Source organism: Cervus elaphus, chromosome 2 (assembly GCF_910594005.1).
Source record: "Cervus elaphus chromosome 2, mCerEla1.1, whole genome shotgun sequence".
Taxonomy (NCBI): Eukaryota; Metazoa; Chordata; class Mammalia; order Artiodactyla; family Cervidae; genus Cervus; species Cervus elaphus.
The window spans coordinates 11,171,117-11,297,617 of record NC_057816.1 but is presented as its reverse complement, the minus strand read 5'-3'; the positions used below and the strand labels follow the sequence as shown (position 1 = coordinate 11,297,617).

At 44.0% G+C, this 126,501-nt stretch overlaps 2 protein-coding genes, 1 long non-coding RNA gene and 2 pseudogenes across 3 annotated transcripts; 3 read left to right on the top strand and 2 right to left on the bottom strand.

Annotated features, from left to right (window-relative positions):
- Window positions 1-23,917: 23,917 nt before the first annotated feature.
- Window positions 23,918-31,419, bottom strand: LOC122706152 (pregnancy-associated glycoprotein 2-like). Its single transcript, XM_043921226.1, has 8 exons — window positions 31,279-31,419; window positions 30,378-30,495; window positions 30,160-30,278; window positions 28,790-28,989; window positions 27,821-27,937; window positions 25,801-25,945; window positions 25,615-25,713; window positions 23,918-24,070 (listed from the first exon to the last, which is right to left on the bottom strand). Exons 1-8 carry the CDS (start codon window positions 31,417-31,419, stop codon window positions 23,918-23,920), a joined length of 1,092 nt encoding a protein of 363 aa, XP_043777161.1.
- A 15,955-nt stretch (window positions 31,420-47,374) lies between these two features.
- On the top strand, window positions 47,375-64,443 carry LOC122674308. The gene is made up of 3 exons (XR_006334951.1): window positions 47,375-47,385; window positions 53,706-53,708; window positions 64,035-64,443. It is a non-coding gene; the product is annotated as an uncharacterized LOC122674308 (long non-coding RNA).
- Window positions 64,444-87,261: 22,818 nt separating this feature from the next.
- LOC122674193 (pregnancy-associated glycoprotein 2-like) lies at window positions 87,262-95,977 on the top strand. Its single transcript, XM_043872343.1, has 9 exons — window positions 87,262-87,314; window positions 88,304-88,454; window positions 89,500-89,617; window positions 89,712-89,830; window positions 91,100-91,293; window positions 92,207-92,323; window positions 93,781-93,925; window positions 94,020-94,112; window positions 95,816-95,977. Exons 1-9 carry the CDS (start codon window positions 87,262-87,264, stop codon window positions 95,966-95,968), a joined length of 1,143 nt encoding a protein of 380 aa, XP_043728278.1. The 3' UTR covers window positions 95,969-95,977.
- Window positions 95,978-111,441: 15,464 nt separating this feature from the next.
- LOC122706136 lies at window positions 111,442-120,273 on the top strand (annotated as a pseudogene).
- Window positions 120,274-126,314: 6,041 nt separating this feature from the next.
- Window positions 126,315-126,501, bottom strand: part of LOC122706120 — a 912-nt pseudogene continuing 725 nt past the window's right edge.

The window sequence follows — 126,501 nt, the reverse complement described above, 5'->3', positions numbered from 1 at the left end:
TTTATGAGAGGCGATTCATCAGCCCAATTCGTGTTTCCTCTGAGGAATCTACAACCTTCCCTGTTGGTAACTTCTGTCTTATAACACCTGATCTCATCCCTAAGGACCAAAATGGTGAAAAGTTTCAATGGCCAAGGCTCCTAAGGTCCTCTGTCTCACACAAGCTGAGTGCCAACTGGTCTACCACTCCCTGCTCTGCGTCCATCATCAATGGATGCAGTGTCTTACTCTTTCTTCAGGGAACCCCTGGCTGAGCGAAGTTGGGTGGGCTGAGACTAGTCTGTTTTCAAGGAACTGTTCCCTCTTTGATGCTCAAAAAAGACCTTGGATCTTTTAAGACCTTGGTTGGGTGGGGTGGGGGGGATGCAACCAATCATGTTCTTTGAGGACTTTGTTTAAAGGATCTGGTTACAGAAAAAGTACAGGCTCACAGGGCAAGGCTGGGCATTCCCGGGTCCAGTTGATCATGAGTTGAGTTCCAGTAGACTTAAGGGTCAGGTGCTGATGCTAGCCACAGGCCACCTTTGGAGAAGGAATGGAGGAAAGAGATTTTGCCCAGAGAGCAGTGTGGTCAGGGTCCCCCATGATCACATGGGGAAAATGAGACAAGAGCCTTTACTTGTCTCTTGGCTCTATCAGTTCCCTGAGGGCTTAGGGGAGAGGATAAGAACATGGAGAAGGGAAGAGTCACTCGTGGTGCCCCTGGCACCTGATACCCCTGGTGATAACCGTCTTGTCTACACAGCTCTGGGCTCAGAGATGACGCAGCTCTGTGACAGCCCCAGAGTCTCCCTTCTAGGGAGGACAGAGATGGCCCATTGCTGGTATTTCACAAGTGAAGTATGTGATGAGTTTATGGTGAGTGATCTCTAGCCAGTGTCCAAGTATGGAAGGAAGAATGGAGGTGGAAAGTAGCCATTTATTAAGCTTGATTACCTTGGGGATTTGTAATGGCTATTTCTGGGTCTGGAAAGATCTCCCAGTTCTTTGCATGACTGGCTCCTTCTAAACATTCAGCATCATCTCAAATGTCTCCCCCTCAGGGAGGCCTTTCCTGGCCACTCCAGTCTCCCAGCACAGATTCTGATCCACCGATAAGACCATAGTCACTGAATGCATTTTCCTACATGCTTTTCATGGGCATCTTGAGAGTGTCCCCAACTTACAGATGAGGAAACTGAGGGTTAAGTGTCTCCCTGCAAGCCACAGGGCCTGTGAGTAGCTGAGCCAAGATTTGAATCCAGGTCTGTCTGACTGCTAATTCCAGCTACTCCTTAGTCCTAGGCTTGGGGGACCAGTAAGTGATACAGAGAAGAGGGTGGGGGATGGAGGGAGAAATTGAGAAAGGATCTCATCTATAAGGAAATATTCCTTCGTCTAGTGAATACTTCTTCAAGGTGCTGTAAGCCTAGTGTGGAAAATGCTTGCTGTGTAGACAGAGCCTGGAATAAAGAAACACAGTGGGGATTATGCCGGGGTCACAGATGCTGGGCCCGGGGGAAGGTGGCCCGAAGCCTAATTCATGATCCTTTGCAGGATCCAGACCCCTTGGGAGCTTGTCCACCCAGAAGGCCAGTTTTTTGTTTGTTTGTTTGTTTGTTTGTTTGTTTGCATAGGCTAGTAGGGGCCTTGTAGTCCAGGAATCAAAACATCAGAAAAGAAATGTGACCAGACTGTAAGAGACATGCTCCCGGAGCCCTGGGAAGCTGATGCCTAATGTTGCCTTGGGTAGAAAGTTAGGAAGGCTTCCTGGTGGAGGTGCAACTGAGTTGCATCTCAGTAGATCAAAGGACTTTTCTGTGTGGGTGGTGGGGAAGAGGGAATGCCCATCAAAGAAGGCAGCACTGGTGTGGTACTGGACTCCAGGAATTGTCAGTCACCTGGCAAGCTTAGCCCTAAGGGACATATATCAGTCAGTCTAAGCAGTATGGGCAGTACTAGCAATGCACAATTTACAAATAAGAACCTTGGATTTCTCTGATCCTCCAGTGTTTATGTCTCTGCACTGCCACTGCAATGGATGGGGCTGTGATCCCTGGTCAGGGACCTGGGATTCTGTGTGCTTCATGCTGGGGACAAAGAAGGAAATCTCTCTGTCCATCACAAGTTGTTGAGGGCTCTAATTGGAGATTTCTTCTCCTAGAGATGTAGAATAATAGAGGCTTCACCATCAGCAGTGTCACACTGGTTGCTGAGGCATGGGGCAGGGCACATGCTAATTCATACAGTGACTATTGTAAATGAAGTGTTGTCTGCCATATCAGCAAACAAAGGATTGTACAGTTATCCATCTGTTACATTAGAGCCACTCCCAATGGTCATTCCAGAGGCATTCAGGATGGCGAAAGGATGCCCTCCATCAAGTCCTCAACTACTGAAACCACTCCACTTCCCCACCAACTGTGTATCTAGAGGGGACTCAGGATGAGAAGAAAGTGGATACTTGTCCTAGATAGCTAAATGAATTGAAGTGAAAGTCGCTCAGTTGTGTCCAACTCTTTGTGACCCCATGGACTATAAAGTTCATGGAATTCTCCAGGCCAGAATACTGGAGTGGGTAGCCTTTCCCTTCTCCAGGAGATCTTCCCAACCCAGGAATCAAACCAAGGTCTCCTGCAGGCAGATTCTTTACCAACTGAGCTATGAGGGAAGCCCTAAGGTACATATCAAAGAAATGATTTCAATGAGGCCAGGCTCTTGCATCTTCCCATACATTGAAATGCTCTCAAATTCCTTAACTTGAGATATTTGGCCTCCTTTAATTAAAAGTAATCTTTTGATGTTCCAACTGTCTGGTTTTTATTGGAAAACTCCTGTATATCCTGGCTCCTCATTTATGTCTTCAGAGAAATCCCTTAGAGCTATCTGAGAGGCTGCTTCTGGGCTTGAAGTCCTCAGAAATTTTGTAGAATAAAACAGGATTCTCAACTTTTTTGTTGTGCTTTTTTTTTTCAGTCAATATTATCAAAGCATTTTCCAGCAGTGAGATATGTCACTGCTACCTGCATTATGCTGATGTAAACAAGCGCAGGGCCACAGTGAATTCTGAGGGAGTATGGAAGTGTAAGCCAGCATAAGTTCAGGACAAAGACTTGATAATCTGGACAAGAGCACAAGTGATACACAGGACAGTGTAGAAGAGGGGAACCAAGACCAGGCCCCAGGGTGGATTAGGGTGGGTTGAAGTTCAAACCCACATTCAAGAGTATGGGTTTTATCCTCCGGGTGATGGGGATCTTTGAGTGGGTGAGTGAGATGTTAGACTGTGAGAATGAAGGAGAACAAAGGAAACTGAGGCTAAAGCATAAGAAAGATACAACAGATTAAAGATGTAAAGGGGAAGGAAGTACATTTAAAGAACCCAGAAGCTGTAGAAAGAGGCTAGCGAAGATCCTCTGGACACTGAGTGAAGGTCCTGACCCCTAGCTTCCAATCCTTCCTCTAGAAGGGAAGTGGGGGTGTGGACTAGTGCGGCTGAACTGACCTAACTGAACGGGGAGTGTGGACAGATATGTTGGAGGGTTTTTTACACCGGAAAATCAAGATTTTGGTGTGGCATGAGAACCATCCTTTCGTTGTTGTTATCATTTTTCAGTTGCTCGGTCAGGTCCGACTCTGCGACTCCATGGACTACAACATGCCAGGCTTTCCTGTCCTTCACCATCTTCTGGACCTTGCTCAAACTCATGTCCACTGAGTCAGTAATGCCATCCAGCCATCTCATCCTCTGTCATCCCTTTCTCCTCCTGCCTTCGATCTTTCCCAACATCAGGGTTTTCTAATGAATCGGTTCTTTGCATCAAAAGTTTTTCATGATTTAAAAAAAAGCACCCTATGGCAAATTTTCAGAGTAGAACAAGGAAAAGGTTAAATGGGATATAGGGAGATTTCACTCCAATTTGATAACAACTTCTGTCATTAACTACAATTGTTATTAAAATTGTTGCCAACGCCTTGCACAGACTTGGCTTTGTGTGTGATTTTCAAAAATGTTCATTTCCTTCCTGTTCTCAGAACCAAGGGAAGAAGGAATAAAAAGGTAATACTGCAGGCTAGGACAGAGTGGTAGTCTAAAGCTGTGTGGCTTTCTCAAACAACCTTGAAGAAAGCGCCCATTCCTTCTGGTGTTTCAAATTCAGTTCAGTCGCTCAGTCGTGTCTGACTCTTTGTGACCCCAGCATGCCAGGACTGCAGCACGCCAGGCTTCCCTGTCCATCACCAACTCCCAGAGCTCACTCAAATTCATGTCCATTGAGTTGGTGATGCTATCCAACCATTTCATCCTTCTCCTCCTGCCTTCTGTCTTTCTCAAATCATGGTCTTTTCCAATGAGTTGGTTCTTCGCATCAGGTGGCCAAAGTATTGGAGCTCCAGATTCAGCATCAGTCCCTCTAATGAATATTCAGGACTGATTTCCCTTAGGATTGACTGGTTTTATCTCCTTTCAGTCCAAGGGACTCTCAAGAGTCTTCTCCAACTACACAGTTCGAAAGCATCAATTCTTTGGTGCGCAGCCTTCTTTATGGTCCAACTCTCACATCTATACATGACTACTGGAAAAACCATAGATTTGACAAGATGGACTTTTGTCTGTAAAACAATGTCTCTGCTTTTTAATATGCTGTCTAGGTTGGTCATAGCTTTTCTTCCAAGGAGCAAGCATCTTTTAATTTCAAGGCTATGGTCACCATCTGCAGTGATTTAGGAGCCCAAGAAAAGAAAGTCTGTCACTGTTTCCATTGTTTCCCCACCTATTTGTCATGCAGTGATGGGACTGGATGCCATGATCTTAGTTGTTCGAATGTTGAGTTTTAAGCCAGCTTTTACACTATCCTCTTTCACTTTCATCAAGAGGCTCTTCAATTCCTCTTTGCTTTCTGCCATAGGGTGGTGTCATCTACATATGTGAGGTTATTGATATTCTCCCGACATTCCTGATCTCAACTTGTTCTTTATCCAGCCTGGCATTTCACATGATGTACTCTGCATATAAGTTAAATAAGCAGGGTGACAATACACAGCCTTGATGTACTCCTTTCCCAATTTGGAACCAGTTCCATGTCTGGTTCTAACTGTTGCTTCTTGACCTGCATACAGATTTCTCAGGAGGCTGGTAAAGTGGTCTGGTATCCCCATCTGTGTTTCCAAGGCAAAGTTAAATGAAGTTAAAAGGGGAGATGGGCAAAGGAGTAAGTGCCTGGGTGGGAAGGAGGAGGAACCTCTCTCTGGGAAAAGAGGGGTGGTCCAGGCTGAGGCTGGTTCTCCTTTTATCACATCTGCAGGAAGGAGCAGAATTTCTGACTGCGGGTCAGTTGTACTGTAATGTGATCATTGAGCATGTGGCCTTCAGAGGATCTAGGGTGGTTCCCTAGGATTGATCTTACTCCACTTGGGTCTTGGGAGGGGAACCTCCCAAGAGGGCACTGGCATGTCACCAGTGGGCAGGGGAAGCTAGGATATGAGGGTGACTCCCCAGTGTCTGCACAAGCAACACCCCCTTTCATTTTCCTTTTGACACCACAATAGTCAAAATCTCAAAGGATACTATCGAGGAGGAAAAAGAGTGGGATGTAAGGTTTTCCTGGCTTCAAAGGGAGACAATATTGAAATTAAAGACAAAGGTAGATGATACTGATAGAAGAGATGGATGACCTCCAGGTTAGACATTTACAATCAGCCTCCTGTTTGCCCTCTGAAATGGGAGTAATAACAGAAACTGGGTAAAGAGCCAGTGTTTGTCTCTTGTAAACATTGTAAGATAATAGTGATGGCAAAGGCAAAAAGGGGCAAAACCCTGTTTGAGTAAAGGATTATGGGATCTCCCTCCCCACTCTTTTGGGACAAGGGAGACACTACACATGGGCATAAAATATCCTTGTGGGTCAAAAGTCAAGGGATAATGCTGTTACTGAGTCCAAGCTTGCTCTGCTCACCATACATCAGGTCAATGAATCCAAAAGACAAGGTGTTGAGACAAGGAAAGCGACTTTATTCAGAAAGCCAGCTGACCAAGAAGATGACAGACTAGCCTCTTAAAATAACCATGGTATCGGGGTGTGGATGCCAGGTTCTTTTATAGATCAGAGAGAAAGAAGCAATGGGGAACTAAAGTCAAAAGGCAGAATAGAGAAGGAGAGGCAGTGGGGAAGTAAAGTGAAAGGGTCTTCAATCTTGCAAAGCATCTCCAAGGGAATGGCCAGCATTTGGAAGACCCCTTACAAAGGAGTCTTAACCTTAATCTTAATCCAAAGGGGTGTGTTAATCTTTTCTATTCATAGATATGCATGTGTGCATGCTAAGTCACTTCAGTCGTGTCCAACTCTATGGACTGTAGCCTGCCAGGCTCCTCTGTCCATGGGGATTCTCCACGCAAGAATACTGGAGTGGGTTGCCATTTCCTTCTCCAGGGCATCTTCCCAACCCAGGTATCAAACCTGCATCTCTTATATCTCCTGAATTGGTAGGCAGGTTCTTTACCACTAGCGCCACCTGGGAAGTCATTCACAGGTGGGTAGGAAAAAAGTATCTCTCTATGAGCTGAACAAAGGCACTTTAGTTTACAGTCAAGCAGAGGGGCGGGGTGCTCTGGCTCAAGCTATTAAGTATTATTATAATAACAAAAGCAACGAAAAGCAAGTCAAAGAAACAGTTTCCAACATGGAGTCAGAATTGGCTTCCTTCCTGCAATAATGCCTCACATGCTAGCAAAGTAAAGCTCAAAATTCTCCAAGCCAGGCTTCAACAGTATGTGAACCAAGAACTTGCAGATGTTCAAGCTGGATTTAGAAAAGGCAGAGGAACCAGAGATCAAACTGCCAACATCTGTTGGATCATAAAAAAAAGCAAGAGAGTTCCAGAAAAACATCTACTTCTGCTTTATTGACTACGCCAAAGCCTTTGACTGTGTGTACTAAAACAATCTGTGGAAAATTCTTCAAGAGATGGGAATACCAGACCACCTTACCTGCCTCCTGAGAAGTCTGTATGCAGGTCAAGAAGCAACAGTTAGAACTGGACATGGAAAAACGGACTGGGTCCAAATTGGGAAAGGAGTACATAAAGGCTGTGTATTGTCACCCTGCTTATTTAACTTATATGCAGAGTACATCATGTGAAATGCCAGGCTGGATGAAGCACAAACTGGAATCAAGATTGCCAGAAGAATATCAATAACCTCAGATATGCAGATGACACTCCCCTTACGGCAGAAAGTGAAGAGGAACTGAAGAGCCTCTTGATGAAAGGAAAGTGAAAAATCTTGATGAGAGGAGAGTGAAAAAACTGGCTTAAAGCTCAACATTCAGAAAACTAAGATCACGGCATCTGGTCCCATCACTTCATGGCAAATAAATGGTGAAATAATGGACTTATTGGGGGAGTGTGTGATTTCCTTGGTTCTGTCTTGCCACAGCAAAGATTTGAAATGGCAAAACGGTGTTATAGCTCAGTTACAGTAGAGTTTTATTTGGCAAATTAAGGACAGTACACCCTTAAGCTGTGAGGGCAGGCTAACCCCAAAAAGAGGCCTCAATCCGTCTTGGCTTTCTCCTTTTATACATTTGTCTCCTCCCAACCTCGAGCCTGCCCAATGCAAATTGGGCTAGCCAAGAAGGGGGAATATTTGTTTCACCTGAAATTCTCACTCCAGTCCACAGATTTTCTTTTGTTCCATTTTTGTGGGCTTTTCCTTTTATTTGTCTTTTAGCCATCATTATTTTGGACTCCTTTTTCCTATTCTAACTACCTAACACTCCCCCCTCAAGAGATGGGAGGCCCAATTCTTTGGGAAAAGGAGCATCGAGGTCTCTCTAGCTACTTCCTGCTGAGCTGGGATGGTGAGGGGCGTTGGTCCTCCCCCTCTTGCTAGCCTCAAGCCTCAGAGTCCTTATAGTGGTGTCCATCTAAGGGTGAGTGATATTTTCCAAGATTAAATGTAGTTTTATATATCCTTGTTGAACTGGCACTGCGTGTTGTAGCTTGTTGACCTGGGCAGAGACAAAATGGATTAGACAATCAATAATACATGGAACAATCATAAGCAGCATCAATATGGTAATAACAGGGGTTAGTAGGGGCAACAAACAACTCCAAATCCCCCCTTGCCAGGAGAAGGATTGCAGCCACCCCAAGAACTCTCCAGCTCATTTTCTGAGATCCTGTAGGATATGAAAGTTTCCTTGAGGACTGTGAGACTTTCTTTAACTTGACTGTAGGTATTTACCCAGAAACAACACATCTCATTCAAGAGGAGGGGCTCAAGTCCCTGTTTTTTCAAGGATCAGGAAATCTATATCCTGTCTATTTTGGAGTACAATGCCTGCCAAGCTGTGTTGACTCTTTAGAGCTATCCTGAGAAATCTTATCCCTGGAAACTCAATTTGGGGAGTGTTCATTAAAATGGCACTCATTTGTAGTCCTGAATAGGTATCTGAAGTCTCCCAGGGCTCACAAGTGTATTGAGTGTACTCTTCTGTGTTCTTCCACGCTTGACGCATGAGTAGTGAATCCAGGAGTCATGCCCTTGTATCTTGACTGCTGTGGGGGTAGAAAGTATTACAGGCTCTTCCCTGTGGGCTGGACTTGAGCCTATGGGGACCCATATTTCCAGACTTTAGGTAGGACTTGAGTCCCTGGAGCATACAGTGGTGGCTCTTTAGAATCTTTTGGGTCCTTATACCCTGCAAGCATATATCTTGTTGGAATTGCCCAATGGCCATGGTACAAGATTAGAGATGCTGAGGGGCGGTCCTAAGATGGCAGAGGAATAGGATGGGGAGACCATTACAAATGCTTCAAAAGAACATTTGAACGCTGGGCAAACTCCACAAACAACTTCTGAATGCTGGCAGAGAACATCAGGCACCCAGAAAGGCAGCCTATTGTCTTCAAAAGGAGGTAGGACAAAATATAAAAGGAGAGACAAAAGAGGTAGGGATGGAGATCCATCCAGGGAAGGGAGTCTTAAAAAAGAGAGAAGTTTCCAAACACCAGGAAACACTCTCACTGGTGGGTCTGTGGCAAGCCTTGGAGCCTCAGAGGGTAACATAACCGGGAGGAAAAATAAGTAAATGAATAAATAATTGAAAATAATAGATTATGTGCCTAACAGCAACTCCCAGTGGAGAAGCAGCTCAGACGCTCGCATCTGCCACTAGCAAGCGGGGACTGGACAGGGAGGCGCCAGCTGCATTGCTTAGGGTAAGGATCGGGCCTGAATGCCCCACGGGCAATCTGGGGGAACTAACTTGAGATAGCAATCAGACTGTGGGATAGCTATCCTGTGAAAAGCCCTAACCTAAGACACTGCCAGGCCCACTTACAGAACAAAGGACTGAGCAGAGCTAGCTGGCTGCAGACCGGCCCATCCCCCACCAAAGACCGGCAGGCGAGGGCAGCCAGAGCCGGAAGGGGGCAATCGTAGCCCCAGAGAGGCATCCTGTACCAAACTGCAAGCAGGCTTCGTTGCTCACCAAGACTTCTTGGGATTCTGGATGGTCAACATCCGCCGGGAGGGTCACAGCCAGAGATCAGCTCCCCAGAAGAGACACAGGGCACACCTGAGAAGGTGCGCCCATCGTACACCCAGAAAACCGAGCAGCTGGGAAGGGGGAGGTGATAAGACGCAGCCTCCAACCAGGGGCTACTGCACTCCCAAAGCACCTGGTCACCTGAGCTCCCTGGACCTGGGACGGGCACAAAATGCAGGCCCAACCAAGTCTGCGCCTTTGTGCAGTACCCGAGAACCTGAAGCTGAACGGCTTAGACCTGGGAAGTGCATGCAACCCAGTGCCCACCTCAGATAGTCCCCGGCAGAGCAACCTGGAGCCTGAGCAGTGTAGACTGGGAAAGCACACACGCTGTGAGCAGGGGCAAACCCAGTGTGGCTGAATCACTGGGAGCACACACCAGTAATATTTGTTCGCAGTGTTCTTCCCTCCCCAAAGCACGACTGAACAAGTAAACCTAAAAAAGTGACCACCACTGCCCCCTTGTGTCAGGGAAAAATTAGACACTGAAGAGACCAGCAAACAGAAGCTAAAATAAACAGAGGGAGCCGCTTTGGAAGTGACAGGTGCGATAGATTAAAACCCTGTAGTTAGCACCAACCATATAGGAAGGTACCTATAGACCTTGAGAAGTACAAGCCGGACCAAGGAACTATCTGAAAATGAACTGACCCCACACTGTCTTCAACAGCTCCAGAGAAAATCCTAGATATATTTTTACTATTATCATTCTTTAAATTAAAAAAAAACTTTTTTTATTTTTAAGTCCTCTATTACTCCTTTAATTTTCATTTTTATAACCTACTATTACCTTGAAAAAAAAAGATGCTATTTTTAAAACAAATTTCATATATATATATATCTTTTATAATTTTTGTGACTTTGTTTTTTTAATACTGTATTTTTGAGAATCTAATCTCTACACTAGATTTTTAATCTTTGCTTTTTGGTATTTGTTATCAATTTTGTACCTTTAAGAACCCAATCTTCAGTACCCATTTTTACTTGGGAGTGTGATTACTGGTTTGATTGCTCTCTCCCCTTTTTGATTCTCCTTTTTCTCCACCAGGGCACCTCTGTCTCCTCCCTCCCCCTTCTCTTCTCTACCCAACTCTGTGAATCTCTTTGTGTGTTCTGGGCTGTGGAGAACACTTAGGGAGCTGATTACTGGCTGAAACTGTCTCTCTCCTTTTGATTCCCCCTTTAATCCTCCTGGCCACCTCTGTCTCCCTCCTCCCTCTTCTCTTCTCTGTGTAACTCCGTGAACATCTCTGAGGCACCCAGACTGTGGAGAGAACATAAGGAAGTGATTACTGGCTAGCTTGCTCTCACCTCTTTTGATTCCCCCTCTTCTCCTGGCAGAAAGTGAAGAGGAACTAAAAAGCCTCTTGATGAAAGTGAAGGAGGACAGTGAAAAACTTGGCTTAAAGCTCAACATTCAGAAAATTAACATCATGGTATCTGGTCCCATCACTTCATGGGAAAAAGATGGGGAAACAGTGGAAGCAGTGTCAGACTTCAATTTTTTGGGCTCCAAAATCACTGCAGATGGTGATTACAGACATGAAATTAAAAGACACTTATTCCTTGGAAGGAAAGTTATGACCAACCTAGATGGCATATTAAAAAGCAGAGACATTACTTTGCCAACAAAGGTCCATCTAGTCAAGCCTATGGTTTTTCCAGGGTCATGTATAGATGTGAGAGTTGGACTGTGAAGAAAGCTGAGCACCAAAAAATCAATGCTTTTGCACTGTGGTTTGGAGAAGACTCTTGAAAGTCCCTTGGACTGCAAGGAAATCCAACCAGTCCATCCTAAAGGAGATCAGTCCTGGGTGTTCACTGGAAGGGCTGATGCTGAAGCTGAAACTCCAATACTTTGGCCACCTCATGCGAAGAGTTGACTCATTGGAAAAGACCCTGATGCTGGGAGAAATTGGAGGCAGGAGGAGAAGGGGACAACAGAGGATGAGATGGCTGGATGGCATCACCGACTCGATGGGCATGAGTTTGAGTAAGCTCTGGGAGTTTGTGATGGACAGGAAGGCCTAGCGTGCTGTGATTCATGGGGTCACAAAGAGTCAGACACGACTGAACGACTGAACTGAACTGAACTGAACTGAACTTCTCCTCCTGGTCACCTCTATCTCCCTCTTCCCTCTTCTCTTCTCCATGTAACTCTGTGTACCTCTCCGGGTATCCATCACTGTGGGGAAACTTTTCATCATTCACCTAGATGTTTTATCATCAGTGCTGTATAGATGGAGAAGTCTTGAGGCTACTGTAAGAATAAGACTTAAAACCAGAGGCAGGAGGCTTAAGTCCAAATCCTGAGAACACCAGAGAACTCCTGACTCCAGAGAACATTAATCGATAGGAGCTCACCAAACGCCTGCATACCTACACTGAAACCAAGCACCACCCAAGGGCCAACAAGCTCCAGAGCAAGACATACCACGCAAATTCTCCAGCAACACAGGAACATAACCCTGAGCCGCAATATACAGGCTGCCCAAAGTCACACCAAACCCAATGACATCTCAAAACTCACTACTGGACACTTCATTGCACTCCAGAGAGAAGAAATCCAGCTCCACCAACCAGAACACCAACAAAAGCTTCCCTAACCAGGAAACCTTGATAAGCCACCCATCCAACCCCACCCACAGTGAGGAACCTCCACAATAAAGAGGAACCACCAACTGCCAGAATACAGAAAGGCCACCCCAAACACAGCAATATAAACAAGATGAAAAGGCAGAGAAATACCCAGCAGGTAAAAGAACAGGATAAAGCCCACCAAACCAAACAAAAGAGGAAGAGACAGGGAATCAACCTGATAAAGAATTCCAGATAATGATACTGAAAATGATCCAAAATCTTGAAAACAAAATGGAGTTACAGATAAATAGCCTGGAGACAAGGAATGAGAAGATGTAAGAAATGTTTAACAAGGACCTAGAAGAAATAAAAAAGAGTCAATATATAATGAATAATGCAACAAATGAGATCAAAAACACTCTGGAGGGAACCAACAGTAGAATAACTGAGGCAGAAGATAGGATAAGTGAGGTAGAAGATAGAATGGTAGAAATAAATGAAGCAGAGAGGAAAAAAGAATTTAAAAAAATGAGAACAACCTCAGAGACGCCTGGGACAATGTTAAACGCCCCAACACTTCAATCATAGGAGTTCCAGAAGAAGAAGACAAAAAGAAAGGCCATGAGAAAATACTTGAGGAGATAATAGTTGAAAACTTTCCTAAAATGGAGAAGGAAATAGATACACAAGTCCAAGAAACCCAGAGAGTCCTCAACAGGATAAACCCCAAAACACATATTAATCAAATTAACAAAGATCAAACACAAAGAACAAATATTAAAAGCAGCAAGGGGAAAACAACAAATAACACACAAGGGGATTCCCATAAGGATAACAGTTGATCTTTCAACAGAAACTCTTCAGGCCAGAAAGGAATGGCTGCTGCTGTTGCTAAGTCGCTTCAGTCGTGTCTGACTCTGTGAGACCCCACAGACGTCAGCCCACCAGGCTCCCGCATCCCTGGGATTCTCCAGGCAAGAACACTGGAGTGGGTTGCCATTTCCTCCTCCAGTACATGAAAGTGAAAAGTGAAAGTGAAGTCGTTCAGCCATGTCCGACTCTTAGTGACCCCATGGACTGCAGCCTACCAGGCTCCTCCATCCATGGGATTTTTCCAGGCAAGAGTACTGGAGTGGGGTGCCATTGCCTTCTCTGGAAGGGAATAGCAGGACATACTTAAAGTGATGAAAGAAAAAAAACCTACAGCCCAGATTACTGTACCCAGCATGGATCTCACTCAAATATGGAGGAGAAATCAAAAGCTTTACAGACAAGCAAAAGCTGAGAGAATTCAGCACCACCAAATCAGCTCTCCAACAAATGCTAGGGGATCTTCTCTAGACAAGAAACACAGAAAGGGTGTATAAACACAAACCCAAAACAACAAAGTAAATGGCAATGCAATCATACTTATCAATAATTACCTTAAATGTAAATGGGTTGAATGCCCCCAACCAAAATACAAAGACTGCCTGAATGGATATGAAAACAATACCCCTATATATGTTGTCTACAAGAGACCCACCTCAAAACAAGAGACACATACAGACTGAAAGTGAAGGGCTGGAAAAAGATATTCCATGCAAATAGAGACCAAAAGAAAGCAGGAGTAGCAATACTCATATCAGATAAAATAGACTTTAAAATAAAGGCTGTGAAAAGAGACAAAGAAGGGCACTACATAATGATCAAAGTATCAATCCAAGAAGAAGATATAACAATCATAAATATATATGCACCCAACATAGGAGCACCGCAGTATGTAAGACAAATGGTAACAAGTATGAAAGGGGAAATTACAATAACACAATAACAGTAGGAGACTTCAATGCCCCACTCACACCTATGGATAGATCAACTAAACAGAAAATTAACAAGGAAACACAAAGTTTAAATGATACAATAGACCAGTTAGACCTAATTGATATCTATAGCACATTTCACCCCAAAATAATGAATTTCACCTCTTCTTCAAGTGCACACGGAACCTTCCCCAGGATAGATCACATCCTGGGCCATAAATCTAGCCTTGGTAAATTCAAAAATATTGAAATCATTCTGAACATCTTTTCTGATTTTGTCAATTACAGGAGAAAAACTATTTAAAATTCCAACATATGGAAGCTTGAACAACACGCTGCTGAATAACCAACAAATCACAGAGGAAATCAAAAAAGAAATCAAAATATGCATATAAATGAAGGAAAATGAAAACACAACAACCCCAAACCTATGGGACACTGTAAAAGCAGTGCTAAGGGGAAGGTTCATAGCAATACAGGCTTAACTCAAGAAACAAGAAAAAAGTCAAATAAATAACCTAACTCTACACCTAAAGCAACTTGAAAAGGAAAAAATAAAGAACTCCAAGGTTAGTAGAAGTAAAGAAATCTTAAAAATTTGGGCATAAATACATAAGCAGATGAATGGATAAGAAAGCTGTGGTACATATACACAATGGAATATTACTCAGCCATTAAAAAGAATTCATTTGAATCAGTTCTAATGAGGTGGATGAAACTGGAGCCCATTATACAGAGTGAAGTAAGCCAGAAAGATAAACACCAATACAGTATACTAACGCATATATATGGAATTTAGAAAGATGGTAACAATAACCCTATATGCAAGACAGAAAAAGAGACACAGATGTATAGAACAGACTTTTGGATTCTATGGGAGAAGGCGAGGGTGGGATGATCTGAGAGAACAGCATCAAAACATGTATATTATCAAGTGTAAAACAGATCACCAGTCCAGGCTGGATGCATGAAACAAGTGCTCGGGGCTGGTGCACTGGGATGACCCAGAGGGCTGGGATGGGGAGGGAGGTGGGAGGGGGGTTCAGGATGGGGAACACATGTGAATCCATGGCTGATTCATGTCAATGTATGGCAAAAACCACTACAATATTGTAAAGTAATTAGCCTCCAACTAATAAAAATAATTGGGGAAAAAATTGGGACATGAATAAATGCAAAAGAAACAAAGGAGACCATAGCAAAAATCAACAAAGCCAAAAGCTGGTTCTTTGGGAAGATAAATAAAATTGACAAACCATTAGCCAGACTCATCAAGAAACAAAGGGAGAAGAATCAAATCAACAAAGTTAGAAATGAAAATGGAGAGATCACAACAGACAACACAGAAATACAAAAGATCATAAGAGACTACTATCAGCAAATATATGCCAATGAAATGGACAACTTGGAAGAAATGGACAACTTGGAAGAAACGGACAAATTCTTAGAAAAATAAACTTTCCAAAACTGAACCAGGAAGAAATAGAAAATCTTAACAGACCCATCACAAACACGGAAATTGAAACTGTAATCAGAAATCTCCCAACAAACAAAAGCCCAGGAACAGATGGCTTCAGAGCTGAATTCTAACAAAAATGTAGAAAAGAGCTAACACCTATCCTCCTCAAACTCTTCCAGAAAATCGCAGAGGAAGGCAAACTGCCAAACTCATTCTATGAGGCCACCATAACCCCAATATCAAAACCAGACAAAGATGCCACAAAAAAAAAGAAAACTACAGGCCAATATCACTGATGAACACAGATGCAAAAATCCTTAACAAAATTCTAGCAAACAAGATCCAAAAACATATTTAAAAGATCATACATCATGACCAAGTGGACTTTATCCCAGGGATGCAAGGATTCTTTAATATCCACAAATCAATCAATGTAATATACCACATTAACAAATTGAAAGATAAAAACCATATGATTATCTCAATAGATGCAGAAAAAGCCTTTGACAAAATTCAACAACCATTTATGATAAAAACTCTCCAGAAAAAAAAACCGTCCAGAAAGCAGGAATAGAAGGAACATACCTCAACATAATAAAAGCTACATATGACAAACCCACATCAATGGTGAAAAATTGAAAGCATTTCCCCTAAAGTCAGGAACAAGACAAGGGTGCCCACTCTCACCACTACTATTCAACATAGTTTGGGAAGTTTTGGTCATGGCAATCAGAGTAGAAAAAGGAATAAAAGGAATCCAGATTAGAAAAGAAGAAGTAAAACTCTCACTGTTTGCAGATAACATGATCCTCTACGTAGAAAACCCTAAAGATTCCACCAGAAAATTACTAGGGCTAATCAATGAATACAGTAAAGCTGTAGGATATAAAACTAACACAGAGAAATCCCTTGCATTCCTATATACTAACAATGAGAAAACAGAAAGAAAAATTAAGGAAGCAATTCCATTCACCATTGCAATGAAAAGATACAAAAGACTTATATATAGAAAACTATAAAACACTGATGAAACAAATCAAAGATGACACAAATAGATGGAGAAATACACCATGTTCATTGATCAGAAGAATCAATATAGTGAAAATGAGTATACTACCCAAAGCAATCTATAGACTCAATGTAATCCCTATCACGCTACCAACAGTATTTTTCACAGAACTAGAACAAATAATTTCACAATTTGTATGGAAATACAAAAAACCTCGAAGAGCCAAAGTAATCTTGAGAAAGAAGAATGGAACTGGAGGAATCAACCTGCCTGACTTCAGACTATACTACAAAGCTACAGTCATCAAGACAGTATGGTACTGGCACAAAGACAGAAATATAGATCAATGGAACAAAATAGAAAGCCCAGAGATAAATCTATGCACCTATGGACACCTTATCAATGATGAAGGAGGCAAGAATATACAATGGAGAAAAGACAATCTCTTTAACAAGTGGTGCTGGGAAAACTGGTCAACCACTTGTAAAAGAATGAAACTAGAACACTTTCTAACACCATACACAAAAGTAAACTCAAAATGGATTAAAGCTCTAAATGTAAGGCCAGAAACTATAAAACTCCTAGAGGAGAACATAGGCAAAACACTCTCCGACATAAATCACAGCAGGATCCTCTATGACCCACCTCTCAGAGTCATGGAAATAAAAGCAAAAATAAACAAATGGGACCTAATTAAAAGCTTTTGCACAACGAAGGAAACTATTAGCAAAGTGAAAAGATAGCCTTAAGAATGGGAGAAAATAATATCAAACGAAGCTACTGACAAAAAATTAATCTCAAAAATATACAAGCCGCTCCTTCAGCTCAATTCCAGAAAAATAAATGACCCAATCAAAAAAGGGGCCAAAGAACTAAACAGACATTTCTCCAAAGAAGACATACAGATGGCTAACAAACACATGGAAAGATGCTCAACATCACTCATCATCAGAGAAATGCAAATCAAAACCACAATGAGGTACTATCTCACACCAGTCAGAATGGAGGCTATCAAAAAGTACAAACAATAAATGCTGGAGAGGGTGTGGGGAAAAGGGAACCCTCTTACACTGTTAGTGGGAATGCAAACTAGTACAGCTGCTATGGAGAACAGTGTGGAGATTTCTTTAAAAACTAGAATTAGAACTGCCATATGACCCAGCAGTCCCACTTCTGGGCATACACACCAAGGAAACCAAAATTGAAAGAGACACATGTACCCCAATGTTCATCGCAGCACTGTTTATAATAGCCAGGACATGGAAGCAACCTAGATGCCCATCAGCAGATGAATGGATAAGAAAGCTGTGGTTCATATACACAATGGAATATTACTCAGCTATTAAAAAGAATGCACTTGAATCCGTTCTAATGCGGTGGATGAAACTGGAGCCTATTATACAGAGTGGAGTAAGTCCGAAAGCAAAACACCAATATAGTATATTAACTCATATATATATCGAATTTAGAAAGATGGCAACAATGACCCTATATTTGAGACAGCAAAAGAGACACAGATGTAAAGAACAGACTTTTGGACTCTGTGGGAGAAGGCGAGTGTGGGATGATTTGACAGAATAACACTGAAACATATATATTACCATATGTGGAACAGATCGCCAGTCCAGATTTGGTGCATGAGACAGGGTGCTCAGGGCTGGTGCACTGGGATGACCCTGAGGGATGGTGTGGGAAGGGAAGTGAGAGGGGTTTTCAGGAAGGGGAACATATATGCATCCATGGCTGATTCATGTCAATGTATGGCAAAAACCCCTACAATATTATAAACTAATTAGCCTCCAATTAAAATAAATAAATTTAAATTTTTTTAAATCTGCTGTTGTTCTTATTTTAGTTCTTCTGTTCTTGTCTTTCTTCCCCCTTCTCACTACATTTCTTTTATTATTTGTTTCAAATGACTGAATTATGATGTGTCCTGGTGTAGTTTTCATATTTCTTGTGCTTTAGTTAGTTGAGTTTTTCTATATGTGGGTTTAAAGCTTTCATCAAATTTGGAAACTTTTCAGCCACTAGTTCTTCAGCTATTTCTCTGTTCTCTTGTCTCTCACTTCCTTGGGGACTCCAGTTACATACATTTTAGTATTCTTAAAGTTGCTTCAAAACTCTCTGATGCTCAGTTTATTTTTTTCCCACAGTTTATTTTCTTTTTTTTAAATATATTGATATTTTGCATCGTTTCAGTTACTATTTCTTCAAGTTCACTGATTTTTTTCCTTTTGTTGTATCTAATTTGCTATTACTTCCATCCAGTATACCTTTTATCCATTTCTAGGAGACTGATGCGAATCCTTTTATATTTTCCATGACTTTACTTAACATGCTCAATATTCTTTAGCTTCTTGAGTATATCAGCCATGGTTGTAGTAACCATTTCAATGTCTTTGACTGCTAATTCTGTTATCTGTATTTTTATGTGTGTTTCTACTGATTGATTTCCGCCCCCCCCCACTATGGAACATATTTTCCTGCTTCTGTGTACATCTGGAAATTTTTAATCAAATGTATATTCTTACCTGTTTGAGTCACCAGGGAAGCCAAATTGGATGTCTGATGTTGTAAATTTAACCCTGTTGAGTGCTGAATATTTTCATATTTTTATAAATATTCTTGCATTGTTTTGGGACATTGTTAAGTTACTTGAAAACAGATTGATCCTTTGAAGGCTTGCTGTTCAGCTTTGTTAGCTGATATCATACCAGCCTTTAAGCCATAGTTAATTTTCCCCACTACCACAGCAATACCCTCTTCAATGCCATATTCATGTCATCTGCATTAGGAGGTAACTCTGCTCTGGTGGGTGAGGACACAAATTAGTCTTGGCTCAGTTTGAGGGTCAAGGATTGTTCTCTCTAAACCTTATCAGTATTGTCAACACTCAGCAGAAACTTGGAGGGGGATGTCATGAAGATTTCCGAACCGCCCAAGCTATACCCACCTCTCCCAGTGAGTACTGACAGGAAGGGGAGGGAGCTGCTGGAATTAAGCAGAGACTGTGCTCTGCCAGCGACCCGGACTGAACGAAAGAGAACAGACAAGAGACTTGCAGTGCAAGCTGCTGCTCTGGGAAAGTCTATCTCGGGCTCTCCGGAAAATCTCCTCTGCCCCAGAGACAGGACAGTCCTTCAACCGGTCACAACGGAGACCCCGGGCCCCGTTACAGCCAAACCAGTGTGCCCAATCCCGAGGTTTTGGCCACTGGAAGAATGAATGCCCTAAGGCAAGGAGGGAAGAGGAAGCTCCTGCAGTTGTGGGGCTTGCTGACTTGGAAATTAAATAGGGCTGCCAGGGCTCAGAGATACCAGGTCCCCAAGAGCCCATGGTAACCTTAAAAGTGGGGGACCAAAACATTGACTTCATGGCAGATACAGGAGCAGAACTGTCGGTAGTAACAAAACCTGTGGCCACACTGTCCAAAAAGACTACCACTGTAACTGGGGTATTGGGAGAAGAGATGATTAAATCATTTTGCCAGCCAAGAAAATGTCAGATAGGGGGGCACCAAGTGATTCATGAATTCTTGTACATTCCTGAGTGCCCAGTACCCCTGTTGGGAAGACACTTGTTCTCCAAACTAAGAGCACAAGTGACTTTCTCCCCTGAGGAGAGACCCACCTTCTGGATGGGCACTATGACTTATTTGCTCTCTCTCAATACCGCCCCCCCTCAAGATGAATGGAGGTTGCATGAGCCTCTGAAGGAAGAACCGGGTGGGCCAGAAGAGCATGAGAGAGAGCTAACTCAATTATTCCCTGAGGTCTGGGCGGAAGACACCCCCCCCCTTCCCCCCAGGCTGGCTGAACATCAAGCCCCAGTGATAATAGAACTCAAACCAGGCACCATCCCAGTTAGAAAGCACCAGTACCCACTACCGATAGAGGCCTGGGCCAGCATACTGCCCCACATCAATAGATTGAAACAAGTGGGCATTCTAGTAGAGTGCCAGTAGCCTTGGAATACACTGATCCTGCCAGTCAAAAAGGAAGGAGGACAGGACTATAGGCCTGTACAAGATCTCAGGCTAGTCAACCAGGCTACTGTGACTTTACACCCCACTGTTCCAAACCGCTATACCTTATTTAGCCTCCTCCCGCCGAGGACTAAAGTTTATACTCACCTAGATCTCAAGCATACCTTCTTCTGCGTATGCCTCCCCCCAGCGTCATAGCCCATCTTTGCCTTTGAAAGGAAGTTCCAGTCGGGGACTCCGAACAGCAGCTCATCTGAACTACCCCACAAGGGTTTAAGAATTCCCCAGCCATCTTTGGGGAAGCCTTGGCTTCCGACCTGGACTCACTCCATCCGGAAGAGTATGGATGTCAGCTCCTACAGTACGGGGATGACCTGCTGCTGGCTGCCGAGACCAAGGAAAAATGTTGGGAAGGGACAAAAGCACTGCTCCAGCTGTTGATGGAAGCAGGTTACCGGGTGTCAAAGAAGGCACAGATCTGCAAGGAGGTGGTAAGGTAACTGGGGTTTGTTTTAAAGAAGGGCACAAGGTTCCAGACCCTAATTGAGTCCTATATACTGATGGTACTAGCCTGATAAAACAAGGACAATGGCTGTCAGGTTAGCCAAAATGGAAGGGGCCATCAAGACTGAAAGAGATGGTGGGAATTGCCAAGTGGCAAGTTATTGGTACTGGAGGAGCTGGCACACACTCTGGTAAGCCAGACACACTAAGCGACCCACCTAGGCCATGCTGCCTGCTCACAGGTTAATGCTGCCTCTTGGGGATTCAGACAAAAACCTCCAGGTATTCAGCTGAAAGGCACACTGCCCCTTGAACACCTAGGAGTGGACTTCACTTAAATGAAACCTCACCGACACTACTGTTACCTGCTGATCATGGTATGTACATTCTTGGGATGGGTAGAAGCTTTTCTTACCTGGACTGAAAGAGCATCAGAAGTAGCCCAGGGCCTGCTTAGGGAAATAGCTCCCAGATTTGGATTTCCTACCAGCATTGGATCAGAAAATGGCCCAGCTTTTGTAGCTGATTTAGTACAATAAGTAAGCAAAACTTTAAACATCAAATGGAAACTGCACACTGCACATAGGCCCAGAGTTCTGAGATGGTGGAATGAACCAACCGGACACTTAAAGAGACTCTCCAAGTGGATCATAGAGACTGACTGCTCCTGGGTGGGCTTGCTTCCGATGGCTCTGCTCAGACTCAGGATGACCCCACAGTTCCAAGGCTATTCTCCATATGAAATTGTGTATGGGAGGCCCCCTCCCATAATAAAACAGGTGTCAACAAATTTGCCTCAGGTAAGGGGGGATAGGATTTTGCAGCAGATGGAACTGGGTAAGGTAATAAATCAGGTAACTAAGTTTGTACAAGAAAGGGTGCTGTTCCCCCTTGGGGAACAGATTCATGAGTTTACACTTGGTGACCAAGTATGGGTCAAAGATTGGAATCTTGATTTACTAGCCCCTTGGTGGAAGGGCCATTATACTGTTATTCTAACTACCCCTACTGCAGTTAAAGTTGCAGGTCCCCTTGGATCCCCTTGGATCCATCATACAAGGGTGAAGAGAGCATACCATGCAGACCCAGAAAATGCTGAGTGGCCTGCACAGAGGGACCCTGCTGACCCTCGAGAGACTAAGACCATCCTTAAGAAGAAGGAAAAGAAGATCCCAGACGAGCCCCTTGAGGATGAAGCTGCATAATCAACTCCTGTTGCTTGGTCTCATCAATGGGCACATTCCTACACCAACTTCCACAATACCTCCTACTCTTGGCTATATGGGGCTATGCCTCTGTCTGTGATGGATGGACTTCCCTGTCACCACTCTGCCAAGGAGATTTTAAACCACTCTGCTCTTTTCTGGGACACAATCATAATCTCTCCCTGCTCCCTGGGTGTAAGCCAGACCTACAGTCAATAGACTCAGGTCATAGAGTTACATTTGGTACAAATGCCAGTGTAACAAAAGCCTAACCTACAACAAGCTCTGGTAAATCTACCTTATTTACATGCTAGGTGGACAAGATCTGTGTTTCAATGGTATGAGTATATTGTTGCCTTATTCGTACCCTCTATAGGGACAACAGATATTACGATTAAAGTAGAGGCCTCAACTAATTTCACAAAACAGGCCCTCCTAGATAGAACAAAAGCCATCCAAGCCTTAAATGAATCCATGGCTGATTCACGTCAATGTATGGCAAAAACCACTACAATGTTGCAAAGTAATTAGCCTCCAACTAATAAAAATAAATGGGGGAAAAAATAAAAATGAAGAGCAAATCCAAAATAGAATGGCTTTGGACATACTCAGCTGCTCAAGGAGGGACCTGTGCTATAATTAAGGTTGAATGTTGTGTATGCGTTCCTGACTTATCTGGCAATGTATCAACTGCTTTAGATGACATGAAAAACCAGGTAAAAGCAATGTCAAATAAAAACATTCCTTTCTGGACTTCGGTCCTATCTTGGGTGAAGGGCGATTGGTGGAAAACTATATTTACCATTGTTACAGTTGCCTTGATAGTTCTGCTTTGTGGACCCTGAATTTTACAATGTGTTATGGACTTTGTAACCCGAAGGTTGATGGCATTCTCCCAAATTGGCAGTCGGAAAGCCAGGGTGCAATATATCCCCATGAGTGATGCTCATAATATGCGCTAAGAGCAACAAGAGGGGGCAGTGAAGGAGGAAACAGACAGAGCTGGACGCCATCTTAGGCCAGGCTGCAAACATTAGGCTGCATGCGTGGTCACCCTCCCAATGGACTCTGAACTTTGTGCCCGGTGTCTATAGAAATGGCAGACCAATAGAAAACCAGACCCCCCAGATAAAAGAGCCCCAGGACTTATACTTGAACTCTCCGTTGCCTAAAAGAATATGCTAATTATCTCTGCAACAGAACAAAGTGGTAACTTCCATTATGTTTATCAGGATATGAACACAGGCCTATTGATAAATATCCACTGTTTATCTAGTCTTGTGACACATGAATCATGGGTTACCTTTGATCGTATCTCTCTTTTACCTTGTCCAGACTAGTTTCAAGGAATTAGGGGAGATGGGTTTGAGCAAGTACACTTAGGGTATATAAGGTTTTCACAAAAACTGGTCAGGGTCCTTGGCTAAGAGAAGGTTCTGCCTTGGGCCCTCCAGTATAATAAACTGCACTCCGCTATCTGCATTGTCCTTCTGAGTGAGTTTGTTTCCCAGAACGCGTGGCTACAAGAGTTCCTGCTTTCCCAGATCCCCAAAGTCCATCCAGCAAGTCTCCCCTTTCCTTGAAGCCAGTTAGAGTTGGGCTCCTCTCATTTATGGTTCAGACTTGATTCTAGATCCTACCTGGTTATGATGCACCTCCCTGACCCCAAAGAGAGGCACCCATTCATATTTGCACCACTGAGATAAAATCCTTTATTCTTTACTGAGAATAGGGTTTTACAGAGCAACAAACACAGTTCCTCAGCATTCCTGGGAGGGAGTGCCCTATGTGTGAGTGAGTGTGTTTGGAGTGGGCCTGATTGATTTCTGTAGCAGCCCAGAATTTACACTGCAGGAGCCAGGCCAATTCTGCGGTTTCCTCGATCAAAAACTGAGACATACAGCCTCAGGAAGACGTCACCCAGTATCCAGGTCTCTGATTTGGTCATTTTCTCTGTGCCTCCTACAAAAGTGCTGACGCAGAGGCCGCAAGAAGCCTGGGGGAGACAGAAATGCACACCAGTCAGCTTGAGCCCTTACCTGCTGCCCCCCTCAATATGCAGAGCTGGTAGGTTCTCCGTTTTATTTCCCTCCTTTGTTAAGAATCAAGTGGCTCTCCCCACAACTGCAGAAGAGGGCATACATCCAAGGCTAAGAAGGGTCAATACCTGTGATTTTCCTGAGGGAAGGGAGTGGAAGAGGGGAGGATTGGGAGTTTGGGATTATCAGATGCAAACTGATAAAGTGAGGATGGATAAACAATAAAGTCCTACTGTATAGCATAGGGAACTGTATTCAGTATCTCATAATAAACTGTCATGAGAAAGAATAGGAAAAGTATATATGTACATACACACACACACACGTGTGTGTGTGTGTGTGTGTGTGTGTGTGTAACTGAGTCATTTTTCTGTATAGTAAAAACTAACATATCTTTGTAAATCAACTATACTTCATTAAATTTTTTTTAAAAAGAACAAGAATGGTCTGTAGTTCCCCTTTCACTGCTGTTTTCCTTCTGTCTTCTTTCCTTCTGACACCGGCTAGATGTTTTCTCTACACAGAATGTCTTTTCTTCTCCTGCTTCCTCACAACCCTCTTCTTCCAAGACTGTGCTCAGGCCCTCTTGGAAGCCTTCCCGAGCTCACAACCACTATCCTTGGCCACTCCAAGCTGGGTTGGGTGACTTATCCTGGTGCTCCCCTAGTCTGTAGGCTTCATCACCCCTAATCTGTCCCAGTCCCTCCTCTGCACAGCCCCCTGGGGTGCCATGTGCATGGAATCCAGTATAGAGTTGTCTCAACACAAGCAGGCTTCCTCATTCCTCCCTGAGGCTGATGGTTTAGAATTACTGCAATTCCCTCTCTTCCTCAAAGCCTTCCTTGAGCCCATCAGCCTGCTCTGAACTCCCGCAGGGAGCCGATAGGAAGCCTCCACCCTGTGCCGGGACTGAGCAGTCACTGTGCGCCCTTCATTCACCTTAGCATCCATCCTCCCCACAGAGGGGTCAGTACCCCAACTCACAGAGGAGGCCCTGGGGCTTAGCAAGGGGAAGTTGCAGCCAAGGATTAAGGCAATCATGTAATTTATCATCCCAATCTGGACACTTTCGAGATAGGAAGGGAGACTGCTAAACACTATGGTGGGACAGCACCCTGGGACTGTCCTCAGCCAATCCCCCTTGTCACACCGTCTATTTCAGGGATTGCTTAGAGCTGACTTTCCATGTTTCTGCATCTGAGGTCTCTGGTTGAACTGAAGGTCTGTGAGGGCAGAGACCCTTAATGTTCTCCTTTTCTTTAACTCCCACCGTGCCAGCACGGGTGGTGTCTCTACACTTATTTCAGAAGGAGGGATGTCCCAGACTCCCTTTTACTCTCACATGGTTGGTTTTGCCGGAGGCACTGGCCCAACCACAAGGGCTCAGCAGCATCTGTAATGGTGCAACTGGGCCTGCAGAGGGCGCTGTCCTCTCGGCAGCAGCCCAAGGGTTCCTGCAAGTCCCAGATTTCAGAACCGGCCCCCAGGGCTGGCCCCTCACCCTCAACATGTAGTTTTCAGGGCGCATTGGGTAGTCAACGCCATTGATGGTGAAGACGACAGGAGGGATTGTAGTATTGATGCGATTTGAAATCAAGTTCTGTGAAAGAAAAAGGGAGAGAGGTCAGCCCAGCAAATCCCTGTTGTGTGGGCAGCCCTGGAGTGAACCTGTAACAAGATCCTTCACCCGGCAACCTTTGAAAGGCCTGGCGCCGATGAGTCTCTGAATCTTGGTGATCAGTCTTGTCGGGCCACACACGGATGGGTTCCCAGTGTCCAGAATGGCCTGACATCTATTGGAACAACCGATCACTTTCCCATTCATGGAGATCCTGGGAGACAGTGAGACAAAGCAGGCGCCAGGGTCACTCTGAGGTCTCCCCCAGGAATACCCCTTCTTTGACTATCTCCAGAACAGTCCTTCAGCTCTTGCCCTGACTCTGTTTCCCTTTGCTCTGCGCACATCACCTTCTTTGACTTCCTTTCAGTTCCTGCATGCACCAGGCTCTTCCTACCTCAGGTCGTGGACTTGTGCTGGTGCCCTTCCTAGAAGACCCCCATCACCTTTGTATAGGTCATATGTCCTCATGTTCCAGGTTCCAGCTTAACTATCCCATTCTCAAGGAAGTCTTCGCTCTGAACTAGATCAGGCTCCGGTCTTGCTCAGTCTCTGTAGACTCTTCCTCATGTCTAGCATGTACCAAAGTGGTAAATCACTATGTATGTGAGTCATTCCATGTATGTTTGCCTTACTAGATGTACGGCAAGTTGTATCCTCAGTGCCTTCCTTGAGAACCTGGCACTTGTGGAACAAATGAATGAAAAAATGCAACTGGATGCAGACACCTGTATCTGGCCAATAATGGGTCAACTCACACATTGAAGATGGAGGTTCCCCCGGGTAGCAGATGCTCAGACTGGTGGTGGGGGAGACCAGACTGCCCTGGGAGTGGGTGTCTCCCAGCACCACCCCTTTACAGTGACACTGAGGCCCCTGCCAGGCAATGCCTGAGTTAGCTCAGGGGACCTCCAAAGGGTACCTAAGCTTTTTTTCTGAGGATATCACCCAGAGTCCCATCATTATTGCCACTTGTTCTCATGCCACTCCTGGACCCCAGCTTTCTGATTCTCTCAGTCACAGCCCCTGCCCCATTGTGTGCCCAGGGTTGGGAGTGGGTGACTATGGCTAGGTGGTTTGTTTCTTTCTGTGAGTTGCTTTTAGGTCTCAAGAATGCAGACAGGGACTTCCCTAACCACTAGTTCTAGTGGTTAGGAATTGCCCTTCCAATGCAGGGGACACGGGTTGTTGGGGAACTAAGATCTCACATACCACCAGGCAACTAAGCTCAAATAGCTCAAAGAGAGCCTGCATGCTGCAACTGATGAGCCCAAGGCCTGCAAACAGGGAGCTCAGGCATTCTAGAGCTAACGGTCCACAACAGTTGAAGCCATCACACTGCAACTAGGGAAGCCTCCATGCGCCACAACTAGAGAAAGCCTGTGCTCTGGAAAATGCAGTCAAAATAAAAGACACGAAGGCAGCCAACCTCTCTCCACTGCTAGGTAGCTTCTCCCTAAAGAGACTAGTTTTCCTGGGTTTGTCCAGGACTTTGTTTATGAAAGTGAAAGTCACTCTGTCGTGTCCAACTCTTTGCGACCCTATGGACTTTATAGTCCATGGCTAAACTGGCAATTTTGTGTACTGAGAACCCCTTCAGTCTCAGATAGCTACAGGTGTCTTATCACAACCCTGTTCAGGCTGGTGAAATTCTCCTTAATCTTCTATTCACTGCATATTAGGGTCCTCAAACCATGCTCCCCACCTCACAGCGTGGTAGATACACCCCTTCCAGAGCTACACATATCGACTTGGACCCTAGTCAGGACCCTGGTCAGAGCCCTGATCAGGAGTCCTGGGGCAATTATGGGTGGTGTGTGTATCTCTGTATTTCTGTGTCTGTTCATGTGCAAGTCTGAGTGTGTCTGTGTGTTTCTGTGTGTGGATCCATGTGCCTGTGCATATTTATATGTGTGCCTATGTGTGTGTTTCTGTGTGTGTCATTGTGGGTCTATATGTGTGTCTCTATGGGTGGAGAATATAACTGTGTGTGACTGTGTGTCTGTGCATGCATCTGTGTGTGTCTGCCTGTGTCTGTGTACACATATGGTAACATCACTTGGGGTGGCCCTTAGAGGAAGAGGCTTACCGATCCATAGTTATCTGCCAGTAACGAGATTCAGACACTGGTATCCAGTTGAGTTTTCCCTTGTGATAGGAATGGTCCACCCCACCAAGCATCAACACACTGTCATTCTTCTTCTTGCTGGAGAAGGAAGAGGGAGTGTCATTGGAGGAAAGTAATGCCAGGCAATGACTGAGGGCTGTGCTTATTCACACATCAGAGGTGCTACTACTGTCCCCATTTTACAGATGCAAAAATTGAGGCATGTAGGGACTGAGAACCTGACCAAGGTTGGTCACTGGCTAATCAGAGGCACAGAAGTGGTTAGAAGCTGGGCAGTCTGGCCGGGCTTTGACCACCCTGCCTTCTGAAGAGAGCCTGGTCCCCTCTAGTGCCATGAGTGCTCAAAGATAACATCGGAGGGCTCCCTGTGGGAGGGCTCTAGCTTCCCCTTGTCTAAACTATCATTCTTCAAAAGAGCTCAGGCCAGGGGGTGCTAAAGGCATGGGTTCAGGCTCACCCAGGGTTGGATTCACTGGCCTGTGACCTGTGCCGTCCATGGGGCTCATGCTCACAGATCCCACATTTTCATTTTTCACTGGTTCCTGCAAATTGTAGCTAGTCCTGGGCTCCCGGTGAAATGCTGAGTGAGGAAACATTCCTGCCATCCCTCTCCTTTTTCCATATCAAATCTATCAGCAAATCCTGTTGCCTTTTTCTCCAACCCATTTCCTGTCACCTTCCATTGCTCTCCCTCTTCCCTCCATCTGCCTGGACCAAGCTGCTGCCCTTGAGCCAATGAGCACAGCTCTGTTCCAATACAACGTTATTTACAAAAAAAACCAGTGGTGGGGATAGGTGGGGCCCTACGGCCATAGTTCTCCTGGGCCAGACTATCAGGAAACCTCTGGATCAGGTGGTCTATAATGTTTTATGCAAGTGCAAGCATCTTAAAACTAATCTGAAGAGAGGGCTTGTCCAACTAAGACTTACGTGTTCAAATAGAAGGCAAACACAGGCTCAGAAATTATTCCTTGTTGCATCAGGTTGTCAAAGAAAGGGGTGATCCCGACGGTGGCAAGAGTGGGATAGCCCAAACCCAGGATTCCCTCAAAAGGTACACACGGCAGGATCTTGCTCGTCTGCCTCTGGCTCATGGCAAAAGTCTGGTTCTTGACGACAACATTCCCAATCTGTGGGAAAGGAGAGTGTTCCCACATAAAGGACTGGGAAGTGGGGTTGGGGAGGAGATGCCATTAGCACTGCAGAGAAGAACTGAGGCCTGGCTGTGTCTTGGGTTGATCTCAGATGGTTAGATCAAGCTGGGACAGGAACTCGGTTTCCATTGGTGTGGGGATGTGGATTTTAACAACACGTGCTTGTCCTGCAAACACCATCTGAGTGAGTCAAATTGGCCTCAGGCTCAGGACAGGACCAAATGGTTCCCACCTGAGGACAAAGTGGGTAGAGAGCAGGGTAGTCTTCTCTTTGGCATCACTGTGATCTCATAACAGAAATGGACTGAATTCATTGCAATGCATCATGGATTCTACATCTGCCCAGGAAGATGTAAGCCTGTTATACAAGGTCGCTGGCTAGGTTCTTATGAAAACTCTGCTTGGAAAACAGGCTTTTGGGGATGTGGGTGTATGTGTATGTGTGTGTGTGAGAGAGAGCAAGATAGAGAGGGAAAATACTCAGGCACTTTGATGGAAGCGGGCCATAGTTTTTATTTGACTCTCAAGGGCACCCTAGAGTGAGAACCCGAACAGGCTCCTCCAATGTGTGTGCCCACCTGCCTTCTCTGCCTGGATACCTGAAGCCCTTGGCTGCCCCCTAGGGGCTCCAGATCAGTTTTATCCTCTCCCCAAATATCCGACACATGCCTGAGTCCTGACTGGTCAGCCCAACTCCACCACCTACCACATGTGTGAACTTTGCAAGGCCCTTGCTTTCTGCACCTCAGTTCCCCTACTTGTATCATGAAGAGAATCAAAGTACCTGCTGCATGGGGTTGTTGCAGGGTTAAATAATGATTACCATGAAAGTGCCCGGCACATTCTGAGAAGATAAAAGGGGGTGATTTTCCCCCATCTCTCCCTGCTACCAGCAAAATGAACCTTGAGCTGCTCAAGGGCAAAGGTGCTGCAAGTCCAGAGCCCAAGCCCCTCTCTGGGTTGGCCACTCCAGGAGGTGCTGTTAGCAAGGGTGCTGTCTCCCTAGGGACAGGGCCATTTAGGATGGGCCTCAAATATCTAAGGGACTTTGGGGAGGACGGGCCCTGTCATCTGGTCCTGCATCTGTTTTATTAGCAGTGGTTGCTCCCAGGGCCAGTCCTGACTCTGCTTCTGTTTCCAGTTTACCCGAACAATGTCACGGCCAAAAAACCCCATGATCCTCCCAAACTTATTGAGATGGTTCATGTGACGGTCTGTGATCTCAAAGGTGGTAGACTCACGAGGGTCGAAGTGTTTGTGTTTACCTGCAGACACAAAAAATGAGGGTATGTCATGTGCCAAGAACCAAGAAGGAAGTGAAAGGGGGAGGACAAGATGGGCAAGGGGAGGGCAATGGTACTCACTACAGCCTGGGTCATGGCAGTAGACAGAGGTCACCCAGAGGTCAGCAAAGCTGGTGTCCAAGAGGACCCTGAACTGTTGAGGGGGTCTTCCAATGCGTATCTTTCCAGTGTAGAATATCTATAGGGACCAGAGAGGGGAGGTTAGGGCAGGCCTGGCTGCAGTGTCCACCCCCAATTCTCAGACACTCTAACCCTCTGGGTGCTCCTTGTCTCCTGACATCATGTTATCATGTTCCAAACACCCCACATCACAGCCTCTGCTCAGACCTTCACTTGAGAAGCTCTCCAGTATCCTCTTTGTATCTAGCATGAGCACTTCCTTCTCCAGGGGACCCTCCTAAGTCACCCCAGACCACCCACTCTAATCTCAGACCATGTCCGATCAACAGCATGCAGGTGACCCTTTCATTTGATATGTGTGCCTCTCTTGTGCATTCTTGAAGAAGAGTTGACACCTCTTTTTCAAATCAGTAACAGTAACTATAGTGTTAGATTTTTATGGCATCACATGCCATGGGGGCTCAGTAACTTTTTACCACTGTCCTTCTTGGATCTACGGAAGCTGAACATGCTCTGCCTAGGGTTTCACACTTGAATGATCTTTTGATCAGCCATGATTGAGCCTTCATCTGTAACTCAATGACTCACTTAAACTAATATCTTTAACACAGATCTGGGGGTTTAACGGTCACCTGGTCATTGCTGGGCCCGGTCACCACAGAGCAAGAGTTGAGGATGAGAATGCCTTCTCCTCTGGGAATGGGGTCCCTGTTCCCACAGTGTTTCTGCCTCCTGCAGGAACCCCAACCCCAACATCCTACGTGGTACCTCCAGATGAGCCCCAGTGCTAGGCCAGAGAACCAGGGGGCACTGGGGAGCACCATCCTCCCAATACACTCACATCCTTAAAGTTTCTCAGGGGAAGTGTAGAGAATTTCTTGTCTTTAGCAGAATTCTGGAACAGGCTGTAAGCGTGTTCTTCCAGGAAACTGTTCATCAAGTTTTTTCTCTTGAGAGTGTCTTGCATGGTGCTCATCTCCATTAGCGGGATTCTTTCACAGAGCAATGAGGAAGAGAAAACAAAGAGGAGGCAGCAGTCAGAAGTCCATGTTATAGTATGACTGTCATATCTGGCATTGTAATGACACTGTGTATTTTCCAAGCATTTTTGTGAGTGTCATGTTATTATCAAGATGCCATGGAAAGACCATGGCAAAAACCTAGGTCTGAATACAGGTTCTGTCGTGTAATCTTGGGTAAGGCATATGACCATTAGGAGTCTCGGTTTCCTCACTGGTAAAAAGGTAGAATGTAATAATCCCCACTCCCCATATAGAATGTTTTCTGTATTAATTGAAATTATATGATGGATATATCCATTATATAGATGGATATAATGTACTTGATATATAGGATGTCTCAACAGTGATGGTCATTAGCATTGTTGTGGCCATTCCAGTGTATCTTTCTCATAAAAGCTCTTGAGAGGGAGGCAGAGGAGGGATCATTATACTCTTTTTACAGGCTAGAAATCTAAAATGCAGGCAGTTTGTAACTTGGCTGTGATCACACTGCTTTTTGGAAGTAAAACAGCTTAGGAATAATCTTGCTGATCTTCCTTCCTCCAGAGTTCAAGCAGATGAGTAGGTTGAGAGAAGATGCCAACAGATGGAGAACAAATTAAGGAAGTTAAGAGGCTAGAGAAGGAAGGAAGAATCAAAATCGAAAAGAATAAAAGAAAAGAAAAAAATGCAGAGTTCTGCATGCACAGAGACATTCAGAGATGGAGAGATAAAAGAGAGAGATACAGAGATGAAGAAACAGATGCATATATGCACAAGTAGAGAGAAGGCAGAGAGAAGACCAAGAAGCAAAGGCAGGAGAAATGCTATTACACAGGACCACACCTACAGTTGCACAGGTTGTCCACTGAACAATTCCAAGGAGTGCCATTTTCATCTAGGTCATGATGTGACTGAATCCCCCTAGTTGTGAAACCCTGCAGGCTTACCCCAAAACCCTTGGGCCCCATGGTGCCCATGGCAAGGTACTCATCAATAAGTGAGAATTGAACTTTAAGATTGCCATGAAAAAAAACAGAAAAGAAACAAAAATGACTGTCAGGGATTGATTTCATTCCCTTCTAATCCTGATGAGTGGAAGAGGAAGACAAGAAAAAGCCAAGAAAGAGAGATGATGCCACGTACAATCCCTGTATGCCGGGAGCCAACACACGAGACCCTACCCACGACAAGGTCATGAGGGAGAAAACCTGACAGGCAAGGCGGATCAGGTTTTCAGATCTTCATACCAGGGGGCACTGGGGAGCACCATCCTCCCAATACACTCACATCCTTAAAGCTGCCCCCGGCGCTCACCTTAAAAATAATATCTGTCTTTCTGATGCCTGCCTCAATAGACTACTCCCTAATTTCTGTGACACAGGCAGAAGGCCTTCCCCGATCTCTTCCCAAATAAGAATCAATTTAGAACTTTAATCAATAAGTTTCCCAGGTGGTGGTATTTTATGAGATTATCCAGGGTGAAAGGAGTGTTTTAATTTAAATTCCTTTGCTGGTATTTTAGTTTGTTTGGCAAATGCGTTTATGCCCTTGGTACTAATATGCATGATTGCTTATAATACCCTAATCATAAAATAACATAAAGAACCTGATCATATAAAGGCCCTAACAGACATAGAGCCCTTTGGGGGGTGAGGAAGCCCTATTAGAAAACACAAAAAAAATTATTCTAAAAGTAGCTATTGGGTTAACAGTTGCTTGCTGTGTTTTGCTTGCTGTGTTTTTGCTTTTAATGTGCTAAGGTTGTGTTATAGAAACCATTGTTAATATAGTTGAAGATCTAGAGAAATAAGAGCTTAGCCCTAGTGTGGTAACAATGAGATGGTTGTTAATTGTCAGCCAGGAGTGCTAGGCAGAGGTTGCCTCACCAAAGTCGCAGAGTCAGTCTGGGGTAAACTTCTTAGATAAACTCAACTGACAACTTCTGCAGAAGGATTAATTTTTATGTTAACAAGGTTATACTTCTACTCTGTACTGTTGCCCTATGAGACTGCTACCTTTCAGTTAAAGTCACCATAGAAACAGAAAATAGGTTTACATTCACCTGACTTGCATAAAATGTTAATAGGCCCCAAGGCTAGAAGATAATGTACAAGACCCTCATAAACAAAGAAGTATGCAGAAAGCACCCTGGTTTCTTGAAGAACAAGCTGATGTAATGTTAAACTATCTTCCCCTTAGAAATGTACTAATTTAGGGTATAAAAGCCACGGTAAAAAATAAAGCATTGCCAGACTCTGCCAGACTCTCTGCACCCCCGTCTGGTCATTCTTTCCCTCCCTCTCTCCCTCCCTCTCTCCCTCCCCCTCTCTCCCTCCCCCTCTCTCCCTCCCTCTCTCCCTCCCTCCCTCCCTCCCTCTCCCTCCCTCCCTCCCTCCCTCCCTCCCTCCCTCTCCCTCTCCCTCTCCCTCTCTCTCCCTCCCTCTCCCTCTCTCTCTCCCTCCCTCTCTCTCCCTCTCTCTCTCTCTCTCTCTCTCTCTCTCTCCATCTCTCCCCTTCGCAGACTTGGCCCTATCAAGGCTGGTCTCACGTGTCTTCTCTCTCTCTCGCCGACGCCGTTCATCCTGAGGGTGCCCCCTGGATCCTGCTGGGGCTGGACCCCGGCACCTGTACTTACATGACTATGCACTCTGAGAGGGCCACCAGCCCAAGGATCCCAAGCCACTTCATGCTTCCTTCTTGGGTCCAAGAGCTCAGAAAAGGGCAGGTTCTAAACAGGGAGTGGTGGTGATGATCACCTAGTTTTATGCACTCTAATCTGTTGGAAGAATCTCTATATGATAAGAAAACAAAACCCTTGATAAAATCTTTACCTCCCTCAGTGCCTGTTAATTATGGACTTGGAACACTCTCAGAATACAAGGTTTTCCACTGTAATCTCTTCCTACATGCTGGAATGAAAAACCAAATTGAGCTGCATAGACTAACTAGGAATGTGGAGACCCTTGCCACCTGGAGACAAAAAAAAATGCTAAGAACTTGATAAAAATTAATTCTAGGGGCTGTGCTAGACATTTGTGACGTCATGTGGTCTTCCTAGCAACTTCATGAGATGAGATGTGCATTACTGTCCTTATTCGGAGAGGAGATTGCAAGAGGGAAAGAGGTGTTATGGCAAAGTGAAGACTTTTGGTGCAGTGCAATGACTTACAAGTGGCTTTAGGTAGTGGGGCACTGGCACAGATCAGGGGCACCTTTCATGTCAGTCTGTATCAAAGTTCTAGCCTGAAGCAGTAGTATTACAATTGCACGATCTCAGTATTGGAAATAATGTGATGTTGACATTCACAAATACTTTACATCATCCAAAAAACATATACGAAGGCTGGGGCCTAGGTTAAGTTCAGTCAGTTCAGTCACTCAGCCACGTCCGACTCTTTGCGATCCCATAGACTGCAGCACCCCAGGCTTCCCTGTCCATCACCAACCCCTGGAGCTTGCTCAAACTCAGGTCCATCAAGTTGGTGATGTCATCCAGCCATCTTATCCTCTGTCATCCCCTTTGCCTCCTGCCTTCAATCTCCCAGCATTGGGGTCTTTTCCAATGAGTCAGTTCTTTGCATCAGGCGGTCAAAGTATTAGAGTTTCAACTTCAGCTCCTGTCCTTCGAATGAATAGTCAGGACTGATTTCCTTTAGGATGGACTGGTTGGATCTCCTTGCAGTCCAAGGGACTCTCAAGAGTCTTCTCCAACACCAGAGTTCAATAGCATCAATTCTTCGGTGCTCAGCTTTATGGTCCAACTCTCACATCCATAAATGACTACTGGAAAAACCATAGCTTTGAATAGATGGACCTTTGTCAGCAAAGCAATGTCTTTGCTTTTTAATATGCTGTCTAGGTTGGTCATAGCTTTTCTTCCAAGGAGCAAGCATCTTTTAATTTCATGGCTGCAGTCACCATCTGCAGTGATTTTGGAACCCCCCAAATTGTCTGCCACTGTTTCCATTGTTTCCCCATCTATTGGCCATGAAATGGTGGACCTAGATGCCATGATCTTAGTTTTTTGAATGTTGAGTTTTAAGCCAGCTTTTTCACTCTCCTCTTTTATTTTCATCAAGAGGCTCTTTAGTTCTTCTCACTTTCTTCCTTAAGGGTGGCATCATCTGCATATCTGAGGTTATTGATATATCTCCCGGCAATCTTGATTTCAGTTTGTGCTTCATCCGGTCCAGCATTTTGCATGATGTACTCTGCATATAAGTTTAAAAAAGCAAGGTGACAATATGTATCCTTGACGTACTCCTTTCCCAATTTCGAACCAGTCTGTTGTTCCATGTCCGGTTCTAACTCTTAGAACTGGGGTCTAGGTTAGATGCTTGGAAGTCAAAGTCCAGTAAGACACAGTTGGCCCTTATCTAAAGGGAGTTAGCAGTCCAGAGGAGTTCTCAAAAACTTATGACCCAGGAGGCAAGAGAAATGATGGAAGGGCTGGGCAGGCGTCCTGCACACAAGGCTGCACAGACCCTACCACTTAGGGCAGCCTCTCCTCAGCTCCAACCAGAGGCTGCCATGCTGGAAAGCAGGCTAGTTGGCCAAGTTTCCAAAAGAAGTCAGAAGTCTGGATATTTACATAAAATCCCCTGATCTTACATTTTAGTAAGGATCACTACATTGGTTTTTTGTTTGTGTGTGTTTTTCAAAAACCATAGTGTGAGTCAAACTATTGGCGCCAAACTCCAACACCTGTGTGATGGATTCATTCACCCTGCAGGCTGTGCAGGTTTTTATTTCTGGCTTAGAAGTAAGAATAGAGAGCAGACAGAGAGGGGATTCAATTCATGTGAGCTGACTGAAAAAGAGACTGAATGCACCTTAACTATGTTATTTTTCCATCCATTTGTGAAGAAAGATCACCAGGGCCACAGAAACCAACAAATTTATTGATGTTCATTGGCTGAGCATCTGATATAATTCCCCAATAGGATCAATGCCTTGAAACATCTTGGCTGCCAAACCAAACCTGCAAAGAAGTCATTTTGAAGTGTCTTATCTATCAAAGAAGACAATGAAGACTTTTAGAGCTTCTTCTCAGCCTGAGATGAACAGGGCTACCTATTAAACTGTTATTCCAGCCAAAGTAAATAAAGTGGAGTTTCAAGGCTTCTTCCAGGAATCCCAGGTAACCTGTTTAGATTTTAAAAAGAAGGACCAGAAGCCTACCTATAGATGTTACTCTTACACACACATGTATATTGTCTTTTTTTTTATTATTTGTTTATTTATTTATATGACTCCCTCTGGTCTGAGGTGCGGCACATAGAAACTTCCCCGGGGAGGAGCCAAGGTGGCAGAGGACTAGGACGGCGAGACCACCTTCTCCCCTACAAATTCATCAAAAGAACAATTCAACACAGAGCAAACTTCACAAAACAACTTCTCATCACTAGCTGAGGACATCAGGCACCCAGAAAAGCAGCCCATTGTCTTCGAAAGGAGGTAGGACAAAATATAAAAGATAAGAAGAGAGACAAAAGAGCTACGGATGGAGACCCATCCCGGGAAGGGAGTCTTAATAGAGGAAGTCTCCAAACACCAGGAAACCCTCGCACTGGCGGGTCTGGGGGAAGTTTTCCAATCTCGGAGGGCAACCTAACTGGGAGGAAAATAAATAAATAAATAAATAAACCCCACAGATTACATGCCTAAAAGCAACTCCCAGCAGAAAAGTACCCCAGGCGCCCGCATCCGCCACCAGCAAGTGGGGGCGGAACGGAGTGGAGCCGGCGGCATTGTTTAGGGTAAGGACCGGGCCTGAGTGCCCTGAGGACAATTGGAGGAAGCTTTTGTGAGATACCAACTTAAACTGTGGGACAGCAAAAGAGAGAGAGAAAATTAACTGGCCGGAACACACTGCCGGCCGTTCGCAAAACAAAGGGTCTGAGCAAGTACAGTGGAGCTAGCCGGCTGCGGACCAGCCCAGCCCTGCCGGAGGCAGGAGGCAGGCGGGAGGGGAAAGGGGCAAACTCGGCCCCAGAGACGGCATCCCCTACCACACTGCAAACAGGCCTCCAGTTTCTAACCAAAGACTTCCTGAGATTCTGGATGGTCGACATCCGCTGGGAGGGTCTCAGCTAAACACAGGGTGCACGCACCCAACCTGCGCGGGCGGAAACTGAGGCTGGGGCCGCGGAGGGGAGAAGGCGCACCACACCCAAGGAGAGGGGGCCCGTCAAGCTCCTGTCTGCCTGAGCTGCTCGGGCCGGGGAAGGCACAAAACGCAGGCGCAACTGATCCGCGCTTTTGTGGAACACCCAAAAACTGGAACCGCACACAACGCAGGGCACACTCCATATAGAGCAACAGGGAGCCTGAGCAGTGTAGACGGGGAAAACAGCCCCCCCCACCCCGCAGCGCGACGGAACTAGCAAACCTGAACAAGAGACCACCTCCGCCCGCCTGTGTCAGGGCGGAAATTAGGCACTGAAGAGACCGGCAAACAGAAGCCAAATAAACAAAGGGAACCGCTTCAGAAGGGACCGGTGCAACAGATTAAGATCCCTGTAGATAACACCGACTACACCGGAAGGGACCTATAGATATGGAGAAGTGTAAGCCGGAACGAGGAGCTATCTGAAACTGAACTGAACCCACACTGACCACAACAGCTCCAGAGAAATTCCTAGATATATTTTTACATTTTATTTTTAATTAAAAAATTTTTTTCTTTTCTTTTCTTTTTTATTTTTTCTTTTATTTTCTTTTAAAATTCCCTAGTACTCCCCCATTACTCCTTAGCTTTCATTTTCATATATTTTTACAATTTTTTTAATTAGGAAAAAAATTTTTTTTCTTTTTTTCTTTTTTTTCTTTTTCTCTTATTTTCTTTTAAAGTCCTCTATTACTCCTCTACTACTCCTTAAGTTTCATTTTCATTTCACTATAACCTTGCAAAAAAAAAGAGAGAGAGAAATCCTATTTTTAAACCAAACTTCATATATATTTCTAAAATTTTTTCTCTTTTTGTTTTTGTTTTTAACATTGTATTTTTAAGAGTCGAACCTCTACTCTAGATTTTTAATCTTGGTTTTTCAGTATGTGATATAAATTTTGGACATTTAAGAAGCCAATATTCAGTTCCCATTTTTACTCAGGAGGGTATTGATTACTCTCTCCCACTTTTGACTCTCCGTTTTCTACCTCAGAACACCTCTGTTTCCTCCTTTCTCCTTCTCTTCCCAATCCAGTTCTGTGAATCTTTGTGGGTGTCTGGGCTATGGAGAACACTTTGGGAACAGACAACTGCGTAGATCTGTCTCTCTCCTCTTGAGTCCCCCTTTTTCTCCTACTGCTCATCTCTATCTCCCTCCTCCCTCTCCTCTTTTTCATGTAACTCTGTGAACCTGTCTGGGTGTCCCTCACGGTGGAGAATCTTTTCACCATTAACCTAGAAGTTTTATTATCAATGCTGTATAGTTGGAGAAGTCTTGAGACTACTGGAAGAATAAAACTGAAATCCAGAGGCAGGAGACTTAAGCCCCAAACCTGAGAACACCAGAAAACTCCTGACTACATGGAACATTAAGTAATAAGAGATCATCCAAAAGCCTCCATGCCTACACTGAAACCAACCACCATCCAAGAGCCAGTAAGTTTCAGAGCAAGACATACCACGCAAATTCTCCAGCAACACAGGAATATAGCCCTGAATGTCAACATACAGGCTGCCGGAGTCACACCTAACACATAGACCCATCTCAAAACTCATTACTGGGCACTCCATTGCTCTCCAGAGAGAAGAAATCCAGTTCCATGCACCAGAACACCGATGCAAGCTTCCCTAACCAGGAAACCTTGACAAGCCAATCGTCCAACCCCACCCACTGGGTGAAACCTCCAAAATAAAAAGGAACCACAGGCCTCCAGAATACAGAAAGCCCACTCCAGACACAGCAATCTAAACAAGATGAAAAGGCAGAGAAATACCCAACAGGTAAAGGAACATGAAAAATGCCCACCAAGTCAAACAAAAGAGGAGGAGATAGGGAATCTACCTGAAAAAGAACTTAGAATAATGATAATAAAAATGATCCAAAATCTTGAAAACAAAACGGAGTTACAGCTAAATAGCCTGGAGACAAAGATTGAGAAGATGCAAGAAATGTTTAATAAAGACCTAGAAGAAATAAAAAAAAAAAGAGTCAATTAAAAATGAATAATGCAATAAATGAGGTCAAAAACACTCTGGAGGGAACCAAGAGTAGAATAACAGAGACAGAAGATAGGATAAGTGAGGTAGAAGATAAAATGATGGAAATAAATGAAGCAGAGAAGAAAAAAGAAAAAAGAATCAAAAGAAATGAGGACAACATCAGGGACCTCTGGGACAATGTGAAATACCCCAACATCGAATCATAGGAGTCCCAGAAGAAGAAGACAAAAAGAGAGGCCATGAGAAAATACTCGAGGAGATAATAGCTGAAAACTTCCCTAAAATGGGGAAGGAAATAGCCACCCAAGTCCAAGAAGCCCAGAGAGTCCCAAACAGGATAAACCCAAGGCGAAACACCCCAAGACACATATTAATCAAATTAACAAAGATCAAACACAAAGAACAAATATTAAAAGCAGCAAGGGAGAAACAACAAATAACACACAAAGGGATTCCCATAAGGATAACAGCTGATCTATCAGTAGAAACCCTCCAGGCCAGAAGGGAATGGCAGGACATACTTAAAGTAATGAAAGAGAATAACCTACAACCTTGATTACTGTACCCAGCAAGGATCTCATTCAGATATGAAGGACAATTCAAAAGCTTTACAGACAAGCAAAAGCTGAGAGAATTCAGCACCACCAAACCAGCTCTTCAACAAATGCTAAAGGATCTTCTCTAGACAGGAAACACAGAAAGGTTGTATAAACGTGAACCCAAAAGAACAAAGTAAATGACAACGGGACCATACCTATCAATAATTACCTTAAATGTAAATGGGTTGAATGCCCCAACCAAAAGACAAAGATTGGCTGAATGGATACAAAAACAAGACCCCTATATACGCTGTCTACAAGAGACCCAGCTCAAAACAAGAGACACATACAGACTAAAAGTGAAGGGCTGAAAAAAAATATTTCACGCAAACAGAGACTGAAAGAAAGCAGGAGTTGCAATACTCATATCAGATAAAATAGACTTTCAAATAAAGGCTGTGAAAAGAGACAAAGAAGGACACTACATAATGATCAAAGGATTAACCCAAGAAGAAGATATAACAATTACAAATATATATGCACCCAACATAGGAGCACCACAATATGTAAGGCAAAGGCTAACAAGTATGAAAGAGGAAATTAATAGCAACACAATAACAGTGGGAGACTTTAATACCCCACTCACAACTATGGATACATCACCTAAACAGAAAATTAACAAGGAAACACAAACTTTAAATGACACAATGGACCAGCTAGACCTAATTGATATCTATAGGACATTTCACCCCAAAACAATCAACTTCACCTTTTTCTCAAGTGCACACAGAACCTTCTCCAGAATAGATCACATCCTGGGCCATAAATCTCGTCTTGGTAAATTTAAAAAAAATTGAAATCATTCCAGTCACCTTCTCTGACCACAGTGCAGTAAGATTAGATCTCAATTACAGGAAAAAAAATTATTAAAAATTCAAACATATGGAGGCTAAATAACATGCTTCTGAATAACCAACAAATCATAGAAGAAATCAAAACAGAAATCAAAATATGCATAGAAATAAATGAAAATGAAAACACAACAACCCAAAACCTATGGGACACTGTAAAAGCAGTGCTAAGGGGAAGGTTCATAGCATGACAGGCTTACCTCAAGAAACAAGAAAAAAGTCAAATAAATAACCTAACTCTACACCTAAAGCAAGTAGAGAAGGAAGAAATGAAGAACCCCAGGGTTAGTAGAAGGAAAGAAATCTTAAAAATTAGGGCAGAAATAAATGCAAAAGAAACTAAAGAGACCATAGCAAAAATCAACAAAGCTAAAAGCTGGTTTTTTGAAAAGATAAACAAAATTGACAAACCATTAGCAAGACTCATTAAGAAATAAAGGGAGAAGAGCCAAATTAACAAAATTAGAAATGAAAATGGAGAGATCACAAAAGACAACACTGAAATACAAAGGATCATAAGAGACTACTACCAGCAGCTCTATGCCAATAAAATGGACAACTTGGAAGAAATCGACAAATTCTTAGAAAAGTATAACTTTCCGAAACTGAACCAGGAAGAAATAGAAGATCTTAACAGACCCATCACAAGCAAGGAAATCGAAACTGTAATCAAAAATCTTCCAGCAAACAAAAGCCCAGAACCAGATGGCTTCACAGCTGAATTCTACCAAAAATTTAGAGAAGAGCTAACACCTATCTTACTCAAACTCTTCCAGAAAATTGCAGATGAAGGTAAGCTTCCAAACTCATTCTATGAGGCCACCATCACCCTAATTCCAAAACCAGACAAAGATGCCACAAAAAAAGAAAACTACAGGCCAATATCACTGATGAACACAGATGCAAAGATCCTTAACAAAATTCTAGCAAACATAACCCAACAACATATTAAAAAAATCATATACCATGACCGAGTGGGCTTTACCCCAGGAATGCAAGGATTCTTTAATATCCACAAATCAATCAATGTAATACACCACATTAACACATTGAAAGATAAAAACCATATGATTATCTCAATAGATGCAGAGAAAGCCTTTGACAAAATTCAACAATCATTTATGATTAAAATTCTCCAGAAAGCAGGAATAGAAGGAGCATACCTCAACATAATAAAAGCTATATATGACAAACCACAGCAAGCATTACCCTCAATGGTGAAAAATTGAAAGCATTTCCCCTAAAATCAGGAACAAGACAAGGGTGCCCACTCTCACCACTACTATTCAACATAGTTTTGGAAGTTTTGGCCACAGCAATCAGAGCAGAAAAAGAAGTAAAAGGAATCCAGATAGGAAAAGAAGTGAAACTCTCGCTGTTTGCAGATGACATGATCCTCTACATAGAAAACCCTAAAGACTCTACCAGAAAATTACTAGAGCTAATCAATGAATATAGTAAAGTTGCAGGATATAAAATTAACACACAGAAATCCCTTGCATTCCTATACACTAACAATGAGAAAACAGAAAGAGAAATTAAGGAAACAATACCATTCACCATTGCAACAAAAGGTATAAAATACTTAGGAGTATATCTACCTAAAGAAACAAAAGACCTATAGATAGAAAACTATAAAACATTGATGAAAGAAATCAAAGAGGACACAAATAGATGGAGAAACATACTGTGTTCATAGATTGCAAGAATCAATATTGTCAAAATGGCTATTCTACCCAAAGCAATCTATAGATTCAATGCAATCCCTTTCAAGCTACCAACGGTATTTTTCACAGAACTAAAACAAATAACTTCCCAATTTGTATGGAAATACAAAAACCTCAAATAGCCAAAGTAATCTTGAGAAAGAAGAATGGAACTGGAGGAATCAACCTGCCTGACTTCAGACTATACTACAAAGCTACAGTCATCAAGACAGTATGGTACTGGCACAAAGACAGAAATATAGATCAATGGAACAGAATAGAAAGCCCAGAGATAAATCCACGAACCTATGGACACCTTATCTTTGACAAAGGAGGCAAGGATATACAATGGAAAAAAGACAACCTCTTTAACAACTGGTGCTGGGAAAACTGGTCAACCACTTGTAAAAGAATGAAACTAGAACACTTTCTAACACCATACACAAAAATAAACTCAAAATGGATTAAAGCTCTAAATGTAAGGCCAGAAACTATAAAACTCCTAGAGGAGAACATAGGCAAAACACTCTCCAACATAAACCACAGCAGGATCCTCTATGATCCACCTCCCAGAATATTGGAAATGAAAGCAAAAATAAACAAATGGGACCTAATGAAACTTAAAAGCTTTTGCACAACAAAGGAAACTATAAGCAAGGTGAAAAGACAACCCTCAGATTGGGAGAAAATAATAGCAAACGAAGAACAGACAAAAGACTAATCTCAAAAATATACAAGCAACTCCTGCAGCTCAATTCCAGAAAAATAAATGACCCAATCAAAAAATGGGCCAAAGAGCTAAACAGACATTTCTCCAAAGAAGACATACAGATGGCTAACAAACACATGAAAAGATGCTCAACATCACTCATTATCAGAGAAATGCAAATCAAAACCACAATGAGGTACCATTACACACCAGTCAGGATGGCTGCTATCCAGATGTCTACAAACAATAAATGCTGGAGAGGGTGTAGAGAAAAGGGAACCCTCTTACACTGTTGGTGGGAATGCAAACTAGTACAGCCACTATGGAGAACAGTGTGGAGATTTCTTAAAAAACTGGAAATAGAACTGCCATATGACCCAGCAATCCCACTTCTGGGCATAGACACCGAGGAAACCAGATCTGAAAGAGACATGTACACCCCAATGTTCATCGCAGCACTGTTTATAATAGCCAGGACATGGAAGCAACCTAGATGCCCACGAATGCAACCTAGATGCAGACGAATGGATAAGGAAGCTGTGGTACATATACACCATGGAATATTACTCAGCCATTAAAAGGAATTCATTTGAATCAGTTCTAATGAGATGGATGAAACTAGAGCCCATTATACAGAGTGAAGTAAGCCAGAAAGATAAAGAACATTACAGCATACTAACACATATATATGGAATTTAGAAAGGTGGTAATGATAACCCTATATGCAAAACAGAGAAAGAGACACAGATGTATAGAACAGACTTTTGGACTCTGTGGGAGAAGGTGAGGGTGGGATGTTTCGAGAGAACAGCATCGAAACATGTATATTATCTATAGTGAAACAGATCACCAGCCCAGGTGGGATGCATGAGACAAGTGCTCGGGCCTGGTGCACTGGGAAGACACAGAGGGATTGGGTAGAGAGGGAGGGGGGAGGGGGGATCGGGATGGGAAATACATGTAAATCCATGGCTGATTCATGTCAATGTATCACAGGAACCACTACAATATTGAAAGAAATTAGCCTCCAACTAATAAAAATAAATGAAAAAAAAAAAAAGAAACTTCCTTGGGTCATGCAGCATCTACTGTTGTGATCCACAGACTCTCTAGCTGTAGTGGACAGACTCAGTCGTTGCTCAGTGGCATGTGGAAACTTAATTCCCCAACTGGAGATCGAACCTGAATTCTTTGCCTTACAAGGTTGATTCTTAACCAGTGTACCACCAGGGAAGTCCCAATATATGTCTAGGGCACCAACTCACCATTCTGGGCACTGAGAAAGAGAAATAATCATCAATATTTATGCTCTTTTGTTTGCATGAGGCATATTTTGCATAACTATGAGTATTTGATGAAAGTATAGTCTTTTAATTGAAGAATTACAGGAATTAAATTCAGAAGGATTCTGAATTTAGGAATTCAGGAAAGCACTGTTTTGCAACAACATCATGGAACAATGGATCTAGGCAAAAATCATCACTGGATGATAACACCATAAGATGAAAAGTCAAAGGGGAAGTTTATAATGGAACTATGCTTGGCCACATCAGCACCTGCAGATCAGGCTCTATCAAACAACAGCAGCTATCAAAGCAGGACAGCTAGACATCATGAGTGTCTTGAAGCGGTGTCATCAGAAATCCATGAAACCACATGTGAAATATTCCAATAATAAATTTGGGACTCATATCTAGATCTAACTAATTTTCAGGAAAGAACCAGTTTCCAGGAAATATATAAAGGAACAGAGAAGCCATAATCTCAACCGAATATTTGGGACAATCTTTAAGACAAATGATCCCGAAGATCTTTATTTTTTTTTCTTTTTTTTTATTAGTTGGAGGCTAATTACTTCACAACATTTCAGTGGGTTTTGTCATACATTGATATGAATCAGCCATAGAGTTACACGTATTCCCCATCCTGATCCCCCCTCCCACCTCCCTCTCTAACGGGGGAGAATCTTTTCGTCCTCTGACTTTTTAAACAAATACATGTGACAAGAAAGGTGGGTGAGACTTATTTCTTTAAAATCTTAATAAACAGCATACAACATATATATACATGCTCTAGAGCCTGATTTGAATAAGTAAACTGTTAAAAATACATGCTTTAGAGCATCAGGTAAATTTTAACTTTAGATACTAGATGCTAATTTTATTTGGAACAAAATAGGATTGTGGTTATATATGCATGTATGTATTGTGACCTGGTAGTCTCTCCCATAAAATACTCCAGCAAAAATGAATAAACAGGCAAAAAAACTTTAAATGAGGGTCTAGATTTTTCTTAAAAAGCAGATTTGTATAGTTGTTATGATTTGAATTGTATCCATCCTCAAATTTAGGTGTAGAATCCCTAACTCCTAATATGATGGTATTGGCAGTTATTGCCTTTGGGAGGTAATTTGCCGAGATGAGGTTTTGAGGGTGGGGTTTTACCTCTTCAGAGCAGCCCCTTGGAAGTATCTGAGAGAGTGTCCCCCTGGCTTAAAGTCCTCAGAAAATCTGCTGAATACAACACAGTTCTCAACTTACAGGCTGTGCATTTTTTTTTCAGTCATTATCAAAGCATTTGCCTGGAGTAAACTGTGCCACTGATAATCCACATTATGTGGTTATAAACAAACCACAGGGCAACAGTGAAATTTGAGGAAGTGTGGATGCACAATCCAGGGTGACTTTAGGACAAAGTCTTCTATAGTGGACAACAACACTATAGAACCACAGGGCAATGTAGAAAACGGAGAACCAAGACCAAGTCTAAGGGGAGGTGGGGGAGGCTCAAGTATCGTATTCAAAAGCTTGGGATTTATTCTGTGTGTGATGGGGGTCTCTGAGTAGGCAAGTGAGCTGTTAGTCTGTGGTGTATGGAAGAGAAAAAAAGAAAGTAAGGCTAAAACATCACATGGGTACAAGAGATGAAAGATATTAAGAGGAGGGATGTACATTTAAAAAAAAAAACCCGTAACTGTAGAAACCAGGCCAAGGGAGCCTTGGACACAGAGTAAAGGTCAGGGCCACTAGGTCTCAACTCTCCATTTCGTTGGAAAGCAGGATCATGGACACACAGATATTTTGGAGGGTTTTTTACACTGGAGAATTAAGACTTCTGTGGGAGCATAAGAAACTACCTCACAGTCTCTTAAAGTTTTTCATGAAAATGAATGCCTAGACTTATTCTATGGGAAATTATCAGAGCATAACAAGGACAAAGTTTAAATGGGAGGATGGCAAATTTCACTTTAAACTGATAGTAGCTACTGTCATTAACATCAGTTCGGTTCAGTTCAGTCGCTCAGTCGTGTCCGACTCTGCGATCTCATGGCCAGCAGCACACCAGGCCTCCCTGTCCGTCGCCAACTCCCAGAGTTTACTCAAACTCATGTCCCTTGAGTCAGCGATGCCATCCAACCATCTCATCCTCTGTCATCCCCTTCTCCTCCTGCCTTCAATCTTTCCCAGCATCAGGGTCTTTTCCAATGAGTCAGTTCTTCGCATTAGGTGGCCAAAGTATTGGAGTTTCAGCTTCAGCTTCTGTCCTTCCAATGAATAGTCAGGACTGATTTCCTTTAGGATGGACTGGTTGGATCTCCTTGCAGTCCAAGAGACTCTCAAGAGTCTTCTCCAGTGCCACAGTTCAAAAGCATCATCATTGTCACTGACGTCATTGTTACTCAAACTGCAGGCAGGGATATGTGTGATATTTGGAAATTTTAATTTACTAGCTATGTGTCCTTGGGCAAGTTACTTACCCTATCTGCTCCTCATGTTGCCCATTTTTAAACAGGGGATAATAACCCAAGTACACCATAAGTTAATATGTGTTCACGGTATTGTATTCATGGTAAATGCTGTATCCATTTTATATGAAGTTGTCAAGTGAAAAAAAACAAGCAAACAATATGTGAGTTGTGGGTTAAGTTTTATTTGGGACAAACAAAGACTATAGCCTGCGAGACAACCTCTCATGTAGCTCTGAGGGACTTTGCTGAGGAGGTGCATGTGTGGGGGAGGTCAGCGGCTATGTGATCTGTTGAATTGGGTACGTGCAGTCAAGCACACATTTTGGCAGAGGTTTGATGTTTGTTATGAAGAATAGATGTCTAGATTAATGATTTTAGTGCTTTTCTAGATATGAGAAGAAGCAAGAAACAGGGTTCATAAAACCTCTTGAAAACATGTCCTTGAAGGCTTGTTCTGTCAGTTTCCCCAGAGCACAGAGTGCAGCACTCCTGACTTCCACCCTGAATTCTTTGCAGGATGTGTTGGAAGTCTGTGACATCAGTGTCCAGTGACTCCATCCTGGTAGTGTCAGATGGCGAGGAATAATGTGTCATTGGCAAAGCTAATCAGGTGTTTTGGACTCCAATTCATGCCTGTTAAACCTGCTGTATGTGAGGAGCTTGTCTGGGCCTTGGGAGCTGCCTTGGGATCATGCCATGATGTGAGGGACCATCTGGTTCCATCTCTTGTTTTCAGATGAAGAATCAAGACCAAGAGAGCAGAAGGGACTTGGCCAAGGTTGCTGTAGAACAAGGGAATTTAGTGACAAGCCGGGGCCTGAAACTCAGGCAAGTTGGAGTTGGGGTGTCAGTCCCTCGGGAGTTGTGTGATCACTGTGTGAGGCAGTCCAGCTGTGGAATGAATCCTCGTGGGCCTCCAAGCCTGAGCTGGGTGAGCGGCGGCTTTCCAACCTCCAGCTTCTCTGGGGGCTGCCTTGGCACTGCTGCCTGGAGGAGAGGCAGTTTGTTTCATCTGACATCTAGCTGGCCTGAGGGCTTGGGGAGCTTCATTTGACCTCCTGGAGTCTTATTACAGCTGATGCCAAGGTCAACGGGGATGAAAGTGTGAGGGGCTGCAGTGTGACACCAAAGGGGACCCAAACTTGAGTTGGAGTGTGGCCTGGGAAGTTTAGAAACAATCACACCAGTCCTTGCATCTTCCTGATAACAATGTGTCTGTGTGTGTGTGTCTTTGGTGGGGCGGAGCGGAGGGGGGAATTAAATGTTATGGTGAAATGCTCTCCGTTGGGCTGAAATGCATCCCACTCCAGGGAGTGGCCTATCCAGGTTCATCAGAAATGCTTTCCTCAAAAGAAAAACAGATTCACAGACTTCAAAAACAAATTTATGGTTTTTAAAGGGGAAAAGTAGAGATCAGTTGAGAGTTTGGGATTAACCTCAATTGCCATTTCCTTCTCCAGCAGATCTTCCCAACCCAGGAATTGAACCAGTGTCTCTTAGTTCTCCTGCAATGCAGGTGGGTTCTTTACCACTAGCGCCACCTGGGAAGCCCCAACTTTTACACACTACTAAACATAAAATGGGGCTTCCCCTGTGGCTAACACAGTACAGAATTTGCCTGCAATGCAGGAGACCCAGGTTCAATCCCTGGGTCGGGAAGATCCCCTGGAGAAGGAAATGGCAACCCACTCCAGTATTCTTGCCTGGGAAATCCCATGGACAGAGGAGCCTGACAGGCTGCCATGGACAGCCATGAAGAGGACCCTGACAGTCCACGGGGTCTCAAATAGTTGGACACAACTGAGCAAATAACACACACACACACACACACACACACACACACACACACACAATCATATATAATAAGTAATCAACAAAGACCTACTGCATAGCACAAGGAACTAAGCTCAATTTTCTGTAGTAACCTATAAAGGAAAAGTATCTTTATGGATACAAGTAAATGTACAACTGAATCACTTTACTGTATACTGAAACTGAAGAAATGATCGTAACTCAACTATACTCCAATATAAAATTTTGAAAAGAGTCCTATAGAAACCAGAAGGAGCTCTTTTTTTGTGTGGGGTTCTGATATGATGCTGGAGAAGGCAGAGGGGGTGTAGAGCACCTTGATATTATCTGAGGTTGCATTTTCCAATGCTTTGGTGTGCTTAGGCTTCTAGTATCACTTTTGATTTGTCTTTTGAGGATCTAACACAAGGGCCCATAGATACCAGGTGGCCATTAGTTGAAGGCTGAGAGGTAGGTGCTGATGGGAATGTAGAAGCTCAGCTCCCCCACCTTGGGTTGGGGCACTTCTGAAGCACAACGTATGTTCCAGAGTTGCCTGCGGGAACAGGCTGCATCTTCCCTCTCCAAGACTTGCATGAAATCATACCCAGGGTTGTGTTAAAATGACCAACTATCCAGGGCTATCCAGGGTCGAGGGTGTTCTCAGTACCCAGAACAGCCAGTTTAAAAACAAGAATAAATTCCAAAACAAACTGGGAAAACTGGTCTCTTTAGGGAGAAGCTACCCAGCAGTGGAGACAGGTTGATTGCAGTCTTGAGAACTGAAAGCAACTCCTAAGAAGAAACATTCCCCTAACCATCGTTACCCACGCCCCATCCTGGACACACAGTGGGACAGGGAATGTGACTTGAGAGAATCAGGAAGCTGGGATCCAGGAGTGGCCTGAGAATAAGGAACAATAGTTGAAGGGATTCTGTGTGATACCCTCAGAAAAAAGCTTACCTGTCCTTTAGAGTCCCGTGAACTAGCTCATGCTCCCCTGACTAGGGCCTCAGTGTCTGAGCCAGGAGAGGCAACGATGCTGGGAGACACCCTCTCCCAGGGCAGCCTGTGTCTTCCCCACCACTATTCTGAGCATCTGCTGCCCCAGGGAACCTCCCTCCTCACTGTGTGAGTTGACCTATTATTGATCACATGACAGATACAGGTCTCTGAGTGTTTCTTATTCATTCATTCAACAAACATACACTTGCGTCTCCTCTGTGCTGGGCACTAGAGGGAGGCACTGAGGATACAGCCTACCCTCACATGTAGTAAGGCAGATGTACATGAAACGACTCACACACATAGTGAAATACCACTTTGGTACATGCTAGACATGAGGAAGTACCTACAGAGAGTGAGCAAGACAGAGCCTGAGCTAGTCTGGGGTGAAGACTTCCCTGACAAAGTGACAGTTAAGCTGGAACCTTGAAGAAGACAAAGTAACTAGACAAAAGGTGGGGTCTTTTAGGAAGGACAACTATCACGTATCAAGGCCCTGAGGCACAAATAAGCCTTGTGCATTCAAGAACTGCAAGGAAGGAAGGAGATGTAACTGCTGCTGCTACTGCTAAGTCGCTTCAGTCGTGTCCGACTCTGTGTGACCCCATAGACGGCAGCCCACCAGGCTCCCCCGTCCCTGGGATTCTCCAGGCAAGAACACTGGCGTGGGTTGCCATTTCCTTCTCCAATGCATGAAAGTGAAAGTGAAGTTGCTCAGTCGTGTCCGACTCTTAGCAACCCCATGGACTGCAGCCTACCAGGCTCTTCCGTCCATGGGATTTTCCAGGCAAGAGTACTGGAGTGGGATGCCATTGCCTTCTCCGAGATGTAACTGGAGCAAAGGAAAACAGAGTCAGAGCAAGAGCTGAAGGGCTGTTCTGGAGATAGTCAGGGAGGGGGCCGTCATGGGGGAGACTTCAGGGTGACCCTGGTACCTGTTTTGTTCACTGTCTCTCAGCATCTCCGTGAATGGGATGGTTATTGTTTGTTTCAGTGGACGTCAGGCCATTGTGAATATTGGGACCTTGTTGCTGCCTGGCCCAAGTAACTTGGTCACCAACATCCTGCAGAGATTCATTAATGCCTGATCCTCCCAGGCTGTCAAGGTGAAAGGTCATGCCACAGGGTCACTCTGGGGCTCTCCACACACCAAGAATCAGCTGGGCCAACCTCTCGCCCTGTTTCTCCAACAGTTCTCAGTTTCATGTACCACCACCAGGACCCTGCCTCCTGTCATCTTTAACATCCATGGCATTGACTACCCTGTACCCACTCAAGCCTGTTTCCAGGAGGTGAGAGGCCAACTCTGGTGTGTGTGTGTGTGTGTGTGTGTGTTTGCTCAGTCATGTCTGACTCTTTGTGACCCCATGGCCGTTAGCTCGTCAGACTCCCCTGTCCATGGGATCTTCCAGGCAAGAATACTGGAGTAAATGGCCATTTCCTCCTCCAGGGAATCTTCCCAACCCAGAGATCAAACCTACGTCTCCTGGGTTTCCCGCGTTAGCAGGTGGATTCTTTACCAATGCGCCACCTACCTGGTTCTCAGATCTGGGACCTGCAGGAACCCTTGGTCTGCTGCTGGGAGGAGGGCGCCCTCTGCAGGCCAACACACACCATTGCAGATGCTGCTGAGCCCCTGTGGCTGGGCCGCTGCCTCCCACAAAACCAGCCACTTGAGAGTAATGGGCAGTCTGGGACATCCATCCTACTGCAATAAATGTGGAAACGCCACCCCGTGCTGGCGTGGTGGGAGTGACAGGAGAGGGGAACACTAAGGGCCTCAGCCCTCACAGAGCTTCAGTTCAACCAGAACCCTCAGATGGATGAAAATGAAAAGCCATTTCTAGCAGTCCCTGAAAAAGGCCAAGTGGCAAGGGGTGTGGCTGGTGAGAGTCCCAGTGTGCTGTCGCACCCTGGAGATAGCAGTCTCCCTCCCCATCTCAAAAGTGTCCAGGTTCGAACCATGAATTACATTGTTACCATAGGCCTTGGCTGCCACTTCCCCTTGCTAAGCCCCAGTGCCCCCTCTGTGATTTGGGGTACCCGACCCCTCTGTGGGGAGGTTGGATGCTAAGGTGAATAAAGGGTGCACAGTGACTGCACAGCCCCAGCTCAGGGTGGAGGCTTCGTGTCAGCTCCCTGCGGGAGTTCAGAGCAGGCTGATGGGCTCAAAGAAGGCTTTGAGGAAAAGAGAAAACTTCAGTAATTCTAAAACCCCAGACTCACGGAGGCCTGCTTGGGTCATGGCAAATCTATACTGGATTTCATGTGAACGGCACCCCTGGGAGCTGTGCAAAGGGGTTCTGGGGTCAGATTAGGGGTGATGAGGGCTACATACCAGAGGAGAACCAGGGCAAATTGCCGAACCCAGCCAGGAGTGGCCAGGGAGGGTTATTGAGGGTTCAGGAAGCTTTCCTTGAGGACTTGAGCGTGGTAGAAAGAATGGGTTGTGGGCACTGCTATTTAAAATGAGTAATAAAAATAAATAAATAAATAAAATAAAATGAGTAGTAAACAACGACCTGCTGTGTAGCACTGGACACTCTGTTCAATATTATGTGGCATCCTGGATGGGAGGGGGACTTTGGGAGAGAATGGATACATGTGTATGTATGGCTGAGTCCCTTTGCTGTCCACCTGAAATTATCACAATATTGTTAATCAGTTATACTCCAATAAAAAATTAAATTTACAAAAAGAGCAGGTTGTGGGGAAGGGGGAGAACAGGCCTTCTCTGCAGAGAAAACAGAAAGCAGGCATCAGAAGGAGAGAAACAGCAGAGTGTGAGGGGAAATACCAACCATTCTTGCTCTTCTTAAAAAAATTTTAGGTGGAGGCTACTGTGTGTAAGCAATGGGGCCAGCTGGTGGCTGTGGTGTCTAGCTACTTTGAAAGATAAGCCACTGGTCAGCGAATGTTCCCACTGGTTGTTTGAGTACCCCAGGGCCAGTCCCTGCCTCTCATGAACACAAAGTTTGAATTCTTTCTGAAGGTCAGGCAGACCCAGAGCTGGTGTAGTTGTGAGCTTAAGTTTTAAAGTCTCGTTTCCTGCCCAAATCAAATGTTCAGAATCTGCACCTTTCAAAGCATGGTATAATGGCTTTGCAATTCGCCTGAAGTTTGGTATCCATAGCAACAAATCCAGGCTTCCGGAGGAAACTTCAGAGTTGTCAGAGGCTTTTTGGAATGTCCAAGTTACAGATAGTCTGCTTTCGGTTGGCTGAAAAGCTCTGGATCTCTTTTTGTAACTGGAATCCTAAGTAAGTCACTTGTTGTTGGCAGATTTAAGCTTTTTTTACAAGAAAGACTTCGTAGCTGCACCAGGCCAGGTGATCTAACACTGTGGTAGTGTTAGACAAGCAGTGCTCTAAATCTGAGTTTACTATTAATAAATCGTCCACATAAGGAGGCTGTGGTACATATACACCATGGAATATTACTCAGCTATTAAAAAGAATTCATTTGAATCAGTTCTAATGAGATGGATGAAACTGGAGCCTATTATACAGAGTGAAGTAAGCCAGAAAGATAAAGAACATTACAGCATACTAACACATATATATGAAATTTAGAAAGATGGTAATGATAACCCTATATGCAAAACAGAAAAAGAGACACAGAAATACAGAACAGACTTTTGGACTCTGTGGGAGAAGGCGAGGGTGGGATGTTTCAAGAGAACAGCATGTATATTATCTATAGTGAAACAGATCACCAGCCCAGGTGGGATGCATGAGACAAGTTCTTGGGCCTGATGCACTGGGAAGACCCAGAGGAATCGGGTGGAGAGGGAGGTGGGAGGGGGGATCAGGACGGGGAATACATGTAACTCCATGGCTGATTCTTGTCAATGTATGACAAAACCCACTGCAATGTTGTGAAGTAATTAGCCTCCAACTAATAAAAATAAATGAAAAATAAATAAATAAATAAATCATCCACATATAGAAGGAAGACTCCTTGGTTTAAATGCAGTCCCTGTAAGTCTTTGGCTAGAATTTCATTGAAAATAGTTTGTTGTTGTTGTTCAATTGCTCAGTCATGTCTGATGTTATGCTAATATTCAAGGTAAATATAAGCAGTCTAAACATCACAATTAAAAGGCAGAAATTGTAAAACTGGATTTTACAAAATGCAAAACTCATCTCCATGCTGCCTACAAGAAATGCACTTTAAATACACAGATACAAATATTTTAGAAGTAAAAGTATGTAAGAGATACACCATACTATTCTTTTAATCCCTATCCATTTTCTGATTATGGCAAAACATACATAACATAAAATTTACCATTTCATGTGTACAATTCTGTGCAATTAAATGCATTCCCACTACTGTAAAACCATCACAGCCATCTACCCCCTGAACTCTTTCATTGTCCCAGACTGAAATTTTGTACTCATCAAGCATTAACTCCAGTTCCTCCCTTCCCCCAGCCCTTGACAGTCATCATTCTTCTTTCTGTCTCCATGAATTTAACTACTCCAAGAATCTTACATAATAAGAAGACTCTTGTGATGGAGTTGTTTCACTTAGCATTATTCCTTCAGATTTCATCCATGTTGTCAAAATTTTCCGTTCTTTGTAAAGCTGAATAATATTCTACAGTGTGCATGTATCATATTTAGTTTACAGATTCATCTATTGGTGGACACTTGGGTTGTTTCTGCCTTCTGGTTTTTGTAAAGAATGCTGCCAATAACATTGGAGTACAGATATCTGTTTGAGTCTCTGCTTATACTTCTTTAGGATTATACCCAAAATTGGGATTCCTAGATCATATGATAATTCTATATTTAATTTTTTGAGGAATTGCCATACTGTTTTCTGCAGCAGCTACATACTTTAAATTCCCACCAGCAATATAAAGAGGGGTTCCAATTTCTCCACATCTTTGTCAATATGTCAGGTGTCTTTTAACAATAGTCATTCTGATGAGTATGAAGTGCTATCTTATTGTCATTTTGATTCACATTTCCCTAATGTCAAGTGATGTTGAGTATCTTCATGTGCCTATTGGCCATTACAGAAGTAAGGAAGGTAAGAAAGTTGGGTCGAAATGTAAGGGAACAAAGACAAGATATTTAAGAGGCTAGGAAATGAGAAAGATTTGAAAAAGCAGTTTTCACAACAAGCTGGGCCATGTGGTATGTATCATCTCCAGTTCAGTCCTCAAAGCTCCAGTGAAGACTTCATTTTTTTGTTTTGTGGTTTTCTTTTGGTTTTTTTGTTTTGTTTTGTTTTTTTCAGAACACAAGTGAGAGAGTCAATTCCTAGGCAGGTAGACAAGAAGTCTAGGGGTCCCCAAGGAGAGAGGGGTCTGGAATTCTCAAGGAGGAAGAAAAGACAAAATTTTTTCCCTCTACATTCCTAGGATTATATAACAATAATGTATCCTGCTTGACGACAGCCTCTAGAAAAAAACCTTCTGGCTAATCCTGTTATCTTAAAATGTAAATTATGGGAGTAGGTCTAGTGAGGTCTTTACAACCTCCAGACATTCTTTTGATTCACTGTAATAACTAATTAGCGAGTATGTAACTCCATGGCTAACACTAGCAAGGGGGTACTCTTTCTGACCCCTTTTGATGCTTATATCAGAAGCTTTCTCTATCTCCTTTATACTTTAATAAAACTTTATTACACAAAAGCTCTGAGTGATCAAGCCTTGTCTCTCGCCCCGGATTGAAATTTTCTCCTCCAGAGGCCAAGAATCCCGGCATCTTTGCATGGTTCAGCAACAACCTTTCATCTTGGGGGCTCATCCGGAATTCTTTAGGACAAGGTAAGGATGCTTGGATCTCTAGTTCTTTGTTCTCCTAGCGAACACATTTTCTGCTATACTTTACTAACTCTACAGTGTGCTTGTGTAAATGAATGAAATGCCCTGCGCGAAGCAGGTGAGGAGCCCTGCTTGGGTTCTGCGACGACCTCATATGACTTATGGCAGAAACCTACCGGGGGTTTATACCGACCTGCCAATGCCAAGAGGCACCCAGGGTCTCCTTCAGGGACTGACCAGAAGTGGAAAAAGTATGTGGACCGAACTCTCCTTTCTCGGTCAAACTTTTCGGTCTCTTTGACCATTTCATAACTCCTTCGAATTAGAAGTACTAACCTAATCTGTCAGACTGTCAAGGGACTTGTGATCTATGCCGTTACTGTATACTGTTACTTAGATCCCAAACTTGGATTGGTAGTCAGGAAGCATCTAGCCTCACTAGGCATGGAAAGTTAGGAAGCTAGATGGAGCTCTAGCTTCAAGAGCATCGCTGAGGTTAAAGGTTACTCAGATAGGAACTACAGGGGATTTTCCCCCCTTTTGGTAATGCTGGCTCTTAGTGGACCAGAAAAGACTCTTATACTGGTGTGGTGACACTTAGGAGGTTCTTATACTGGTGTGGTGAGGCTTTGAAGGAACATCTCAGTTTTATGTTTGTATCGGTTGTATTGTGGTCAGGAATATACTCAGGGTCTTGCACAGGCACTCAGGTGATGAGAATGTTTCCCCCAGCAGTTAAGCCTGGGAGGCATTCTGGAAGGTTACTCTGATTGCACTCTGGGTGGCATCAGAGGCAAGCAAGGTTTTAATGGTGAGGAGCTGGATGTCAGTCAGGGATACCATCAGGTCTACCCCTGGTGCATCTCCACCCTATCTCAGTGGTAGAACCGGGAGGGATGAGTAGGTTGCCTGCGTCAGTAAGGGACCAACTAAGTCCGACCAGGAAAGAAAAGCTTTGGGGTAAAGTCTGTCTATACCCCCATCTAGAGCAGGCAGGGATGCCTCTGGTAGAAAGAGGGAGCTGGTCCCTTTTTTTTTCTCTCTTACAGAGGGGAGCTAAGAATTCCAGCCTCACTACTTTGAACTGTATCCTGAAAAACTGGAATAGATTTGATCCCCAGGGCTTAAAGAAGACACACCTGGTCTTCCTATGTGATACTGCATGGCCACAGTATCTATTGGAGGACGGTGAACAGTGGCCGGTTGAGGGTCTCTTAAGTATAATACTGTTTTACAATTAGACCAGTTCTGTAGAAAAAAGGGGGAATGGGTAGAAGTAGCATATGTGTTGCCCTTTTTCTCTCTGTGAAATATGCCAGACCTAGGTCCTAAGGGTATAGATTTGGGTGTGAAACCTTCAGCTCCCTCTTGTCCTCCTGCTTAGCTAGATGAGATGGAGGACAGGAGACAAAGAGACAAAGAAAAGCAGGTTTCTCCAATCTATCCCTGGGATCATATGCACAGAGCAGCCAGAGAGACTGAGGAACAGCCACACAAGCTGTTGCCTCTTCATGAAGCACCCACCAGGAGAAATAATCAGTCTATGAGAGTTAATAAGCCTTTTTCTTATCAAGAAACACAAAAAATCAAGGAGGATCTGGGAGACTATTTAGAGGACCCAGAAAAATATATTAGAGCTTTTAAAGGTGTTACTCTGTTTTATGACCTTACTTGGAAGGATGTGATGTATGTCTTGGGGCAAACGCTGACTCCCGACTAAAAACTCGAGTTTTGGGGAAAGCGGTTGCTTATGGAGATGAATGGTTTGGTAATGAATCAGTAGGGAAGAGGGAGGACGAGATAACCACCCTCCCCACTGGAAAACAGGCGGTCCCAACTACAGAACCAGACTGGGGCTACAAGACAGCAAAAGGAAGATGGGATCAGAGTCATTTTGTCAGATGTGTTCTTAAAGGACTCAGGTAGGCATGTGCTAAGGCTTTAAACTATGGCAAATTGGCAGACATAGAACAGGAGGAGAAGGAAACTCCTGGTAAATTCCTATAAGATTATCCAGGATGAAAGGAGTGTTTCAATTTAGACCCCTTTGCTGGCATTCTAGCCTGCTTGGCAAATGCATACTAATGCACATGACTGCTCACAACACCTTAATCATAAACAGCATTAAAAACCTGATCACACGAAAGGCCCTAATAGGCACAGAGCCCTTAGGGGGTAAGGAAGCCCTGTTAGAGAACATAAAAATATTATTCTAAAAGTGGTTATAGTTAAAGATTTAGAAAAATAAGAGTTTAGAATTGTTAATTTTAACCAGGAATGCTAAACAGGGGCTGCCTCACCAGAGCTGCAGAGTCTTTGTGTGGTAAACCTTTTAGATAAATTTAACTGATAACTTCTGCAAAAAGACTGACCTTTGTGTTCATTAAAGAATAGATTACGGAAAACAGCTTTGCATTCACCTAAGTCATAAAATGTCAATAGGCCCCAAGGCCAGAAGATAATGTACAAGACTCTCACAAAGAAGTATGCAGAAAACACCCTGGTTTCGTGAAGGATAAGCCAATGTAATATTAAACTATCTTCCCCTTAAAAATGTACTAACTTAGAATATAAAAGCTACGGTAAAAAATAAAGATTTGCCAGACTCTGCTGCACACCCCCAGTCTGGTCTCTCTCTCTCTCTCTCTCTCCATATATATATATATATATGTATATATACATATACATATATATATATAACCCCCTTCTAGGGGGTTAAGTGGATGAATGCCTGTTGGGGGTCAGCACCCGCCTAATTCGGGTGTTGGGGCAAGGCTTGAATGGTAAAATGCTCAGAAAAATCCGGTGAAAAATAAGACTTTGGAGATAATGAAAAGGATTATTCCGTAGCGGAGGCCTTTTTGGACAGCTGGAGTATGGTGTCCTTGGAAAGTACTTTCTCGAATAATATCTCGTCATCATTGATATATTGTAAGTATATTTGTTGTTAGGCCAAGCGTTAATAGGATTATTGAGTTGAAATGAAATCATATAATTAAGCCAGAGGTTATTAATAGGGCTGATAGAGCTCCTGTTAGAGGTCAGGGACTTGGGTTAACTATGTGATAAGCATGGGTTTGGTGTGTCATTATGTGTTGTCATGCAAGTAAAGGCTAACTAGAAGGGTAAATACGTAGGCTTGAATTATGGCTACTGCAAACTCAAGGATTGTGAGTAGTACTAGAATAATGAATGTGATAAGGGCTATTGTAGTACTGATACTTATTAGTGCAAGTGTAGCTCCTCCAATTAGGTGAATTAACAGGTGTCCTGCAGTAATATTGGCTGTTAATCGTACAGCTAAGGCGATTGGTTGAATAAAAAGGCTAATAGTTTCGATGATAACTAGTATGGGAATTAATGGGGTTGGAGTTCCTTGTGGGAGAAAATGAGCAAGTGATGCTTTAGTTTTATTGCGGAAGCCTGTAACCACAGCTCCTGCTCACAGGGGAATGGCTATGCCTAGATTTATTGATAGTTGTGTGGTTGGTGTAAATGAGTGGGGTAATAGGCCCAAGAGATTTGTGGATCCAATAAATAAAATTAAAGACATGAGTATTAATGTTCATGTTTGCCCTTTGGCATTGTGAATTCCTATTATTTGTTTTGATACAAGTTGAAGTATCCATTGTTGGAGGGAAATAAGACGATTATTTACTAGACGGTTTGATGTTGGAAATAATAGGCTAGGGAACATAACGATGAGGGTAGCGAGCGGAAGGCCTAGGATTATTGGGGTAATAAAAGAGGCAAATAAATTTTCGTTCATTTTGTTTCTCAAGGGGTATTTTGTTTTTGTGTTTTGGTTAATGTTAGTTCTGGATTAAAATGGAAATTGTGTTTTGAAATTTTTAATTGAAAAATAATGAAGAGAGCTAGGAATATTGATATAATTATTATAAGTCATGTGGATGTGTCTAGTTGTGGCATTTCATTAAGGAGAGTATTGTGCTCTCAATCTCTAGCTTAAAAGGCTAGTGCTATTTTAGCTTCTTAATGATTTTATAGTATTGATGCAGATCATTTTTCGAAATAATTTAGTGGAACTAGTTCAAGAACAATGGGTATGAAGCTGTGATTTGATCCGCAAATTTCAGAGCATTGTCCGTAATATAGACCTGGTCGAGTCGATATAAGAGTTGTTTGGTTCAGGCGGCCTGGGAATTGCATCCGTTTTTAGTCCTAGAGAGGGTACGGCTCAAGAGTGCAGTACGTCTTCAGAGGAGACTAATATTCGGATTGTTATTTCTATTGGTAGAACAACTCGGTTATCTACCTCTAGTAGTCGCAGTTCTCCTGGTTTTAATTCTGATGTTGGAATTATATAGGAGTCAAAGCTTAGGTCTTCATAATCTGTATATTCATAGCTTCAATATCATTGATGTCCTATAGTTTTTACTGTGAGAGATGGGTTGTTAATTTCGTCTATCATATATAAGATTCGCAAAGATGGAAGAGCAATTAAAATTAGGATAATAGCTGGTAGGATTGTTCAGATTGTCTCTACCTCTTGGGCGTCTATTGTGCTAGTGTGTGTTAATTTTGTCGTTAGCATTAATGAGATGTTGTAGAGTACTAGCGAGCTGATTAGAAAAACAATTATTAATGTATGATCATGAAAATGTAGTAATTCTTCTATGATAGGTGATGTTGCATCTTGGAAACCTAGCTGTATGGGGTAAGCCATATGAGGTGTACGGGGTTTTCACCTGTAACTTAACCCTGACAAAGTTATATAATATTTTACTAACACCTCATTAATTGAGAAAGACATAGTGGTTATGATGTTGGCTTGAAACCAGCTATGGGGGGTTCGATTCCTTCCTTTCTTATTTTAAGTTAACGTATGTAGGTTCTTCAAATGTATGATATGGCGGAGGGCATCCATTTAATCACTCTAAGTTTGTTGTTGTTAGTTCTACGGTTGAGACTTCTCGTTTGGATGCAAACGCTTCTCAGATAATAAAGATTATTAATATAACTGCTGTTAAAGAAATAAATGAGCCTATGGATGAGATGGTGTTTCATATTGTGTATGCATCTGGGTAATCAGAATAGCGTCGTGGCATGCCAGATAATCCTAGGAAGTGTTGTGGAAAGAAAGTTATATTTACACCTACAAATATAATTACAAAGTGGATTTTGGCTCATGTGTCATTGAGAGTATATCCTGAGAATAATAGGAATCAGTGAACAAACCCCCCCATAATAGCAAATACAGCTCCTATTGACAGTACATAGTGGAAATGTGCAACTACATAGTATGTGTCATGAAGGACAATGTCGAGAGAAGAGTTGGCAAGAACAATCCCGGTTAAGCCTCCAACTGTAAAAAGGAAAATAAAGCCTAAAGCTCATATTATAGCATTTAATATTACCTCCGTGAAGTGTTGCTAATCAACTAAAGACTTTTACTCCAGTTGGGATGGCAATAATTATGGTAGCTGATGTGAAATAGGCTCGTGTGTCAACATCTATTCCAACTGTAAATATGTGGTGGGCTCATACGATAAACCCTAAAAATCCAATTGATATTATAGCCCAGACCATTCCTATGTACCCGAATGGTTCTTTTTTTCCTGAGTAGTATGTTACGATATGGGAGATTATACCAAAGCCGGGTAGAATAAGGATATATACTTCAGGGTGGCCAAAGAATCAGAATAAGTGTTGGTATAGAATAGGATCTCCGCCTCCTGCTGGGTCAAAGAAGGTTGTATTTAAATTTCGGTCTGTTAATAATATTGTAATTCCGGCTGCTAGTACAGGGAGTGAGAGAAGTAGTAATACAGCAGTAATTAGTACGGATCACACAAATAGAGGGAGTTTGATATTGTGATATGGCAGGGGGTTTTATATTGATAATTGTTGTAATAAAGTTAATGGCCCCTAGAATTGAAGAGACACCTGCCAGGTGTAAAGAAAAAATAGTCAGGTCTACTGAAGCCCCTGCGTGAGCTAGATTACCAGCTAGAGGGGGGTATACAGTTCAGCCTGTTCCTGCGCCAGCTTCAACTATAGATGATGCTAAAAGTAGTAAGAAAGAGGGAGGGAGGAGTCAAAAGCTTATATTGTTTATTCGAGGGAATGCTATGTCTGGGGCACCAATTATTAAGGGAACTAGTCAACTGCCAAATCCTCCAATTATAATTGGCATAACTATAAAGAAAATTATTACGAATGCATGTGCGGTTACGATAACATTATAAATTTGGTCATCTCCAAGCAGGGTACCAGGTTGGCCCAGTTCAGCACGAATCAATAGGCTTAAGGCTGTTCCTACTATGCCTGCTCAGGCACCAAATAGTAAACACAGGGTACCGATATCTTTATGGTTAGTTGAAAACAATCAGCGGTTAATGAACATAGGTAGAATGGCTGAGTGAAGCATTAGACTGTAAATCTAAAGACAGAGGTTTATACTCCTCTTTTTACCAAGTCCTGTGGTGAAATTTCATGTTGAATTGCAAATTCAAAGAAGCAGCTTCAAATTCTGCCGGGGCTTCTCCCGCCTTTTTTTCTTCGCGGCGGGAGAAGTAGATTGAAGCCAGTTGATTAGGGTGTTTAGCTGTTAACTAAAGTTTCGTGGGGGTGGAACCCACCAATCTAGTGAGGATTTAGCTTAATTAAAGTGGTTGATTTGCATTCAATTGATGTAAGATGTGGTCTTGCAATCCTTATCAGGAGTTAAGTATATTGTACTTGCTTAGGGCTTTGAAGGCTCTTGGTCTAGGTTAACCTAAACTCCTATTCTACAATTGACAGGATCGGTGTAAGTGGTAATAGTATAGTAGATAGAACAACTATTGTAGGTAAGAGGGTTATTTGTTTTGTAGTAGAAAATTGCCATTTTATTTTTATATTATTTGTAGAGGGGAATATTGTTAGTGCGGTGGAGTATGTGAGTCGTATGTAAAAATATAAGTTTAGTAGTGCTGTAATTGCTATGAGGGTGGGTAGGATGAGGCTATCATTTTTTGTCATTTCTTGAATAATTATTCATTTTGGTATAAATCCTGATAGTGGGGGAAGTCCTCCTATTGACAGGAGGGTAATAAGGATTAGGACGGTCATTACAGGTATTTTATTTCAGGTATGTGATAATGATAGCGTGGTAGTAGTTGAATTGGCTATAAATAGTGTGAACATGGTAGAAGTTATGATAATATAAATGATTAGGTTTAGTAATGTTATTGTGGGATTATATGGTAGGACCGCTGTTATTCAGCCTATGTGGGCAATTGATGAATATGCCATAATTTTTCGTAGTTGGGTTTGGTTTAGTCCTCCCCAGCCTCCAATTATGATTGATAGAATGGAAATGGTTAAGATTATATTTAGATTAATAGATGGGAAGATTTGGTAGAGAACGGATATGGGTGCTAATTTTTGTCATGTAAGTAGAATTAGGCCTGATGATAGGGGGATGCCTTGTGTTACTTCTGGGACTCAGAAATGGAATGGGGCTATTCCTAGTTTTATGGTGAGAGCCATTGTTATGAGTATAGATGCCACTGGGTTAAATAGTTTTATTACAGTTCATTGGCCAGAAAATATTAAGTTAATAATAACGGCTATTATTAGTAGTATTGAGGCTGTTGATTGGGTTAAAAAATATTTGGTTGATGCCTCTGTGGCTCGTGGATTATGCTTTTTTATTATGATGGGAATGATGGCGAGCATGTTTATTTCAAATCCGATTCAGACAAGTAGTCAATGGGAGCTGATTATAACAATGATAGTGCCTAATATTATTGTTGATAGAATAAGAATGAAGATGATTGGGTTTATTAGTATGGGAAGGGTATGAACCAACATTTTCAGGGTATGGGCCCGATAGCTTAATTAGCTGACCTTACTATTAGAATTTGGTGTATTTGGGAGCACAAAGAGTTTTGGATTCTTGGGAGTAGGTTCAATTCCTATAGTTCTAGAAATAAGAGGGCTTAAACTTCTATTATTTACTCTATCAAAGTAACTCTTTTGTCAGACATATTTCTTATGTTTGTGGGGGGATGCTTGCTATAAAAATGGGTAGTGATACATGTCATATGCATAGGGCTAATGTTAAGAGTAAAAAATTTTTTCATAGCAGGTGTATTAGTTGGTCGTAGCAACATCAAGGATAAGATGCTCGGATTCATAAGAAGGAGATTGTTAGTAGTAGGGATTTGATGGTGAAATTGATTGTGTAAAGTTCTGGTAAGATTGGGTTGTGGAATGCTTCTAAGAATAAAATTGTTGTGAAAATATTTATCATGATAATATTTGCATATTCTGCTATGAAAAATAGGGCAAATGGTCCTGCTGCATATTCTACGTTAAAGCCGGAAACTAGTTCTGATTCACCTTCGGTGAGATCAAATGGGGCTCGGTTTGTTTCTGCTAGTGTTGAGATAAATCATATTATTGCTAAGGGTCATGCTGGAAAAATAAGTCATACTTGTTCTTGTGTAATGATTAAAGTGGAGAGTGTGAATGACCTGTTTATTAGGAGAACGGATAGTAGGATAATTGCTAGTGTTACTTCATATGAAATTGTTTGTGCTACTGCCCGTAGGGCCCCGATTAGTGCATATTTAGAATTAGAGGCTCAGCCCGATCAGAGAATAGAATATACGGCTAGGCTTGATATTGCTAATATAAATAGGACCCCTAGGTTTATGTTAATGAGAGGATATGGCATGGGTAGGGGGATTCATATGGTTAGGGCTAGACTTAAGGCTAGAATAGGGGCTAAAATAAATATTGAGATTGAAGATGTGGCGGGTCGTAGTGGTTCTTTAATAAAAAGTTTGATGGCATCTGCAATAGGTTGGAGTAGGCCGTAGGGACCTACAACGTTCAGACCTTTTCGAAATTGTATATATCCTAGGACTTTCCGTTCTACTAGTGTGAGGAATGCCACGGCTAAGAGAATGGGAACAATTAGTATTAAAATATTAATTATAAACATTTTGTTAAGGAGAGGATTTGAATCTCTGATTATAAAGTTTTAAGTTTTACGCAATTACCGGGCTCTGCCACCTTAACAAAACCCTTTTCTAGGGCAAAGTTTGTTTGTGAAGTTAATTAAGATGATATCATTAACTAATTTAAGGCACTTATTTGAAGTTGGCCTTATTTCTCTGGTCCTTTCGTACTGGGAGAAATACATAACAGATAGAAACCGACCTGGATTACTCCGGTCTGAACTCAGATCACGTAGGACTTTAATCGTTGAACAAACGAACCTTTGATAGCTGTTGCACCATCGGGATGTCCTGATCCAACATCGAGGTCGTAAACCCTATTGTCGATATGAACTCTTGAATAGGATTGCGCTGTTATCCCTAGGGTAACTTGTTCCGTTGATCAATTTTTTTGGATCAATAAACGATTGTGTGATTCGACTTGTAGGTCTAGTCTTTAAAATCGCTCGGAGGATTTCTTGTTCTCCGAGGTCACCCCAACCAAAGCTGTTAGCCCATAAAGAGTGTTGTTGTTTCCTTAGTAATAAAATTTATTTCTTTGGGCTAAGTAGTTAAAGCTCCATAGGGTCTTTCTCGTCTTATTAATATATTCCCGCCTCTTCACGGGAAGGTCAATTTCACTGATTGGAAGTAAGAGACAGTAAAACCCTTGTGTGGCCATTCATACAAGTCCCTATTTAGAGAACAAGTGATTATGCTACCTTTGCACGGTCAGGATACCGCGGCTGTTTAACGGTCGTCACTGGGCAGGCAGTGCCTCCAATACTAGTTATGCTGGAGGTGATGTTTTTGGTAAACAGGCGGGTTTAGTGTTTGCCGAGTTCCTTTTACTTCTTTTAATCTTTCCTTAAGTGCACTCCTGTGTCAGATTAACAGTATAGTTAATAAGTTATTTATAGTTAGGTTACTCTTATTTTGCTGTTAATAGTCAGAATATTATCAGGTACTGACTTAAACTTATGTGGGGAGAAGTTACTTCTTGTTACTCATATTAACATTATTGCTTCTATTCTTAATAGATTAGTCCAGTATTAGATTAGGAGTTGACTGTCTACTATTGAAATTAATGTTGTTTTATTGTTGAGCTTTAACGCTTTCTTAATTGGTGGCTGCTTTTAGGCCTACTATGGTTTATGTTAAGTTTTACTCTCTAGTTAAGGTTGTATCCATTTCTAAAAGGCTGTACCTTTTTAGACTAACTTTTAAAAATACATTATAATTTGTTCATATTTTTGATATTTTTAAAGCTGAACTAATTATCATTTTCTGGACAACCAGCTATCACCAGGCTCGTTGGGCGTTTCACCTCTACTTACAAATCTTCTCACTATTTTGCTACATAGCTGAGTTGGTTCTCGATAAATTGTTCATAAGTAGCTCATCTGGTTTCGGGGTACTTAGCTGAAATTCATTTTGTTAAGTTTTTACTAGTTAACTCATTATGCAAAAGGTACAAGGGGTAATCTTTGCTTTTTTGTACTTTAATTTTTTTCTTTCATCATTCCCTTACGGTACTTTCTCTATGGCGCCGTATTAAAATTTCTATCTCCTATACTTTTTATTGTTGAATAAATGTTTTATTTTACAGTGTATTGATAATTTAGTGTAAATGGGCTTGCGGGCTAGAATTGGTTCAAGATATTCGTGATATGTGAAATCTTCTAGGTGTAAACTAGGTGCTTTGTTTAAGCTATATCTTGATTTATCCAAGCACACTTTCCAGTATGCTTACCTTGTTACGACTTGTCTCCTCTCATATGATTAATACGTGTAAATAAATTTGAGTGTATTGTGCCTACTTGAGGACGGTGACGGACGGTGTGTGCGTGCTTCATGGCCTAATTCAACTAAGCACTCTATTCTTAGTTTACTGCTAAATCCTCCTTTGGTTATTAGTTTCATAATAACTTTCGTGTTGGATTTTCTTAGATTAGAAAATGTAGCCCATTTCTTCCCACTCCATAGGTTACACCTTGACCTAACGTTTTTATGTACTATGATTGTGCTTACTTCTGTACCTTTTTAGGGTTTGCTGAAGATGGCAGTATATAGACTGTATTAGCAAGGAATGGTGAGGTTTATCGGGGTTTATCAATTATAGAACAGGCTCCTCTAGAAGGGTATAAAGCACCGCCAAGTCCTTTGAGTTTTAAGCTATTGCCGGTAGTACTCTGGCGAATAGTTTTGTTTACACAACTATTTGTGTTTAAGGCTAGGCATAGTGGGGTATCTAATCCCAGTTTGGGTCCTAGCTATCGTGTTTCAGCGGCTGTAAAGTTACTTTCGTTGTTTATTTTTGTTGCAATTATGGTTTTTTACAGCTTAATTGGAATTTAACTTTATTTAGTATAGTGCTTTAACCCGCTTTATGCCGTGTGCCTATTAACTTGGGTTAATCGTATGACCGCGGTGGCTGGCACGAAATTTACCAACCCTGATTAATATGGCTTAGTCAAACTTTCGTTTATGGCTTAATTTTATCACTGCTGTCTCCCGTGGGGGTGTGGCTGTGCAAGGTGTCGTGAGCTACGGGTGTGTGCTTGATACCAGCTCCTCTTAGTATTCTTAACTTGGAGGGCATTTTCACTGGGGTGTGGATGCTTGCATGTGTAAATCTATTAAGGGTTAATAGGAAGGCTGGGACCAAACCTGTGTGTTTATGGAGTTAATACACTCATCTAGGCATTTTCAGTGCCTTGCTTTATTGTTTAAGCTACATTAACTGTGCATAATTAGGGAAAAATTGGCGCTTATATACTTACCTCCTTCTGGAGTGCTATTTGAGTATTGGAAATGTGATAAATTTAAAATAATATCTAGGGGGAAGTGTGTTAAAAATGGTGATAACTATATAAGGGGGAAAATAACGGAGGGGGGGGGAATAAAGGTTGTAGGGTTGACTCATGAAATAATGATTATGTCCTGTGACCATTGACTGCAATGCCCATGCCTACCATTATGGGGATGCTCAAGATGCAGTTAAGTCCAGCTACAATTCATGCTCCGGGTCGGGGCCTCAGACGGCCATTGCTGAGTCCAAGCATCCCCCCAAAAATTAAAAATACCAAATGTATGACACCACAGTTATGTGTGAGCATGGGCTGATTAGTCATTAGTCCATCGAGATGTCTTATTTAAGAGGAAAGAGTGGGCGATTTTAGGTGAGATGGCCCTGAAGAAAGAACCAGATGTCTGATAAAATTCATTAAATAGCTACCCCCACGGTTCATGGGCCCGGAGCGAGAAGAGGGATCCTTGCCTAGCGGGTTGTTGGTTTCATGCGGCATGGTAATTAAGCTCGTGATCTAAGGGATGGGATATGCATGTTGACAAGGGTTGATTTGACTTAATGTGCTATGTACAGTAAATAATGACATGTACTATGTACTATAAGCAGTCAAAAGTACATGCTTATAAGCATGGGGTATGTAATGTAATGTACTATTATACATAGTATGTCCTAATACATTAATTTTATGTACTATAAGCGCATAAGGTTATATCACATGTCTTGTTGTGTAGTTAGTGGGATATAAAATGTAAATTGGATGTTGAGTGAAAAAGCTGTATTAAATTATTAAATTTTTTGGAAATTTAATACTGATAAAGTTCTTGATTTTTATGGAGCTATATTAATATGCATCAGGGAATAGTTTAAATAGAACTTCAGCTTTGGGTGTTGATAGTGGGGCTATGGCTTCTTCCTTGAGTCTTAGGGAGGTTGGTTGCTCTCCTTTTCTGGTTTACAAGACCAGTGTATTGAGTATACTACAAAGACTTATCTTCATTTTAGAAGGTTGTTTTCGATTGTGCTGGTAACTGGTATAAGGACTAGGATAATGAAAAAGTATAAGACAGATGCTAGTTGTCCAATGATGATAAAGGGGTATTCAACTGGTTGTCCTCCGATTCATGTCAGTGTTAGTAGGTCTGCTACTAAGATTCAGAATAAGCATTGGCTAAATGGTCGGAATATCATGCTGTGTTGTTTGGATGTGTGGAGGAGAGGTATAAGAATTAAGATGAGGATGGATGAGACTAGGGCTAAGACTCCTCCTAGCTTATTGGGAATTGATCGTAAGATTGCGTATGCAAATAGGAAATATCACTCAGGCTTAATATGAGGGGGTGTGTTGAGTGGATTTGCTGGGGTGTAGTTGTCTGGGTCTCCAAGCAAGTCTGGTGCAAATAATACTAGTAATATTAAGAAGAGAACTAGAAGTAGGATGCCTAAAATATCTTTAATGGTGTAGTAGGGATGGAAGGGGATTTTATCTGCATCTGATGGGATTCCTGTTGGGTTATTGGATCCTGTCTCGTGAAGGAAGAGTAAGTGTACTATAGCAAGTGCTGTGATGATAAATGGGAGGATAAAGTGGAAAGCGAAGAATTGGGTTAAGGTTGCTTTATCCACTGAAAAGCCTCCTCAAATTCATTTGACTAGATTTGTACCAATGTATGGAATTGCTGAGAGGAGGTTGGTAATGACTGTTGCTCCTCAGAATGACATTTGTCCTCATGGTAGGACGTATCCTACGAATGCTGTGGCTATAACTGTAAACAGGAGGATTACTCCAATGTTTCATGTCTCTAGAAAAGTGTATGATCCGTAGTACAGGCCTCGTCCTACATGCATGAATAGGCAAATGAAAAATATTGATGCTCCGTTTGTGTGCATATATCGAATAATTCAGCCGTAATTGACGTCTCGACAGATATGGGTGACAGAGGAGAATGCTGTTATTGTATCAGATGTATAGTGTATTGCTAGGAATAAGCCTGTGAGAATTTGTAGAATTAAGCAAATTCCTAGCAAGGAGCCGAAATTCCATCAGGATGAAATATTTGATGGGGCTGGGAGGTCAATGAATGCGTTGTTTACAATTTTTATTAATGGGTGGGTTTTTCGGATATTGGTCATTAGTGTTCTTGTAGTTGAATGACAACGATGGTTTTTCATATCATTAGTCATGGTTAGATTCCATGCGAGAATAATGATAACATACATTGTATTTATCTCAAGTATTATTTTCGTGCTTGGTTTTGTAGGATTTTCTTCGAAACCTTCGCCTATTTATGGGGGGTTGGGTTTAATTGTGAGTGGTGGGGTTGGTTGTGGTATTGTATTAAATTTTGGTGGATCCTTTCTGGGTTTAATGGTATTTTTAATTTATTTAGGAGGGATGATAGTGGTTTTTGGTTATACAACGGCAATAGCTAAGGAGCAATATCCTGAGATTTGGGTATCTAATAAGACTGTATTAGGGGCATTTGTTACTGGTCTGTTAATGGAAATTATGATGGTTTATTATGTATTAAAAGATGAGGAAGTGGAGATTGTGTTTCAATTTAATGGGTTAGGGGATTGAGTTATTTATGATACGGGAGATTCTGGATTTTTTAGTGAGGAGGTTATAGGAATTGCGGCTCTCTACAGTTATGGTACTTGATTAGTTATTGTGACTGGGTGGTCTTTGTTAATTGGTGTAGTGGTTATTATGGAGATTACTCATGGAAATTAAATAGAACTATACTAACAATAATTGTAACTAGGAAAGAGAGGAAATACAGTTTGATTAAGCCTTTTTGGTTTGTAACCATGATTGATATTTTTGTTTGGATAAGTGAAGTTGTTTTAGGTAAGATATTTTCGAGTCACGTTAAGTCTAGGAGAGAGGATGCTGATTTTTGACTTATTGTTAGGTTTATGTAAGGAGCCAGGCAGTGTATAATTGTAGGGAAATATCCTAGTATATTAGAGAATTTGAAAATATTTGTTGAGTAATTGAATTTTAGGTTTTGGGTTATGTTACTGATTTCTAGTGCTAAAATAAAACCTAGAATTGTTACTGTCAGGGCTATTATTTTTAAATGATGAGGTATTGTTAATTGAGGAATTGTTGTTGGAGGAATGTTGTTGGAAATAATAAATCCTGTGAAAAGGCTTCCAATTATTAGGCGTTTAATGGAATTTATCAGAAAAGGGTTATTTTCATTAATGGTAATTAAGGTTGGGAATCGAGGTTGCCCTAAGAGTGCAAAGAAAATAATGCGGGTGCTGTAAATGGCTGTGAAGGAGGTGGCGATTAGTGTTATTAAAAGGGCTCAGGCGTTGGTGTACGACGTGTTAGCGGCTTCAATAATTAGGTCTTTGGAATAGAATCCAGTGAGGAAAGGTATTCCTGTTAGTGCGAGGCTGCCAATAATATATATATATATCTTGCCGACGCCGTTCACCCTGAGGGTACCCCTGGCACCTGCCGAGGCTGGACTCCGGCACCATTAGACAATCCTGACATGGAAATATTTATTGATGGCAGTTCTTTTGTTTGGGATGGACAGCGTAAAGCATGTTATGCCGTGGTGACTGCTGAACAGGTTTTAGAAGCAGAATCTCTTCCCCGGGGAACCAGTGCCCAGTTAGCAGAGCTTGTGGCTCTGACCTGAGCTCTAGAATTAAGCAAAGGGCAGCAAATAAATATCTACACTGATTCTAAGTATGCTTATTTAATTTTGCATGCTCATGCTGCAATATGGAAAGAAAGACAGTTTAAAACAGCAACAGGGGGAAAAAAACAGCAACAGGAAAACCTATTAAACATTTCAGAGAGATCGAGAGACTTTTAACTGCTATATATTGTCCTAAAGAAGTAGCTGTTATGCATTGCAAAGGACACAACAGGGATGGGAGTAAAGTAGGTGAAGGTAATCAGCTGGCTGACTGTCAAGCCAGAAAAGTGGCACTTTACGAAGCCCCCTCACTACAGACACCTTTGATCTGGATAGGCCCTGTGGAACAGGGAAAACCACAATATACTGAGGAAGAATTAGAAAGATATGAGAAAAGAGGAGCAAAGATTACTGATAACGGATGGTTACTGTCTGAGGATGGACGATTAATAACTCCTGAAGGTGCTCAATGGAATATTCTTAAGGGTTTACACCAGAGTTTTCATTTGGGTGCAGAGAGTACTTACCAGATGGTTTCTCATTTGTTTGAAGGTAAAAATGTAATGAAAACTTTAAAGAACATTATCAAAAGGTGTGAGGTTTGTTAGAAAAATAACCTGAAGACTGAAAAGCCAGCAAAATCTGGATTACAATGAAGTGGAAAGTATCCTGGAGAGGACTGAGAGAGTGATGTTACTCATATGCCAAAAGCTCACGGACATTCTTGCTTATAAGTTTGGGTTGATACTTTTACTGGATGGATTGCAGCTTTTCCATGTCATAGTGAACAAGCTAAGGAGGTTATAAAGATTTTAATCCATGAAATTATCCCCAGGTTTGGACTGCCATGGAGCCTTCAGAGTGACAACGGCTCCGTCTTTAAAGCTGCTGTAACTCAGGGGGTGTCTAAAGCTCTGGGAATAGAATATCACTTACAGTGTTCCTGGAGACCCCAATCCTCAGGAATGGTTGAAAAAGCTAATGACATTATCAAAAGACATCTGCACAAATTAACTCAAGAGACGCAGGACAACTGGATTAAAGTCCTACCCATGGCTTTAATGAATGCTCAAACTGCCCCCAAAAAAGGAGGGACTGTCCCCCTTTGACTGTATTTATGGAAGGCCTTTCTTATGTACGGATATTGTTATAGACCCTGAAGCCTTGGAATTAACTAATTATGTAACTCAGCTCTCAGCTTTTCAACAGGCATTAACAGAACTCCTGCAGACGATTCCTGACTCAGCCTCTGAGTCAAGCAAGCCTCTATTTGAGCCAGGAACTGAGGTCCTCATAAAAACACTGGGGTCTGGGGGCCCATACCTGGAGCCCCTCTGGGAAGGCCCTTGCCAGGTTATTCTTTCTTCTCCCACAGCTGTCAAAGTGCCAGGGACTGATTCATGGGTATATCACACTCGAGTTAAGAGGTGGCACCCTGACCAGAACTAAGTGACTTCATTTTATGTCTTTACTTTCTATGCTCTGACTTTGTACTTTTCAGATGGGCCTGATAATCTATGTGAGCCTAATTATGCTGACTCCAAAAATCCTGAGTCTGCCATTTGATCCTCAAGACAATGCCTTCCTGTGCTGGGCTCACTCCTACGCAGCATTTCACAATCAGTCTAACTGCTGGGTCTGTGGAGCACTCCCCTCTTCATCAGTGGAAGGCTTCCCATGGTGGACATCTCCACTTCAAGGAAAAGACTTTCTCCAAGTCTGCAAATACCTTCAACAACAATCGCATGTGATGCCTCTTCTTAAACTTATGACATCTAACAACCTTAAGATGGATGGATGTAACTATGGGCATGATCTGACTTTTCATTTTGATTTTAACTTGGTTTAATGACTATTTTGCCTTACATATGTAACTGTATAATGGGGTTTTCTAACCGTCTAAAAGCTTTTAATTTACAAATGGTTGTCTAAGCTTCTAGGAGTGCCACAGCCTCCTCCAACTATTGCTTGGGGCCCCTGTATCAGAAACCCTCAATATGAGGGTTAGGAGAATATGTTGCCTCAACAATTTAGGGACCAAGCCCCTAAACAGCAGGAAGTAGTTATAGAATGAAAATAACACCCCTTTCCCTTGGCAACATAATTCTCCTAAAAGAAAAGTGGGGGATGAGAGAATCAATTCCTAGGCAGGTTGATAAGAAGTCTAGGGGTCCCCAAGGAGAGAGGAATCTGGAATTCTCAAGGAGGAAGAAAGGACAAACTTTTTTCCCTCTACATTCCTTAGGATTATATAACAATAATGTATCCTGCTTGAGGAGAGTCTCTAGAAAAAAACCTTCTGGCTAATCCTGTTATCTTAAAATGTAAATTATGGGAGTAGGTCTAGTGAGGTCTTTACAACCTCCAGACATTCTTTTGATTCACTGTAATAACTAATTAGCGAGTATATAACTCCATGGCTAACACTAGCAAGGGGGTACTCTTTCTGCCCCCTTCTGATGCCTATGTCAGAAGCTTTCTCTATCGCCTTTATACTTTAATAAAACTTTATTACACAAAAGCTCTGAGTGATCAAGCCTCGTCTCTGGCACCGGATTGAATCCTTCTCTTCAGGAGGCCAAGAATCCCGGCATCTTTGCGTGGTTCAGCAACAACGTTTCACAAGTCAGTTCCATCTAGCTGTTTCTCAGTCCTGGTCCATCCTCCTGGCTCCCACACAATGCCCAGCAGTTCGGTCTGATCAATTGAGAAAGTTTTGTTCTCTGAGCCTTCAACTAATCCGGTGTCTATGGGCCCTTTTATTAGAATCCTCCAAAGTTGAGACAAAGCACCCCAAAGCCAGGAAAACACAACCTCAGATAATGTCGATTTCTGCACCCTCTCTGCCCTCTCCAGCATCATATCCGGAATCCTGCAAGTCTAAAGAGCCATATGGGTCTCTAGAGGTAAGCTTTCCTTTTTATTTAATTTTTATTTTGTATTGGAGTATAATTGATTTACAATACTATATTAGTTTTAGCTGTATGGAAAAGTGATTCCCTTGTACAATTCATGTATCCATTCTTTTACAGATTCTTTCCCCATACAGGCTACTACAGAATATTGAGTAGAGTTCACTGTGCTATACAGTAGTTCCTTGTATAGTCGCATGTATATGTTAATCCCAAACTCTCAATTTATCTCCCTCCCACTTTTCTGCATTGGTAACTATAAGATTGTTTGGAGACTTTGAATCTGTTTCTGTTTTTAGGAAACCATTTCTGATGAACTGGGATGAGCCACCAGCTGGAGGCAGGAGTACACTTCACCCCAATGGAGACCATTTCACCCTAGCATTTAATCCCCCTTACATGCACACACACACACACACACACACACACACACACACACACACACACATGTAAACCGTGCTTTTAAGAGCAAGATGCAGAGACTGGTGGGATTGTTGATAAACTGCTCAGCCAAGACAGGCCAGGTTCAGTCTTTAGTTGGGTCCCTTTGGTGTCACACCACAGCCCCTCACACTTTCATCCCTACTGACCATGACATCAGCTGTCATAAGGCTCCAGGAAGTCAATAAAACTCTACAACCTTCAGGCCAACTAGATGTCAGAAGGGGAAAAACAGGCTTGACTCCAAGCAGCAGTCCTGAGACAGCCCCCAGAGCAGCTGGAGGTCAGATCTCCTCCACTCGCCCTGCTCAGGCCTGGAGGCCCACAAAGCTGCACCTTTATCCACAGCGGGATGGCCCTGCACAGCCATCACACGGCTGGCAAGAAGCTGACGCTCCACTCCAGTGTGCCTCACTTCCAGTCCCTGAAATGTCACTAAGGGCTTCCCAGGTGGTGCCAGTTGTTAAGAACTCGCCTGCCAAGACAAGAGACATAAAAGAGATGGATTTGATCCCTGGGTCAGGAAGATCCTCTGGGGGAGAAAATTGCAACCAACTCCAGTATTCTTGCTTGGGAAATCCCATGGAAAGAGGAGCCTGGAGGGCTACAGTCCATGGGGTCACAAAGAGTCCGACTCTACTGGAGTGACTTAGCACAAGCATGAGCATAAAGGCTGACGACCTCACACCCTGGGGCCACTCTCCCCTTCTGAGATGGCCCTCACTCGGTCTGGAGTGTGTTTCTCACTCTCCTTTGATCTACAGAGACTTTGGTCATGTCCCTTAGAATCTCCTGGTCTTGATTTCTCATCTACAAAGCCAGAGATGGACTGATTGTCTTTCAAACCAAGACATGACCTTGAGGCAGCCCCCAAGGCCCAGACAAGCTGCTCACATCCAGCAGGTGGAACAGATAAGAATTTGCCCCTCACCATCGGGCACAGTAAAGATGGAGTCACCAGTCACTGGCATCAGTGATTTTCAACACAACCTGCAAGGCATTCAGGGCAGAGATCTGGAATGAGGCTCTTAGTGCTCTGGGAAAACTGGAAGAAACACTCTCAAAAAAAGATTTTATGAGCCTGATATCTTGTACCTTCTCATATCTACAAAATGGAGACATCTGTTCCTCACGACTAGCAGCAAGCCTCTGCCATGGGAGTAGGTCTAGTGAGGTCTTTACAACCTCCAGACATTCTTTTCATGACTGCATGTACCCCCCTTCACCAAGAAAAGATATGCACTGGGCTCACACACACACACACACACACACACACACACACACACATTTCTTTGGCAAAGTTCCTCAGACCTATATGAGAGGCTGTCTCCAAGGCTATAGTCCTCATTTTGCCCCAAATACAACTTCACTCACAGCTCTCACATTGTGTTTTTTATTAATAATCGACAACTTTAAAAAAAACTGATATAGCGCTTACCATGAATAGACACACCCTACACACGTTAACTCATTTGGTTCTGTTATTATCCCCTATTAAAACATGGGGAACATGAGGCATCAACAGAGTAAATAACTTATCCAAGAATCACACAGCTAGTAGATGGCCAAACTGTGATTTGAACCCAAGTCATCTGGCTCCAGCACTGAGTTCTTAAGTGCTATACTCTGCTCACTCTCATTTTATAACTCATATCATATACCTTCATATTTAGCTCAAGTTCAATATTCTCCCCCCTCCAGACCAGAGAGAACTTATATCCCCCTCTTTTCCCTCCTCCACAGACTCCTTTGATATTTCCAGACTATGTGGTGTCAAAAGGGAAATGAAGTGCGGGGGTGTTTGTGCAGACACCATGGTGTCCCCATCATATACCAGTTCCCTCAGCTGCATGGGGACAGGCCAGTGCTCTCTGTGTCTGGTCAGGTCACGGAGGGGCCCCTCCCAAGGCCCAGGAGGAGCAAGGGCCAGACCTAGTGGATCACACCATTTCCTATGAAGGCCACATGCTCAGCCATCAGGTTATGGTACCCACCAATGTCCAGTCAGAAATTCTGCCCCTTCCCACAGACCTCACAGGAGGGGAACCAGCCTCAGTGTGGACCACCCATCTTTCCCCAGAGAGAGCTTCTGCCTCCTTTCCAACCAGGCACTTACTCCTTTGCTTACTTATTCTTTTAACTTCATTTAACTGCCTATAAAACACAAGGAACAGTGGGAGCTTGGAGCTTTCTTCAATGTAGTTGTAGAATACCACAAACCTTTGGTTTACCACCCCCTCCTAGCCAAGAGTATTACTTTTTCATTCCTTCTTCCCTAGGAACTGAGAACAAGAAGTAAATCACCATTTTCAAATATCACCCATACCTCAGTCAGGCAAGGTGCTTGGCATACAGTTTGAATAACAAGGTAAGTTAACAACAGAAGTTGTTATCAAGTTAAAGTTAAATCTGACTTCCCCCCACTTAACCTCATGATGAAGGTGAAAGAGGACAGTGAAAAAGCTGGCTTAAAACTCAACATTCACCCAGAGGGATCGGGTAGAGAGAGAGGTGGGATGGGGGATTGGGATGGGGAATACATGTAAATCCATGGCTGATTCATGTCAATGTATGACAAAAACCACTACAATATTGTAAAGTAATTAGCCTCTAACTAATAAAAATAAATGAAAAAAAAAAAAAACTCAGCATTCAAAAAACTAAGATCATGGCCTCTGGTCCCATCACTTCATGGCAAATAGATGGGGGAAAAAATGGAAATGGTGGCATATTTTATTTTCATGGGCCCCAAAATCACTGGATGGTGATTGCAGCCACAAAATTAAAAAGCACCTGCTCTTTGGAAGGAAAACTATGACAAACTTAGGCAGCATATTAAAAAGCAGAGATTGCTCTCTCAACAAGGATCTGTATAGTCAAAGCTGTGGTTTTTCCAGTAGTCATGTACGGATATGAGAATTGAACTTTAAAGAAGGCTGAGCATGAAAGAATTGATGGTTTCAAACTGTGGTGCTGGAGAAGACTCTTGAGAGTCACTTAGACTGCAAGGAGATCAAACCAGTCAATCCTGAAGGAAATCAGTCCTGAATATTTATTGGAAGGACTGATGATGAAGCTAAAGCTCCAATATTCTGGCCACCTAATGTGAAGAACTGACTGATTGGAAAAGACACTGATGCTGGGAAAGATTGAAAGCAGGAGGAGAAGGATGACAGAGGATGAGATGGTTGGATGGCCTCATCAACACAACAGACACAGTTTGAGCAGATGCTGAGAGATAGTGAAGGACAGGGAAGTCTCACACGCTACAGCCCATTGGGTCACAAAGAGTCCAACATGACTTAGTGACTGAACAAAAAGTTGTCATTCTACTCTGAAAATTCACCATAAAGTAAATGTAGTCCATTTTCTGTGAAATACTTTAAGAGGTTTGAAGGTTGGTCCTTATGCCCCCACCAAAGTCTTGATTCTCCAGTGTAAAGTGAAAGTCGCTCAGTTGTGTCTGACTCTTTGCAACCCCATGGACTATACAGTCCATGAAATTCTCCAGACCAGAATACTGGAATGGGTAGCCTTTCCTTTCTTGAGGGGATCTTCCCAACCCAGGGATTGAACCCAGGACTCCCACACTGCAGGCAGATTCTTTACCAGCTGAGCCACAAGAAAAGCCCAAGAATATTGGAGACGGTAGCCTATCCCTTCTCCAGTGGATCTTCCCCACCCAGGAATCGAACCAGGGTCTCCTGCATTGCAGGTGGATTCTTTATCAACTGAGCTATCAGGGAAGTTGTTCTCCAGTGTAAACAACCCTCCAAAATATCTGTCAACCTTCCATTTCCCAACCAAATGGAGGATTGGAAGTTTGTGGCCATGACCTTCACTAAGTGTCCAATGGCTTCCCCACCCTGATTCTACAGCTTATCTTAATGTTCTTAACATCTTTCATTTCTTCTATTCACTACTGTTGCACCTTCACCTTTCATTCTTCTTCTCCATTCTCTAACAACTCACTAACCTACTCAAAGTTCCCCACTGCAAACAACATAAATCCCACACTCTTGAAATTAGGCTTGACCACCCAGCCTTCCGCACACCACCCCGGGAGGTGGTTTTGGTGACCCTCTTTTGCACTGTCCTGTGTATCATTGGTGCTGTTGTCCAAATTATCAAGTCTTTGTCCTGTGCTGGCTTACACTTTCATATTCCCTCAAAATTCACTGTGGCCCTGTGGCTTGTTTATACCAACATAAACCAGGTAGCAGTGACACAGGTCACTTCTGGCAAATGATTTGATAGTGTCCACTGGAAAGCAAAAAAAGCACAAACTAACAGTTGACAATTCTGTTTTATTTGGCAAACTTTCTGAGAACATTAAGACTGGGGGCAGCCTTTCAGATAGCTCTAAGGGATTTATCTGAAGAGGTAAAGAAGGAGGCAGGATATATAGGAGTTTTTGCAACAAAAAAAGACATCAGAACACCAACAGGTTACCATTCATTAAAGGAAGTCAGATTTGCAAGTTAAGGAATTTAAGCATTTTTTGATATATGGGAAGATGAATGAGCCAGGTCTACTGAAATCATTCCTTTCGTATGCAGCTTAGCTATCTAGGGAAGTATCCACTTTCTTCTCATCCTGAGTCCCCTCTACATACACAACTGATGGTTGGGGGATTGGCTTCAGTAGCTGAGGGCTTGATGGAGGGCATCTTTTGCCCCCTTGAATTTCTTCTGGGCTGACCATTGAGAAGCAGCTATAATGTGATGCCTGGATGGCTGTTAATCCTTTGTTTAATGATATGGCAGGCCACAGTTTTCATTTGCAATAGTCAGTATATGAATTAGCACATGCCGTTTCCCCAGCCACAGCAACTAGTGACACTGCAGATGATGAAACCTCCACCAGTCTGCATCCCCAGGAGAAGTCTCCAATCAGAGTCCCAGACAACTAATGATGGACAGAGGGATTTCTCTTTGGGGGCCCACAACGTGGCATGAAGAATCTTGGCTCCCAAACCAGAACTGAACCTATTCTCCTGCTGTGAAAGTGCAGAGTCTTAATCACTGGACGGTCAGAAGAGCCCCAGATTCTTATTTTTAAATTGTACATTGCTCATACTGCCCACACTGCCCACACTGACTGATTTAATTTATCCCTTAGGGTTAAGTTTCCTAGGTGACTGACGATCCCTTGAGTTTAGTACAATGTCAGTGCTGCTGTTTTTGATAGGCATTCCCTCCTCCCCACACTCACTCAGCAATGTCCTTTATCCATGGAGCCGTGGAGACACAGCTCAGTTCCCACCTTCACCACGAAGCCTTCTTAAAGTTCCACCCAAGGCAACATTAAGCACCAGCTTCCCAGGACACTGGGAGGAGGTCTCCATTACAGGCTGCTCATATTTCTTTCTGACATTTGGATTATGGACTGTCATAAGTCCTAAGTGTTAATCACTCAGTCATGCCCAACTCTTTGTGACCCCATGGACTGTAACCCAACAGTCTGCTCTGTCCATGGGATTCTCCAGGCAAGAATTCTGGAGTGGGTAGCCACTCCCTTCTCCAGGGGATCTTCCCAACCCAGGGATCAAACCCAAGTCTCCTGCATTGCAGACAGACTCTTTATGGTCTGAGCCCCCAGGGGAGCCCAAGACCCCCACTAGCCCAAGCAGAAAAAGCCTGCACTCCAAGTATACCATCCTGGAGGGGACAGGATCTTAGAAAAACATTATGAACTAGGTTTCAGGCCATCTTCCCCTGGGCCCATTGTCTGTATTCTGGGCATAGTCTGCATGGTGTTCCTGCACGCAGGCTCCATCTATGCAGGGAGCATTTCACATGCTAGGCTTAGAGCACTTTGGAGAAATATTCATGGAAAGAGTGAATATTTCCTAATAGATGAGATCCTTTCTCAGTTTCACCCTCCATCCCCAACTCTCTTGTCTTCTCTGCATCACTGGCTGGTCACTCAAGGAGCAGTTGGAATTAGCAGCTGAACAGACTTAGATTCAAATCTTGGTTCTACCACTCACAGGGAGATGAACCTCTCTCAACTCAGTTTCCTCATATGTAAATTGGGGGCAATCTCAAACTCTCAAGGTGCCCGTGAAAAGTACATAGGGAAATGCATTCAGTGTCTATGGTCTCCTCAAATGGATCAGGCTCTGGGCTTGGGACACTGGAGTGGCTAAGGAAGACCTCCCTCAGGTGGAGACATCTGAGATGATGCTGAATTTTGAGAAGGAGCCAGTCATGCAAAGAGCTGGCAGAAGGACATTCCAGATGGGGAAACATCCATTGCACATGTCCAAGGTGACCAAACTTAACAATTGGCTACTTTTCCACCTCCAATCTTCCTTCCACACTCTTCCACAAGTCACTCACCATGACCTCATCACATTCTTAACTTGTGAGATACCAGCAACAAGCCATCCCATTCTCCCCAGAAGGGGAGACAGCAGGGGCTGTCACAGGGCTGAGTCAGCTCTGGGCCCAGGGCCATGTAGATAAGCTGGTTTATCATCAGAGGCATCAGGTGCCAGGGATACCACCAGTGAGTCTTATGCTATTCATGTCCTTTTCCTCAGGGGTGGAACCCCAGGGCCCTGATAGAGCCAAGAGACAAGTAAAGGCTCTTGTCTCATCTTCCCTTGTATAGTCACAGTGACCCCTGAAGACGCTGCTAGCTGGGAAAAATCTCTTTCCTTCATTCCTTCTCGAAAGGTGACCTGAGGCCAGAATCAGCACCTGACCCTGAAGCCTGGTGGCTGGAACTCAACTCACAATCAGCTGGAACCCTGGGATGCCTAGCCTTGACCAGTGTGTCTGTCCTTTGTCTCCAAGCAGATCCATAAAACAAAGTCCCCAAAGAACATGACTGGTTGCATCCTCCCTCAAGACCTTCAAAGTTCTAAGGTCTTTTTTGAGCACCAAAGAGGGAACACATCCCTTGATCCAGGCTTGTCTGAGTATCACCATTCTTGCTCAGCCCAGGGTTCCTGAGGAAACAGTAAGACACTGCATCAAAGTTCTCAGAGAGCTAAGCAGATAAAGCTCCTCACTGTGAAAGAAGGTCCATGTTACCCAGTCTCCAAAGGGTCTGTATTGTATGAACTAGGAGCGGGAGCACTGGAGCTAATGAACTGGCAGTGAGTCTTGCAACACTTGCACAACTGCCTCGAGAGGCCATTCCAGCTGGGGCTGCCCCCACTGTGCCTGGAACCCAGCAGACCCAGATCCCAATATTGTTTTTCTGCTGCTACAAGATGGTAAGCCTGCTGATGAAAGCTGAACCGAACTTGAGAGGCAAGAGGAAAGAACTTCCGCTCTGCCTCATGCAGACCTCTGAGAGCTGTCCAGCAGTGGATACAATTGAGCTTTCTCTGATCTTTCCCTTCTCAGAGCTCTCCCACTCTGAGAACCAGAGGCCCTGGATCCCTGTGCTTCACTAACATACCTGCAGCCTTAAGCTGAGTCATACATGCCAGGGTTCTGTTTCCCATCTCTTGGATGAGGGAGACTGGACTTGCTCCAGAACACTTGTTCCAGGCTAAAGCTCAGTGCCAATCTGTGGACAAGTGGCTCAGATGTGTATGTTGCTGAGGACACAGAGGCCACATCTATTCATCATGATGCCATGACCCCCTGGCAGTGTCTGGTGATGAGCTCAGAACAGGGAGTGATAGACCAGTTGGAACACAGCTGCTGTGAGACAGAGGACCTTGGATCTTTCCACCACCCGGGTTCTGTGGGATGAGATCAGATAGTTATAAGACAGAAGTTACCAACTGGGAAGGTTGTAGATCCCTCAGCAGAAACCCACATTGGGCTGATGAATCACCTCCTAAAAAGGAACTCTGGGTGCAATTATATGCCAGGACGCTTGGATAAATAGGAAGTATTTTAAATGTTTAGGATGACCTGCCATGGTACTGCCCAGCCTGGGATGATGCCCATAGTCAGAGTGGAATCAAAGGACCCATGGGGGAAGCTGTCCCTCTCCCTGTGATTCATCAGCAGTGAGGTCAGTTCTATCCCCTCCATGTCCAGAGCAGGAATTCCAGCAGGAAGGATATGACCTCCAGCATGGTTATCTGGAAGACCTAGGTAGGTCTGGTCCTCTGGTAGGCACCATTCTTTTCCCAGTGCTTCTTCCTTCCCTCCTGGGTCCTGAGCAAGATGCCCACCTCTTGGTTACTGGGTTATGAATTCCTCCTACATTCCCTTCCAAATATCCCTGCAATCCCACTTGTGGCTCCCTCCCTACCCAGGCCCTACCCCTCACTTGCAGATGGCACTCAAGAAGGGAAAACCAAGGAGGAGGATGCCCAGTTCATTCTTCCTAATAATGTCCACATTCCTTCTACCTCCAGGCCCTGACCTGACTCATCAGAATCTCCAGTTGGATGACATCCACCTTAGCTGGGGGAGGGCAGGGGTGGGGTGGGAGTGAGTGGGGAAACAGTGATCATATGACGGGAGAACAGCTGGCCTAATGAGCTCTATGTCTCTAACCACTCAGCCAGTGGTGGCCTTCCCAAGTCTGCTTTTCTTGTACTATTCAAGGTATTCCTAAAGGCATAAACTTCAACACGGACAATTTGTAAACTTCTCATTACAAAAAGACTTCAAACATTGCAAAAATAAAAAAGAATAGCAGCATGAACCCTGTTATTTCATCACTAAGCGTCAAGAACTATAACACTACTCTGCTAGTCTGTCATAGGCTGGAGGCTACACGTCCAAGGTCAAGGTGCTGGCCAATTAGGTTCCTAGTGGGGACGTTCTCCTTGGCCTGCAGACAGTTCTCATCTTGCTGTGTCCTCACACTTGGTGGCAGAGGGGTCGGAGGCAAGAAGGGGGGCAGAGAGAGGGAGAATAAAAGAGGGAGAGAGAGGAAGAGACTAAGGAATCTCTCGGGTGACTCTGCTTCTAAAGACACTAATGAAATCATGAGGGCCCCACCATCAGGAAAATTGTTGAGCAATCCTCTAAGCCAGCAGTCTCCAACACTTTTGGCACCAGGGACTGGTTTCCTGGAAGACAATTTTTCCAAAAACCAGGGTGGGGGGGATGGTTTCAGGATGATTAAAGGGTCTTACCTCTATTGTGGATTTCATGTCTATTATTATACCACTGTGATATATGATGAAATAACTATACAAGTCACTGTAATGCAAAAACAGTGGGACCCCTGAGCTTATTTTCCTGGAATGAGACTGTCCCATCTCTGGGTGATGGGAGAGTGATGGGGAGCAGCTGTAAATACATATGAAGCCTCACTCACTGGCCTGCTGTGAGTGAGGCTTTTCAACAAAATTATCTGCCAAAGGCCCTGCCTCTTAATACCGTCACATTGTGAGGTAGGGATTCAACAACTGACTCTGAGGGTATAAACTATTCAATCCATAGCAACTACACAGATCTGTTTCTTAAATTAAGACAGATCCTCATTTATAATTATTCTTTGCTTGAATGAATAAACACTCATTTTATTTTAAATATTTTAAGGAAGAGATTGCAATTTAACAATATATATATAGCCACAGTGCTCTTTTGTTCCAAACAAAATTAACATCTAATATCCAGTCTATGTTCAAATTTCCCTAATCCTCTAGAAACAAATGTATTTTAACAGTTTACTGATTCAAATCATGGACTAGACAATGCAAACATATGTTGCATTTGGTTGTTCTCAGACTTTAACTAGATATCAGTCTCCCACTCCCCAGCTTTTTGTGGCATTTATTTAAAAAGTGGGAGGAGGCGGGAAGAAATCAAGGAATCTCTTAGGTGACTCTGCTTCTAAAGACACTAATGAAATCATGAGGGCCCCATCATGATTTGTTTGTCTTATATAATGGTTTGTCTTATATAATGTCCCAAGTATTAGATTTAGAGCAGGGCTCCACAACACTGGTACCAAGACCAGTACCAGTCCTTGGTCTGTTAGGAACCAGGCCACACATCAGGAGGTGAGCAGCCAGCCAGTGAGTGAGGCTTCATATGTATTTACAGCTGCTCCCCATCGCTCTCCCATCACCCAGAGATGGGACAGTCTCATTCCAGGAAAATAAGCTCAGGGCTCCCACTGTTTTTGCATTACAGTGACTTGTATAATTATTTCATTGTATATCACAATGCAATAATAATAGACAAAATCCACAATCGATGCACTACCCTGAATCATCCTGAAACCATCCCCCCCACCCTGGTTTTGGGAAAAAATGTCTTCCAGGAAACCAGTCCTTGGTGCCAAAAATGTTGAGCCTACAGGTTTAGAGGATTGCTTCTCTATCTCTTTATCTGTGTATTTCCCTGAAAACTGGAAGTTAGATCTAGAATTGAGTTCAACAGTTTTTATTGGCATATTTCAAATGCACTTCTATATATTTCTCATGGCACCACTTCAAGAGACTCATAATTTCTACTTGCCCCACTTTGACACATGCTGAGCTACAGTGGATCCCGATGTTGATCACCTCATGCAGCCATTATAAACTTCCTCTTCGACTTTTCATCTTATGGTTTTAGCATCCAATGATGATCTTGGCCTAGATCCATTCTTTCATGAGGATATTGCAAAACAGTGGTCTCCTGTTTCTACCACTCCTTCTGAATGTAATACACTGTGTTCTTCAATTAAAAAGAACATTCCTTCAACTCTTTGTAGTTACGTGAAATATGCTACATACAAACAAAAATAGCATAAATATTAATGAAAATTATTTCCGTTTCTCAGTGCTTAGAATGGTGAGTTGGTGAATCTCTCACAGTTACAAGTTAGATGCTCTCCCTTAGCATTTGGAACTTCTGGCTTTTTAAATATTTGATTCATTTCAATCAATTTGATGTGACGCTAAAATTGTCCCAGCTTTGATCTCTTCATGTGAATTCCTAAAATTTTTGTCCAGCTCTTACAGGTCTTTCAGGGCCCTCAACTGTCTTGTCCTTCAAGATTCCCAGGCTGACACTATGCATTGCTTTCCCAGCGCGGAAATCACATCTCTACAGGAATCTCCAGATTTGCTGGTGGGAAGTGGTATTTAAAGGTATTTAAAGCGGTATTTAAAGGAAGTGGTATTTAAAAGCTAGACATCAGGATAGTCACTGTTACCAAGTTGCTACCTCTGGGGCTTTTCAGTGATCAGAGCCATGAAGTAAAGATTTTCTGCTAAAAAAAAATCAACATTAAAAAAAATAAAGGAAAATAATTAGTTGGTACAAACTTGTGCTTTCAATTCAAGTTTTAAGACTGCAGGGCTTTGTTCCGAGCAGCTTGTCACCAACTTGATACAATAAGGCTCATCCATTTTAGTTTGTTCTCAGTTTCCACACATGTTTTTACCGATCTGTTTTTTGATTCTGTAATATGTCTTCATGGTTGCAAAGTCAAATTATAAAACAAGGAAACTCTTGCTTATGTCCCTGCCCCTCATCCATAAATTACCTCCTCTAGTAGTTTTTGGCTTTTTATTCAACTCTTTCTTATTGAAAATAGACACACACGTGTTGTGAAAAGGACAAACTTAACCCCTTCTCTGGTTCCTCTTTTTAAAAAAAACTAACCAGTGCACTCTGAACATCTCATCCATTTCACTCTTCCCTCCATCCACCTATACCCAGTTATTGGGATGCTCTGTGCCTTATTCCACACACCCGTGTAGATGGTCATTTCTGATAACTTTCGAATCTTTTGCTTTGAAAAACAAAGTTGCAGTGAAAAGCTTGGGCATATGGTTTATTTGGTCTTCCTTGGTGTCTCAGCCATTAAGATTTCACCCACCAATGCCCGAAACTCAGGTTTGATCCCTGGGTCAGGAAGATTCCTAGAGGAGGGCATGGCAACCCACTCCAGCATTCTTGCCTTGAGAATCCCATGGACAGAGGAACCTGGTAGGCTTCAATCGATAAGGTCACAAAGGGTCGGACACAACTGAAGTGACTGAGCATGCACGCAGGAGTGTTATTCGACTCTGAATTCCTAGCATTATCCCAGACCCCAGCACACAGGATTCTCCTTATATGTTTGTTGGATGACATAAAGTATCTTGTGGGTGCATGTATCACATTTTTTTCCAGTATGAAACCATGCAATTGTAACACTGCTCTAGTCTAGCTCTTTGATACAGATTGGCATCAAAGGTGCCTCTGACCTGTGCTATCTGTCCCACTAACTGAAGTCACTCATATGTTGCTGGCCTGCCCCTGAAGTCTTCATTTTGTCATTTGACCTCTTATCATCCTAGCAAACTCCTCTCCAACTGAAGACTGCAATGCACATCTCATGACATGTCTAGGAAGACCACATGAGCTCAGGAGTCTCTAGCATGGCCCCTGGCATTTATTTTTATCACCTTATTAGCATCGGGTCACAAAGAGTCAGACTTGACTGAAGCGACTTAGCACAGCACTCAGCAATAGTGTTTTGTCTCCAAATCGGCAAAAGTCTCCCCACTCTTAGTTCAGTTTGGTTTTTCAGCCAAGCCACAGGAAGAGATTACAGTAGAAACTCTGTATTCTGAGAATTTTCCAAATCAACTCCCCTTGGACACTGATGGAGGTAAAGATTTTATGGAGCAACTGGTATTTCTTATCAGACCCATTAGTGGCCTAGAGGGAACAATTCGAGCAGGTCAGAGCATATATAGCTAGGAGCTCCTGGCAATCTCTGCATGCTAAGGACTCAATTGTTCCTGAGCACTTTGGACCCTTGAAAGAACCATGAAGTGGCTTGGGCTCCTTGGGCTGGTGGCCTTCTCAGAGTGCATAGTCATGTAAGTACGGGGACTATAAGTGGCATCATCTCTTTCTCTGGGATTTTTTCCTCGTTCACTTATTCTTTTACCCATCAGGGTTTGAAGAGAATGTAATCATTCCCTGACAGTCTTACAGTTCAAATTTCACTTATTGATAAGAACCTTGCCATTGGCAGCCGGGGTCCAAGGTTCTTGGGGTAGGCTTGCAGAACTGCACAACTCTGGGGGTACAGTCACAGCATGACACATGTGGAAATGGCACTCCTTGGAATTGCTCAGTGCACAACCTGTGCAACTGTAGGTGTGGTCCTGTGGAATAGCATTTCTCTTGCATTTGTTTCTAGGTCTTCTCTCTGCTCTCTCTCCATTTCTGGGTATACATGTCTGTGTCATCATCTCTGTGTCTATCTCTCTATCTCTCCATCTCTCTGGATGTCTCTGTGCATGGAGAATGCTCTGATTTCTTTTTTCTATTCTGATTCTTCCTTACTTCTCTAGCTTCTTAATTTTCCTAATTTATTTCCCATCTCCTGGCTTCCTCTCTTACTCCTCTCTTCTGCTTGAGCCCCCAGAGAAAGATCAGAAGTACTACTTCTAGGCTGTTATACCTCTAAATAGCAGTGTGAGCACAGCCAAGTCACAAACTCCCTGCATTTCAAATTCCTCCCTTGTGAAAAAGAGGATGAGAAACCCACTTCTACCTTATTCCCTGTGTTTCTTTGAGAAAGATACAGTAGGATAGCCACAGCTATGGTAAGTCACTGTTGAGACTTCATATATATCAAGTGTATTACATCCCTCATTTCACTTAATATCCAAACATTCTATATAGGTGGGGTAGAGATTATTACATTCTACCTTTTACCACTGAGGAAACTGAAGCTTCAATTGTTCATAAAAATGGAAAATACACTGCCATTACAACGCCATGTATGACAGTCATAGTTTCACACAGACCGCTGACTGCTGCCCCTTCTCGGTTTCCTTATCCCCATGCTTGGTGAAAGAATCCCGCTGACAAAGATGAAGACCATGCAAGACACTCTCCCAGAAAAAAACGTGTTGAAAAATTTCCTGGAGAAACACGCTTACAGACTGTCCCAGAATTCCGCCAATGACCCAAAATTCACTTCTCACCCCTTGAAAAACATGCAGGATGTGAGTATTTGGGGAGGATGGTGCTCCACAGCGCCCCCTGGTGCTCTGGCCTAGCACTGAGGTTCATCAGGTGGGATGTTGGGGCTGGGGCTCCTGCAGGAGGCAGAGACAGTGCGGAACATGGACCCCATTCCCAGAGGAGAAGACACTCTCATCCTCAAATCTTGGTCTGTGTTTACTGGGTCAAACAATGACCAGGTGGAGGTAAACATCCATTTCTGTGTCAAAGTTGTGGCATTAGTTTCAAGGAGACTGCTATTTCTGAACCAAGTGATCCATTGAGTTACAAATGAAGGGTGAGCCATGTCTGATCAAAAGCAAATCTAACTGCAAATCAACTATGAAACCCCAGACAGAGGAAGTTCAGCCTTTGCAGATCCAAGAATGATACCAGTAAAAAAAAAAAAAACATACTGAACCATGGTGCTAGTGGAGACATAAGAGATGCAGGTTTGATCCCTGGGTTGGGAAGATCCCTTGGGTCTTGGGCATGGCAACCCACTCCAGTATTCTTTTCTTAAGAATTTCATGGACAGAGAATCCTGACAGGCTATGGTCCATAGGGCTGCAAGGAGTCAGACCTGACTGAAGCACCTTAGCACGCACATATCATGTGTCATATAAAAGTCTAATGCTATAGCTATTGATTTGAAAAATGTCTCCTGTCTTCTTCCAGAATATGCAGGCCAAAGGCCACCCTGAGACACAGGCAAAGAGTGAATAGATGTCAAATGAAAGGGCCACCTGCACGGTATTGACAGGACATGGTCTCAATTTAGAGAAAGTGGCCCAGGGTGACCTCCAGGAGGGCCAGCTGGACAAGGCTGTGTTCACGCTGGACATGAAGAGGAGACTGGAGTGTTTCTCAAATGAATGCACCAGTCTGAGCAGAGGCTGTGAGATAGGGGACAGGTGGGGGGTGGGGGTGGAGGGTTGGAAAGTGATTTTAAGAGACATGGAAAACCCAGCAGGAGGCAGTACTCCAGGAATCAGAGGTGGCCAGGCAATCAGGTCTGCCCTAACCACCAACCTCCGGCCCCTATAGTTCTTCTACACTGGAAACATCACCATTGGAACACCTCCTCAAGAGTTCCGGGTCATCTTTGACACCGGCTCATCTGTCACATGGGTTGCCTCAGTCTACTGTCACAGTCCAAGCTGCTGTAAGTACCACCCCAGCCCCGACCATCCCGGACTCCCCATCCCACCTCTTTCTCCATCCTTGGCATGTGACACGCTCATCTCTTTTGTCTCCAGCTGCAATGATTCGCTTCAACCCTGAGGCATCCAGTACCTTCTACCCCTCGAACCAGTCTATCAACCTCCCCTACGGCCTTGCATGGATGAAGGGAGTTCTTGGCTATGATACCGTTCGGGTAAGTTGGAAACAAGGAGCTGAGTCAGGGCAGGCTTTGAGAGTGACTACTGCTCACAAAACAGACACAGGACCAGATGGCAAAGCCCTTCCTCCTGAAAGTCCCTAAGTGACTGGCTGTCTGCCCCTCAGACCTGTCCCTGGAGAAATAGCGCCTCTGCTGACACATAGCCTCCCAGAAAGGCCAACCCAGAGAGGGGCTTAGGCTGTGGACCTGCAGCTCCTTTGCCCATGAGCAGCTCAAGGTTCATTTTGCTGGAAGCAGGGAGAGAAGGGGAGAAGCACCCACATTTATTCTCAGACTATGCCAGGCATATTCATGGTAATAACTTGTTTAATCCTACAACAATCCCACATAGCAGATACTGTGATTAGCTCCATCATACAGGCAGGTAAGAGAACTGAAGTGCAGAGAGCAAGGATCTTGCCAAAGTCACACATCTGGTAAGCAATGGAGCTGGGCTAGCCAGACAGGCCAGTCAAGCAGGTGTGGAGTGTTTCAGGAGAGGATAAAACTGATCTGGGGCCACTGGGGGCAGTTCAGGGCTTTAGTTATCCACCCAGGGAAATAGGGAGCCACATATGTGGGTGGGGCCTGATAAACGGGTTCTCAGTCTGGGAGACCATTGAGAGTCTAGTAAAAACTATGGCCTGTCTCTCCCAAAGTACCTGACTATTTTCCCTATCTCTCCCTCATTCACTCTTTATCTCTCTCCCTCACACACACACATTCACACATACACACACACACACACACACACACACACACACACAGGCCCAAACCTCTCCAAAAGCATGTTTCCCAGGCAGAGTTTTCATAAGAACGATGCCTGTATACAAGAACATTGTATAATGGGCTTCTGTCTTCCTGGGCAGATGTAGAACCCTCAATACATTACAGTGAAAGAATTAGGTCCATTTCTGTCATCAGATCATAGTGATGCCAAAGAGAAGGCTACCCTTGTCTCTATACATTTTGTCCTCAGGTGGGAACCATTGGGTCCTGTCCTGAGTCTTTGGTTGCCCCATCTGTACAGAAGGCATGAGGCCAATTTGACTCACGCAGATGGTGTTTGCAGGAGTAGTTAGTGTTGGTTAAAATCCACATCCCCACACCAGTGGAACCCAAATTCCTGTCCCAGCTTAGTCTAACAGTCTGAAGTCAATGCAGGACATAGTCAGGTCTCAGTTCTTCTCTGCAGTGCTAATGGCATCTCCTCCCAGTCCCACTTTCCAAGCCTTTACATAAGAACACTCTCTTCTCCCACAGATTGGGAACCTTGTCATCATGAACCAGACATTTGGCCTGGCCAAGGAGTACGAAAGACTCATGGTATCCAAACCTGTTGATGGCATCCTGGGCTTGGGCTTCCCTAAGTTAGCTAAAGGAACCATCCCCATCTTAGACAACCTGAAGAAACAAGGAGTCACTTCTGAGCCTGTCTTTGCCTTCTACTTGACCACGTAAGTCTGAGCTGGACAAGCTGTGTCTCCAACTGTCAGATTCTTTCAGTTGCATGAAAAGTTATAGACAACCTGATCCAGAATATTCCTAAGAGATAGTCTATCCGAGGAGAAATGCTGCCCCAGGGACCCGCCTGGCCCCATCACTTGTTTTTGTCAATAAAAGTTTTTTGGAACACAGCTATACTCACAGTGGGCTCAAGGGGAGCAATTTGGTCCAGAAAGGCTCAGGGAAGAAGAAGAGCAATAGACGGTGTCAGGAAACGGGTTAGAGAAACAGGTAACTCGGTTTGCTGGTGGATTTGATATGGAAGATAAGTGAAGGATGGCGAGAATGTTTCCTTCCTCACTAACAGTTCACCAGGAGCCCAGGACCAGTGACAGAATTTGCATGGAGTCAGTGCAAAATAAACATGTGAGACCCCTTGTTCAAAACATACTAGGAATTTCAAGGCCGGGAGAGCAGAGGTGGGGCCCTGCTGAGTGGAGGGCTTCATGGACTGCATAGGTCATAGGCAGGTGAAGCCAAACCTGGTTGACCCTGAACCCGAGTCCTGACCTCCCTGGGGCCTTGGTTTTTCTGAAAAAATGACAGGCAAAACAAGGAGGGCTGCCAGACCCCTCTAGCATGGTTCCTCTGAATGTGTCTGTAAGAACTCAGGTCACTGGAGGGGACTGGGCCCTCCTCAGAAGGCCGGTGGTCAAAGCCAAGTTGCTCAGATTCCAGCCTCTTCAGTGTCACTCATTAGACGGTGACAGGCCTGAGTCAGGTACTCAATCCCTCTGAGCCTCAATTTCTGCATCTATAAATGGGGACCAGAGTAGTGCCTCTGATGGGTGGGTAAGCACAGCCCTCAAATAGTTCCTGGTGTTACTGGCCTCATGGTGCTCCCCTCTTTCCTTCTCTCGACAGCCAGAAAGAGAGCGGCAGCGTGGTGATGTTTGGTGGGGTGGACCACTCCTACCACAAGGGAGAGCTCAACTGGGTACCAGTGTCAAAACCCGGCTTCTGGCAGATCGCCATGGACCGGTAAGCCTCTCCCTCTGAGGACCACCCCACGTGGTGCTTCTGCGTTTGCACACGGACACAGGCAGACACACAGAAGTACACGCACAGGCACATAGTCACACACAGACATACGATCCACCCAAAAAGACACACATTAAAAACACATATGGAAACACATATAAACACACAGAGGCCCACAGATACACACAAGCAGACACACACACAGACAGAGGGAGACATATAGACACACCCACAAACAAGCAAACACAGATACAGAGACCATCCATGGGTTTAAAATCACCCCAGGCCTCCTGACCAGGTCTCTGACCGGGGTCCTGAAAGGGTCCAGACAGGCCTGTGCAGCTGGGGGGCGGAGGGAGGGGAGCACCTGCTGCGCTGTGAGGTGGGGAGCATGCTTTAGGACCCTATACTGTGATAAAAAGTTGATCAGGGAGAATCTCACCACTCTGAACAGGGTTGTGTTAAGATGTCCAAATGACCAGGGCTACCCGGGCAGGCGGGACTTCTTAGCACACAGAACTGCCACTTGAAAAACACGGCAAGTCCTAGACAAACTCAGAAACCTGGCCTCCTCAGAAAGAAGCTACACAGCAGCGGAGACAGGTTGGTTTCAATGGGGAGAGGTTGTGACAGAGAGAATCAGGAAGCTGGGATTCAGGTGTGGCCTGAAAACAATGGGCAATAATCAATGGCATTCTGTGTTATACCCTCAGACAAAGCTGATGTGCCCTTTTGCATCCCATGAGTTAGCTTGGGCATCCTCTAGCCACAGCCTCAGTCTGAGCCAGGTGAGGTGTTGCTAGGAGACAACATCTCCCGGGGAGCCTGTATCTCCCCCACTCCCTCTCTGAACATCTGCTTCTCCAGAGAACCTCCATCTTCTCTGTGTGGGTTGAACTATTAATGGTCAACACCAGACACAGATTTCTGACTGTTCCTCATTCATTTCTTAATTCATTAATTAAAAAAAAAAATACATTGGGCATCTGCTGTGTGCTGAGAGGCACTGGGGTCAAACTTTCCCTCTCGTCTAGTAAAGCAGTCATACATGAAACAAGTCACATACATAGTGAATTACCACTTTGGTACTTGCTAGACACAAGGAAGAGTCTACAGAGAGTGAGCAAGACAGGAACCTGATCTAGTCTGGTGGGAAGATTCCCTGACAAAGTGACAGTTAAGCCTAAACCTGGAAGATGAGGACAAATTAACACAACAGAGGGTATGGTGGTTGTGTGGGAAGGGCAATGGTACATGCCCAGGCCCTGAGGCATGAAAGACCTTGGTGCATCAAGAAGTGCAAGGAAGTCAGAGAAGGTGACATGACCAGAGCAAAGGAAATCAGAATCAGGGCAAGAGCTGAAGCTCTGACTGTTTAGGAGACTTTCAGGGAGGCAGCAGTTGTAGGGGAGGCTACATAGTGACCCTGGTGACCGCTTTGTCCCACTGTCTCCCAGCATCTCCATTAATGGGACAGTGGTTGCTTGTTCCTGTGGATGTCAGGCCCTTGTGGACACCGGGACGACGATGCTGATGGGCCCAAGTGATGCAGTCACCAAAATCGACAGGTTCCTTCAGCCCAAGCCCAGTGAGGATAGCAAGGTGAGGGGTCAGGCCACAGGGTCCCTCTCTGGCTCTCCACACCCCAAGGATCAGCTGAAGTCAACCTCTCTCCCTATTCCTCTAATGTATTCAGATTCCATGTAATCTCACCAGTACGTTGCCTCCTATCATCTTCACCATCAATGGAATTGACTACCCTGTGCCTGCTCAAGCTTACATGGAGAAGGTGAGGGGCCAATCCTGGGGGCTGGGTCTCAGATGTGGAATTTGCAGGAACCCTTGGGCTGCTGCCGGGAGGAGGGAACCCTCTGCAGGATAAGCCACACCATTGCAGATGCTGCTGAGCCCCTGTGGTTGGGCCACTGCCTCCCACAAAATCATCCACTTGAGCATAATGGACAGTCTGGGACATCCATCCTCCTGATAAAAATGTGGAGACACCATGGCATCCCAGCCTGGTGAGGGGCACAAGGAGAGGGGAACACTAAGGGCCTCTGCCCTCAGAGACCTTCAGTGCAACCAGAACCCTGAGATGCATGAACAAGGAAAGCCAGCTCTAGCAATCCCTGAAATAGGACATGTGACAAAGGCAGGGAGTGACTGGGGACAGTCCCAGTGTGCTGTCCCACCCTAGTCTCCCTTTCCTTCTCAAAAGTGTCCTGGTTTAGATGACAAATTATAACACTACCCCGTCCTTGCTACAACTTCCCCTTGCTAAGCCCCAGTGCCCCCTCTGTGAGTTGGGGTACCAACCCTTCTGCGGGGAGGTTGGATGCTAAGGTGAATAAAGGAGCACAGTGGCTGCAAATCCCCAGCACACGGTGGAGGCTTCATGTCAGCTCCCCTATGGGAGCTCAAAGCAGGCTGATGGGCCAAAGAAGGCTTTGAGGAAGAGAGGGAATTTCAGGAATTCTAAAGCCCAGTGTCATGGAGGCATGAGGAGGCCCGCTTGGGTACAGGCAAATCTACACTGATTCCAAGTAAATGCACCCTCCCCTTGTGGGATCTGCAAAGGAGTGCTGGGTCAGATTAGTGGGCGAGGGCTACACCAGGAGAGCACCATAGTAAGTCATCCAACGCAGCCTGGAGTGGCCTGGGAGTCTTCCTAGAGGGCCTGGGCATGGTATAAAGAACCAGTTGTGGGCTCTGCTATTTAAAATCGGTAACCAACAATGACTTGCTGTGTAGCACCTATGCAGCTCTGCCCAGTGTGATGTGGCAGCCTGGATGGGAGGGGATTTTGGAGGAGAATGGACATCTGTATGTGTGTGGCTGAGTCCCTTTGCTGTCCATCTGAAACTATCACAGTATTGTTAATCGACTCTACTCCCATACAAAATAAAAATTTTAAAAAGAAAAGAACAGGTTGTGGGGAAGGGGGAGAAGATCAGGCATTCTCTCCAGAGAAGACAAAGAGCAGGGGTGGGAATGAATGAAGCCGCAGAGAATGAGGGGAATTACCAGCCATTTTTGTTCTTTTTTTTTTCTCACAAATTTTATTGAAATATAGTTGATTTACAATGTTGTGTTGGTTTTTGCTATGCAGCAAATTCACTCAGTTACATGAATATATTTACATTTTTTCATATTCTTATCCACTGCAGTTTATCATAGGATACTGAATATAGCTCCTTGTACTATACAGTAATACTTTGTTGTTTATCCACCCTCTGTATATTAGTTTGCATTTGTTGAGCCAAAGCCCCAATTCTCCCCTCCTTCTGCCCCTTTCTTTAAGAAAACCACTCTACCTGAGCCCTCTTGTTCTGGGATGGGCCCCCATTTCTGCACCTGCAGAGAGCTGTGGAGAGACCCACTTGATTCTAAACAAAGGAGGGAAACAAAAGCAAGAAACTGCCAGCTCTGGATGTCGAGGGCAGTGACAGGTAAGGGCGCAGGCTGACTGGTGTGTATTTTTGTCTCCCCCAGGCTTCTGAGCACGTCTGCTTTACCCACATTCTAGGAAACCCAGAAGGCATTAAAGGGTCAGAGACCTGGGTCCTGGGTGATATCTTCCTGAGGTTGTATTTCTCTGTTTTCGATTGGAAAAACAACAGGATTGGCCTGGCTCCTGCAGTGTAAATGCTGGGCTTCAGGAATCAATCAGGCCACTCCAAACACACACTCACTCACACCAAGGGCACTCCGGCCCAAGGGTGCTGATGAAACTGTGTTTGCTGCTCTGCAAAGTCCTATTCTCAGTAAAGAATAAAGCATTTCATCTCAATGGTGCTGATATGAATGGGTGCCTCTCTCTGGGGTCGGGGAGGTGCATCATAACCAGGCAGGATCTAGAATCAAGTCTGAATCACAAGTGAGAGGAGCCCAATTCCAACTGGCTTCAAGGAAAGAGGAGACAAATTGGAAGGACCCTGGGGCCCTGGGACGCAGGAATCAGAGTAAATCCAAAGATCGGTGATTGGATCCAAGAAATCAGAAGCCATCAAGCTCACTCTTTCTCTCCCTTGTTCTTTCCATTCTTTCATTTTTGATCATCTAAGCCTGAAAACTTTTTTCCCTCAGGCTACTACACCTAGTGAGGGAGTCTGACGGTGCCTGCCGCAGGGTTCTGTATCCATAAAGTATCTAACCCAGAAGGAAAGAAGTTCTGAAAAATCTAGTTATCACAGAGGGCTCTGATTGGTCCACCTTAGGTCGTATATCCAGGCTGAACCAACCAACCTGGGAGGGCAAGCGGTACTGCGGCTTTACTTGATCACGTGGCCCTGTCCCGCCCCCATTGCCCCACCCCCTCACCCCACATCAGGTACCGAGGAGAAAGACATTATTTGGGGACTTGTGCCTTGGGTTTGCACTTTGCCTCCTCAACTCTTTGCCTGTGTGACCTTGATCAAGTCCCATAACCTCAGTTTCTCATCCAGAAAATGGGTATCATGATGATAATCCCACCTGGGGATTGCATGTGTGCGTGGGATCGGCAAGTGGCCTGGCTGAGCAGCGAACAAATATTAATTATTCTGCCTCCTGGGGGACAATCTGATGATTTCAGGGGACTCCTGACACCCACGGGGCTTAGTACTGAGTCAAGCAAATAACTGCTACTTCTGAAATACTTCTGAAATACTTCTGAAATACAGGGAATTCTGACTGAACCGGGGCTTCTGTTTTCCCGGCTCCACAAGGAGCTAAAGCACTGGCTCTGATTACTCCCCTCCTCACCCTTACCAGCCAACCTGTCCTTACCAACTACTTCAAGCCTGAAATCACACTGCAAAGAGAGTTAAAGGCTTTTGGCTTCTCAGTTTCCCACATCTCCTAGGGTAGCACAAGAATCTGTTACCATTGTTATAGCCACGCTCTCCAGAAAACAAACTCACTCAGAGGGACAATGCAGATAGTGGAGTGCAGTTTATTACACCGGCAGGCCCAAGGTAGAGTCTCCTCTTAGCCAAGGACCCCGACCAGCATTTGTGAAAATCTTTTATACCCCGTGTGTACGTGTCTAAACCCACCACCCCAATTTCCTTGAGATTTACATAAACAAAGGAAGGGTAAATACAACTACAATAACCCCATCATTCACATGTTATGTCTTCAAACAGTCAATAATCAATAAGCCCATAGTTACATTCCAAATAGTTAATAATCAATAAGCTTGTGGTCATGTTCCAACCAGTTAATAATCGATAAGCCTGTGATTACATCCCAATAGATACGGAAAAAAATTTGTGACCTATCCAGAGACAGGGATGATTACAGTATGTTTCCTCTTAGACAATGAGTAACCTGAAGGTGATCTTCAAGATTCCCCTGTCTGGAGGCGGTCTTATCTTTCCATTGTCATTCCCACAGGCACTAAGCAGAGAGTTCAGAGTCCACTGGAAAGGCAGCCAAGCATGATCTGCACAGATAGGCCTGAGATGGAGTCCTGGCCCTATAAATTCCTTCTTCTCCATGGCAGCCTGCACAGTTCAAACTCTGAGGGTTATATGGAACTGGACCCATTTTTCCCCTTGTGACAAAAACATCTGTGGTTGTCTTAGAAACCTCTCTAAGCTTGCTGCTTAATGAGGAAATATATGTTGACCTGATCAAGTTTCTTTTCCCAGGATGATTCCAGCCACACAGTCAAGTAACCAGACATTCAGTCACCTAACCCCTTACAACATATGCCAAAAGCAAACCACCCATCACGCACGTCTCACTTGGCCCAAAGCACTATCGAATGGACCTGCCTCAACAATCCAAAAAGTTGGCTTGTATGCTCCAGAAGAGAGACTTTCTTAGGTTTCTTTCTATGGATATTCTGGAGTTGGGATTAGAGTTGAAGATGCCTTTGAAAGGTTGTTGCTGAACGATAGACGCCAGGATTCTTGGCCTCCGGAGGAGACAAATTCAATCTGGGGCCAGAGACGAGGCTGGATCGCTCAGAGCTTTTGTGTAATAAAGTTTTATTAAAGTATAAAGGAGATAGAGAAAGCTTCTGACATAGGTATCAGAAGGGGGCAGAAAGAGTGCCCCCGCTGCTAGTCTTCAGCTGGATGTTATATAGTCACTAGCAGTCTGTTAATGAAAAGAAAGGAATGTCTTAAAGCTCAGAATGGCACCAGGCCCCCCACCCATAAGATGCATTTTTGGATAATCTTGGCACCAGATAATTTATCCCAGGCCATAAAAAGATTGACTTGAATCTTGTAGAAGGGCAGAGTACCACACAAATAGTTTCATTTACATAGATTAGGGGAACAATATCTGAGTATAACATACTGGTTTGTCAAGTAGTTTGAGCCATTTGGCGGAACCAACTTGAAGACAGAGTCTGGGGTACATTAACATAGCTTAAGACAAACATTTTCATAAGAAAAACTGTATTGGTTAACTCAAGCTTTTGAGATAGTTAGCTTCAGGTGAAACCAGGTGTCATGGCAACACAGCATTTGAAGAGAAACCTCCTTTTAAATTTGTATAGAGAAGGAAAAAAAATATCTCTAGTTTGTTTCTTCCTGCCTTTTAAGAAAGATAAAAATGTCTGGCACTTGAAGCCTATTTCTTCTGTTTGGAGACCCCTGGCCTTCCTGCCTGTTACCCTCTCACCTTCATGGCCCCCGGTGCTAAATAGTTAAAACAGTGTCAAAGGCAGTGGAAACAGTTCAGGGCTTGAGAGTCCAATATTCTTCATTTAAATCCCAGCCTGACTTTTACTAGCTATGTGACCTTGGACAAATTAGTCAGCCTTTTAATTCTTTTCTTCTTGGTAACAAGGGACTAACTCTACCAACCTCATGGGGTGGTTGTAATAGTTTAACAAGAAGCAAACACAAAAGTTTCTGGAGGTGCTAGAAAAACCACCAGACCAGCCATAGGTAGCACCAGCTCATGCACTCTCACACCTTTGGAAAATCTATTACTGTAAAGTGCTGCCTGACAACCCTGACAGGCTCTCAGTTAGGCACATATGGGAGAACTCTGAAAGAACAGGTCCTAGAAGACAGCAAAGGATGTGGCTTTCTGAAACAGGCTCCAGACAATCTGAACAAAGGTCCACAAACATAAGGGGGACCAAGGTGCTTGGTACAGTTCAAATAATAATGGTTAACAACAGAAGTTGTTACCAAGTTAAAGTTAAATCTGACTTCCCTCCATTTACTTTTGTCCACATTCTACTCTGAAAATTCACCAGAGAGTGAGTCCAGTTTTTGTGAAAAACTTTTAGAGACTTGAAGGTTGGTCCTTATGCCCCCACCAAAATCTTGATTCTCCAGTGTAAACAAGCCTCCAAAATATCTGCCCACATTCCCACTTCCCAGCCAGATGGAGGGTTGGAAGCTAGTGGTCATGACCTTCACTCAGTGTCCAAAGTCTTCCCTACCCGGTTTCTAGAGCTCCCGGGTTCTCTTAATGTACTTCCTTCTTCTTAACATTTTTCATCTCTTCTGTTCGTTGCTATCTAGTCTTCACTTTTCATTCCTTTCCTCCATTTGCACAGTCTAAAATCTCTGAGATCACCATCACACACAGCGCAAATCCCACACTCTTGAAATTAGGCTTGACTGCCAAGCCTGGGAGGTGGTCTTCTACATGGGCCTGTGTATCATTAGTGCTGTTGTCCAGATTTTCAAGTCTTTGTCCTAAATTCAGGCTGTATTACACATCCATACTCCCTCATTATTCACTGTAGCCCTGCGGCTTGTTATATAAAGCAGGTAGCAGTGACACAGCTCACTCCTGGCAAATGCTTTGATAGTGTTCACGAGCAGGAAAAAAAAGGCACAACCTAAAAGTTGACAATTCTGTTTTATTTGGCAAACTTTCTGAGGACTTCAAGCTTGGGGGCATCCTCTCAGATAGCTCTAAGGGATTTATCTGAAGAGGTAAAGGAGGAGGCAGGATATAGAGGAGTTTTTGCAACAAAAACCAGAGAGTTAGAGCATTAAAAGATTGCTGTTCATTAGAGAAGGTCAAATATCTCAGCTTAGGGAATTGAAGCATTTTTCAATATATGGGAAGATGCAAGAGCCTGGGTTCATTGAAATCATTTCTTTGATATGCACCTTAGCTGTCCAGGGAGTGTATTCACTTTCTTCTCATCCTGAGGCCCCTCTAGATACACAGCTGGTGGGGAGGCAGGTGGCTTCAGTAGCTGAGGGCTTGATGGAGGGCATCCTTTGCCATCCTGAATTCCTTCTGGGCTGACCTTTATAGGCAGCTATGTGATAGCTGGATGGCTGTAACATCCTTGGTTTACTGATATGGCAGGCCACACTTTTCATTCACAATAGTCAGTACACACATTGGCACATGCCCTTCTCCCTGCCACAGCAACCAGGGACACTGCAGATGGTGAAGCCTCCAACAGTCTGCATCCCCAGGAGAAGTCTCCAGTCAGAGCCCCAGGCAACTTGTGATGACAGAAAGATTTCACTCTGGGGACCCACCACTTGGCATGCAGAATCTTAGTCTGTGACCAGGATCGAACCTATTTCTCCAGCTGTCAAAGTTCAGAGTCTTAACTACTGGATGACCAGAGAAGTCCCAAGTTCCTATTTTTAAACTGTGCATTCTTTGTACCACCCATACTTGCCCAGACTGATTGATATAATGTATCCCTTAGGGCTAAGCTTCCAAAGTGACTGACAATCCCAGGAGTTCAGTAGGATGCCAGTGCTGCCCTCTTTGATAGTCATTCCCTCTGCCCACACTCACTCAGCAATGTCTTTTATCCATGGAGACACAGCTCAGTAGCCACCTCCACCAGGAAGCCTTCCAAACGTTTCACCCAAGGTGAGAGAGTTAAAGCTTAGGGCCCTTTAAGAAGGAGGTGAACATTCACGCCCATGCTTTCCTTAAAGATACATTGTGTAACAATGTATCTTGCCTGAGAAATGATCTTACTTTAGGTCTGGAACTAATGATCACAGAGCACAAAGTCTTACTCATGGAAATGCTTTCCTTAGGCTCTGTGATAATGATCATATTTGTAACATATCTTGCCTGGAAACCAATTTCTCAAGACTTGTCCCCCTGATTACACAGCCAACAGTATATCTCTCCCAGAGACCAGGCCCAGAAGCCTGTCTCCCTGGTTAATCTTGTGCCAAAGTTATCTCAAGATGTATGCCTTGGGAAAGGGTCTGGTGGAACTCTTACAACCTTGAGGTATTTTTTTATCTATTCTCAGTAACCAGTTGAGACGTATACAGTGAGTTGGACTGTAGCCTGCCAGGCTCCTCCATCCATGGGATTTTCCAGGCAAGAATACTGGAGTGGGTTGCCATTTCCTTCTCCAGGGGATCTTCCCGACCCAGGGATCAAACCCAGGTCTCCTGCATTGCAGGTGGATTCTTTACCATCTGAGCCACCAGGAGAAGTATATATGGCCCCGCTTAATAAACTAGTGAGGCGGTACTCTCCTGCCCCCTTTTGATGTTGTCTGTCAGAATCTTTTCCTGTCACTTCCACTTTTAATAAAAATGTACACAAAGCTCTGAGTGACTGAGACTGTCTTTGGTCCTGGAGTTAAATCTTCTCCTTCGGAGACCATGAATCTGGTGGCACCGTTCACCGCAAGCTATCAAAGTCAACATTAGGCTTCAGCTTCCCAGGACTCCGGGAGCATGTCTCCATTACAGGCTGCTCACATTTCTTTTCTGACATTTGGATTCCTGGACTACAAGCCCCTTGCTAGTCTACATAGGAAAAGCTGGCACTCCAAGCATACAAGCTCTGGAGGAAACAGGTTCATGGGAAAAGATTATGAACTGGGCTTCAGGCCATCTTCTCCCTGGGCACAGTGTCTGAATTGTGGGCACAGTCTGAATGGTGTTCCTGCACTCCAGGCTCCGTCTATGCAGGGAGCATTTTCATGTTAGGCTTTGAACGCTTTGAAGAAGTGTTCACTGAAAGAATGAATATCCTAACAAATGAGATCCTTCCTCAGTTTCCCCCTCTCTCCCCTACCCTCTTGTCTTCTCTGCATCACTGGCTGGTCCCCCAAGCCCAGGACTAGGAACAGCTGGAATTAGCAGTCAGACAAACCTGGATTCAAATCTTGGATCTATGACTCACAGGCCCTATGGCCTCCAGGGAGATGCTTAACCACTCTCATATCAGTTTCCTCATCTGTAAATTGGGGACAATCTCAGGCTCTCAAGGTGCTCATGAAAAGCATGTAGGGAGATACAATCAGTGTCTGAGGTCTCCTTGAATGAATCAGGCCCTGTGTTTGGGACAGTGGAGTGGCAAGGAAAGGCTTCCCTGAGGGGGAAGACATTGGAGATGATGTTGAATATTGAGAAGGAACCAGCCATGGAAAGAGCTGGGAGAAGAACATTACAGAAGGGGAAATAGCCACTGCAAAGGCCCAAGGTAACCAAGGTTAATAAATGGCTACTTTTCCACCTCCAATCTTCCTTCCACACTAGGAACTCAGCCACACGTCACCCACCCTGACCCCATCACATACTTCACTAGTGAGATACCAGCAGTGAGCCATCTCATCCTCCCCAGAAGAGAAACCCTGGAGCAGACACAGGGCTGAGTTGGCTCTGGGCCTTGAGTCCATGTAGACAAGATAGTTATTACCAGGGGCATCAGGTGCCAGGGGCACCACCAGTGACTGACCATCTCTGTATGCTTGTCCTCAGGGGTGGAAACTCCAGGGAACAGATAGAGCAAAGAAACAAACAATCGCTCTTGTCTCATCTTGCCCTGTGTGATCCTGTGGCCCCCTGACCACTCTGCTCTCTGGGCAAAATCTCCTTCCTCTACTCCTTCTCCGAAGGTGGCCTGAGATCAGCATCATCACCTGACCCTGTAGTCTGGTGGCCGGAAGCCTGCTCACAAGTACTTTGGACACAGGGATGCCCAGCCTTGCCCTGGTGTCTGTCCTTTTCCCCCAACCAGATCCATAAAGCAAAGTCCCCAAAGAACATGACTGGTTGCATCTTCTCTCAAGGACTTCAAAGCTACAAGCTCTTTTTTGAACATCCAGGAGGGAACATATCCTTTGCATCCAGACTTGTCTTAGCCCCACCAACCTCACTCAGCCAGGGGTTCCCTGAAAAAGAGTAAGACACTGCATCTGAAGTTGCCAGAAAGCTGAGCAGGAAAAGTGCTCCTCACTGTGAAAGAAGGTCCATGTTACCCAGTCTGCCAAGGGTCTGTGTTGTGTGAACCAAGAAGAGGAGATCTGGGGCTGATGAACTGGCCGTGAGTCCAGCAAGGCCTGGAAGTGCCTCCTGGGGCCGGTCCAGCTGGGGCCGCCCCCACTGTGCCTGGAACCCAGCAGACCCAGCTCCCAGTATTGCTTTCCTGCTGCTATAAGATAGTAGGTCTGGTGATAAAAGCTGAGCTGGACTTGAGGGGCAAGGGGAAAAGACTTCCACTCTGGCACCTGCAGACCTCTGAGAGCTGTCCAGCAGTGGATACAATTGAGCTTTCTCTGCTCTTTCCCTTCTCAGAACTCTCTCAGCCTGAGAACCAGAGGCCCTGGGTCCCTGTGCTTCACTAACTTACCTGCAGCCTTTGGGTAAGTCATACACCCCAAGGTTCAGTTTCCTGATCACTTGGATGAGGGGGACTGGACTTGCTCCAGAACACTTGTTCCAGACCGAAGCTCAGTACCAATTAGTGGACAAGTGGCTGAGAGGTACATGTTGCCAAGGACTTGGAGGCCACATCTGGTTGTCAGGGGGCCGTGACCCCCTGGCAGTGTCTGGTGATGACGGACTCAGAACAGGGCGTGACAGACCAGTTGGCACACAGCTGCTGTGAGATGGAAGATCTTAAGGCCTTGCCCACTAAAGTTTTTGCCAGCCGGGTTCTGTCGGATGAGATCAAGTAGTTACAAGACAGAAGTTACCAACTGGGAAGGTTTCAATTCCTCAGCAGAAACCCAAGATAGGCTGATGAATCACCTGTCATAAAGGAACTCTGGGTACAATACATGCCATGATACTTAGATAAATTAGGAATTATTTTAAATCTTTGGATTTAATTAGGAATTATTTAAATCTTTAAATCTGCCATTTTACTGTCCGGTCTGGGATGATGCCCACAGTTAGAGTGGAATCAAAGGGCCCCTGGGGAAGCTGTCCCTCTCCCCATGACTCATTAGCAGTGAAGTTAGCTCTATCCCTTCCATGTCCAGAGCAGGAATTCCAGCAGGAAGGATGTGACCTCCCAGTAAGGTTAACCAGAAGACTCAGGTGGGTCTGGCCCTCTGGTAGGCACCATTCTTTTCCCAGTGCCTCTTCCTTCCCTCCTGCATCCTGAGCAAGCAGACCTCCTCTTGGTTACTGGGTTGTGAATTCCTCTTCCCTTCCAAATATCCCTGCAGCTCCACTCCTTGGCTCCTTCCCTACCCAGGCCCTCTCCCTCACCTGCAGATGGCCCTAAAGAGAGGAAACTGGAGAGAGGATGCCCAGTTCATTCTTTCTAAAAGTATCTTCACTCCTTCTACCTCCAGGCCCTGACCTGGCTCATCAAAGTCCCAACTGGATGACCAAGCAGCTTAGCACTAGGGGAGGAGGGCAGGGGTGGACGGTGATCATGTGACAGGAGAAGAGCTGGAGTGTGAGCGTCTATGTCTCCAACCATTCAAGCAGTGGGGGCCTGCCCCAAGTCTGCTTGTCTTGGGTCCTCTAGGTATTACTGAAGACAGAAACTTCAGAGTGAACAATCTGTAAACTGCTGATTACAAAAAGATTTCAAACATCACAAAATAAAGAATAGTAACAAGAACCCTGTATTTCTTCACGCAGCATCAAGAACTACAGCGATACTCTGTTAGTCTGTCATAGCCAGGAGGCTACATGTCCAAGATCAAGGTGCTGGCCAACTGCATTCTTAGGACCTTTCTCCTTGGCTCACAGACAGTTCTCATATTACTGTGTCCTCACACATGGTGGTGGATGGGGCAGGAGGTAAGGAGGGAGGCAGAGAGAGAGAGAATGAAAGACAGAGAGGGAAGAAGAGATTGAGGAAGCTCTCAGGTGGCTCTCCCAGTAAAGGTGCTAATCAAATCCGAGGGCCCCACCATTAAGACCCCATGTCAACAAAGTGTGTGTTAGTCACTCAGCCATGTCCAACTCTCTGTGACCCCATGGACTGTAGCCCACCAGGCTCCTCTGTCCATGGACTTCTCCAGGCAAGAATACTGGAGTAGATTGCCATTTCCTTCTCCAGGGGATCTTCCTGACCCAGGAACTGAACCTAGGTCTCCTGCAGTTCAGGAAGATTCTCTACCATCTGAACCACCAGAGAAGCCCCCAACCAAAATTTCAACCAAATTACCTCCCAAAGGCCCTGGCTCCCAACACCATCACATCAGGAGTTATGCATTCAACATCTGAGTTTGGGGGTTGACACAATGCAATCCATACCAACTACACAGGTCTTTTTTTAAATGAAGACAGACCCTCATTTAAAATTATTTTTTTACTATTTATTCATTTTTGCTGAAGTATTTTAAGGAAGGGATTACCATTTCACAAAATATACATAACCATGGTGCTATTTTGTTCCAAATAAAATTAATGTCTAATATCAAGTCTGTGTTCAAATTTTCCTAATCCTCTGAAAACAAACGTATGTTAACAGTTTATTGATTCAAATCAGGATCTAGACAATGGGAACACATGTTGCATTTGATTGTCTCAGACTTTAACTAAATAGCAGTCACCCCTCCCCTCCCTGCACCCTGCTTTTTATGCCATTTATTTTAATAAGTGGGAGGAGGTGAGTGGTTTGTCTTATACAATTGGGTTTAGAGCAAGTGTTGCGTTGAGAGCAGGAGTCCACAACACTGGTACCAGGAGCAGGACCAGGACCAGTCCTTGGCCTGTTAGGAACCAGGCCTCACAGCAGGAGGTGAGCAGCAGGCCAGTGAGTGAGGCTTCATCTGTATTTACAGCTGCTCCCCATAGCTCTGCCATCATGAAAACAGTCTAGTTCCAGGAAAACAAGCTCAGGGCTCCCACTGATTTTGCATTATGGTGACTTGCATAATTATTTCATTATGTATCACAGTGTAATAATAATAAAGTCCATAATAGATAAAATACCCTTGAATCATCCTAAACCAATCTGCCACCCTGGTCTGTGTAAAAATTATCTTCTGGAAACTAGTTCTTGGTGCCAAAAGTGTTGGGGAGTGCTGGTTTAGAGGGTTGCTTCTCTGTTCCTTTATCTGTGTTTCCCCCTGAAAACTGGTAGGTAGGTCTAGACTTGAGTTCAACCATTTTTATTGAAATATTTCACATACAGTTCCATATATTTCTTATGGCATCACTTTAAGAGACTCATAATTTCTAGTTGCTGAGATGCATTGGGTTCCGATGTTGACAACCTCATGCATCCATTATAAATGTCCCCTTTAACATTTCATCTTATGGTTTTAGCATCCACTGATGACCTCTGCCAAGATCCATTCTTTCATGAGGATGAGTGGTGTTTCCTATTTCTACCACTCCTTCTGAATTTAATACCTGAAATTTCTTTAATTAAAAAGAACATTCCTTCAGCTCTTTGTAGTTACATGAAATATACTACATACAAACAAAAGCAGCATAAACACTGACGATTATTCACTTTCTCGGTGCTCAGAATGGAGAGTTGGTGCCGGAGCAATCTGTCACTGTCGCAAATCAGATGTTGTGTCTTAGCTTTTAGAAATTCTTAAATATTTAATTTGTTTCTGTCTATTTGATGTGATGCTAAAATCCCATCTTTGGTGTCTTCATGTCAGTTCCTAAAGTTTTTGTCCAGCTCTTGCAGGTCTTTGAAGGCCCACAACTTTCTGGTCCTTCAAGATTCCCAGACTGATCTTGTGCATTGCTTTCCCAGAGCTGAAATCAACCATCTCTACAGGAATCTCTGGAACCTCTGCTGGGAAATGGTATTTAGAGGCCACCAGCTAGGCCCTCAGAGGGCAACTTTTACCAAGTTGCCATCGCTTCTGGGCTTTGTAGTGGTCATAGCTGTAAAGTACAGATTTTCTGTAAAAAAGTTTTTTAAAAATTAAAAATACAAAAATAATTAGTTAGTACAAATTCATGATTTCAATTCAAGTTTTGGACTCAGTAGGAGAAGAGGGTGGGATGATTTGAGAGAATAGCTTTGAACCGTATACATTATCGTTTGCAAAACAGATGATCAGTGCAAGTTCAATGCAGGAAGCAGGGCACGCAAGGCCGGTGCTCTGGGACAACCTAGAGGGGTAGGGTGGAGAAGGAGATGTGAGTGGGGTTTAGGATGTGGGGGACACATGTATACCTGTGGCCGATTCAAGCTGATGCATGGCCAAAAAAAAAAGACAATATTGTAATTATCCTCCTCAAAATAATTAATTTTAAAAAATTAAACATTAAAAATAAGGCTGCTGGGTTTTATCTAAGGTTTTATGTTTTATACCTAAACCTCTTTTCTCTATTCACTGAAAGACTTGCTTCAGACAAAATTAGCATTAATTGCTTACTTATCTATAAGTAAAACAATAAAAGCATAAAATAAATATATAAATTAAATAAATAAATGATAATAAATAAAATAAAATAAAAAACATAAACATAAAAACAATACTTTCACAGTAACAGTCGCAATATCCCCAACAATAAGGTGTTGGATATAGTCTCAGATTTCTTTGCTTTTTAGTTTTTGGTTTTCTTTGGTTTTGTTTTGGATGGGGGCAATTTTTGGTTTTTTATCATTGTCCTTAGAAAATATCCCAATCTTAACACAGACTCAAAATGCTGCATTTTAAAGCCATTTAAGTAATATTTTTTTTCTGTGCAGCAATGTCATCAGCTTGATACAATTAGGCTCATTTATTTTAGTGTGTTCTCAGTTTCCACAGGTGTGCTTATTTATCTATTTTTTATTCTGTAATGTGTTTTCATGGTTGCAAAGTCAAACTATAAAACAAACAAACAAAAAATCACACTTCTGTCCCTGCCCCACACCCATAAATCACATCTTTTAGTAGCTTTTGGCTTTTTATTCAACTCTTTCTTATTGAAAATACACATATACGTGTTATAAAAGGAACAAACTATAAGCACTTTTCCAGTTCTTCATTTTTTAAAAACTAAACAGTGCACCCTAAATATCTCACCCATCCCACTCCTCCACTCACATTAAACCCACTTGTTGGCATGCCCTGTACCTTACTCACCATTGCCCCAGCAGATCTCTTCCAGTGTGTTTCTAATCTTTTGCTTTTACAAGCAATGTGGCAGTAAATAAGTATTTATTATAAGTGCATATGGCTTCTTTGGGCTTCCCTGATGGCTCAGCAGTTAAGAAGCCGCCTGCCAATGCCCAAGACACGGTTTCAATCTCTGGGTCAGGATGATCCCCTAGAGGAGGAAATGGCAACCCACTCCAGTATTCTTCCCTGGGAAATCCCAAGGACAGAGGAGCCTGGCGCACCAAAGTCCATGGGGTCAGTAAAGAATTGGACATGAGTCAGCAACTAAAACAACAGCAAATGGTTTGCTGTATTTTTCCCAAGGTATCTTACAGATAGATTCCCTAGAAGTAGAATTGTTGAATAAAAGGTCATACATGTATGTCATTTGTTTGATGCTTTCAAATACCCTCTGTTAAGACTGAACCACAAAAACTGAATTTAAACAATGTGCAAAAGTGAGGGATAAGACCCAGTGCCCCAAAACTATATCCACCCGGTGACCAGGCCAGGCTTCCGTTTGTCCTAACCAGGGGACAGGCCTGGATAGATCTCATGCAGGAAAATTCAGGCCCTGGGAATCCTGGGAGGAGCCATAAAACTCCAGTGTCTTTACTTGGGCTAGAAAAAGTTTAACAGGTAGCCCTGGTTCTCTCAGGCAAATGAGGAGCTCTCAATGGTTTTCTTTCCCCTCTTTGATTGATAAAACACTTCAAAATTATTTCTTTCTGTGTTTGGTTGGGGGGACAAAATGTTTCGTGGTGTGGACCCTATTGGGGAATTATATCAGAATTCTATCTATTTGTCACCAGTAAATGGACATTATTAAATTCCTTGGTTTATTTGACCCTGAACAAAGCTAGGGGAGGTGATGCAATTCCAGTTAAGCTATTTCAAATCCTAAAAGATGATACTGTTAAAGTGCTTCACTCAATATGCCAGCAAATTTGGGAAACTCAGCAGTGACCACAGGACTGGAAAACATCAGTTTTCATTTCAATCCCAAAGAAGGGCAATGCCAAAGAATGTTCAAACTACTACACAATTGCATTCATTTCAACTGCTAGCAAGGTAATGCTCAAAATCTTTCAAGATAGGCTTCAACAATATGTGAGCAAAAAATTCTAGATATACAAGCTGGATTTAGAAATTGATTTTGAATCAGAGATCAAATTGCAAACATCCACCGGATCATAGAAAAAACAAGGGATTTTTTTTTAATCTGCTTCTGCATCATTGACTATGCTAAAGCCTTTGACTATGTGGATCAGAACAAATTGTGGAAAATTCTTAAAGAGATGGGAATACTAAACCACTTTACACACCTCCTGAAAAACTTGTATGCAGGTCAAGAAGCAACAGTTAGAACCAGACATGAAACAACCAACTGGTTCAAAGTTGAGAAAGGAATATGTCAAGGTTGTATATTACCACTCTGTTTATTTAGCTTCTATGCAGAGAACATCATGCAAAATGCTGGGCTGGATGACTCACAAGCTGGAATCAAGATTTCTGGGAGAAAATATCAACAACCTCAGATATACAGATGATACCACACTAATGGCAGAATGCAAAGAAGAGCTAAAGAGCCTCTTGATGAAAATGAAAAAGGAGAGTGAAAAGGCTGGCTTAAAACTCAACATTCAAAGAACTAAGATCATGGCATCCAGTCCCATATTTCATGGCAAATAGATGGTAGGAAAGTGGAAACAGTGACAGATTGTATTTTCTTGGGCTCCAAAATCATTGTGGATGATTACTGCAGCCATGAAATTAAAAGAAGCTTGCTCCTTGGAAGAAAAGCTATGACCAAGCTAGACAGCATATTAAAAAGCAGAGACATCAGTTTGCCTGCAAAGGTCTATCTAGTCAAAGCTATGGTTTTTCCAGCAGTCATGTACAGATATGAGAGTTTGACCATAAAGAAGCCTGATCACTGAAGAATTGATGCTTTCAAACAGTGGTGCTGGAGAAGAGTCTTGAGAGTCATTTGGACAGCAAGGAGATCATACAAGTGAATCCTAAAGGAAACCAACCCTGAATATTCTTTGGAAAGACTGATGCTGAAGCTGAAGATCCAATACTTTGTCCACCTGATACGAAGAGCTGACTCACTGGAAAAGACCCTGATGCTTGATCATATTGAGGGCAAGAGGAGAAGGGGGAGACAGAGTATGAGATGGTTGGATGGTACCATTGACTCAATGGACATGAGTTTGTGCAAAATCAGGCAGGTGATGAAGGACAGGGAAGCCTGGCATTCATGGGTCACAAGGAGTCAGACACAACTTAGCAACTGAACAACACCAGCAACAACGTTCTTTACAAATGGAAGGAAAACTAGCACGGGTAATATGTGTTCAGTCTCTTATTCAATCAGCCAACTTGAGTTGAATCTCCTCTCTGTGCCCACTGTTCTCCCAACTCTAAGCCAGAAATAAAAACCTGCAGAGACTGAAGGCTGAATTCAGCACACAATTGTGGGAGATTTGGCTCACACTGTGTTTTTTTAAAAAAAGACAAAAGAAAACGTTAGTTGATAAGATTTAAAACCAGGAGATTTTATGTAAATATCAGGACTTCTGACTGAGAATGCACAGCATTCCGCAGCAGTGTTTTTTCTCCAAGTTGGCAAGAGTCTCCCTACTTAGTTCTGTTTGGTTTTTCAGCCAAGCCACAAGGAAGAGATTACAGTAGAAACACTGTATTCTGAGAACTTTCCAAGTCCATATCACATGGACACTGATGGAAGAAAAAGTTTTATCGAGAGTTAGGTATTTCTTATCAGATCCATTAGTGGCCTGAAGGGGAAAATTAGGGCATGTCAGAGCATATATAACAAGTTCCTGGTCACTGCTACATGCTCAGAACTTGATCTTCCCTGAGTACTTGGAGCCAGGAAAGAAGCATGAGGTGGCTTGGGTTCCTCGGGCTGGTAGCCCTCTCAGAGTGCGTAATGATATAAGTATGTGGACCATAAGTGGCATCATCTCTCTTTCTGGGATGTTTTTCTTCTTGTCCTTTTATTCTTCCATCCAGTTAGAGTGAGAAGGGAATATAATCATTCCCTGAAAGTCCTAAAAGTTCTACTCTCACTTATTGATGAGGACCTTGCCATTGGCACCAGGGGCCCAAGGGTCTTGGGGTTGGCCTGCAGGATTGCACAACTCAGGAAGTGCAGTCACATGGTGACCTATGTGAAAATGGCACTCCTTGGAATTGTTCAGTGCACAACCTGTGCAACTGTAGGTGTGGCCCTGTGGAATAGCATTTCTCTTGCATTTGCTTCTAAGTCTTTTCTCCTCTGTCTCTCCAGTTCTGTGTGTACATGTCTTATCTGTGTGTCTGATCTTCTATCTCTCCAATTCTTTGGATGTCTCTGTGTGTGGAGAACTCTGATTTTTTTTTTTTTCCTATTCTGATTCCTCCTTGCTTCTCTAGCACCATAATTTCCCTAATTTATTCCCCATCTCCTGGCTTCCTCTCTCACTCCTCTCTTCTGCTTGAGCCCCAGAGGAAGATCAGGAGAGCTACCTTTAGGCTGTTTTACCTCTAACAAGCAGCGTGACCACAGCCAAGACACAAACTCCTCGCATTTCAAATTGCTCCCTTGTAAAAAGAGGATGAAAATCCTTCTTCTACCTCCCTCCCTGAGCTTCTTTGAGAAAAATACAGTGAGATGGTAACAGCAATGGTAATGGCTGGCATTGTGGAGACTTCCTGTGTTTTTATATCAGGTACATTATATCCATCATTTCACTTAAGAACCAAACATTCTATGTGGGAGTGTGGGGATTATTATATTGCACCTTTTTAACTGTTGGGGAAACTGAGGCTCCAAATGGTCATTAAAATGCCTGGAAAGCACACAGTGCCGTCACAAAGCCAAGTATGACAGTCACACTCACACGGACAGCTGACTGCTGCCCCTTCTTTGTTCCCTTTTTGCCATGTTCAGTGAAAGAATCCCTCTAACAAAGATGAAGACCATGCAAAGAAACTTCCAGAAAAAATACTTGTTGAAAAATTTCCAGAGGGAACACGCTTACAGGAGACTGTCCCAGAAGTCTAGTCTTGATCCAGATTTCTCTTATCTACAGAGGAATCCCCTGCATGTGAGTGTGTTCTGAGAATGGCACTCCACAGCACCCCCTGGTGCTCTGGCCTAGCACTGGGGCTCATCTGGAGGTGCCAGGTGGGATGTTGGGGCTGGGGCTCCTGCAGGAGGCAGAAACACTGTGGGAACAGGGGCCCCATTCCCAGAGGAGAAGCCATTCCCATCCTCAACTCTTGGTCTGTGGTCACCGGGCCCAACAATGACCAGGTGGGGGTTAACATCCATTTCTGTGCCAAAGTTGGGCCATTAGTTTGAGGGAGATTGTTCTTTCTGAACCCACTGTGTCATTGAGTTTCATGTGAAGGGTGAACCATGCATGATCAAAACGTAAATTCAACTGTAAATCAAGTGTGAAAGTGTAGGCAGGGGAAATTCGGCCTCCAGATCCAAGAATGACAACAGTAAAATGATACTGAGCCCCGGCGCTAGTAGTAAAGAACCCGCCTGCCAGTGCAAGAGAGAAAAGAGATGCAGGTTCCATCTCTGGGTCGGGAAGATCCCCTGGAAGAAGGTATGGCAACCCACTCCAGTATTCTTGCCTGGAGAATCCATGGACAGAGGAGCCTGGCAGGCTACAGTCCATGGGGTTGCAAAGAGTCAGACACAACTGGAGCACCTTTGTACACACATGGCATATGACACCATAGAAGTCTAGCAATATAGTTATTGTTCTTGATTAGAAAAATGTCTCCTATCTTCTTCCAGAATGCACAGGCCACCCTGAGAGATAGGCAAAGAGTAAACAGATGTCAAATGAAAGGGCCACCTGCATGGTGTTAATAGGATATGGTCTTGGTTTAGAGAAACTGGCCCAGAGTGACCTGGACAAAGGGCCTCCTGAGCAAGGCGGTGTTTATGCTGGGTATGAAGAGGAGACTGGAGAGCTTCTCAAATGAAGGCTCTAATCTGAGCAGAGGCTGTGAGATGAGGGGTTGAAAACTGATTTTAGTAGCTATGGGAAACCCAGCAGGAGGCAGTACTCCAGAAATCAGGGTGGCCAGCCAGCCAGTTCTGCCCTAACCACAAGCCCCTGACCCTGGTAGTTCACCTATGTCAGCAACATCCCCATTGGAATGCCCAGTCAAGAGTTCCGGTTCATGTTTGACACCGGCTCATCGGCCTTCTGGGTGTCCTCCGTTTATTGTCAAAGTCCCTCCTGCTGTGAGTATATCTGCCCTCCCACCCATTTTGTCCTCCCCTTCCCCTTCTTCTCCATCCTTGGCACCTGAAGCTCACTCATCTCTTTTGTCTCCAGCTAGACAAACTCGCTTCAACCCTAAAGTATCTACCACTTTCCGCCCCTCAAACCAGCAATTCAAATTCATCCACAGATCTTGGTGGATGGAGGGAGTTCTTGGCTTTGACACCATCCAGGTAATGTGGAAAACAAGGAGTTGAGTCAGGACTGCCCTTCAGAGTGACCACTGCTTACAGAGCAGATGCCGGACCAGTTGGCAGGGCCCTTCCTCCCAAAAGGCCCCTAGAGTCTGGCCATCTGCCCCTCAGGACACTGTCCCTGGGGAAACAGAGCCCCTGCGGAACACAAACTCCCAGAATGGCCAACCCAGAGAGTGGCCTGGGGGTGTGGACTTGCCTGTGAGCATTCAAGTTTCATTTTGCTGAGAGCAGAGAGAAGAGAGATAAAAGCAGCCACTTTTATTCTCAGACGCTACTGGGCACTTCATGGTAATAACTTGTTTAATCCGGCAACATTCCCACACAGCAGGTACTGTGATTAGCTCCATGATACAGGTAAGGGAACTGAGGCACAGAGCGAGGGCCTTGCCAAGGTCACACATCTGGTAAGCAGTGGAGCTGGGCTGGCCCGTCAGGACTCAGGCAGGTGTGTGTGTGTGGGGGGGGAGGGGGGGGAAAGAGGATAAAACTGATCTGGGGCCCTTAGGGGCATCCAGGCAGGGAAAGCAGGGGGCCACACATGTGGGAGGGGCCTGATAAGTGAATGTTCACTCTAGGGGGCCACTGAGAGTCTAATCAAAACTATGGCCTGCCTCCCCCAAAGTGCCTGATGTTTTGTCTATCTCTCCCTCCCTCCTCTCTCACTCTTTCTCTCTCACAGGCACACACACCTTCAAAAGGCCATCTCTGAAACAGTTTTCATCAGAACCCTGCCAGCGACCTTGTATAATGGGCTTCTGTCTTTCTGGGCAGACGCTGAATCCACAATACATTACAATGGATTCAGTCCATTTCTGTCACCAGATCATAGTGACGCCAAAGATGAGACTACCCTGCTCTCTTGGAGAAGGAAATGGCAAACCGTTCCAGTATCTTGCCTAGAAAATCCCATGGACAGAGGAGCCTGGTGGGCTACAGTTCATGGGACACGACCAAGGACACCCTGCTGTCTACTCATTTTGTCCACAAGGGGGCACCACTGGGTCCTGTCCTGAGTCTTGCTTGCCCCACCTGGACAGAAGGCAGGAGGCCAATTTGACTGACTCAGATGGTGTTTTTCAGAGGAGCAGATGTTTTAAAATCCACAGCCCCACACAAATGGAACCCAAAGTCCTGTCCCAGCTTGGTCCAACCGTCTGAGGTCCATACATGGCAGTTCTTCTCTGCAGTGCTAATGGCATCTGTGCCCCAGACCCAGACCCAGACCCAGTTCCCAAACCTTTCCGTGGGTACCATGTCCTCTCCCGCAGATCGGAGTCTTTGTAGCAGTAAACCAGAGCTTTGGTCTGAGCCGGAAGCAGTACAACGCACTCATGGAACATACACCATAGATGGCATCCTGGGCTTGGGCTACTCTAACTTTACCATCAGAGGGGTCATTGCTGTCTTTGACAACCTGAAGAAACGAGGAGTCACTTACCAACCAGTCTTGGCCTTCTACTTCAGCAGGTAAGTCTGAGCTGGACAAGGCCTCTCTCCAAATTAGCTGTAAGATTATTGGCTTGCAGCTGCATGAAAAATTATAGACCACCCCATCCAGAAGTTTCTTGAAGCCTCCTCAGAAGGCTGGGTGGTTAAAGCCCAATCTAGCCTAGGAGAACTGCTAACCCAGGGACCCACCTGGCCCCATTACTGCTTTTGCCAATAAATTTTGGGGGGAACACAACTATGCTCATGGACTCAAGGGGAGCAGTTAGGTCTAGCGGAGGAAATAGGGAGCGCAATGGAAGATGTTAGCAAACAGACTGAAGGAGAAGGCAACAGTATTTGCTGATGGATTTGATATGGAAGGAAGGAGGGGGATGGCGGGAATATTTCCTTCCTCATTAACATTTCACTGGGAGCCCATGACCGGCTACACAATATGCTGGAGCCAGTGCAAAATAAAACCATGGGACCCCCTTGTTCAAAATGTACTAGGAATTTCCAGACAGGGAGAGCAGAGGTGTGGGCCCTGCTGAGTGTGGGACCCCATGGAAAGCGCTGGTCACAAGCAGGTGAAGCCAAACCTGGGTGAGTCTGAACCCATGCCCTTACTGCCCTGGAGCCTTGGGTTTTCTAAAAAAAACAAAAAACAAAAAAACAAGCTAGACAAGGGAGGATGCTAGACCCCTCCAGCATGGTTTCCCTGAGGATATTTCTAAGAACACAGGTCACTGGCAGGGACCAGACCCTCCTCAGAAGGCTGGGTGGTTAAAGCCCAGCCTGGCTGCCCAGCTTCCAACCTCTTCTGTGGCACTCGTCAGATGGTGACTGACCTGAATCAGGCACTCAAGCCCTCTGAGCCTCAGTCTCCACATCTGTAAAATGGGGACCGTAGTAGTGCCTCTGATGGGCGCTACTACCAGACAGAACCTGGTGTCACTGTCCTCCAATGGGACCCCTCTTTCCTTCCCTCATCAGGGAGAAGGAGGATGGCAGCGCAGTGATGTTTGGCGGGGTGGACCACACCTACTACAAAGGAGAGCTCAGCTGGGTACCGGTGTCCCAAGCTGGCTTCTGGCAGATCGCCACGGAGCGGTAAGCCTCTCCCTCTGAGGACCACCCCACGTGATCCTCCCACCTGTGCACACGGACACATGCAGACACACACAAGTGCACGCACAGACACAGTCACACACAGACATGTGATGCACCCCAAAACACACAAGAACACATATGAATACACACATAGGCACACATATAAACACACAGAGGCACACAGATATACACAGACACACGCATGCCCACAGACATGCAGAGACACACACACAAACAAACACAAACAGGCACAGAGCCCACCCATGGGTTTAAGATCATGTCAGGCCTTCTGACCAGGTCCAGACCGACCAGGGTCAGGAAGGGCCCAGAGTGGCTTGTGAAGGCTGGGGAGGGTGGCACCTGCTGTGCTGGGGCATGGGGGCAGGAGCATGGCTTGAGGAACCCAACACTGATGAGAAGAGGATCAGAGAGAGTTTCATCCAGCCTGAACAGGGTTGTGTTAAGTAAGCTATCCAAATGATCAGGGCTTCCAAAGACCTAGGGGCTTCTCTGTACACAGAACTGTCACTTTAAAAAAGAGAGCAAGTCTGGGATAAACCAAGAAAACTGGTCTCCTCAGGGAGAAGCTACACAGCAGTGGAGAGAGGTTGACTGCAGTCTTGAGAGCTGAAAGCAACTCATAAAAAAAGATACCCCACCTAGCCATAAATAGGCACCCCCTAAACCACTTAGACAGTGGGGCAGAGACTGTGACAGAGAGAATCAGGAAGCTGGGATCCAGGCTTGGCATGAGAACTAGAGGAAATAATTGATGGGATTCTGTGTGATATCCTAAGACAAAGCTTATGTCTCCTTCGGAGCCCCTTGAGCTAGCATGGGCATCCTGTGGCTGGGGGCCTCAGTGTCTGAGCCGGGTGAGGGGCCGGTGCTGGGAGATACCCTCTCTCAGGACAGCCTGGTCTCCCCCACAGCCACTCTGAGCATCTGCTGCCCCAGGGAACCTCCATCTTCACTGTGTGGGTGGACCTATTATGGTCAGACCCCAGATACAGGTTTCTGGGTGTTCCTCATTCATTTCATAATTCACTCAAAAAAAAAATACATCATGAATCTACTGTGTGCAGGTGAAACTTGCCCTCTCATCTAGTAAGGCAGTCATGCATGAAACAAATCACACACATAGAGAATTACCACTTTGGTACATGCTAGACATGGGGAAGAATCTACAGAGACTGACCAAGACAACAGCCTGATCTAGTCTGGTGGGAAGACCTCCCTGACAAAGTGACAAGCTAGAACCTGGAAGATGAGGACAAATTAGCTCGACCAAGGGGATAGGGTTCTTATAGGAAGGTCAACAGCAGGTGGCAAGGCCCTGAGGTATGAAAGAGCCCAGTGCATCAAGAATTGCAAGGAAGTCAAAGAAAGTATCATGACCAGAACAAAGGAAAACTGTCAGGGAAGGAGCTGAAGAACTGTTCAGGAGACAGGGAGAGGACAGCCAAGGGAGAGATTTCAGATGATCACATTGACCACTTTGTCCCACTGTCTCCCAGCATCTCCATGAACGGGACGATTATGGGTTGTTCTGGAGGATGTCAGGCCATTCTGGACACTGGGACATCGTTGCTGATTGGCCCGAGTAGCCTGGTCGCTGGCATCCAGAGGTTCATCAACCCCAGGATCATCCAGGATGGCCAGGTGAAGAGTCATGCCACAGGGTCCCTCCCGGGCTCCCCACACCCCAGGGATCAGCTGAGGCCAACCTCTCTCCGCTTTCTGTAACAGTTCTCGGTTCCATGTAACAAAATCAGTACCTTACCTCCTCTCATCTTCACGATCAATGGCAAAGACTACCCTGTGCCCGCTCAAGCTTACATCCAGAAGGCGAGGGGCCAATCCTGGAGGCTGGTTCTCAAATAGGAACTTGCGGAAACCCTTGGGCTGCTGCTGAGAAGAGGGCGCCCTCTGCAGGCCAAGTCCCACCATTGCAGACGCTGCTGAGCGCCTGTGGCCGGGCCAGCGCCTCCCAGGAAACCAACCACGTGAGAGTAAAGAAGACTCTGGGACATCCCTCCTCCCGAAATGTATGTGGAGACCCCACCCCGTCCCTGCCTGGCGCGGGGCACAGGGAGAGGGGAACGCTAAAGGCCTCTGCCCTCAGAGACCTTCAGTTTAACCAGAACCTTCAGATGAGGGAACATGGAAAGTTAGCTCTAGCAAGCCCTGAAATAGACCATGTGACGGCGGGGGGCGGGGGTGGATGGGGACAGTCCCTCTGTTCTGTCCCACCTATAATAATTAACAGTCTCCCTTCCCATCTAGAAAGCGTCCGGGTTGGAATGATAAATCACATGGTTACCCCCAGACCTCCACTGCAAATTCCCCTTGCTAATAAGCCCCAGTGGCCCCCTCTGTGAGCTGGGGTATCCGACCCCTCTGTGGGGAGGCTGGATGCTAAGGTGAATAAAGGGCGCACAGTGGCTGCTCAGACCCGGCACAGGGCGGAGGCTTCATGTCAGCTCCCTGCGGGAGTTCAGAGCAGGCTGATGGGCTCAGAGAAGGCTTTGAGGATGAGAAGGCATTTCAGGAAATCTAAACTCGCAGTTTCATGGAGGTGTGCGGGAAATTTGCACTGGATTCCATGCAAATGACCCTCCCAGGGGCTGTGCAAAGAGGTGCCAGGGTCAGATTAGGGTTGATGAGGGCTGGACCCAGGGAGTGGGACAGTAAGTAGCCAGCCCAGCCTGGAGTAGCCAGAGAGTGTGGGTGTGGGTCCCGAAAGGCTTCCTAGAGGGCCTGAGCATGGTATAAAGAATGAGCTGTGTGCACTGCTATTTAAAATGGATAACCAACAATGACTTACTGTGTAGCACAGGGAACTCTGCTCTGTGTTATGTGGCATCCTGGATGGGAGGGGAGTTTGGAGGAGAATGGATATCTGTATGTGTATGGCTGATTCCCTTTGCGGTCCACCTGAAACTATCGCAACATTGTTAATTGGCTATACTGCAATAAAAAATAAAAAAGAATGAGTGGTAGAAGAGGGAAAAGCAAAGGCATTCTCTTCAGAGAAGATAAGGAGCAGAGGCAGGAAGGAAGCTGGCAGCAGATTGTGAGTGGAAGTACCAGACTTTTTTGTCTTTTTTTTAACAAGTTTTTATGGAAGTATAGTTGATTTGCAAAGTTATATTGATTTCTGCTGTAGAGAAAATCCACTCAGTTACAAAATATATAATTCTTTTTTATATTCTTTTCTATTATCATTTATTGTGGGATGTTCGATGTAGTTCCCTGTGCTACACAGTAATACTTAGTTGTTTATCCATCCTCAGTTTGTATCTGATAATCCAAACTCCCAATCCTCCCCTGGTCCTGTTCCCTTCCTCATGAAAACCATGCTGCTTGGCCCCTCTCTTCTTGGATGGACCCCCATCTCCACACCTGTTGAGAGCTGCAGAGTGACCCACTTGATTCTCAACAAAGAAGGGAAATGAAAGCAAGAAACTTCTGGGTCTGGATATTGAGGGAGGTGACAGGTAAGGGCTCAGTGTGTATTTCTGTCTCCCCCAGGTTTCTGAGAACCTCTGCATTAACAGGTTTCAAAGGAGCACAGAGGGCTTGAGACCGTCGGGGACCTGGATCTTGGGTGATGTCTTCCTGAGCCTGTATTTTTCTGCATACGATCTGGGAAACTACAGAATTGGCTTGGTCCCTGCAGTGTAAATGCTGGGCTGCTACAGTAATCAATCAGGCCCACTCCAAACACACACTCACTCACACGTAGGGCACTCCCACCCAAGGATGCTGAGGAACTGTGTTTGAAGCTCTGCATGCCCTAGTTTCAGTAAATAATAAAGGATTTCCATCTCAATATTGCTAATATGAATGGCTGCCTCTCTTTTGGTAGAGGAGGTACATCATAATTGGGGAGGATGGAAAATCAAATCTGAACCACAAGTGAGAGGATCCCAACTCCAGCTGCCTTATGGAAAAGGAGAGACTTATTGGAAGGACACTGGGGATTCGGAATGCAGGAACCAGAGCAGATCCCAAGATCTCAGTGACTATTGTTGTTGTTGTTCAGTCATGAAGTCATGTCCCACTCTTTGTAATCCTATGAACTGCAGCATGCCAGGCTCCCCCGTCCTTCACTATCTCCTGGAGTTTGCTCAAACTCACGTCCATCGAGTCAATGATGCCATCCAACCATCTCATTCTCTGTCATCCCCTTCTCCTCCTGCCTTCAGTCTTTCCCAGCATCAGGATCTTTTCTATTAAGTCAATTCTTCCCATCAGGTGGCCAAAGTATTGGAGCTTCAGCTTCAGCATCAGTCCTTTCAATGAATATTCAGGGATGATTTCCTTTAGGATTTTTTGGTTTGATTGCCTTGCTGTCCAAGGGACTCTCAAGAGTTTTTTCCAGCACCACTGCTTGAAAGCATCAGTTCTTCAGCACTCAGCCTTCTTATGGTCCAACTCTCACATCCTTACATGACTACTGGAAAAATAACTCTGACTATATGGATCTTTGTCAGTAAAGTGATGTCTCTGCTTTTTAATAGGTTTATCATATCATATCTAGGTTTATCATAGTTATTCTTCCAAGGGGCAAGCATCTTTTAATTCTGTGGCTGCAGTCAACGTCTGTGGTGATTTCGGAGCACAAGAAAATGAAATCTGTCACTGTTTCCACTTTTCTCCCATCTATTTTCCATAAAGTGAAGGGGCCAGAATACACCCCACTCTTCTCCCTCCTCCATAGAATCCTTGGAGATTTCTTGTGGTGCCAAAGAGAGAATGAAGGAGGTAGTATTTGTGCAGACACTGTGGGTCCCCATCATATCCCAGCTCCCCCAGCCATATGGTGACATACCAGTGCCCTCTGTCTTTGGGCGGGTCATGGAGGTACCACTCCCAAGGCCCGGATAGGGCAAGGGGATCACGCCACCAGCTCCTCAGAAGGCCATGTGCTCAGCAATCAGACTATCATACCCACCAACTTCCTGTCAGAAGTTCTGCCCACCCCTGCAGACATGACAGGAGAAGAACCTGCCTCAGCGTAGACCACCCCTCTTTCCTTAGAAAGAACATCCTCCTAGTTTCCATCCCAGCAACCATCTCTTTGCATTTCTCCCCTTCCAAATTCATTTAAGTTTGCCTTTGAAACCCAAGCAAGGGTTGGAGCCAGGAGACTTCTTCAGTGTAGTTGTAGAACATCACAAAGCTCTTGTCTTCCACCCACTCCTAACCCAGATATTTACTTTTCATTCCTTCTTCCCCAGGCTTTGAGAACAGGAAGGAAATGGACATTTTTGAATATCACACACATAGCCCAGTCTGTGCAAGGTGCTTGGAAACGGTTCGAAAAACAATGGTAATTTAACGATAGAAGTTGTTATCAAATTAAAGTGAAATTTGCCTCTTTCATTTAACTGTTGTCCTCATTCTACTCTGAAAATTCACCATAAAGTAAATGCAGTCCTTTTATTGTGGAAAACTTTTAGAGGTTTGAGGTTGGTTCTTATGCCCTTACCAACGTCTTGATTTTCCAGTGTAAACAACCCTCCAACACTTCGGCCCACTCTCCCACTTTCGAAATAAGGATCAGAAGCTAAGGCCCATGACCTTCACTCACTGTCCAGAGGATCTTCTCTGGCCCCGCTCTACAGCTTCTGGGTTCTCTTAATGTACTTCCTGCCTCTTTACATCTTTAATCTCTTGTATCCTTCTGCTTTAGGGTCACATTCCTTTGTTCTCCCCGCTTCTCACTTTCACCTACTCAAGATACCCACTACCCACAGGATACAACCAACACCCTTGAACATGAGCTTGAATACAAGCCCCTCCACTCCACCCTGGGACCTGGTCTTGCTTCCCGTTTTTGACACTGTCCTGTGTATCATTGGTGCTGTTGTCCAAGTTTTCAAGTCTTCATCCTAAATTCACGCTGGCTTATACTTCCATACTCCCTCAAAATTCCTGTAGTCCTACGACTTATTTATACCAACATAATGAGTGACACAGCTCATTCCTGGCAAATGCTTTGATAGTGTCAACTGAAAAAAAATGCACAATCTAAAAACTGATGCTTCTCTTTGATTGGGCAAACTTTCTGAGGACTTCAAGTCCTGGGGCAGCCTCTCAGGTAGCCCAAAGGGACTACTCTGAAAAGAAAGAGGAAGGAGCCAGGATATACAGGAGTTTTTAATAAAAACTAGGTAGTTAGAACATCAAAAGATTACTGTTCTTCAAAGGATGTCAATTATCTCAAGTTAAGGAATTAAACCATTTTTTCAATATGTGGAAAAATGTATGATCCTGGGCTCATTGTAATCTTTCCTTTGCTATATAGGGCAATTATCCACATTCTTCTCATCCTAAGTCCCCTCTAGATACACAGCTGGTGTGGGAGATGGCTTCAGTAGCTAAAGTCTTGATGGAGGGCATTCTTTTGCCATCCTAAATTCCTTCCAGGCTGACCACTGGGGGAGGTTGCAATGTGATGACTGGATGGCTATAACATCATTTGTTTACTGATACGGTGGGCAACAATTTTCTTTCACAATAGTCAGGCTCTTTGTGATCCCATGGACTATACAGTCCACAGAATTCTCCAGGCCAGAATACTGGAGTGGGTAGCCTTTCCCTTCTCCAGGGGATCTTCCCAACCCAGGGATTGAACCCAGGTCTCCCACATTACAGGTGGATTCTTTACCAGCTGAGCTATCAGGGAAGCCCAAGAATACTGGAGTGGGCGGCCTATTCTTTCTCCAGTGGATCTTCCTGATCCAGGAATCAAACCAGGTTCCCCTGAATTGCAGGCTGATTCTTTACCAGCTGAGCTATCAGAGAAGCCCTCACGATAGTCAGTACATGAATTATCACACGCCCTCCCACCTCCAAGGCAACCAGTGACTCTGCAGATGGTGAAGCCTCCATCTTCAGTCTGCATCCCCAGAAGTCTGCAGTCAGAGCCCCAGACATCTTGTAATGGACAGAGGGATTTCTGTTTTGGGGCTACCATGTGGCATAGAGTATCTTGGTTCCCCATCCAGGGATTAAACCCGTGTCCCCAGCAATGAAAGTGCAGAGTCTTAAATATTATATGGCTAAGAAAGTCCCAGTTTCTTATTTTTAAGTTGGACATGGTTTATTTTTAAATTGACTGTGGGGATGGGGGGTTGTCAAGAGTGTGGTCAGGTGATCAGATGACAGGAGAAGAGCTAGAATTATGAGCAGATGGGTCTCCAACCAGTTAGCCAGTGGGGGCTTGGTGGAGTCTGCTTTTCTGGGCCCAGCAGGGTATCACTAAAGACAGACACTTCAAAATGGATATTTTGTAAACGTTACCAAAAAAAAGATTTCAAACATAACAAAAATAAAAAGCAGGCTATCATGAGCCCTATAATTCATCATCAAAAACTGTAGGAGATAGATGGGCTCCAGGATAGACATTTACACCTGGCCTCCTGTTTGCATTTCATGGGGCCCGAAGAAGTGGGCTTCAGCCTAGCTACTTAGCATTTTCTGAGACAAGAGATAGGTGGGATCCAGTTAAGGCATTTATAATCAACCTCTTGTTTGTCCTCTGAAATGGAAGTAACTACAGAAACAGGGTAAAGAGCCAGTGTTTGTCTCTTGTGAACACCTTAAGGTAATAGTCATGGCAAGGACAAGGAGAAGGACGACTCTGAACAGAGGAGTGAGGGATCTCACCGCCCCTCTCTTTGGGGACAACGGAGACACTACAAGTGTGCAGCAAGACTCCTTGTGAGTAAAAAGTCTCCGGAGATAATACCAGGCGGTAACGAGTCTTACTCCTTTCAGAAGCCTTCACTTCAAGACCCATCTTGGCTGAGGGGTGTGTGCACAGCCAGAGAGGGTCCCAGGGTAGGTCAGGTGTGGAAAAGGAAACCAGATAATTGGCCTGAAGGAAGACAAAGGCCCTGAGGAGCTGACCTATCAAAATGACTTAACTGCCTCTTTACTGCACTCATCCTCGCTGGGTGGATGCCCACACTCTTTCTCTCCGGGGGTGCATCTCTGCCTTGCTTCTAGCTCACCTATACAAACCATTTCTCTATGTGCTCTTGCACTTGTTGTTCTATGCCTTTAATAGGAAACTGTGTACCTTCATTTACAGTTTCTGCCTCCGTGATAAAGGCATTTTCCACTGGGGGCAAAGATCCAAGGAAAAATTGCTTCTAGCCTCTAGCCCTTGCTGGTCGGTTGTTGGGATTCCTGGTTCTCATCCAGGCTACCCAGTTCAATTTCTCGGCAGGGAATGAAGATCTTGCTTCATGTCACGGCTCACTGCTGCCTCACCAAGATCAGAACTACAACACTACTCTCTTGGCCCACCCAGGGGGTCATAGACCTGAGGCTACATGTCCAAGATCAGGTCACCTGTGTTCCTGGTGGGAACCCCCTTCTTGGCCCAGACAGCTGTCTCCTTGCTGTGTCCTCACACATGATGGGAAAGGGAGAGGGAGGGAAGGAGAGAGAGAATGAGAGAAAGAGAGGAAATTCTCAAGTGGCTCTTACAAAGGCGAGAATTCCATCATGAGGGCCCCACACCAAGACCGGGTAGGTGCATGCTGAGTTGCATTAGTCGTGTCCAACTCTTTGTGACCCCATGGACTGTAGCCCGCCAGGCTCCTCTGTCCATGGGATTCTCCAGGCAAGAAGCTGGAGTGAGTTGCCACGCCCTCCTCCAGGGAAACTTTCCCACCCAGTGATCAAACTGATGTCTCCTGCATTGCAGGTAGATTCTTTACTACTCAGCCAGCTGGGAAGCCCAAGGAAGACAGTATCATTTCACAAAGTGTACATAACCACAAATGTTATTTTGTTCCAAATAAAGTTAACATCTGATATTCAGTCCATATTCAAATTTCCCTAGTCCTCTAAAAATATGTCCCATAGCAGTTTATTCATTCAAATCAAGATCTAGAGGATATATATACATATATTTCATTTGGTTCTTTTAAGGCTTTCAATAAATAAAGTCACCCCTTCCTTTTTTTTCTTTTTAGTGGCTTTGATTTTCATTACTTTACCTAGAATTCCAGATTCTAAAATTTATCAATTGATGTATCTTTTAAATAAACAGCACCAGTCTTGCCCATTGATACAATTCAAATCTGACTTTTTCAGTTCTTCATCCACAAGTTGATCATGGAAAACACTGCAAATCAACAGGTTCTGACAGTAACAAAGAACAACATGAGGCTGAGATTTGAGAAGGGAAAATAAACTGAGGGCAGACAAATCATACAATTAAGTTAAATGCTATCCCTGAAAGTAAACGGAACAGTTTCAAAAGTCACAAGTAGAGGGGAGGCCTTGGTACTTATTTTTTTTTTAATATTCATTAAGCTCCAATGATTGTTTGCTACCATTCTTTTCTACAGTCATGCTGAATAAAGCTATAGCTAAATGGAAGTTAAATTGCATTCATGAAGTGTTAATGGTTACCTCTTTTTATCTGCAGCCTCTCAGAGAAAGCAAACTACAAATAGTGCTACACCAGAAACTAGTTTCTTGACCAACAATGTCGCTTCAGCATGCAATGAACTGGTTCACTCCAAAGTGGTCACGGCTGTTGAAGACAAGAGGTTTTGTATTTTTATATGGCACATCTTTTTGGTCCCTGTGAAAACAATTTTTTTTTAATGTGAACTATCCTCTGACACTTGTGAAGTTACTATCGCTCTTTTATATCCATTAGATCAATATATGGTTCATGGCAGTACTGCACAAGTTTAAAATTTCATTACAGGGCTATGAGCAACATGTGACTCACCTCTGTGAGGGGCTGGGTCAATCTGCAAGAAAGAGTATTTTAGAGTATCATCAAGTTCCAAGATTGCCGCTAGGTTACCACAACAATAACAATAATTTGGAGCACTGAAAATCATTACTGCATTTCAGTCACAGCACCAGTTATAT

Coding starts and splice junctions, on each gene's coding strand:
- LOC122706152 (XM_043921226.1), bottom strand. CDS start 31,419: ATGGAGATGAGCACCATGCAAGACACTCTCAAGAGAAAAAACTTGATG. Junction 27,938..28,789: donor TTTGCCTTCTATTTGAACAC/GTAAGTCTTAGT, acceptor TTCCTTCTCCAG/CAAGAAGAAGAATGACAGTG. Junction 24,071..25,614: donor CTGAAAACTACATGTTGAGG/GTGAGGGGCCAG, acceptor TGTCTCCCCCAG/GCTTCTTGCGGCCTCTGCGT.
- LOC122674193 (XM_043872343.1), top strand. CDS start 87,262: ATGAAGTGGCTTGGGCTCCTTGGGCTGGTGGCCTTCTCAGAGTGCATA. Junction 88,455..89,499: donor CCTTGAAAAACATGCAGGAT/GTGAGTATTTGG, acceptor CGGCCCCTATAG/TTCTTCTACACTGGAAACAT. Junction 92,324..93,780: donor TGGCAGATCGCCATGGACCG/GTAAGCCTCTCC, acceptor ACTGTCTCCCAG/CATCTCCATTAATGGGACAG.